This window comes from Rosa rugosa, chromosome 7, assembly GCF_958449725.1.
Source record: "Rosa rugosa chromosome 7, drRosRugo1.1, whole genome shotgun sequence".
In the NCBI taxonomy this organism is placed as follows: Eukaryota; Viridiplantae; Streptophyta; class Magnoliopsida; order Rosales; family Rosaceae; genus Rosa; species Rosa rugosa.
The window spans coordinates 2,806,150-2,917,942 of NC_084826.1; the positions used below are offsets into that span (position 1 = coordinate 2,806,150).

At 38.0% G+C, this 111,793-nt stretch overlaps 15 protein-coding genes, 2 long non-coding RNA genes, 1 other non-coding gene and 1 pseudogene across 29 annotated transcripts; 12 read left to right on the forward strand and 7 right to left on the reverse strand.

Annotated features, from left to right (window-relative positions):
• Positions 1 to 4,369: 4,369 nt before the first annotated feature.
• Positions 4,370 to 7,434, forward strand: LOC133720772 (uncharacterized). Its single transcript, XM_062147243.1, has 9 exons — positions 4,370 to 4,710; positions 5,248 to 5,312; positions 5,578 to 5,626; positions 5,774 to 5,868; positions 5,979 to 6,064; positions 6,155 to 6,214; positions 6,303 to 6,384; positions 6,671 to 6,784; positions 7,034 to 7,434. Exons 1-9 carry the CDS (start codon positions 4,524 to 4,526, stop codon positions 7,202 to 7,204), a joined length of 909 nt encoding a protein of 302 aa, XP_062003227.1. The 5' UTR covers positions 4,370 to 4,523; the 3' UTR covers positions 7,205 to 7,434.
• Positions 7,435 to 9,136: 1,702 nt separating this feature from the next.
• On the forward strand, positions 9,137 to 10,385 carry LOC133720943 (KRR1 small subunit processome component-like). The gene is made up of 5 exons (XM_062147435.1): positions 9,137 to 9,232; positions 9,511 to 9,600; positions 9,854 to 9,901; positions 10,071 to 10,109; positions 10,218 to 10,385. The coding sequence occupies exons 1-5, from the start codon at positions 9,137 to 9,139 to the stop codon at positions 10,383 to 10,385; spliced, it is 441 nt and encodes a 146-aa protein (XP_062003419.1).
• A 5,100-nt stretch (positions 10,386 to 15,485) lies between these two features.
• LOC133722592 (small ribosomal subunit protein eS1y) lies at positions 15,486 to 17,319 on the forward strand. The gene is made up of 7 exons (XM_062149469.1): positions 15,486 to 15,543; positions 15,632 to 15,679; positions 15,785 to 15,890; positions 16,263 to 16,397; positions 16,498 to 16,683; positions 16,763 to 16,963; positions 17,095 to 17,319. Exons 1-7 carry the CDS (start codon positions 15,533 to 15,535, stop codon positions 17,182 to 17,184), a joined length of 777 nt encoding a protein of 258 aa, XP_062005453.1. The 5' UTR covers positions 15,486 to 15,532; the 3' UTR covers positions 17,185 to 17,319.
• A 4,704-nt stretch (positions 17,320 to 22,023) lies between these two features.
• On the forward strand, positions 22,024 to 23,698 carry LOC133719948 (aspartic proteinase CDR1-like). Its single transcript, XM_062146133.1, has one exon. It carries the CDS (start codon positions 22,205 to 22,207, stop codon positions 23,558 to 23,560), a length of 1,356 nt encoding a protein of 451 aa, XP_062002117.1. The 5' UTR covers positions 22,024 to 22,204; the 3' UTR covers positions 23,561 to 23,698.
• A 1,694-nt stretch (positions 23,699 to 25,392) lies between these two features.
• Positions 25,393 to 30,001, reverse strand: LOC133722544 (protein NDL2-like). Of its 2 annotated transcripts, none has more exons than XM_062149425.1 (11): positions 29,732 to 30,001; positions 29,441 to 29,540; positions 28,730 to 28,827; positions 28,509 to 28,597; positions 27,815 to 27,875; positions 27,647 to 27,733; positions 26,978 to 27,055; positions 26,824 to 26,880; positions 26,663 to 26,718; positions 26,151 to 26,286; positions 25,393 to 25,985 (listed from the first exon to the last, which is right to left on the reverse strand). In XM_062149425.1, exons 1-11 carry the CDS (start codon positions 29,789 to 29,791, stop codon positions 25,752 to 25,754), a joined length of 1,056 nt encoding a protein of 351 aa, XP_062005409.1. In that variant the 5' UTR covers positions 29,792 to 30,001; the 3' UTR covers positions 25,393 to 25,751. The 2 variants fall into 2 exon arrangements, with proteins under 2 accessions (XP_062005409.1, XP_062005408.1); XM_062149424.1 differs by having other exon boundaries at positions 25,393 to 25,991; positions 29,732 to 29,997.
• Positions 30,002 to 33,176: 3,175 nt separating this feature from the next.
• On the reverse strand, positions 33,177 to 35,461 carry LOC133722073 (uncharacterized). 2 transcript variants are annotated; one of them, XM_062148888.1, is made up of 3 exons: positions 34,934 to 35,461; positions 34,535 to 34,642; positions 33,177 to 34,430 (listed from the first exon to the last, which is right to left on the reverse strand). In XM_062148888.1, exon 3 carries the CDS (start codon positions 34,379 to 34,381, stop codon positions 33,473 to 33,475), a length of 909 nt encoding a protein of 302 aa, XP_062004872.1. In that variant the 5' UTR covers positions 34,382 to 34,430; positions 34,535 to 34,642; positions 34,934 to 35,461; the 3' UTR covers positions 33,177 to 33,472. The 2 variants fall into 2 exon arrangements, with proteins under 2 accessions (XP_062004872.1, XP_062004873.1); XM_062148889.1 differs by lacking the exon at positions 34,934 to 35,461 and having other exon boundaries at positions 34,535 to 34,696.
• Positions 35,462 to 38,758: 3,297 nt separating this feature from the next.
• Positions 38,759 to 43,677, forward strand: LOC133723930 (uncharacterized). 7 transcript variants are annotated; one of them, XR_009853346.1, is made up of 11 exons: positions 38,759 to 38,927; positions 39,027 to 39,226; positions 39,600 to 39,726; positions 39,840 to 39,923; positions 40,777 to 40,943; positions 41,029 to 41,153; positions 41,398 to 41,590; positions 41,955 to 42,091; positions 42,478 to 42,690; positions 43,147 to 43,379; positions 43,509 to 43,677. It is a non-coding gene; the product is annotated as an uncharacterized LOC133723930 (long non-coding RNA). The 7 variants fall into 7 exon arrangements; XR_009853351.1 differs by having other exon boundaries at positions 38,760 to 38,927; positions 39,027 to 39,201; positions 42,478 to 42,679; positions 43,147 to 43,251; XR_009853345.1 differs by having other exon boundaries at positions 38,761 to 38,927; positions 39,027 to 39,201.
• Positions 43,678 to 44,297: 620 nt separating this feature from the next.
• Positions 44,298 to 45,112, forward strand: LOC133720944 (uncharacterized). The gene is made up of 3 exons (XM_062147436.1): positions 44,298 to 44,305; positions 44,604 to 44,699; positions 44,842 to 45,112. The coding sequence occupies exons 1-3, from the start codon at positions 44,298 to 44,300 to the stop codon at positions 45,011 to 45,013; spliced, it is 276 nt and encodes a 91-aa protein (XP_062003420.1). The 3' UTR covers positions 45,014 to 45,112.
• Positions 45,113 to 47,672: 2,560 nt separating this feature from the next.
• LOC133720633 (zeta-carotene desaturase, chloroplastic/chromoplastic) lies at positions 47,673 to 52,315 on the forward strand. Its single transcript, XM_062147039.1, has 14 exons — positions 47,673 to 48,031; positions 48,561 to 48,685; positions 48,923 to 49,057; positions 49,198 to 49,270; positions 49,432 to 49,505; positions 49,788 to 49,892; positions 50,046 to 50,290; positions 50,391 to 50,478; positions 50,648 to 50,690; positions 50,780 to 50,936; positions 51,069 to 51,197; positions 51,518 to 51,590; positions 51,717 to 51,881; positions 51,957 to 52,315. The coding sequence occupies exons 1-14, from the start codon at positions 47,896 to 47,898 to the stop codon at positions 52,116 to 52,118; spliced, it is 1,710 nt and encodes a 569-aa protein (XP_062003023.1). The 5' UTR covers positions 47,673 to 47,895; the 3' UTR covers positions 52,119 to 52,315.
• A 564-nt stretch (positions 52,316 to 52,879) lies between these two features.
• Positions 52,880 to 54,261, reverse strand: LOC133720634 (DNA damage-repair/toleration protein DRT102). Its single transcript, XM_062147040.1, has one exon. The coding sequence runs from the start codon at positions 54,088 to 54,090 to the stop codon at positions 53,173 to 53,175; it is 918 nt and encodes a 305-aa protein (XP_062003024.1). The 5' UTR covers positions 54,091 to 54,261; the 3' UTR covers positions 52,880 to 53,172.
• Positions 54,262 to 55,468: 1,207 nt separating this feature from the next.
• LOC133723814 (uncharacterized) lies at positions 55,469 to 61,288 on the forward strand. Of its 2 annotated transcripts, none has more exons than XM_062150680.1 (10): positions 55,469 to 55,596; positions 55,689 to 55,834; positions 55,945 to 56,051; positions 56,328 to 56,393; positions 56,485 to 56,567; positions 56,937 to 56,983; positions 57,572 to 57,650; positions 57,750 to 57,871; positions 57,960 to 58,053; positions 61,010 to 61,288. In XM_062150680.1, exons 1-8 carry the CDS (start codon positions 55,540 to 55,542, stop codon positions 57,834 to 57,836), a joined length of 672 nt encoding a protein of 223 aa, XP_062006664.1. In that variant the 5' UTR covers positions 55,469 to 55,539; the 3' UTR covers positions 57,837 to 57,871; positions 57,960 to 58,053; positions 61,010 to 61,288. The 2 variants fall into 2 exon arrangements, with proteins under 2 accessions (XP_062006664.1, XP_062006663.1); XM_062150679.1 differs by having other exon boundaries at positions 61,049 to 61,288.
• Positions 57,960 to 61,003, reverse strand: LOC133723813 (uncharacterized). The gene has a single exon (XM_062150677.1). The coding sequence runs from the start codon at positions 60,301 to 60,303 to the stop codon at positions 59,308 to 59,310; it is 996 nt and encodes a 331-aa protein (XP_062006661.1). The 5' UTR covers positions 60,304 to 61,003; the 3' UTR covers positions 57,960 to 59,307.
• Positions 61,289 to 61,772: 484 nt separating the features above from the next.
• Positions 61,773 to 62,534, reverse strand: LOC133722339 (uncharacterized). Its single transcript, XM_062149223.1, has one exon. The coding sequence runs from the start codon at positions 62,448 to 62,450 to the stop codon at positions 62,040 to 62,042; it is 411 nt and encodes a 136-aa protein (XP_062005207.1). The 5' UTR covers positions 62,451 to 62,534; the 3' UTR covers positions 61,773 to 62,039.
• A 5,298-nt stretch (positions 62,535 to 67,832) lies between these two features.
• Positions 67,833 to 69,266, forward strand: LOC133720947 (uncharacterized). Its single transcript, XM_062147439.1, has one exon. The coding sequence runs from the start codon at positions 67,833 to 67,835 to the stop codon at positions 69,264 to 69,266; it is 1,434 nt and encodes a 477-aa protein (XP_062003423.1).
• Positions 69,267 to 69,884: 618 nt separating this feature from the next.
• On the forward strand, positions 69,885 to 69,957 carry TRNAK-UUU (transfer RNA lysine (anticodon UUU)). The gene has a single exon. It is a non-coding gene; the product is annotated as a tRNA-Lys (tRNA).
• Positions 69,958 to 74,761: 4,804 nt separating this feature from the next.
• On the forward strand, positions 74,762 to 78,174 carry LOC133720503 (probable serine/threonine-protein kinase WNK9). Of its 3 annotated transcripts, none has more exons than XM_062146832.1 (7): positions 74,762 to 75,135; positions 75,254 to 75,291; positions 75,431 to 75,658; positions 75,772 to 75,995; positions 76,132 to 76,292; positions 76,411 to 76,855; positions 76,954 to 78,174. In XM_062146832.1, exons 1-7 carry the CDS (start codon positions 75,061 to 75,063, stop codon positions 77,985 to 77,987), a joined length of 2,205 nt encoding a protein of 734 aa, XP_062002816.1. In that variant the 5' UTR covers positions 74,762 to 75,060; the 3' UTR covers positions 77,988 to 78,174. The 3 variants fall into 3 exon arrangements, with proteins under 3 accessions (XP_062002816.1, XP_062002817.1, XP_062002818.1); XM_062146833.1 differs by having other exon boundaries at positions 74,763 to 75,135; positions 76,135 to 76,292; XM_062146834.1 differs by lacking the exons at positions 74,762 to 75,135; positions 75,254 to 75,291; positions 75,431 to 75,658 and having other exon boundaries at positions 75,856 to 75,995; positions 76,108 to 76,292.
• A 3,107-nt stretch (positions 78,175 to 81,281) lies between these two features.
• On the reverse strand, positions 81,282 to 95,087 carry LOC133720948 (uncharacterized serine-rich protein C215.13-like; annotated as a pseudogene).
• A 340-nt stretch (positions 95,088 to 95,427) lies between these two features.
• On the forward strand, positions 95,428 to 105,348 carry LOC133723462 (uncharacterized). The gene is made up of 5 exons (XR_009853052.1): positions 95,428 to 96,710; positions 97,264 to 97,338; positions 98,269 to 103,615; positions 104,169 to 104,243; positions 105,174 to 105,348. It is a non-coding gene; the product is annotated as an uncharacterized LOC133723462 (long non-coding RNA).
• Positions 105,349 to 107,213: 1,865 nt separating this feature from the next.
• Positions 107,214 to 110,478, reverse strand: LOC133722473 (uncharacterized). Its single transcript, XM_062149365.1, has 6 exons — positions 110,029 to 110,478; positions 109,399 to 109,501; positions 108,926 to 108,981; positions 108,616 to 108,777; positions 107,585 to 107,701; positions 107,214 to 107,495 (listed from the first exon to the last, which is right to left on the reverse strand). Exons 1-6 carry the CDS (start codon positions 110,398 to 110,400, stop codon positions 107,403 to 107,405), a joined length of 903 nt encoding a protein of 300 aa, XP_062005349.1. The 5' UTR covers positions 110,401 to 110,478; the 3' UTR covers positions 107,214 to 107,402.
• Positions 110,479 to 111,793: the final 1,315 nt, after the last annotated feature.

The window sequence follows — 111,793 nt, forward strand, 5'->3', positions numbered from 1 at the left end:
ATTCTAAAAAACATTATTCACTGCCAAGGCTTCCAGGACATGCACATGGAGAGCAGGAGGAGGGCCATTCATAAGGACTTCCTCGTCCCCCTCAGGCAAGGACTGAAAAATTGATAATATCCTCAAAATTTCGGCGATATTTCTGTTTTTTTTAGGGTCTCGATATATCTTTGACTTACCAAGAGAATATCGTGAGAAATTTTTGAAATTTCGCTATATTTGCGGAAATATTCAAAATTTTCACTATATGTTCGGAAATATTCGAAATTTTCGCGATTATCTCCCAAAATTCCAATCGATAATATCCTCGAAATTTCGGTAATATTTTTCGTTTTTTTAGGATCTCGATATATCTTTGACTTACCAAGAGAATATCGTGAGAAATTTTTAAAATTTCGTGATATTTGCGGAAATATTCAAAATTTTCTCTATATGTCCGGAAATATTCGAAATTTTCGCGATTATCTCCCAAAATTCCAATCGATAATATCCTCGAAATTTCGGTGATATTTTCGTTTTTTTAGGATCTCGATATATCTTTGACTTACCAAGAGAATATCGTGAGAAATTTTTGTGATATTTCTGAAAATGTTCAAAACTTTCGCGATTATCTCCCGAAATATTAGAAATTTTCGTGATATGTGGGTTGGTCAGAAAATATTTTGACCAAAATTGAAGCCAAATTTTGACGAGGTTGGGGTTCGAACCTAATACCTCGTAAAAACTAGTCGTTGTCCTTATCCAATCCAACTAAACTTAATAACATCTAAAGAGGAAAACTTTAAAAATTTATAAAGTCATCGCTCTTTGAGTCTTTTCTCTCCATGCTTATAAATCTTCTGATCATCTAATTTGCTTACTAGTGAACATTTGACTCTATTAAAAAAAAAAAAACTTTTCTATGTATTTCTATGGACCATCTTCTTTTTTTTGAAAAGTGAATTCATTGAAACTTTTAACGATTACAATCGTTTAGAATGGCATCCCAAAAAACCTTGGGAGCAGACACAAGCCACAAACGGCTTGAAGCTAGAGCTAAGCTAGAACAAACCAGAAGGTGTACTACACCAACGAGTAGTTCATGTATAATAAGATACTGCTCTACATCACTTATAGATAAACTAACAGAAAACTGAAGATAAATTCCCAGCCTCCTCAAGATAATTACCAACAATGAGACCATTGCCATGACCTTGAGGTTTGGAGACCAAATCATCAGAATCTGTAACTCGGGCATGCAAGAGATCGGTAGATGCCTCAAGACCATGTTCGTCCCAGCACAATTAACACTGCGCGCCAGGCACGCAATTGTGGTACTCACAGCGTGATTATACTGAGATCTTTTATAGAATATAGCAATAAGCAGTCTGCCTGAACTTAAGCACAACACACCCGAAATAATAACATCACATTTGAGCAAGTAAGTACCCAAAGCACCTCCTGGATCCCAAATCCAAATATGAGAAGAAATCAATCCCAACCACTGGGCTCTGTCTCGGGCCCAAAGCCAGCCCTGCCCCCAAGCCCACAGCCTTATACTGGGCACCCAGAAAGCTGATATGGGCACCCAATCAAGGCAGGACCAGGCGCCGAAGCAGAGGACTGGTACCGCCGCTGCCCTTTGTTGCACCTCTGATCGCCGCACGCCTGGAACCAGCCCGCCCTGCAGCGCCTCCAGCCCAGATCGCGCCTTCACTGTCAAAGGATCCAGATGATGACATCCTCGGCCACACAATCGGACCGTCCCCATCACCATCCCAGATTGCGCCTTCACCGTCGAAGGATCTAGATGATGACATCCTCGGCCACACAATCTGACCGTCCCCGTCACCGTGCCGACGTCTGGTGGTCTACCCCATCGCCATAGTAGCCGGTCAGCCAAAAAAACCATCAATTCCCGTCTGTTGGACCAGAGGCAGCACCGATCTGAGGTCGAAGATGAACATCGACTCAGGTCTTCGCCACACCGGCCAACGCTGAAGAGAAACACAAGCAAAGAAACCGCCAGTGCCCTCATCATCACCATCCTACGACGAATAGCCTCGCCACTGCTAAGCGATCGGAGGATCCTCGGAAGGATCACCGCCGCTCGCTGCTCCGCTCAAACCCTAGGGTTTGCTTCAATTAGAGCAAGTCTACCTGTTTTCTCTTCTCTCTTTGATTAGCATTTTTCTGGGAATATTTATGGACCATCTTCTATTTCTTTTTCTGTTTGTTTGAAAACCGATTTATTTTAACATATCTATTTAATTGTAAAATATTATTATAATTAATAATTAACTCTCATATTCTCCTATTTAAGTCATTTTGGAAATTTCTCATGTAGAATTTCATATCTTTGTCATGTAAGTGTATCTTATTATACTCTAAATTACTAAATCATTATACAATTAAGTTTATCAAACATTTTTTTGAAATACTATAGGTAACTGATCATGTAAACATTTCATGAATTTATTAATGATTTCTATGTTACTTAGATCGAAATTTCTATTTTTTGGACTATCAATATTTTAGTCCTTGCCCTAAGGGAAAACGGTCAATTCCAATGATCTTCTGGACGTTTTGAAAAATATCAGGGACAGCAGGAGGAGGGTCATTCACAAGGACTTCCTCGTCCTCCTCAAGGAAAGCAGCTATAGCATGGTCAATTCTAATGATCTCCTGGACGTTCTGAAAAATATCAGGGAAAGCAGTTGCAGCAGGGTCAATTCCAATGATCTCCTGGACGTTCTGAAAAATATCAGGGACAGCAGGAGGAGGGTCATTCACCCAATTAATTGGCTTTATAAAACCCTAGAAAAGAATTAGATGCATCATGCATCAGAGAAGTTTTGTAGCCACCAGTTTATTGGTCAAAAAACACCAAGAGGAGGAGATGGTGGAGGGCAATTAGGGCAATGCGGTCGTATGTTGGTACAAATGCTTAAGCGACCTATGTCTCACCCTTGCTCTTCTTCTTCTGCGACCCCAACGGATTAGACCAAGGTTGACATCAAGGACCGTTTCAAGGACAGAAACATGGTTATTAATCTCAAGGATGACTTCAAGGATCGGCTCAGAGATTTCAGCAGCAGGGTTATTAACTTTAAGCACTTCAGCTGGGACCGATTCAAGGAGAGCAGCAGGGTTATTAAGGATGACTTCAAGGACCGGCTCAGGGACTTCAGCGGCAGGGTTATTAACCTCAAAGACTTTCAAGACAGCAGCAACCATATGGAGACCTATTGCAACGGCTTCTTGGACATTCATTTAGACAGCAGGCAGAGGAACATTTATCGGGATTTCTGTGACCAATTCAGGATTATAAACAGGTTCATTATTCTAAAAAACATTGTTCACCGCCAAGGCTTCCAGGACATGCACATGGAGAGCAGGAGGAGGGCCATTCATAAGGACTTCCTCGTCCCCCTCAGGGAAAGCAGCTGCAGCAGGGTCAATTCCAATGATCTCCTGGATGTTCTGAAAAATATCAGGGACAACAGGAAGAGGGTCATTCACAAAGACTTCCTCATCCCCCTCAGGGAAAGCAGCTGCAACGTACATGGTCAATTCCAATGATCTCCTGGACGTTCTAAAAAATATCAAGGACAACAGGAGGAGGGTCATTCACCCAATTAATTGGCTTGATGAAACCCTAGAAAAGAATTAGATGCATATTTGTTTATGGGCCAAATTAACATCAGAATTGTTGAAGCTCTGCGGCGAACTATGGTATCGACCAACCAACTTTGGATGGAATGGGAGCTTCATATATGAAATTCTAATGTGTAAAATAAAAATAAGGGTAACTTAAAAAATTTGATGGACAAAAATTTAGAAGGAAGTGTGAAAAGCAAATGGGGAAGTATGAATAGAACCATCCAATTCTAATGCATGTGTAAAATAAAAATAAGGGTAAACTAAGAAGTTTGATTGACAAAAATAAAGAAGGAGGTGTAAAAAGCAAATTAGGGAGTATGAATAGAGCCACCCTATTTTGATTTTATTTGATAAATTGTCATAAACTTAGCGTTCATCTCCTTATTTTTAAATTTCTTTGCAAGTATGAGACTGAATTTTATCCATTTTCAATCAAACTAGTTATCTAACAATCATTAATGAATTACCCAATAATATATGAGCTATTTTTCTAAATTCATTGAAATATACAGACGATAAATTCGGTGTTTACCAATATCAAACTAATTTTTTCAATAATTTTCAATTTCAATTTTAATCGGTAATGGATACCGAAATATCAGTTTACGTTAGTTGGTACTCGATTATTTCGATATTTATCAGACCGAATGGCAGCTCTCGTTAAAACCTTGACGTCCCATCCAGCGGTGCAAATGCACGGAAAGCGCACTGACGGTTAGGATCAGATAGGGTGGTGAAATTACTGTTTTGACCCCGTGAGAGTGTTGGAGGAGGAAGAAGACGAATGAAACTGTGTGACAGTGCATTCTGAGTCAATTCTATCTCTCTGAAATTCTGAAGAGATCCAAAACCGGCCGGCGAGGAGAGAGAAACGGCGAGCTATGGTGAGCAAAACGGAGGAGGCGCAATTGAACAGGCTCGAGAGCCAGGTCGATAATGGAGGAGGAGGAGCGTGGGAGTACCTCTGCCTGGTCCGAAAGCTCAAGGTGCGGCGTTCCGAGAAGGTTTTGAAGTACGGCATGTCGATCTTGAACGACCTCAGTAAACGATCCAGTCTTGGACCGGAAGGTGAGTTTTGAGCTCCGGATTTGAAATTGTGTATGGGATTGGAAGTTGATTAGGTGAAGCACTTGCAATTTGAATTCATGTTAGTTTAGGCTGTTTGATTATGGATCATGATAGCTTAGGGAATGGAATGGGATTACTTCATGATGAATCGGGATAGGTTGTGTGCAATTTTGTGTGTTTGAATTTGTGTTTATTCTGCTGAGTTGTGTTGGATTGCTGTTGATTTTGTCATATTGATGTGTTGTTCGAAAACTGTGGTGTTTCGACATCCAAGTATCCGAGTATACTAAACTCTATCTAGCCGAAAATACTACTTGCATCACTAAGTCTTAACTTAGTGATGCAAGTAGTATTTTCGGCTAGATAGAGGTTTGTTTGGTGTTTCGACTAGTAATGAAAGGGTTTTCATACAACGAAATTGTTAATGAGGGGGGAAGCAAATCCATTCGAGTCCTAGCTATATATAATAATGAAAGCATGTATCCTGTCATTAGCATGTCACCGATTTGAAGTTCGTTTTTGTATTTTTCGATGCAGAATGGACTCTATACGAGCAGGTTGCACTTGCAGCCATGGACTGCCAGTGTCTTGATGTTGCAAAGGTATAATACTTATTTCCTTCAGCTTATACTTCTAAAGTACTTTGAATTAGCAACTTTAGGATTCGATGATGATGTATTATTCTCTTTTGTTTGGCCAAATCAATCGTATTGTATCTGATAACTTTAGGCTTCATATACTATGGATTGAGATTTGCATATGTGTGTAAGTCATATATGATTTGTTTTACTGTTAAAATTTTGTGCAAGTGTTCATACTCACAAAAGTAAAAGGGTTGTCTTATGCGCCTTTACTTGATTTTTGCAGGACCTCATCAAGCTTTTACGAAAGGCATTTCCCGAGAGTAAAAGAGTTGGTAAGTCGAAATAATTCATTGAAATCATGTGTAGAGAGAGGCTAGTATTACATTCTTCAGTAATGTCAAAATAACTGGCCAACCTTAATGTTGATGTTAGCTGTTGCTTTGTGGTGGATAAGTTATATGTTTTTTCATATACAACAGGCAAGCTAGAGGCTATGTTGCTTGAGGCAAAGGGATCCTGGTCAGAGGCAGAGAAGGCTTATTCAAGCCTTTTGGAAGATAGTCCACTTGATCAAGTAAGTTCTGAACAGATTCTTCGTTGAAGGATCAATGTAATTTTTGAAGATCTTTTGTTCTGTGATCTTTGTATCTAATATGTGAATTTCAATCTATTCTTCTTTTGCAGGTAATACATAAGAGAAGGGTAGCTATGGCAAAGGCTCAAGGCGATACTTCAGGGGCCATTGAATGGCTTAATAAATATCTTGAAATGTAAGGCATATATTGACTGCCTTGACAAAAATATGTTTGATGTCTGAAAAAGAAAAAAGTTGTTGACTTGTCTTTTCCTTCTGTTTACAGATTTATGGCCGATAATGATGCTTGGAGAGAGCTGGCAGAAATCTATGTCTCGTTGCAAATGTACGTTTCTACAGATTTAAGGAAGTTTAGTGGCTTCAATTGTCCATGCTTTGTTCTGAATTGATAAGTGAGTTTCTCTGTAAACTAGGTACAAGCAAGCTGCCTTCTGCTATGAGGAGCTGATATTAGCACAACCTACTGTTCCCCTCTACCACTTAGCTTATGCTGATGTATGTTGCTTTTTCCCCCTCTCTGGTCAAGAAGTACTGTTGCTATGTGACACTGTATACTTTGTATACGTACACCCAGTAATCGAATTGCAATCGATGTCCTTAATTTTTGTTGCCCTACTATTATTTGTTTGAAATGTCATGATGTGAAAAATTCCTGGGTTGAAGACTTGAAGTCGCGTAGTGCATATCCAAAATGACCATGATCGCATTGCCTAACGTACTAAACACCTGGTGTAAATAAGATAAATCAAATCTCTGATAATTTGCTTTCTGTGTTTAACAGATTCTTTACACTCTTGGTGGATTAGAAAACATACAGACAGCAAAGAAATACTACGCATCTGTTATAGACTTGACTGGGGGCAAGAATATCAGGGCATTATTTGGTATTAGCTTGGTGAGTTATCTCTCTCTCTCATGGGGTGCATTAATTCAGAAATGCTCATCTAATTCGATGGCTTCATAGTGTAGATCATTGCTGATCCTGCTTGTACTGAAACTCTAGTTACATTTCTCCTTTTTCTCTTGAAAACTTTTATTCTTCCAATTCTAGATCAGACATCTGCCACTTAATTGTTTTGATCCCTGTTGTCTGTCTTGTGACAAACTGGAATGACTGAAAGAAAGTTTTAACACCTGCTTGCAGTGTACTTCTGCCATTGCACAGCTTGCAAAAGGAAGGAACAAGGAAGACAAGGAGACCTCGGAGCTACAGTCACTGGTAGCAACAGCCTTGGAGAAAGACTACAAGCAAAGAGCTCCGGACAAGCTTTCTCTGCTTACTACTGCCTTAAAAAACTTGAAAGTTTCATCATAACAACTCTGTCGTTGAAGCACCTTTGCAGTTAAGTGCCCCCACTCCAACAGCAAATGTGGCGACTTGGTGCCAAATGGCTCTAAAATACGAGGATTTCTTATCATAGTTGTGTTAAATGAATTGTTTTCCCTATTTGTTGTGTCCTTTTCTCAGACCCTTAGGATGCCGTAGTGGCTAACTAGGAATGTATGAGTACACGCTTTTCCTTCATCATACACGCTTTTCCTTCATCAGTTGCTTTCATATTTGCTCCAACCTTTCTTTGTGGATTAGGAATACATTGGTGCCAAATTAAACACAAACCGTGATTTTATATACAGTTGTAGCCTGTTTCAAGCTGTTCGAATTACACACAGCTTTTGGTGCTTGTTAATTTCCGTTTCAAAATGATCCTATACTATGCTACTCTTCACCATCCTCAGCCCCTTTTCGGCTAAAGCCTATGAGCTGAACGCAACACGGAGATTCAACTTGAATCCTTTTATACTGGATGTGCCTGCAATTACTTGCTTACCAAGTTTTTCCAAACTTTGCCACGATCTTTATGCAAGCACAACCATAGACCATAGTGAACTCAAAAAGTAAAACCTTCAAACCAAATCGAGCCCATGTGAACAACCACAAGTTTTCCGGCTTCAAATTCTTCGCCCAAAGTTAATTACCAATTTACCTGAACAAATTTTTGACCGGTTCAAACGGATTATCCGTAACAGAAAATGGACTCTCTTATTTCTCAGTCATGCCATTATCGTAAATAAACGCATTAACTAGGGGCATGTACGAGATATGCAAGACAATGTAAACCCCCGCCAGTGTCACTGCTTCTTCTTCTTCTTCTTCTTCCCGTACCAAAACCCTAGCCACCGCTCCTCTCACAATCATGGCCGTCAGGTACTCTCTCCTATTTACTGTGAAATTTTGATTCTTTTGATCGGATGTGGTTGAAGTTTTGAATAATTTTGATCTGATTTGGGGGAAATTGTGGTGAATTTGTAGCAAGAACAAGCCCTAGTTTGCAGGCTGATCGATCGTTAAGTAAACTCAAAAAAAAAAAAAAAAAAAAACACGAGTAATTTTGATCTAACAGTGTCAACTTAGACGACGTCGTCAGATTCAGCTATAAAATCAGCACGAAAATTCAACGCCGGGGTGGACAGATGGAGGAGATGAAGAACTCAACAGAGGCAGTGGAGAAGAAGTGCAACGACGTTGTTGGCGAATCTACTGAGAATTGTGGCCCTAGTTTGATGGATGAAGATGACGACACTGCTCTTGAAGTCATTACTTTCTCTAGGCGCTTCCCCAAACGCATCGGTACGTTCTCTCTCAAAACGATGGCACTTTGTTCTCACTTGTTATCAACTGAAACCCTAGACCGAATTTCAATTTCCTTGTATGTGGTAAATCTCATGGTGAAATTTAGGTCTATATTTCATTGTTGGGATTATTGTTTCATGCAGAATCACAGTTGCAGAAAGATTGGCCTAGGGTGAAATCTACACTAAAGAATTATGGCATTGCATGCCAATTGAATCTGGTATGTGTCATTTGTGAATGCAAAATGTGAATTCAGGGTCTTGAGATTTATTTTTTTATTTTATTTTATTTTATTTTATTTTATTTTATTTTATTTTATTATTATTATTTTTTTTGAGAATTGGATTGAACATATATTAAGTTCAAGGGATAATACAAAGGAATATAAGTACATGCAAGTGATGCAACCTAGGGCAAAAGCCAAGACATAAGCAGATACCTACAAACTAGGCTGGATGCGTGCAACAATCGCAAAAACAAACTTATAATTAAATCAACCGGAACAAGTGGCAAAATATATATCTTCACTTCTTCATGAATCTAGATAAGCTGTTTGGTTCATATTTTGTATAATTTCATGCATATAAACTTAAATGTGGTTAGGTGAAATGTGCCATGACGTTCTCCACAACCAGGACTAGGGACGCGGATCTTATTGAAAAAGCTAGGGATCTTCTTCAGCTTTTCACATTAGCTGTTCCTGCATCTCAGGTACAAATGCCACATACTAACTTCTCATTGTTTCTTATCTGTGACCTTTGAGCAAATTATAAATCCAAATTATCTGAACTAGTTTGTTTTTCTCTTTAGATGTCAATAATATTGGTTGTCGGATGAATAGTAGTCACGTTAACATTTAGTAAATTTGGTATCGATTTATGCTGATTCTCTTGACTTTGAGTTGAAAATTTAATTACTATTTCCAACTGATTTTGAAAGTTACTTTTCGATTAATGTTCTGAATAGAGTGCACAACGTTCTGATTTCAGGCGATAACAGTACTGAAGGGAAGGCACTGGGACGTCATGAAGTTGGGGTATCAAAAAGATGGGCTTTGCTCAGAATTTGGAATCAACAAGGTAGGTGTTGCATATTCTTTCTTCCACTTTTTATTTGGCTACAGGTTTCATTCAATTTTTCTTAAAAAAATGTTTCAAGTTATTTAACTCTTCACCTATGCTTTACCTACTTTTGGAAGCACTTTCTGTGGTTGTGATGCACGACCTTTTAGTTTCTGGAGTACGGTAATTAACTTGGTGATTAGAGATCTAGCTTGTTTGATATTAGAAAACAACACTTTTTTTATTTTCTAATCTCTAATGTTGTGTGCAGGAGAAATTTCATGAACGGATGAAACTTCTCTGCCACCGTTCCTTAAAGGTGGGTGCATTATCTAGATCATGTTTTACTCATCTTCCAAGTTAAAGAAGTGTTACTAATAGTAATAGCAAACGTAAAGTTAAGTGTTAATTGTTAAGGCAAATATCTATAGCTTCACAATTTATTATGCCTGCTATATATTTCTCAATTTTTCACTCTTGGTGTGCAGGAAATTGGAGATCTGATCTTGTGTTATATTTGTATTGTTGTAAGTATGTATGAATTGTATGGTGCATTTCTATTTCCAGTCTTCGAACCTAAAGGTGAAGTGAGAGTTCTGAATCTAATACTTTTCAACTTGCCAATATATTTATAGGGAGACATTCTTGTTGCTCTGGGTCCAGTCAATTCAGTAAAGGGGATCCGGATAATTGTTAAAGATTGCATCGTTCGTGGAATTCCTCCTGCTTCTCGTGTCAAATTAGTCAAGGACGCTAAAGTGCGGGTTCAAACGATGAAGCGTCTGGAGGATTTGCGGCTATGAAGTTTGATGTAGCAAAAAGCTGATCCAATTACTTAGAAACTAGTAATACAATTAGGGTAGTTTGGTTTCTAGGTTATCTGCCTACACACCCTCTTTGAGGGAACAAACCCCTCAGAGTTCTAGTTTAACTATTTAGGGTAGTGAATGAGCCATTGAAGAATTTTGATTTTGAAGTAAGTATTTTGGCTTGGTTGAGGTAGCTTTCTGGATGAAATAGATTGAGCTGAACCGGAGTTTCTATAGAAGGACTGTGGTCGCATCTTAGGTTGGATGCTATCTTTGCCATGATCAAATTGAACGTAGTTCATTTAATTTAGATTTGATATCGTTGCTATTTCTGGCATGCTGCTGCGCCATCAGAATTGGGTTTTCCTTCCTTAACTGAATATCGCCTCTTCTTTCCCATTCTCTGCCTCATTTGATGCAGAACAAATCAAGAAGAAGAAGAAAATATAGTTTTTTTTTCTTGTACAAGAATTCTAGGTTAAAATCTCATCAGACTTGATAATTTTAATATACTATTGATAATTCAGTAATGATCCTGGGGAAATTCTAGTGTACTGGTGGGTATCTCATACCCACATTTACAAAAGTGAGAACAAATTTTGTTGTCAAAATTGTAATTTGAGTCCTACTTTGTGTAATCTTAGTTCTAATAATGATAATTACACCTCTTACGACATTTTACAAGTTTTTGAACAAATTCTTTGTCAATGTTGTAATCTTAGTTCTAATAATGGATATTACACCTCTTACGACATTTTTACAAGCTTTTGAACAAATTCGTTGTCAATGTTGTAATTTTTGTTTAACTATATGTAAATAGTGTAAATGAATATGGTAACTTTTGTTCTCAATGTTGTAATTTTGGTTCAAATACTTGTAATTTTTTGTTCAAATAGTTGTAAATGAGGATATCTCATACCCACCAGTACACTAGCTTGTCTCATGATCCTGGACTGGTAAGCTGCCTCTCCCGTCCAAATACCAATGTTAAAAAAATAAAAATATACTATTGAATTAAACCTGACCCCATTAATGGTTTGGGCCAGTTCGTTCTGACCAGCTTAATTTCGACCCTATTCTAGTTAGTTACTGGTTCAAGTTGATTCCCAGTTCTAAAATTTGATAAAAATTCAATCGTTTGATAAACCGAAGATGGAAAACACAGAAGCGACGAGGGCGGAGAACCAGAACGACGTTGTCGACAAGTCGAAGATGGAGGATCTTGAAGATGACACTGATCTTGAAGTCCTCACTATCTCCAGGCGCTTCCCTAAACACAGAAGTATACAATCTCTCTGCTTCTTATTTTCCTTTCTTCATTGATTCTTATAATGTTCTTAGGTGTCTAGGGCAAAAAAAAAAATATGTAGAATCGTGTATTTTGGTTTTTGCATCACAACTTGTTGCAGGAACAAGTTTGCAAAAATATGGTTGCGTTAAATGAACTGTTTTTGCTATTTGTTTTGTCCTTTTCCCAGAGCCTACTACGGCGTAACTAGGAATGTATGAGTACGTACACGTTTTTCCATTTATCAGTTGTTTTCATATTTGCTCCGACCTCTCTTCTTTGTGGATTAGGAGTACAATATTGGTGCCAAATTAAACACAAATCGTGATCTTATATACAGTTGTAGCCTGTTTCAAGCTGTTTGAATTACACACAGCTTTTTGTAATAACCGCAAATTTGCGTTTTTATTTCGTGTAATTGTGTGGAATTATTAACGTGCTTTTGCACGAATTTTAGCCACGAAGAATTTCATTTTTTTGATGTATCGAAGTTCCGAAACATTTCGTTTTAAATAAAAGCTCGAAATGTTCGATCCTAAAAATCGACTTTTTATACGTACGGAATTTGGGAAAACTTCCTTCATGAAAGTTGTAGAGCTCGTCGATACGAGTCCGTGCATAGGCCAAAAATCGGATTTTGTATGACTTAGTTATGGCATTTAGAAGATTTTTCCAATTTGGGTATATAACATTTTCGGAAAGTTTCCTGTTTTAGGGTTTCCATTTCTGTCGCCGTCACTATTCACCTTCTCCTTTCTCTCTCTCTCGCGTCCGTACCCTCCGAAAAACAGAGCAAACTTCTCCAAGCTTGTTCTCGCTCCACAGGCCATCAATTGACCCCAGATCACGTCCCACGCCTTCGACGCTTCATTTTTCAGCTTCCAGTGCCATGACTGGCATCTTTGCGCCGTATTGTGGGTCGTACATGGCGGAGGAGCTCGAGGCCGGTTTAAGCTCGATTTGGTTCCAAGCTCGATATCTCAAGCTACCGGCCACCAATCCTTGCCAAAATTTATCCTCGTACTCGCCTCGACCTCCTTCAACTTTCAGAAGCAGCCTTACACGACGGTGAATCCCGTGACGGCGGCTGGAAGCCAGCCCCGATCTAGATCGAAAACCGGCTTTCGATCCTAATATCTCGAGCTACAGGACTTCGTTTCGTGTGATTCTTGGCCTGGTGAGGTCATCTTGAGTTTATGAATACTTCTCCAGAAGGGATCGAAGCAAGTTGTGGAAGTTTTTACGTGGATCGGAGCACCTGCCGGTTTCTGCAAATTTTCTGGCTACCGTAGATTCAAAGGTAGATTTCGATCCCTTCCTGATATTTTTTGATAGCATGCCTTTGGAGTTTTTTGATTAGCATGATGAGATTAAGAGGGGCAGCCCGTCCCCGACACCATTTGAGGGGGTCGGCGGCGGCTCTGCCACTAACTCCGGCGGCCATTTCCGGCCACCTTCGGAGGTCAAAAATATAGTTTCTGTACATTTTTAGATTCTACATTTCAATACGATCATTTTGATATATTATACGTATTTTTTTGGATATCGTATGATTTAGTTATGAATTTTTACGTTTCGATCGATTTCGATCGTTTGATTTGTGATCTGTGAAGTCAGGACCGTCCGATGAACTTGTAGTTTTGATATGATGATCGTATAACTGTCCCAGTGGCTTTGTGTGGTCCTGGGCGAAGATCCGACCGTTGGATCTTCGTATATTTGTAAAAAAGGTGATTCGGAAGGCGATTTGTGAGAATCCGACCATTGGATTTTCGTATAAATTTGTGGAGATGTTAGTAAGGTTGATTCAGGAAGATCTGACCGTCGGATCTTCGTGATGATTTTTGGAGGATGATCCTAATGGCGATCCGTGATGATCCGACCGTTGGATCATCATTTAATTTCGATCCGACCGTTGGATTGTTGTTTGAGTATGTTTTTGAGTGATTGGCTAAATTCAAGTCACGTTTGATTAGGTGATTGACGGTTTTTACTTGGGTGAGCGGTTTCGGTGTGTTTTGTGTTGATTTGAAGACGCAGCGGGAATATCGAGGTGAGTAAACCTCACGTGGTTCATATTACGAACCGAGTACTTTTAATTACTTTATTGTTATCGTAATTGTGTGAAAATATTTATGGAGTAAATATTTGTTTTAAATCATATGGACTTGATCAACTACGGTCCATAGGTAAGTAAAATGATTTTAACTATACAAACAAATTTCACGATTTTTATGCTTGAACTATAGATGATATTAGTAGTCATTCCTGAGTGGATGATTACGTGTGTATATATATATATATATATATATATATATATATATATATATATATATATATATTTGCGTGATTATATACGAATTGGTATGACATTGAAGAGTGTGGAATTGTGATGATTTAGTTGTTATGGATTGAAATGTGACTTACCATATTTATATGTGATGATCATGATTGATGAGTTCTTATTGATATTCATGGTTGACATTGTGGGTTGTATAGAGGTGGAGAAGGTAGGGTTCTGAGGACGGGGATGTCCAAAGTTCGACGGTTAAGAATAACCGGAGTGTTTTTGTTCTGAGGACGGGGATGTCCGAAGTTCGACGGTTTAATGTTAACCGGAGTATATTTGTTCTGAGGGCTGGGAGTCCAAAGTTCGAGGGTTATTAAGTTAACCTGGAAATATGTCGTATTACTTGAACCTAGGCCAAGGTGACAGGTAGCGATGTAGTTAGAGCTCTAACGTATTGTTGGGATGGACCAAAGTGGTGATATATGTGGTTGAGTGATTGTAGGACCAAAGTGGTGATACTGTGGTTAGAGGATTGTGGAAATGTATTCCTTGTGGATTTCCGTGAGTTGTTTGATGTTTCCTTGCAGATGTTGAGATTGTTGGTTGTTATTTGAGTTAAAAGAATTGTGTTATAATAAATCAACCGTTCATTTCTTTTTACTCACACGAGCTTTCAGAAAGCTTACTGGGTTTTGTGTTGTTGCAATCCCGGTACACTATTCAAACAGTGTAGCGAATAATCATACAGGTCAGGATAATTAGGGAGGAGATCGAGCTGGTTAGGAGTTGCAGTGTTTATTTTGATTTCATTCATGTTGTGAGGTTTGTTATGCTCATTTGAGCTTACATTATATTTGGAGAGAGTGTGCTGTAATAAATAAACTCCTTGAGGATTTGGTTATGTATTATTGAGTGGTGTGAGGTGTGGTTGTTTTTAAGAAAAAAATTCAAGATGATATTTGTTGAGTTGTAGTAATTCATGTTTCGGATTTTGAATTATTATTCTAAAATTCGGGGCGTGACAGTTTTGGTGCTTGTTAATTTCCGTTTCAAAATGATCTTATACTATGCTACTCTTCACCATCCTGAGCCCCTTTTCGGCTAAAGCCTATGAGCGGAACGCAACACAGAGATTCAACTTGAATCCCTTTAAACTGGATATGCCCGCAATTACTTGCTTACCAAGTATTTCCAAACTTGGTCACGATCTTCATGCAAGCACAACCATATTGAACTTAAAAAGTAAAACCTTAAAACCAAACTGAGCCTAAATGAACAACCACAAATTTTCCGGCTTCAAATTCTTCACCTAAAGTTAATTACCAATTTACCTAAACAAATTTTTGACCAGTTCAGAGTCTGATTACCCGTGTAACAGAAAGTGGACTCTCTTATTTCTCAATCATGCCATTATCGTAAATAAACGCATTAACTAGGGGCATATACGAGATATGCACGACAATATAAACCCCGCCAACCCTAGGCGCTACTATTTCAATAGTGTCACTTCTTCTTCTTCTTCTTCTCGTCACCAAAACCCTAACCACCGCTCCTCTCACAATCATGGCCGTCGGGTACTTCTCTCCTTCTCTCTCTGGATAATTTACTGTGAAATTTTGAATCTTTTGATCTGATTTGGTGGAAATTGTGGTGAATTTGCAGCAAGAACAAGCGCATTTCGAAGGGGAAGAAGACTGGGAAGAAGAAGGCGTGAGTTGAATTTCGCATTGCCCTGATTTTGTTTGATTCGATTTTATATCCAAGATACTATCTTTTTTTCTCAATTGTGATTTTTGCTGAGGTTAAATTTTGCAGAGCTGACCCTTTTGCGAAGAAGGATTGGTATGATATCAAGGCACCTAATCTCTTCCATGTGAGGCAGGTCGGCAAAACCCTCGTCACCAGAACTCAGGGTACTAAGGTATGTATGTATGTATCTATCTGAATTCTAGTGTCTTAATTTGTGTGAATTTATACAATTAATGTATGTATCTGAATGCCAGTGTATTAATATGTATGTCTTGTTTTGTATACGAGCATGTATATGTATATGAACAATTGACATAATAATGTTGCCCTGGCTATCATGTCCTGCTGCATTGCGGCTTTTTTATGTGTTTGATTTATATTAGGGAATGGTTGAGACTGTAAAGTAGAGAAATTGTGCACTGCATGTACAATTCTAATAATTTTTGTTCACCGAAACCTCAATAGTGGATTTGTTGCTTATGTTAAAAATAGATGCACTGTAAGTCATTTCTGATTGATAATTGTTTGTTTCCTTACCGAACAGATTGCTTCTGAAGGACTCAAACATCGGGTGTTCGAGGTTTCTCTGGCTGATCTCCAGAAGGATGAGGATGCTTACAGAAAGATCCGTCTAAGAGCAGAGGATGTGCAAGGGAAGGATGTACTCACAAACTTCTGGGTGTGGCACCGTTTTACTGCTGTCAATGTTTCAATAGCAAATATGATTGTACGTTTTGTATGATTCATGGACATAATTTATCATCCTTTATATATTCCAGGGGATAGATTTCACCACTGACAAGCTGAGGTCATTGGTCCGAAAGTGGCAGACACTGATTGAGGCTCATGTGGATGTAAAGACTACCGATAACTATACCCTTAGGATGTTCTGTATTGCGTTTACCAAGAGACGCGCAAATCAGGTCAAGCGTACCTGCTATGCTCAATCCAGTCAAATTCGTCAGGTCTGTTTTAGTGTTCTATTTCATGTTGATTATTCTTTAAATTTCAAATAATGATCTTTTTGTGCTTGTCTCATGTCAGATTCGCCGCAAGATGAGAGAAATTATGGTAAACCAGGCTTCAGCCTGTGATCTGAAGGAGTTGGTGCAAAAATTCATTCCTGAGATGATTGGCAGAGAGATTGAAAAGGCTACGTCCAGCATCTACCCACTGCAGAATGTTTTCATTCGAAAAGTCAAGATCTTGAAAGCTCCCAAATTTGATCTTGGCAAGTTGATGGAGGTATGTTTTGTCAGAGATGCTTTCGTCTTCAATCATTAACATGAATTCTGGTGCACCTACTGTGATGCATGAAATATTTACAAATTATCAGGATGAAAGCATTTCTGAACTCCTTTATATTATCTGACTAGGTTCATGAGAAAAAAGAGGATGTTGGTGTGAAAATTGAGAGACCAGCTGAAGAAATTGTGCCCGAGGAGACCACCATTGTTGGAGCATGAAGTTATCTTTTGCAAGATGCAGACTTGATCTGCTTAGCAGTAGACTATTTTTGAGCAAATCTTGTAGTTGATGTTCAGTTTTCTTTTAAATTCACTAGTAAGCTGAAAATTTATTTAATACACATTTTTAGGGCCTTTCAGTTTTTTTTTTTTTTTTGAAAGGGTTTTTTTTTTGAAACCCAGCATAACTGGGAGGCTGAGCTCCATGTTCAGTTCCATTTATTATTATAGAGTTATGACTTGGGGAGACATAAAACCTGAACCCCGAGCTATATGAAAACAATTACAGTAATCCTCGTAGAGCACATCATGAATAATTACAGGAGTCTCTTCTAACCAAACATTATCAATTGAAAATAAATTAGCTAGGTGCAAGCCTATCTAGAACACCATTTGCTTCTATGTACATATGAATTCTAACCGATTGAAAAGCAGACGTATAACTGTCACCCACTTGAAACGAATACCCCATTGTAACACAGCTCTACTTGCCATAATACTACGCCAGGTATAAGATGCTCCGCTCTTGAGTGCAGTGCGGAAAATATTTGGCCTTTAGTAAACGAGCAATCAAAGAGTTTGGTTTCTGAATTGATCGCCATCCTTGCTTGGCTAACTATGCAAGATTGAAATAATGCATAAATAAGTGATTAGCAGTTTGTTTATATTGCTCAAATGACTACGAATAGTCAATTTATTTGTATGCGCTAAATGAAGAAGAGTATGAACAATGTTGTACTTAGAGCAGTATGAGCATGATTTAATTGATGATATAAAAAGGGAGTGTGATGAATGATAAGGAACATAACGATCATGTGTACTTGACAGGAGTCTGAGTACGATGCGATTGTACATTTTATAGTTGCACAGTATATATGGAATATGATGCTTGCACTAGCTAAATCGCTTAGGATGGTGCAATCGAAATTGAAAAATTATGTAATCATGCTCAGTATTTTGCATGACAAGAGGCTTAGGTCCCGAGAGGCCAATTTGGTTATGGAATGGCATTTCTTTATATTTCTATATATAATTGTCAATCATGTATAAGACCTACTTAATTGGTAGGCATACATGAGACATGGTGGATTATATATCATTATATCCAATACGGTGGTCGGGGGGCAATATGCAATTAGAAGCGTATGTGTTACCGTAAGAATTGAACCAGTGACTCAGTGAGGTGTCCAATTTAAGGCTTATGCATGTCATAGAACTATTCTCGGGGACAGATTTAACCAAATCATGGATTACTTTATTCGGTACGTACTACGATATGATCAAGGGTCATTCTTAATTGGATAAATAGAGCACGTTTGGGCTGATAGTTCATAGAAGGAGTAAATACGCTTCGACGAAAGAAAAAAGAAGCTTATACCCACAACAGGGAGAGAGAACAGAGCAACGGACTTATCTGATTGTTGTAGCTGGAGCTTGAGAGAGTGATGTCGGGTATTGGAGCAACCTGGTGAGGAACCAGAGGGTGTCCACAGACGATCTGTCGAATGCCTTCCATCTGAGTCACCAGCAAATAGGTACCACTCGAGTGTTCGAATGGTTTCAAGAACTGCCATTTCTGGATTTGGGTAGCTGAGTTTGGCATTCATATTTAGGGGCATAGGAAGAGAGAGAGAGAGAGAGAGAGAGAGAGAGATATATATATATATATATATATATATATATATATATATATATATATATATATTGGCCGTGAACGTTTACTTAGAGCGGAGAGCAGAAGCTGCGGAGAGCTTCCGGAATGGGTTGTGCCAGTAAGGTAAAGAAATCACCATGAGGGCTGCCGAGAGGTCAAGAAGTGTGGGGCAAGGTGCCGGTATTTGACTCGCCGGAATGGCAGCAAGGGATGGGTGCCCAAAGTATATATGGCGGTGGCAGACGTTGAACGCAGTTGATGTATGATGTAGCTGGGCAGGCCAGTGGGTTGACCATCGGTGGTTTGACTGCTGCGAGCCTGCGAGTGACCAGAAAGCGAAATCTGGTGTGGCCGGTGAAGAGTTGATTGGCCGAGTAATCTAGCTAGGTGTCGCCGCGTTAGCGCATGAAGTCGTTCTCCGGCGTCACAGAGGCCGGGCATGACTCGTTGGAGGTCAGTGGACACGGTGGTGGTGGTGGTGGTGGTGGTGGTGGAGGTGAGGCAAGTGTTGGAAAAGTGTGGCTTAGATTAAAGCCATTTGAAATCCCACATCAAAAAAAGGTGAAGAGTCATCCTTGGGTTATAAGGAATGATATCACACACACTAATGTCGAGGCCTTTTGTATTAAAACCCCATACCCGTTCTGCACCGGGTGGCTAAAGTGGGTGTGAGGGTCCTTTTTGAATTAAACATCGACTAGGCCAAAATTAACCCAATAATTTGATTAGTGGGAAGACTTTGTATGTGATTCGGATCATAGGAAAAAGAAATAGAGCTTAACAGAGTGAAGCATGGTATGGGAGCTAGAAACACACTGCGGTGAGAGAATTTGACGAATTTCGGATTTAAGGTTTCTGGAAATTGGTTTGAATGAGGGTTTGGGAAAATGGCTGAAAGCTAGACTTATGCTTGAAGGCTTGAAGTCTTGATTTTCTATATATGTTTCTAAATTTTCTGGGTTTTGCTTGATTATGCTGGATGCCTGTCGCAATCCTAAATCTCCCTTTATGTAGACTCTATTGGGAATACACGGTTTCTGGGTAAAGCATTTCTTCTTCAATCCACACACAATTCATGCCTTAAATCCAGGGAAAGAGAAACATACTTGAGAAATGAAGTTTTGGGAGGAAGAGATAGTCGCTGCATCAGTAGACAACGATTACAGCAGAGCAGCTGCAGTGACGCAAATCCTGGAACGAGGTGGACAAGGAAGCTTGGGAACTGTGGGCTCATTGTTTAAGGAAGAGGAGGATATCTCTTAACTGTTCATAAGATTTCCCCTCTCAATGACTAATAGAAGGAATCAATCGTACTTAGGGATTTTGGCTAACTCTCTGTGTACTAGGTTGCTACGGGGAAAATGTGAGATATGAGATTGCTGCAGGGGAGGGAGGTAAGACGGGAAGAAGAAGAAGAAAAGGGAAGTTGGGCTTTTCTGACATGGACTTTGGGTTTTAAAAGAGAGGCTGACCCAATTCTCAAGTTCAACATTTCGTTCTTAAGGAATGAATCTCAGATTTAATTGATGAGAGAGAGATGCAGCAATAAAGAGATGAAGTCGGTGAGTTGAGAAAAAAAAATTCCGGCGAGCTATGAGGGTGTTTATCACTTAGAGCCCTTCTTCTAGCGCCAAATATTTTTGTGTGGTTCATGAGGAAGAACCGAGAATCACGAGAAAGTAGATTTAGTAGACCATCGTCAGATTTTGTCATCTGTCAATCACAAATAAAAATAAGAGGGTAGAACCGGTTCGCGGGTCTACGACTCTTCGATAGCTAAGTCAGATACATGTAAGAATGTAGATAATGTAGGAGTATGGGGATAATGGTTGCCTACCTTAAATGAAGGGGGAGACATGTATATATAGTATTAGGTTTGAGCTTGTCACCCTTATCTTTCCCATATGGACCTAGATGAGACTGGAATGTTTGAAGCTTTTACCTTGGCTGCATTACCAAAGGACTTGCAAGCACATTAATCACTAAGTTGAAGGCCCTAAACCATAATCATCTAGTCAGGTTGAGCTGGTGGTGGATAGTGTGAGAATTAATTGGTTTGTCTTCTATTGTTGGCTTTAAATTTTGCTTCTTGGAGTCCTTTGGTTTTCCATCGAGTCTTACGGTTGTTTTGATACAGTAGTTAATTAATAGTTTTGAGAAGAGTAAAACCTATGCTTGGAAGGTTGTTCCAAGAGTCATGTGTACTGGAGAAGTCAGTTTTGGTGAAAAAAAAAAACATGAACATTGCTTCTCTCATACTCTCTAGTCTCTATATCTCTTTGGTTTCAGTCCATTGAGTGGTGAGTTCATTTTGAATCCTAGACAAACACTTAGGTGGTGAATTCTCTGTATCCTAGAGTGTTAATTAGTTGGGGAAGTGAGTTCCTGTTTGTCTCAATCTGCTGATCCGGTATCACTAGACGTGGCTTATCAAAGTTGAGAGTGTGAGACTGCTAGTATATGTGTTGGGCTTTGGGCCTACTTTATAGAGCTAGGGCCCAGTCTCTTTCGGTGGCCAATTGGCAGTGTTCTTCTGGTGTTTATGCTCAATATGCATGTGGCATAAACGTCAGCAGACACTAATCAGTCATCGTCGGATATCTAAAATATTCTACCTTATTACAACTAGAAGAAGTAATCATGTTTGGGCCATGTACACACAAATTGGGTTTCCTTTAACAGTCCATCAGTTTCTTTTATAATTTTCTCTGTTTACTGTAAAACAAATACCATTGCATTCAGTGTTTTTCTGATTCAAGGATGGAACCATTGGATCAAAATAGGATATTATGCAATTTGAAGTATTAAGCTTTCATGAATTATTGAATTTGATGTCTAAGCAAAGCCTAAAATTACGCGTATTCATGGTAGTCTGTGATTGCAAGAAAACACAACCATTAAAAAATTACTGGTGCAGAGTAGTTTGTGGATTCACTCTAGAAATGGACCCAAGTTTGAAACTAATGGAAAACTCAAAATTTGGAAAGTGGACCCAAGAAATGAGGCTTTGCCCAATACATCAACTGGTACAAAAATCTTTCAGAAAAACATGGCGCGAGTCATCTTCCAAGTTATTTCTAAAAACAATACTTCCAGCTCTACTCAAAGTCATATCTCCACGTGTGATTAGTGTCTTTAATTTTCAGCCGCAAACACAAACTTTACCATCTACTATTTAAACTTTTATAATCTTTCGAGAAAATGTGGCCGGTGAGGTTCATATTGAAGTGAATATCTATGGTCTGAAATAACTTTTTGATATTTAAAGATTACAAATCTTTGAATATCAAAGAGTTTCAAATATTCATCGTGTTCTTACATCAAATTCAACTTCTTTTCTTCTTATAACTAGCTAAGCTAGATCTTATGGCTACCCTTTGTAATTATACTATAGTAGTCATCACAATTTTTTTCGTTCATCTCGTATATTTCTCTGTTACAGCAACAACCATTATCAACAATAATAATGGTGGCTTTAGCGCACATCTCATCAGAAGAACTTCCCCAAATTCACCATTATACAGGCACAAAAACAACAAAGTTTTTCGACGGTTGATGGGTGGAGACATGTCGGGATACCCACTACAACTCGATCCGATTAGTAATGGACATATTATGAAGTTATCAATCGGAACCCCGCCCTCAGATATTTATGTACTTTCTGATACAGGCAGCACTCTACTGTGGACGCAATGCAAGTCGTGTAAAACTTGCTACAAGACCAAATATGCCATGTTCGACCCGAGAAAATCCTCAACTTATAGGAACATAACTTGTTCTGAAAGAGAGTGTAAATTTGTCGACGATTACAAACCATCGAGCCAGTCACCAAGCTTTTGTCAAAAACATCCTACAAGATTGTGTACTTACAATATGACGTATGTAGACACGGCATCCAGTCTAGGTGTGTTGGCAAAAGAAACATTTACTTTGACATCCAGGACAGGTGAGGTTGTAACCCTAGAAGATATTGTCTTTGGGTGTGGGCATTTGAATTATGAACCTGTTTCAACTGGAAATGAAATGGGAGTGATTGGGCTTGGACGTGGGCCTATGTCATTTGTTTCTCAGATTGCTCCCCATGTTGGAGGGAACAAATTTTCTTATTGCTTGGTGCCTATGCGTACTGATCCCAAATTTGAAAGCAAGATCAATTTCGGGAATGGGAGTGAAGTTTTGGGTGAAGGGGTTGTCTCAACACCATTGCTTGATGTTGATGACAGTTCTAACTATATAGTGGCGGTAGAGGGAATTAGCATTGGAAATGAATTTGTTCCGTTCAACTCAACAGTGAAACCGCTCAAAAAATTTAAGATGGTTGTCGACTCGGGCTCAAGTATTGGACATCTACCTCGAGATATTTGGGACCGGGTGATAACTCAGCTAAATAAGACGCTTGATCCAGAATTGAAGCCGTCCATTGTATACAATGCCACGGCAGACAAAACACATTATTTATGCTTTAACTCGATGACAATTCCAGAAGAACCAAAAGTGGCATTTCATTTCATGGGTGGTGGCAAACTGGAGTTAATGGCAGAACAAATATTCATCAAATCTCCACAGGAGGAGAACACAGTCTACTTTGGAATCGGCTGTATGGATGTTTATTCTGGCGTGGATTCTGGTCTTTTTGGTGCCAATCTGCAGGGAAATTTGTTGATTGGTTATGACCTCGATAGAAATGTGGCATCCTTCAAGCCAACTAATTGCCTAAACTAAACTACTAGTACGCTAATACGTACTGGGAGTGGTATAAACTATAAATTTTGTATTTGCTTTTTCTATTTTCTCCACTTTGGCTTTTTGTACTTTTCTTTTTATCAACATGGGTGGTATTTAATTTCCAAAAATTTGTGACTTTCTTCTCTCATTCTTAAATTAAAGTCAAAAATGCTCCTCAATAGTATATGAAGCTTGTAGAACCATGGATAACCGCAGCCATAATGGAAAAATTAATGTGGTAAGAATTTCATAGGCATGATCATCAGCTGCATGCCTATCATCTTAATTTCAAAGAAAGTGATTCATTTGCTAATATATTATATCAAACCCTTGATTGAATTCCAAGTTTAATCTTTGGGATCTTGAAGACATGTTGATCATCCATTAGTGGCGTACCTAGTACAAGGGCTACCTAGGCGCTGTTCCCATTTACGATCTCCATCCATCTCACCAATCGTGGTGTGTGCCCGCAGCCTCAAAAATGAAAATAGTGTAAATAAAAACTAAGAGAGCGAAGGAAGTTGCAAATTGATTTTTGAGTTTGCCATTGTCGAATGGATCTTAAATATTGCAAAGTGGAGGATAGGATGAAGATGCTCGAGTCAAATATTCTAACCCCAGGCTAATGAGGCTATGGTTAAATATTGCAATATGATTGTATCTCTTTTGTTATCAAAATCTTTTCAACAGTTGCTAAAGCCATCGATCAATTGCCCCTCAGATATTAGAAGGAAAGGAACATCATATTAAACGAATTGATAGCAAATTGACTAGATCAAAAGAGTGTCATTCCTCAGTGAATCTCCAGTATTCAATAGATCAAATTAAATTTTGATGGCAAAGAGCTAACATTCGTAAGTGACTCTCATGTTCCTAAGTGATTCTCCAATTCAGTCTTGGGTTTATTACCCATATAAGAATTAAAATATGAAAATAAGGTCCATCATTTTCTTTTATAACTTTCTTTATTTAGTGGAAAACAAATACTATTGCATTCATTGTTATTTTGATGAGATAAATTCATCATCAGTTCTCAACTCTTGTGCACGGAACAGTTTGATACTCAAACTCACAAAGCTATTAATGTGATACCTAAAGTCTTATATTGCTATAAACGACATACTTCCATTAAATTTCATAATATGAACAATTATTTTTTTTAGTTAAAAAGACCTTTTTGCCCCATATGTATGCCACATCATCATATTTAACAAACGATTGATGGAACATTGACGAAAATATGCCGTTCATAGCAATATAAGACTTTAGGTATCACATTGTCTGTGTATCAAACTGGCAGGTGCACAAGAGTTGAGGGACGTATGGTGAGTTTATGTCTATTTTGATTCAAGGATGGAAACTTCGAATCAAAATAGGATAGCATGCAATTTAGTATTAAGCTGAGACACCATTAGATCAATGTGTGCAAGTCATACACACATTTATAGTAGAAGTTTTGCCATATGTTATATTAACGTCTATTTTGATTCAAGGATGGAAACTTCGAATCAAAATAGGATAGCATGCAATTTAGTATTAAGCTGAGACACCATTAGATCAATGTGTGCAAGTCATACACACATTTATATTAGAAGTTTTGCCATATGTTATATTAACGTCTTTTTCATTTCTAATACTGATAAATGTGACGCACTGAGTGTGTTAAAATTCGTACTTATGAACTGGTTCATACCTTCTTTTTTATCAGATAATGAGACTCCATCAATACGGTAAGTTTGCTTGGACAATTGTTTTTAGCCAAATTAGTTCAACAATTCTCTGACCAAAAAGAAAATGAATTCTAATCTAGCATTCCAATCGTACAAAAATTCTTTTCAAAAAAATTTCATTGAATACAAATAACAAAATTCAAATACTCCCGAATGCATACGTATCTATCTAGTCTCTGAATCCTATTTAGCAAAAGATCATACGTATACCACGATCTACATCAATCCTCACCACTATGATCAGAGAACTTGCCCTTTCAAAAACAAATAAAAATAATAATAATCAAAGAATTTGCTTCTATAGACAGAACTACCAAAGCTTATATACCACCTAAACCGACTATCACTGCTACAGTCAAAGAATTTGCTACTATTTACTCCCATAAGCAATCAAGCTTTTCAATCCCCTTCTCTTCTGAGATTTAATACAACAAACAATCAAGCTGTATACTTGTGCATCAGCTCTTAGTATTTACCCTTGTTTTGATGGGTTTGAGCTTGATACCCAGACCCTCAGGAGAAAAGAGTTCTGGTGCTATGGATAAACAGCTCGAGGGGCTTGTAGGGTTCGAGTCATTACTTGACGAGGACGCAAAATGTGGTTGCCTGTAGTAGCCAAATCCCATGAGGAAAAACTCGATTGGAATAATCATGGCATTTGGGTGCTCTTCTGTTACCAGCGAGCCACATGACTGAACCTGCCAAGAAGTACACCACATAAGCCTGTTTATTTTTATTCCTTAGTAGTAGAGACTGATGCGAAAAAAAGGAACAAGGGATGCAAATGTAATGTATTAACTGGGGAAAATTTCCCATCTTTGAATACTCCAATGGGGTGGGAATTAACAAAAACCTACCTCAACCAGAGCACAACTTTTTCCGTCCATTCTCGCATTCATATACACAGATTCAGCATGGAATGGACTATTTTCACCCACAAAAATAAGAGTCTTGCACTGCAAACTCTTCAAGCTCTCTGTAAGGTCATGCCTCCTGCAAATAAAATCTCAAATGAATTCTTGGGAAATGTATATAACGGCGCAGAAAATTTCTTCTGGCGTTGTGAAGGCCATATGCAAAACTTTGTATGCTTTTACTTTCATCTCTTTGTTCCGATCAACTCGACCAGAACATAACATGATATTACCTTCAGGTATGAGTTATGAGTTATGAGTTATGATTTATGACCTAGAGAACAGAGTTAGGTAAAACTGTATATGTGAATACTCTAGTACAAATCAGCCGATCAAATGTACAAGATATAAAATATGTTAATGAAAGATTTGGGAAATAACAGATTCCATGGACCAGGAACAATATAAGAAGACAAATTGTATGCATGTTTACTTTAGTAAGTATAATAACTTACTCATTTATTGCTTGAAGAAATCGCATCACGTTCAAACTTTGTCTTTCATCCAATAACTGTATTCACACGTCATCAAAATAATCATTACCATTTCACTCATGCAGACATCATGACCACACAAACTACCAATAGTTCAAACTAAAAAGTCCTCAACTCCTCACCCTTCGGCAAGCTTGTATTACATCTGATTCTGCACCTTGTATGCCACACCTAAGCTCCTGCAATAGGAAGAGTATGAGAATTCTAATAAATAACAAGACAAAGAAAAGGCCTGATGAAAAAAAAAAAAAACTAAATAAAGGCAGACTGCGGTACCTTACTGAAGTAACGCTGGAGAAGGCATTCCTTTAATACACCACACATACCATAAAAGTATAACAAGTTCAGCAATACCTGCAAATTCAGAGGTCAAGAAAACCTTAGGCAAACATGTCAAAATGCAATTAATTTTCTGTTACTTCTGTTCCATTATCTTGGCCAGTTACTTTCCTTTAGTAAAAACAACTATTCAGTATCAGATCAACCCATTTTGGATTGTGCAATTTTGGACTTAAATACTTTAAAATGGTCGATAAAACAGAAGATTCAATCTATTCCAACTATATGCAGAACATCAGTACTATAAAAAGAAAAAAGAAAAATTATCAAACCCACCGCTCCCTAGGATCATACTTCCAAAAGGGCTACATGTGGAAGGTCAGAGTGTACCCCAGTCAGCTGGGATCTTAACTATGGAGTGCAATATAACACAGACATTCAGCTATCCCATTTTGCCTCGTTCAGTACAAATTAATGCATAATAAAGTTGCTAAAATGTTTCGTGGCTCTTCATGTCAACATCTATGTACCATAGACATGCTTGTGAAGAAGCTCCCCACTGTAAGTGCAGATTCTTATTATAATACAGATCAAAATTGAAAGCAGTGCCTCATATTAATTTTCCACCTTCACAAGCAATATCAATTTGACAGTGTTAATTATTACCTTGTTGTAGAGCCATTCAGTCCAAGAAGGCACTTTGCAGATAGGAGATACAAGAATTAACCCAAGCACCCGTTCTTTATATTTCATCTGACAATTGGAAGTTATGAGACGATTTCAAAAGCAGAATATCAAAATATGCCAAACAGTAGCTGAATATCAGCAACTTACTGCAAACAGTGTAAGGATATAAGCACCAGCTGTCACACCCAAGCACAGGACCTCTTTCAACCTGATCTTAAGAATATATAGAACTTAGGAATACTGCAAGTGAAAACTGTAGCAACATGTGATTTTTCAAGTTCTCACTTCTTCTATGGATTAAATGAGGGTGACTGATCAAGTCCTCATAAACCCTGATGCAGAGTGCATGTCCTCACATTTGTATTGAATTCATCAACTTATCCAGAATCAAAATCATATTTAGCTACACTATTGTTTTGCAACCCGCCCTTGGTTTCCACTTATCATGATAAGTTAAGATTCAAATTCGGAGAAGACATCAAGTTAACTAACTTTGCAGATGTATCTCCATTAATAAGTTACCAGTACAAGAAGTAAAATTATGACTGCACACATGTGGTTACATATGACATACATATTCTATGTGGCAGATGATTTTATTGAACTACCTCTTACAATCTTTTGGGGCATCAAAGCACTAGTTAGAATATTTTATTGACCTGACTCCTTCTCACAAATTACTATACATAACTGTATCACTCCAATTGAAATAGATAACACATAACAATAGGCAGGCTATGCCAAATGCATATATAAGCAATCAACTCATGTGAATATAGAAAGTGTAATTACTTGAATAGTCCAAATATCCCAAACAAATAAACAGATTATAAGAACTTACCCAAAGAAATCAAGCACTTCAACTAGCTGGTCTGCGAGGTCATCCACACTAAGAAGAGGAACATCTGAAGATATCACATCAGCTCCCAACTGCAAACACTCTTAAACAAATGGGGTAGAAAACTATATTAAAACCCTTACAACATTGTGCAGCTCTCACTGAATTGTATAAACAATACTTTAAGGGCATAAGGCTAAAGATATGAGATACAAATAACTGACCTCATGTCCTGGCGCATCGATATGGTAAATGCAAAAGTTATGAAGTAGCAAAGAAGCTGCATCTGAGCAAAAGAAGAGGCCTTGGAAGCAAGACGTGTCTGTTGAAGGTTTTTTTTTTTTTTTTTTTTTTTTCAGTAGAAGAAAAAAGCACAATTCAGAAGCCATATTAACAATTTGAAGTCTTGGACTAAATAATAAGATCCTTCCTCTTTCAGATAAAATGATGAAGCATACAAGGCCCACACAGTTGCTAGCATAATCTTTTCGATAAAGTTTGGATCAATCAGCAAGATCACATTCATTTTCAGTTAAGCTGAACTTTAGCAAGAAAACACTAAAAACCCCAAGAAGGCATAACACTCTTAACATTGAAAAGGTTCTGACTAAAAAGCAAGACCTTCTCAAAAAATTTCAGATTAAGAAGCAAGATCAAATTCATTTCAAGTTAACCTGAATGCTACCAAGAAAGCACAACACTCAACACTGAAAAAAAATTCAACCTTTCCACCACAATTGGATAAAACTAACATCAAAAGTTCAAAACCCATCACAACTACACCAAATCTTCTATTCCAAACAAGTCAAACAGTCCTCTTAACTCAGCATATGCTCAGTTTCAATCAAACAAACACTCCACAACTCCACAACCACCCTCAAAAACTAAACAACCAGCATCACCAATAGCAATAAGAACAAGAACAAGAAACATACAATTAAGAGCAACATCTGGGTATGTTATCAAAGCAGGCTTTCCTTGATCCCCACAGACAAACACAGACACTGAACCTCTGCTTGTTTTCACCACACATTCCTGCACCCAAAGCAAAAAAAAGTTACCCATTAACCAAACTACAGTAAAAACAAAAACCCAGCAAAGAAAAGCACAAGAACAGAGCAAGAAAACTCATAGAAACAGCATATATGTACAGCATTGAAGTCTAAAAAGATTGATGCTTTTAATTTCTTGGTGCATTTTTTGAACTCTAATTCCTTTTGCTTTACCTTCCCTCCTAAAGGTATCACATCAATGTCAATAGAAACTGAGTCACTCGACTCGCCCATGCTTCTTCTTCTTCTCTGTGATTTTGTTTCTGAAGAACAAAACACCCTCCAAAGTAGTTTAAGTCTGTTTGTTTTGGACAAAAATGACGATTTTCGCCCTACTGATTGGTGGTCTTGGCGTTGGTTTTGGGTGGCCAGTGACCGTTGGAGTGGGGCTAAAACGGTCAGGTCGGGAATTTTAGTGGTGAAATGGGAGATCTTTAGACGACGTCGTATTGTTGCTGGAGAGGTTTGGGGAGGTGGAATAGGTTATTAAATGGAATCACATGGGGTGTTAGGTAATTTCGGGTGAGGCATATTACAGCTGTCTGACACCTGGAGGCCGTAGAAATGAATATCTGACCTAATTTGTCACTGGCACGCCAGCTCATCACAAGCCAGTCCTTTACCATCCTTTTTCTTTGCAAAATGTATAGAGTTTTGTTTTTGTTTTTTTTTTTTTTTTGGGAATGGAATTTCATTTCTATTCTTAGTTTCCATGAATTTCGCAATGACATTAGTACATAAGAAAAATTATTATATAAACTGGACCATATCACACGTGGTGATTAAGATTGGATACGAGTATACTAGGATTCATAGACAAGCCCTTCCCTTCAAGTAATAGCCTTGAATAACTCTTTTCGATAATTAATCCATATAACTTGTACTTATTTCTTATTGATCTCTTAATTTAATATTTTTTTCACATGGCTTGTAAGGTCTGACCAAATTCGAGTGATATTATTCGCTCAGACCACCACATGGCAGTATCATGTGATAGTTCGAGACTATGAAATAATTTTAACCACGCTTTTTGATTAGCCCAGGTGGTAAGGGAGAGTCGAGAACTGAGTTAGAACTAGGTTAGATCAGCCGCTCAAGGTCCTCTCTAATGTAACAAAAAAATTAGTACATAATGACTAATGTTACATTAGCAATGATAGTATTTCCTTAGTATAAAATATTTTAAAATCATCACAAACCTCCCCTTTTTTATTTTCTATTGCAATTTCTGGATTATTATATGATGAATTTTTAACTTTCCATATATATCTAGAAATAGAAAGTTAGATACATGAATGTTAAGTATGGATTTTATCTGAACAACTGTACCATTAAAGCCACAGTATTGTCCTGCTGAATGCATTCTCCATGGTAAGTAATTAAAAATTGATCTCTTCATTTTATTTTCGGGGCTTGTTTTGAGTTTTGACGAAAGTTCATTTCACGTCGAAACTCATAAACCATACTTTCAACACGTCTTCATTGAGAAGATTTAGAGTTTAAATGATCTTGTAAGAGAAGATGCCTTAAATTAGGGTTGAAAAGGAGAGGAAACATGTAAAAGCCAAAGTAAACCGCGTTGGAAGCGCGATAAATTACAGGAATGCCACCAAGTAAACCTGATTTGACGGGAGAGATTAGCGGGGACGTCACTACTACTGTTTAACCATGTTAAGCAATAGAAAATCCACACGTGTAGCAGAGAGAGAGACAGGGAGGTCGCGTCACGCGAGCTTGTCGGTCACGTAGGCGACGCGCCGTCTAGTACGGGAAATTTGGGAAGCACATGTAGGGATTGTTTTCACATTTTGGACCCATTTCAATAAGTTAGTGGGTCTGCAAATGTAGTAGCAATATTCCAGGAGATGTAGCTTTCATCTCCAGCAATGAAATGCTCTGGCATTCGTTTCAGTCTGAATAAGAATTTCAGTCCCAAAATCCAAAACAGTGTTTAATATATAGATTCTTTTTGGGTGTGGGATTATATGCCTTTATCCTACAGCCTAATACATCCACTGTTAGGTAGGGTTTCACTCTCCGAACCTGCAACGAAGTTCTGTGATCGGGACTGTTCATTCTTGGATCATTTTTATAAAAACGAACGAAATAAGAAGTTTGTTCACTCATGTAGTTGTTATCGGCGAAAAGGTGGTTACTAAACTGTTAATAAAACCGTACGCGTGTAATGCATTTCAAGATGAAAATGAGGAGAGGGATGTTCTCGAGAAGTTGAAACGGGAGAGGTTGCTAGTATTCCACTCGGTATCGACTTCTACGAATTGTTCATTCTTGGATCATTTCTAGTTTTCTACACAAATTAGCAAAATCAAAAGTTGGTCACAATAAGCACTTCTACAGGAGTAGTGCTAAAGAGGGAAAGAGTCGGTTAGCTACCTTACCTCTCTAGGAGTCCTTCTAGGCTTCTCTACACATACGGTACATACCTACACCAATTTCTTTTAATTTCTCACAACCAATATGTACATTACATAATAAACTGAAAGACGTATACAGAACCTTGAGTACATTTGGGCAAGAACTTAAGTAGTTGGGTTAGGTGTACAACAACTGTTCAAGCTGTACAGAATAAAGGGTTGTCACCTAATATGCAGTTCAAAGCTCATAAGAGAACAGGTACACGGAGAGCCTTTGAATGCCTGTAAAAGGTTCAGAACAACAAAATGCTTGAATGCTTCAACACAACAATCGTGATTGAGACAAGACTTGGTCTACATCCACATTCATATCTTGAATCTGTTCTTAACACTGAAATTTAGTACAAGCTAGACCTAAACTCAATCAAATCTACTGACATGGATGTAAATAAATGCAGGTAATAAGTTCAACTATGGTTAAGGGGAGTAACCAAAAAGTAATTTATATCACAAATCGCAGTCAAGCAAATACCATGTTACGCAATGAACCACCATGTGTTGCTAGTTTCAATCAGACTCCCATATATTAAACAGGTGCATCTACAAGGTAATTAAACTCGAAACAATAGTTGAAGTCTCTCATCTAATCTTAGTTCTTGTAAATACCTTGTACTATCGTAGCAAGCTCTAGTTTTAGACAACAGTTTTCAAGGCTTCAAGAAAGGGAAGATTAGTACACCCCAAACATAAGGCTGCAGGGGATTTATATCCTAATCTACCCCTTTTGCATTTCTTCAACCATATACACCTTTCCGCCTTATAGCAAAAGCAGTCATTTTGAACATCAAAAGAGAATACTTTTCCAGACCAAAGACTTTGGTTACTTTTCCTCTTTTTTTTTTTTCTATAACTAATGTGAGATTTCAACTCTTTGAACCAGTCCCAGACCATAAAGTTTTGTCAGCACAAGCCGCACAAAAGTTTAATCTTGACATGACAAAGTAAAACAGTCACTAGACCTCGATTAACAGATTAACTACCTACCAGTACCATACTGCTCAAAAGTTTTAATACAATTAGGTTACCTAGTTATAGGACCTTCATTGAAGCACCAGAGTAGTTCATGCTTTATTATATCTTATTATAGCCATAGTTCTATGATCAAACATTCAATCATGAAAAGATATAACAACCTCAGAAATCACTGAAAAGACAAGGTGAGTAGCACGTGAAACTTAATCAAGTGAAAAAATTGCAGAGCAATGATATTGACATAAAATTCTGAGAAGTAAAAAAAAAATTAAGAATGAAATTAACACTGTATGGACGATATACAACCAGTAAAAACAAAACTGTCTCTGATCTATTTGATTGCTCAAGCTACTCATTAGGAGAAACAGAAGCAAAAAGGGTAAGAAAGAACAAATGACCATATCTAACAATTTCTTTTGTGGTAATGCAATCACATAATAGCTGATAAATTCATCACTCACTAGAGGTTGTCTTCTGTTAGCAATCAATGAAGAACTTCCAACTTCCTCTATTCGTTCTTCCAAGCATACAGCATGAGCGAGAATCCTAGCCCTTGTGACTTACTGTCTGAAAATCTCTGTGAAAACGACCACTGCAGGGCACTTGGATCAGATTGTGGTTGGCCAGACCACAACTTCTCGGCTGAGAGGCATGTCTTGAACATAAATACAGCATTTCCAGGTGATGTACCAAAGAGCCAATTGTGCACATCCCAGAAAACTTCAACTGCAAGCCCATCAACCAAGATGGTGTGATTTCCCCGGAACTTCCACCGAAGCCTCTTCACCTGCATCACTGTCTTGCTGTCTACACGGACAATAAGGCATGGATCATTGACCCCAACAGTGTCGCATTCAATCACAAGATCATGAACTTGACCATCATTACAAAACCGAGCCTTTGTGGTGAACAACTTCTTCCCGAAAATGTGCTCTCTCCTGGCAATGCAAACAGCATTAGAAGACGCAGGGCTAGCACTAGTCTTTTTAAAAGCTTCCTTTCTCATATCTCCAAGAAGGAGAATCATCTGCCGGTCCACCACAATTCCCACATAATATCCGTCTACAGGTTCAGGCCCAGATCCAAATTTTGCAGAAGAAAAGTCCCAATATATATCAATTTTACTAGAATAAGCTTCTAAACTCTTGGACCCTCTTCTCTTGGAGAACAACCAGGGTTTAATATCAACCTTACAAAGACACTGATTTGACGAATCATCTATCCCAACACTAAGGCCTTGACCCATCAAATTCCTACTCCATGTGATAGTAATCAAGCAAGTCCGGCTGCGCAACCGGCATTGATAGATACAAGTAACCAAATTCTGGGCAGTCCTACTAGTATTATGATTATTCGACGAAGAAGAATCAGCAACTTGAACCCCATTTTCACCAAAACAAGATGGGAAATCCCTCATTTTCAAGGCAAGACTTTCTCTCAGGAATTTTCACAAAGAGATTGAGCCCCTTATTCAACCAAAGCAAACAAAATACAATAGCACTCAGAATTGAGCTAAAAACTTGAACACATCACAAAAGAAGCACAGAAAGAGAGCCAAGTAAACACTTACCTCAATTGACTGATTAGAGACAAAACCCAAAAATCTATCTCAAAAAATGCTTCAGAATCTGACTCCAGAGCTTTGATTTGATCTGGTATGCAAGCTCTTGATTCATCACTGCACAAAACCCATCAATCTAAGCAGAAGCAGAGAGCAAGAGAGAGACCACATCTCAGAATAAAAATCCAAACTTGGGAAAAATGCAGGTTGTAAAACACATCACGCAAAGAGAAACAGACAAAAAAAAAACAGCAGAGACTGGTTTCACTATCAAAACCAGACCAAATAATTAATAGCAAAAATCCAATCTTTTCCACCAAAAGAGATTAAGAATCACAAAAACCATACCAAACAGAATATGAAGAAACACACAAGCAGTGGGGGAAGGAAAAAGCAAAAGATGCATACCTCAAGATTGTGACAGCTTGTGTAAATCTAATGAAGGAGAGAAGCAAAAAAGAGCAACTGGGTATTGCTGTAAAGGCTTGGTCTTTGAAAGATTGCACTGAGAAAAAAAAAAAGAAAAAAAAAGAAGAAAAAGCTTCTCACTTTCTCTCTCTACCTCCCTCTCTAGACTTTGCTTTAGCAGTTTAGCTGACATAACCCACATGAGCTACAGAGAAGCCAAAAGAAACACAACTGAACCCAATTGAGAGAAGCTTTGTCTTCTCACATCTTACTGGAAGAGAGAGATGGAGAGAACTGTTAGTGCAAAATGTTAGATTGGGTAGAAACCTCCCTCAGTTTCATGGAAAATTAATTAAGGTGTGTGAAAACATAAACGGAAAAAAAGGGAATGAGGAAAATGGAAAGGCTTTTACTCTCCTTCTCTATTTGTGGGGTTTTCTTCGATTTAAGTAAGAGAATGAGGGAATGAAAACAGAGAGAGAGAGTAAAATAACAGTTTTGGGGAAATGGGTCCATCACCGGCCATGGAAGTGCAGGCACGATGTGTCTATTATTAATAGGTTTGTGATTATTTCAATTTATGTGATTTACGTTTTTTTTTGGGCTGTGATTTTTGACGTGATAAACCTGGGCAGAGTGGACATACATGGACGCTTTGACAGAGCAGTTGCAGAAGAGGAATGGCCTTTGACCGAGACAAGATTCTAGTAAAGTCTTTATCACCTGATCCACTGCTCAGACCCATTTTCGTAATTTTACATGTCCTCTCTCTCTCTCTCTCTCTCTAAAACCAGAATCATTGTGTATGAGTTGGTGTTGTGGAGGTGGATTTGATTGTAAGGAGTTGTTGGAGAAATGGATTAAGCAGAGAATGTTGCTTTGTTTTGCTGTCACACTGATTTGCATCGGTGGCGCGTGTGAACACGCTCCGGTTGATATGTCTCACTTTTAAGTTTTAACATCACATTCGGTGTGTTTTCACGTTTGAGAGAATTTGCTTGCATTGGTGTAGGGCATATCATAGACTCATCAGTGTAACGTGTTTCGTCTAGTTAGTTAACTAATAGATCATACAAGGGGGGTCACATCAGTAATATTAGAATATCGTCATAATCAATGTTAGTGTATCTGTTTTATCTTTAAATGATACATAATTTATCACAAATTAGTCAAATAAATATTGAAACTAAAAAATCGCGTATGTTAGAACTTAATAATATGACTGTATTAAATATCACGTCGGCCATATAACTGAATTAAATGATACATACACTCTTTTCACGTTGGCCGTATATATTATATCCATTACACTCTTTTCATACGAAAATATTGTTGGTCATTAATGCCACATGTACAAAAAAAGAAGAAGGTTGATAATATGTCATTGTGATATGAAGTTTGATTGCAACAGCATTCTAATATTATTGATGTTGAAAATCCAATATAAAATCAGGGAACTAACAACAAAATTGGAAATTGGGATGGCTTAATTGATTTTTTATTTATTTTTTTTCTGCTAATGCTACTACACGAATTCCTCCATGCCAATATCATATTGTGAGAGGTTAGTTAAGACTTGAGCAACATGGATTATGGATATGATTAAATTAAAAAATTATATTAACCATAACATCAGTCCAAGTTTTAGATGATAATCAATTGTTTCTTTGGTCAAATTATTATTAGAGGTTCACATAATCATACTTTTCAACAAAAACAAGTTAAACTCGTCCTTCTGAGTCTCCTGACCCCTGACACACTGAACCAATACAAACAAAACATGTTTCAGGGAGAAGTATTTCAGTCAAAAATGGAGGTACTTAGATTCGTGCTCGGCGGCGCGTGGGGATGGAGATATATAAAACAGTAGCGCGTGGTGGTATAATGAGGACAGCGAGAATTATAGGAGTGAGATTATGATAATCCATACTTTATGGTATGAGACGTGGCATTCACGTGTACTTTGTCCAAGTCATGGTTGGTTGTTAGCATGGGGTTTCGGCCCAAAATATTTCATATTATTACAATAAACCTTAGAAAGCCCATTTTATGTCCAAAAATATAAATCTTATATTCATTCCTGTACATCGAGTCGACTCACAGCCTCTTATTCATAAAGGAAAAATCATTGCCACTAGATCAGATAGTATTAGGCATAATTGTCTGTGATTTGATGCATTTGAATCACTAAACACATTTGCAAATTAATTCCTCTTTAAAAGTAATTTATTAAATAAAATGTTTGGATTTTTTTTTTTTGATCAAAATGTTTGGATTATGAAAATGTAAGATGAAAATTCGCTAATTACAAATGAGAAAGTATTTTTGAGGAGATTACTCTTTGTTTCTATATTCTACTTGCTACAGCCTTTTTCTACTTTTTGTTTTTTGGCTAATTAACTAAAGGCTTCTCATCCTTATAGGCTTTCTCATTTAGTAGTTGTCTTGTCACTGTAATGAGGGATAGAAGTAGAAAAGTGCATGAGTAGGGACTAGGGATTGAGTGGGTGCATGAATATATGGGGTTACAATGTATTATATGCTTCAAAAGGACAGATAAGAGGTGAGCACATAAAAAGCTTTGGGGGAAAAAGCACTTCAAATATATCCAAAAAACTTTTATGGTACATCAAGTAGCAAAGTGTTTTGGTCTCCGAAGTTGTGAAGCACAAGCTTAGATTGTATTGGAGGTTTTCTTCCTATATATTGGTTTTTATGATTTACATGTAGCTTTTTGTTTGTAAACTGATATGCATGCATATATATAGCTCAACATATGTTTCTTAACTAATTTTTTTATTTGTAAATTGAGATCTTGATGCACTTGCAGTCGACTTTGACAGTATAGTCAATCATTCGACATATTTTTTGAGAAGGAAATATAGTCGTAAACATCTTTATATATCGTCTTCGAACATCTAGACAGTCATTCGTGTACTTGGGTTGGGTTGCTCAAATAGTCAAATGTATATTAGCTACACGGTTTGTATTTTGATTTTAAGATTGTGCATAAAAAGGCAGATTCCAAGCCACTACTCACCCCATGATGTTATTCATTGATGACCAATTTGACCTTTATACCTTATTACACAAGCTAGTCAATCTTCTACATAATTTGAGCAATTCTGGATGTAGGAAATAATAGTTATACGGCGTGCAATGAACTATAATTAGGGTTCATACGAAAAGGACAAGGGAAACTATAATAAAGGTCAGTAGTGTGGGTCTGTCTCTGGGAACTTTTTAATTCATACAAACATTGCTTGTAAATCTATCATTTCGGTGATCTTTTATGCACTTTTTCCTGTATTGGCCCTAACAGAAAAATCATGTAGGGAATGCCTACATTTTGATGGTGTTTGTAGCGGAAAAAGAGAAGGAACAAAGTGGGGGGCAAAAAAAAGTCTAAAGGGTAGGGTTAAATTCCAAGAAAAAGAATATTGTTGGATTTTTTCCCTCACTCTCTCTAAATCACCATAAATAAGAAATGTGTCAATATTACCTTAATTTATTTTTAACGGATAAAACAGTTCATTGTATCATTATTACTTTAATTTTTTTGAATTAAGAAATTTTCATTAAAGCAAACCCTTAAATGGGTTGAATATTGCAATCGAAGTTGAAGGCATCAAGGATGCACTCCGGTACCTCATTAAACCAGAACGAACTGCTACTAGCCTCATAGGCAATTATCTATTATCTAAAGCCCGTGGACTGTTCATTCGGGTGCTACTGTTCATTCGAGCCCCAATTGAATGAAGCTTTTGCCCTTCATTTCTTCTTTTATTACGGGTTGCCATGCTTCTATACGTTTCCAGACGTCTCCATATGAGGCAACCGACCTCCTCATGTTTTTTCCAGAAGTCTCCATCTTGAGGCAATATAGAGAACGATCTCTATCAAAATCGAAATTTTCAGTTCTATCCATAGAAACCGACATCAGTCCTTGCACTGTTTGACATCCTTCATCAACGGCAATCTCCATAGTGACTGGGTTAGCATCATTAATCACTGTCTTTCGCTTTCTTTTTTCCTTCAATCATCCATCTTTCTTCAACTACACGTGATAAATTGAAGTATTTTGGTGTTTCAGTTGTGTTAGTATTGCAATCAGAAGCCTCTATCGACATCGATCTAGAAGTCTCTACCTACACCGACAGAATCCTCTACCCATACCGTCTCTCCAGCCGCTTCTCTGTTCGTCCTTCTTGCTCTCGGACTCGCCACCATTACAACCGACCTCGGCGGGGGAATTGAAATCAAGAACAGTAAGAATTGGGCAAACCTCTATGGGTATTAATTAATCTACAGCACAGTGTTGAATTTCATTGTCTTTCTGTTATTCGGTAAGCATTTGGATTTTTAGTTTCTAGGGTTTTACAGTTGGAAAATTCCAAATGTGGAGACTTTAGAATTGTCTTTGTATGCTAAAGTTGGTTTGGGTATAGAGTGAATTGTGCAAATTGCAGTTCTTTGTAGCCGATTTGATTAATTTTGGGGTTTTACTCTCTATATTTGACTAATTAGCTGGATATATCTGTCCATCTATTATCTGATTAATCACTTCTTAGAATTGTCCTACTTTTTGGGATCAAGTTGATTGATAAATTATCATGAATGAGGATTATGATCTAAAATTTTAATTGGATTATATATGTACCTACAGAGATGGCAGCTGAGAATGCCAAGAGAGGGATAGACTATAAAGAGGTTCTCGGAACAATCCACAGGTGACCGGGTTGAACAAGGAGAATCTAAATGTATTCGTGTCAAATCAAAGAGATTGAAAACAAGTGAGTATAGCTTTTATGCTTTCTTAAACATTGACATTTATAAGTGGTGTGAAGAAAAATAATTGTGTCTGTGCAATGTTAATTAACTCATATTGTTTCATTGTTGGTTACAGTGTTTCATCCAGAAATTGCTGGAGGATCTAATGAATGTCAGAATGAAATGCAATCAGGAGATGGTAATCAAAATGTCACTCAAGGTATAATGAAGTTCTGTTTATGGCTGGATGTTTGATTTATTTAGGTAAAGATGGAAGCTTTACGGGCTACTTTATATCTGGCGTGGGTATTCATTGCTGTTAGTTTTTGAGTCAGTATTGGTAAACTAATTTGTTCAAATTGGATTGAGCTTAATGGCTGCCATAGAATAAAGTTTAGAGGGTCAGAAATCACAATTTAAAGTTTTTATGTTGTTGGTCTGCATTTTCTCTTTATCAATGAGAGTTTAAGACTTTGCTTGATTATTTCTGTGATGCTTTGGTTTAGAGATTAGTGGAGGCTTGGTATCCAGAGATTGTTTGATGTAGTCACTGATAAAGACTCGGTATCAATACTTTTTAATTTTATTTCTTCTTTGTGTACTTCTGTTGTTCTTGATGAAAGCTTCTATGTGTTGATTTAGAATACTGAATTAGTAATCTGTGGTTTATGTACGATTCCTATCATACATTTTTTGTCAAATTTTTAAAAATGATTTGGTCAGAGACATGAATTCTTTTGTTATCTATTCACTTCTGTTTGCGATCTTTTTTTTTTTTTTTTTTTTTTTTTTTTTTTTTGGTATTGTGAGTAATTTTTGACGTTCATGTATCATTCCCATTATACATGTTGCAGGTGTGAAAGGATTGATTTTAAACACTTGATACATAGTAATTGAAAAACATTGAATGTGTCTAAAAAGCTGCAATTGTGAATGTGTTTGTTTTAGGTTCTTAGTTTCTGGTATTATAACTATACTAAAACCCATTCAGGAAAAGGACAAACAAAATGAATGGTTCCTTGACTGTTTTACCCTGAATTTGTTCTGTAATTTGCGTGTTGCCCCCGATACAGGTGTTCCCAGTGTGTTGCGCCGGGTGGTTCCGATACTTCTATGTGTTTACTCCAGAGAAGGAGAACCTGCTTCTTTGATCCGCACAAAAAGAAGAGTGAGAGGGGTAGAGAGAAAGAGTGATAGAACAATTGTACCCACCAAGAGGAAGAAAGAAGAAGAATGAACTGTAAGCCCCTCTTTTGCCATTCTCTCTAGATTTTCCAATTCCTTTACTTGCTAGCTATATATTTACCACAATCGATCTTTTACAGGTGTTCAAGGAGATTCAAAGTTGTATGATCGAGCTCACCGCTAAACTGAAGCAGGTTTTCTTTTACCCACTTTTCAGAGTCCAATGGCTGCTAACAACGTTCTAATGGGTTTGGATAAGGAACAGGTACTTACCTTTTTCTTCATTGCTTTTCCTTTGTACATGTTTGAATGTGAAAAGGAACTCAGGTGTGCCAAAGATTGGATTTTTGAGAAAGTTTTGGGATTTTGTTATTGAAATTCTTAGATAAGAAGAAGCTTGAAGTAGAGAAATCAAAGAAGATGGTAATAGCATTTTATTCATCCTGGAGTTGCATTCTCTATAGCAGGGTTTTTGGTTTTAACTTCCATTTGTGTTTTCATGCATTCAGCTAGCTTCTACAATTATTTGGGTTAATCCTTTCTTCTCAATCTACTGTGGAATGAGGGGTTGATAAGAAATCAAGCAGTGTTGCTTCGGAGCCAAACTCAAAGAGTTTTGAGTGTGTGACCAAGGGCTTCAAATGACCGTTCTGATGATGAAGGAGGGACTGACAAGAGGAATGGTGTTAAGGCAAGGAACAAGTAAGCCATTGGATTATTATTATTATTATTATTATTTTTTTTTTTTACAATTCTGTAGTATTCCTGCAAGTCTGGATTATCTACGTTAATACTCTGTCATTATGTGTGTCATTGAAGTTTTTTCATTAAAGATTTGAAACTTGGGAAATACTGGTTAGTTTAATACCTTGATGTGTTTGACCATATTTTTTACACACCAAAACAATTTTTTCTTAAGGTCAGCCACTAAAAAGCCAACATTTCTTTGCTTTCTCATCCAAAACATGCCCGCTATCAACCATGTTTTGATCATGTTCTTAATGTCCATAGTTTTACCTATTTTCTGCTCAAGAGGAGAACTCATTATTACTTTCTGTATTTGTAGGTACCGTCCCCCGATGTTGCTGAAGGACATCAATTTAAAAATGCTTCTTTGCTGGCAGACTTGGCTGGTGCAAGGGTTATTACTGTTAGATGATCTTGATTCGACAACCCTTGGAAATGCAATTGAAGAGATGTTAGGTACGTCCATTCTGTTGCTATGTTGGCTGATAAGAGATTGCTTGCTTGATCTTAATGTTTTAACACTTCTTATTGTAAAATTGTCTCATAATCTGGAGGTATCATAGGTCCTAATTGATACTTTGACATTTTTCATATACTGCTTAGCATGTTGTGTACTCACATAATATTTGTATATTTACTTTCTTTGTTTGCCTCTTAGAATATCAAAGATAATTTAATTTCAATATAAATATTGATAAATGCTGTGTACTTCAGTAGTTGGGTTGTGTGTAAGTTGTTTTATTTGTTAATGAGGAGTAATGCCATTTTATTGTGGGAACTGGACAGTATATTGAATCCAAATTGACTCTTAGATGTTAATAACGATCTCTTCTCTTTTACAGGGGATGAGAGTAAAATGGAAGATATGTTCTAGAGGGGCTCTGAGAGCTGCAAACTCCAATACCTCTGTACAGATTGCACAACACGTCATTTCTCTAACCCGCTTATAATGAGGAAAGAAGTAGACTTAAAGTTGGTTTATACGCTATGTAAGTCATAGATCCAGCTTCCATCTTTTTGGAGCCTGAGGACTATCGCGAGTGGGTAGAGTGAAGGTTTAAACTTTATAATATCAAGTTTTTGGATGATTGAAGAATTCTCTCTGTTTATGAGTTTATATCTATCTCTTTGACTTTCTCTATAATTCATAAAGTTGAACTTTGTGGATTGATTTGACTGGTTTAATCAATGGCACTGTTGGACGATGGAAATCAGACGTAGGAGGACAGTTTCATATATGTGATTTTTGAATTTCGATTTTAATGTTTATAGGTTTTTCATTTTCACAAGTGTTTCTTTCCAATTCTATATTTTGTAGTCAGTTTCTGTTCATCTGTTGTTTAGCTATTGATATCTTTAGCTAATCACTTTCAAATGAAACTACTGTGTGATTGTTTACAGTTTGGAAAGGATTTGAACTGTTTATACATGCCAAGTGTTAAGTGTAAATGTTTGTGGCTGCATAAGGTTGCTATGATGTTTGAGTTGTATAATTGGTGTTTACCTTGCAGGTACCTCCAAGTGGAAGGACACTGCAATCAGAGACCAAGCTTCAGTGCTATGAACCTGTAACGATAAAATACTTGGGATATTATCCTGCATTGACACCTGATGTGGTTGGTTTTTTCTTTTTTTGTGTACATTTGGCTTGGGGTTGTGGATTGGTGTAGTGAACATGTAGTAAGCTGTTATGGAGTCATTGCTAACTTCTAAATGGATGGGTTCATTTGATAATGATGTTAAGGTGATGAAATTGATTTTGTTCTCATTTTGTGCCTGATTTGATATATACTCTAGAGTTTAGATGGTAAAAGAGATGGAACTCAGAATATCCCAACTATTGTTAAATTCATGGTGCTAATTTTCATTTCAGGTCAAGGAGGGGGTAGCACGAGAAAGCAAGGCACAGAAAACATGGGCAAAGAGTAGCTTCAAGCAAAGAAACCTGTTTCTTCGGATTATTCTCAAGTATATAATAGAACACCAAGACCTTATATGTGAGAGTTCAATTAGAAATAAATCAATTAATAATTGTTATACGACTAGAATGCAGTTATATCACCCGCAGCAAAGCGCGGGCTCTCTAACTAGTACTCGCTAATCTATGTGCCACCCCATTACAAGTTCTGGGAGTGTGGCCTATGCTTACATTGTATAAATTTCTCAGAGCCACTTTGATGTCATCAATGAGGGCATGAGGCTACCTTCAGCTATATTTTCATGCTGGGCATTAGCAATATCCCACTTAGCTTGCAGGCAATCCGTTTCTATCACCACGTTTCCAGCTTGCAATGTTTGGAGCATCTGCACCCCTTCTTTAATTGCGTGCAGCTCAACTTGTTTTGGAGATGTCATGTTTGATCGAAACTGGTACAGCAAATGCAGCACGGAACTGACCCGTATCATGACTATCATCTCTCAAGACGCCGCCCAGCCCCCCTTGCAACTGTTGGGCAAGAAACTGACATCATTATTACTTTAATTGGTAATGAACTAAAATTATAAAATACTTTGAACCTAAAATATTTTCATTAGCTAAGAGAGTATACTGCCCGGCCATGAGCTTCCCTGGTTAGTAAATCATCACAAATTTCAAATGACCTTATCCTAATCATAAAAGTGTAATAACTATTTATTAAATTTCCTAATAAAAAATTACCCGATGGATCGGTACATGCATCTTCTCCATCACAAGTAAAATTCGATCTACTATCTTCTGCCTGTAACCATGCAAGACCACGATAATGTTCGTGATATTTAGAGAACAGAATAAAACAGGAAAAAAAAATTTGTTCAGTTACTAAAAATATAGGATTTCTCCCGGGATATATTTGGTGATAAATCTCAAAATTGAACCCGAACAACTCATTAGAAACAAGGATGATTCGCTACAGCTATATAAATTACTATGCATTGAGCTTCAATATCGTACCTTGCATCCAAGTCATTAGCAAAGGAATACAAGCAGATTGGTGAAAATGCAAAAGTTTCTTTTATTTTTTCTTGCTACCATGGCTATATCTGCCATGCTAGCAACCTCTGGTACTCTCTCTCTCTCTTCTTTGTTTCTTTTCTACATGTAACATGCAATTTTCTTTTTGTAAGATTAGGTCAAACACTTTCATTTGTCTCAGTAATTCATGATCGAGAGAGATTTTTCTTTTACACAGACAACAGATCGATTAGGTTATATAAAAAAAAAAGAGAATATTGATTTGGTTTTTTGATGCAGATAAACCAGTCGACCCTTTTTGCTATGATCCCTGCACATCCAACTTTGGAGAGGCGCAGTGCAAATCAGAGTGCGGCACAAAACACTTCAGGTTTGGACACTGCTTGACTCAAGGCGGCCAGTTACTTTGTTGCTGTAGTCCTTAAAAGCTAGCCAGGCTTGGAGACAGAAGATTAAAATGATCGATTGTTAGTAAATGAGTTTACTATGCCACACCATAGCATGCCCTATCAACCAGATGAATGATATCATCTTTCCTGTACTGCGTACTCATAAGTTTTAAATTAACGAACTTAATTCAGTTCTTGAGATGAATAAAAAATATTTCTGATATTTCTATTTGCTCTTATATATATTGCAAATTTTTTTGTGTTTGCAATTCTAATTAGTGCATGTATTTCATTTGTTCTTTGTGTAATTGCATGTTCATAGGGATGTGCAATTAGCCACGCACTAATTATGAGAGGGAAGGATTTGAGGAGAAACTCACATTTCAAATCCATCAAAGCTTCAATCTTCAAAAGTTTCATTTGCAATATAGGAAACCCTATTTCTCATTCTACCATTCCTAGTTTCACATAGATTAATTTGCAAGAATTAATAAGGTGTGTGACTAACAAACAGGTGAAATATATATATGGTGATATGAAGGGTGATGACTCAAGATATTTGAAGTTCCACCATGTTATGGAGGACATGAACTAATATAATTAACAACATTGAGATCAGAATTTTAAATATAATTGGAAACATTAAAACCTTACGGTCTTAATGAATACGATTGGTTGTCATTTTATGAAAGGGCGATGAACTTTATATCTTAAATTTCAAATTTAAACACAAATATTAATCAGATTTCAGAACACATTAATAAGAGATTACAGGACTAAAATGGAAATTGAAAATTGATGACAATGAACTTTGAACACAAATCAGATTTCAAATTAGAACACAACTAAGAGATTACACGACTAAAATGCAATTGACGGCAGTGAACTTTCATGGGCTCTCATTGAACAACAATCGCACTTTGGAACCCAACAACCAGCAGGCGAAATCGTCTTTTGATGATCAACTCTAGCCTCTAGCAACTATGGTTAAAGCTCCAACCACTTGGTCGATATTTTTTTCTTCATTTTCGTATCTCACTCTTTTTTTTTGACTAAATTTTTATTTTTGTCAACCTGCATTTGTACGTGACTTCACTGACCAAACATCACTGGACTCAGATCCTCACATCTGAACCTGAACTCTCAGCCTCTTCCAGTATCAAACAAGCTCTTGAGGTTGACTAGCTAGTTGCACCTAGAAGATGTATAGGTGTCAATATAGGGAAATCAGAGATAGAATAGTGAACCAAACAAAAAAACAGTTCAGCAAATCACCTATGACAAGAATTCGCTCATTCCCTCTATCAACACCTTCCATTTCATTGAGGAACTCTCTTTTCAGTCGACGTGGCAATTCATCTCCAGCTTTCGAGTTACAATACAAACATAAGAAGTAACTCAGCTGAATGCACTGAAAGCATAACTCAGACAGAAAAGATCAAGAATACTACACGAGACTAATATATACGTTCACGTTTTAGAATTGTCTGCAGTACTCGCAGTGGGAATGACCTCATGGTCAAGTTTTCATCTCAAACATCATCCGACACAGATCTGGGTGTGCACCGCCTCTGAATCCGAACTCCACCTCTAGAAGATTTGAGCTTCTTGAAAATTTGAGCTTTTGTTTCTGTATTAACCGGAGGGGTTGGCTGTGGCTCTTTGTTTAGGAATAGCATATGGGGGACAGTTGCAAACCCAGAGGATTTCTTGGGCCTCAAATAGAAGTGAACATATTGGGCTTCTAAACAATTGAAGTGGGCTAAAAACTAAGCCTATTTCTCACTATTGAAGTGGCACAATTAATGGAAATTGTGTTTGAAATTCAACAATCACCACCTAAAAATCTAGTCAAGTTCCTATTTATCATTTCCATGGCATAAGTCACAATTGTATAATCAAAATTCCTCCACAATTGTTTTATGATCCATCCTTGTGTTTTCCCCCCTCTTTTGTATCTCCCTCTTCTCACTACTTGAACTTGATTTCTTCAATTAAACGAAAAGAATTGGCAATTCGAGAGCAATGTGTGTTCAATACCATAATTGTATCTAAACTATTATTTATAGTACTTTTTAAATCGGCATCACTTATATATGAACTTTATTATCAATATGAGACGGTCTTCTATTTCTCTCGAGTCTTTACCAAAAGAAATAGTACACTAGAAGCTAAACATGCTCCAAAAATTTATCTAAATTGCCCAACTCACTCATACTGTGTAGTTTGCATCTATAGGACGGTGACTATCAAGCACATATATTAGCATAAATTTTCACCGTTGCAAATCTAAATAAATAATGGAGAAATCAGTAAATTGTTCAAGATAGAATTGTGCTAAATTAAACATCGATGTTTAAGATTGGATTAAGAACAGAATATTAGCAAAAACTATAGTAAACTCATCATTAACTTTTGAGTTGAGGCTTCATCAGTTCGTTGGTGGCGCATTATCGTCACCGGCCTAAATGCCTAATCACATAGCAATGAAGCACGGCACCCTCCACTTCCCCATGTCTCTCTCACTTTGTCCTCCTTCCCCAAATTTCCCCCATCAAATTCCAAACCAACCCTATTAACCACCAAACACCAAAATATTATTATTACAATAATGGTCTCCAAACCTCAAATAGTGGGTCCCACCCCTACAATGTAGAGAAAGAAATTATATATATACAAAGCAGAGGCCTATCAATCTTGTTGGGTTCCTCCAACAGTGCAACCTCACTCTCACATTGTTTCAGTTACGTGACAAATTCTCACCCTCAGCATCTCCTTAGCTTCTGATACCACTTCTCTTAGTTAAAAAGACCCATTTCATTCAACCCTCTCTTTCTCTCTCCACAGACTAAGTAGTGCTCTGAGAGAAGAGAAGAGAAGAGAAGAGAGCTCAATTTTGAAGTTCAAAGCTTTCTTCCATGGCTTCTTGGGTGCTCTTACCGGTTGCTCCGGTAACCAGTCGATGCCTGGTGGCTCCGGTGAGGTCCCAGAGGTCCTCCTCCATCTGTGTTCGATCGTCTCTCGAGACAAATGTGTCTGACATGAGTGTAAATGGTAAAGTTCCCATCTTTAGTTTTTGGTTACAGTAAAGTTTTCATCTGTCTGAACTTCAATGGTTAAAAACTTAAAATTATCTTTCTTGTTAATGATGATTAGTGTATTTTGATTTCTGGGTATCTTTCTTCTGAGAATTGTGATGAAAATTGTGTTGGGATTATAGTTTCTAAGTTGACTTTGTGATTGGTTTGACATGGAAGACTTGGTTATTGCCTATTGGGATTCATTTTCAGTGCTTTTGAAATGCCAATACAGAGCAGTGTGTTTTATTTTGGTTCTGACAATTTTAAGGGATGGCGAACTATTGGTTTTTGTTAGAGCATTTTCATGGACAATTAAAACAAATGAAGTGACAAATGGGTTGATCAGAACTATTTTAGTTTCAGAATACAACTCTGTATACTATGAAAGAGTGTTGAAATGATCAAAAGGGATTGGAGTATATATGATGTTCAGCGATTGAGTATACAAGTTTACTGTTTGAGCTAATACTTCAGCATACTAAGATGTATGTTTAATCTGCCAGCTCCAAAAGGGTTGTTTCCACCTGAACCTGAACACTATCGAGGGCCGAAGCTGAAAGTGGCTATTATTGGAGCTGGGCTTGCAGGCATGTCAACAGCTGTTGAGCTTTTGGATCAAGGCCATGAGGTTTGGTCAATTTATTTTCTAGTCCTGCGTCTGCTTACAGTTATGAACTTATGTCTGGTTTGTGCGATTCTTTGATAATCGCTTCAACATATCAATTAAATGTTAAAATGGGAAATTTTTTACTAAAGTGTTTCAGTAAGCTCGCTTCATCTTATTCTGTAAGCTAGTAACTTGTATGATAACTGATTGCCTCTTCCATGGAACCAGTCACATATATTCTTTTTATAAATTCTTCAGGTGGATATCTACGAGTCAAGGCCTTTCATTGGTGGAAAAGTAGGCTCTTTTGTTGATAAACGTGGAAATCACATTGAAATGGGACTCCACGTATTCTTTGGTTGTTACAGTAACCTTTTCCGATTAATGAAAAAGGTGAACAAATTCTGTGTGCTTGCAATGCTATAACATTTGGATATGCATGATATTCTCGGAAAGTCCTTATGTAATTTAATAAATGTGTTATTCTTATAATGTTATCTCTAACAACTTTTCTTGGATCTCCAATTAAACAGGTGGGTGCAGAAGAAAATCTACTTGTGAAGGATCATACTCACACTTTTGTAAATAGAGGGGGTCAAATTGGAGGTAAGCTTTGGTGCTCGATCTTTTGTTGATCAAATTTTGTCTTGAGAGATCATAAATCTTCTCTTGTTTAAATCGTTCCTGCCTATTTTGTATGCCACCTTATATTTATGGAGTGATCTTTTTCAAAGAAATCTGATATTTAATTAACTTCTCCATCACAGAACTTGATTTTCGATTTCCAATTGGAGCCCCCATACATGGGATTCTTGCGTTTTTATCTACAAATCAGATCAAGGTAAATATTTGCATTGCCACTGTCCTGACGTTACTGCAAGCATCATTTTTGTCATGGTTCATTTCCGTACATGCTTTCCAATACTTTTTTAAATTTAGGAATTAGATAAGCCGAGAGAAAATGAAGCACTGGTTCCATCTTGAATCAGGAAGACATTGCATGTGGAGTGATCCGTGTTATCATTTAGTATTTGTTGGATCACTTGGATGTGATTTATATGGTAATTAGAGCTTGTCCAGATTTCTTTTAATGCTTTTACTTTATGATATTTTGTAACTGCAGACTTATGATAAAGCAAGAAATGCATTGGCTCTTGCATTGAGTCCTGTCGTCAGGGCTCTGGTTGATCCAGATGGAGCATTGAGTGATGTGCGGAATTTGGATAGCGTAAGAATGAAAGCTACTTTAATCTGTTATTATTGTGTAACTGGGAATCTTGCCTGATTTTGTTTGGGTTTGTTTTTTCTATGTTCTTGCTTCAATGTAGATAGTTATTTTTTGCACAATTGTTTAAATTTAAAGTTTTACTTCTTTCTTCAGATAAGCTTCTCAGATTGGTTCATGTCCAAAGGTGGCACACGCACGAGTATCCAGAGAATGTGGGATCCTGTTGCGTACGCTCTTGGGTTCATTGACTGTGACAACATCAGCGCTCGTTGTATGCTCACTATATTCACGTTGTTTGCCACTAAGACCGAGGCATCCCTGCTTCGCATGCTCAAGGGTTCTCCTGATGTTTACTTGAGTGGACCCATCAGACAGTATATCATTGACAAGGGGGGAAGGTACTTTAAATATAAGAGCTTTAGGTGGCATTTTGGAGATAATGGCTTATTTTTATTCTTATATTTCTCCTATATTTGTATCTCCTTTCCTGCTGGACAGGTTTCATCTTAGGTGGGGATGTAGAGAGATATTGTATGATAAATCTGCTGATGGGGAAACTTATGTCGCAGGCCTTGCCATGTCTAAGGTAATTTACTTACCACGGTGCTTTTTAAGGATACCCATATTCCATAAATTAAATTCAATAAAATCAATTTATTTGAGGTTTTGAATTTTGTTTTGTTTCATTTAGATGATTATGGTGCGAATGTAGCCTTCTTTAAGTGTTAATACCTAATGTTTTCTTTTTACCCCAGGCTACTAATAAGCAAACTGTGAAAGCAGATGCCTATGTTGCAGGTTTGGAATCTTCTTTCCACTTTATTTAGAGACTATTTTATATTTCAGGTGAATAATTTTGTGTCTCAAAATATTTTGATTGTTGATAGCATGCGATGTGCCTGGAATCAAGAGATTGCTTCCGTCCCAGTGGAGGGAATGGGATTTTTTCAATAATATCTATGAACTAGTTGGAGTTCCTGTTGTCACTGTACAACTTAGATACGATGGCTGGGTCACAGAGATGCAGGATCTTGAACGGTCAAGGTGATTCTCACCTATGCACTGAACTACTTGGCATTTTAAAGGGTTGCTTTTTGTCATTGACGACCATGCAGAGACCTAGTTCTCTTTCAGTTCTTTGACACTAATTGGAACAGTTTGCTTTGTGGTTGTTAGGCAATTGAAGCAAGCTTTGGGATTGGACAATCTTCTCTATACTCCCGATGCCGATTTTTCATGCTTTGCTGATCTAGCACTTGCTTCTCCAGAAGACTACTACATTGAAGGACAAGGTTCACTCCTGCAGTAAGAAAACATGCCCTTTATTATTGCATCGTTGCTTATCTTTTGATTTTATAAATGGGGATCAGACTCATAAAAGAAGAAAAAGGAAACAAACATCCTCCTTATTTGGCCTGCGGTAACACTTTGAAAGTTCTGAAACCAAGTCAATGTGTAATTTATAAACTTTTTGAAACTTGACTTCGATATCAGTTGTTTAAAAAGTATACAATCATTGTTATTGTGTCATTCAGAAATAAATTCCATAAGATACCATGTCTTTGTATTTCATATTTTCTCTTTTACAGTTTTGAATCTAATACTGTTTCTGCATCATCTTGCAGATGTGTGTTGACACCAGGTGATCCTTACATGCCTCTACCAAACGAAGAAATTATAGCAAAAGTCACGAAACAGGTATCAACTTATATTCAACAATGGAGTCTTCTTGAAATCGGGAGAAACCGATAACAACATCAATTCTAAATGGTTTCTGAACATCCCTTAATATCATGTCTTGGACATTTTTCTTTCCAATTCCAGGTTTTGGCTTTATTCCCATCATCGCAAGGCTTAGAAGTCACTTGGTCATCAGTTGTCAAAATTGGGCAATCTCTATATCGTGAAGGACCTGGTAAAGATCCATTTAGACCAGATCAGAAGACGCCAGTGAAAAATTTCTTCCTTGCGGGATCATACACAAAACAAGTAAGATTATGCCAAAGAAAAACGAGGAAAGACATTGTTTTAAACATTTTCATCAATGGTACCTTTTGTTTGCAGGACTATATAGATAGCATGGAAGGGGCAACTTTATCTGGCAGACGAGCTTCTGCCTATATATGCAATGCTGGGGAAGAGTTGGTGGAATTGCGAAAGAAACTTGCATCCCAAGAGGGGAATACAAAAGCTGCTAACACTACTGATGAGCTGAGTCTTGTCTAATACAAAATTTTCATTCATTTGCTAAGCACAGAGCCAACCGTCACAACCTCAAAAATGTGGAGTCAGCTGGTGACTTGGACACTGCACTTTATCAGTTGCCATTGCAAATGCTTTACATTTATATGTATAGAAAGTTAGTAGTTAATGTAATGCATAGTTTGTATTCTTAATGATGAGAGCATGGCTTCTTTTTACCATTGAATGCCACAGGAGATTACCATCCCTCCCCAAGTTGTTTTACCAAAAGAAAGGGGAGTCATGACTCCGAGATTTTATGTTTCCACTCTCCTTTCTGATGGGGTTCCTTTTGATTCATAGAAACTCAGATTTTGCTTGACCTGAATGCGTGTCAAGCTAAGTTAAGCTCTTAGCTGGAGCTCCTCACTTGAGCGTCACTCAAACAACAAAAACTCAGTTTCAGCTTTGTTCCATGATTGCAACCGCATAATAGTCTTTTGTTGATGAATCCAATCAGCCAAAACAATGGCAGGAGGAACAATACTTATAGGCTTGTGCGGAAATTTCGACGCTTTGGGTTCGACACGATTGACTGAAACCATGCAAAACCCCCAAATTTCAACACAACATGAGCTTCCAAAAACGCAATTAGGATTGATCAGAGCAGAGTCCAGCAGTCGCAAATGAACTGAAATCTAAAGCAAAAACAAAAAGGCTTTTCCAGACATGTTTACTTGTACACCTCCCAACTGAAATTGCAGGACATAATCGAAACAGAGCGAAGCACAAACATAGAAGTGCACTTCTGAACTCATTGCAGCGTTCGACTCAGTCTCAAACCACCAGTACTATATACAGTCTAAGAAACTGTAGCCGATGCAGCAATCAGAATGGTTCTCATTCTCAATAGCATACACAATTCCATGATCAGAGAAAAGCATACATAACAGCTTGAACACATCAAGCAAACATCTTTATTTATCAAACACAAAAGTCACTATAATAAAAGCCACGTACCAACTGCATCGAGATTAAGTAAAACAAGCCCCAAAATACTTAATCACACACACAATTCATAAACATAATCACCATCCGCTCACTTACCCTCATTCTCCAGTGCTTGATCAACAGCCTTCTTCGCAGCCTCGAGATCTTCATCGAAGAACATATCCCACTTCCCATCCCACTTGATAAAGAACTCGGTATCTTCATAATACTTGACTCTATGCACATCCCCAGCTGGAGTAAACAAGTAATCCCCAACAACTAGATCAAATCTCTCCTTCTTAGTTAAATTCCACACACTCTTCTTCCCCTCCATCACGACCAAATCGTGGCCGAAAGTGTGGTGGTGCGCCGGCTCCACGCTCCCGGCCTTGAACCTAACTATGGCCGATGTGGGACTCTCCCTCAATATCTTCATTGATCCGCCCGGAATTATATCAATCGGATTCAAATTCCGATTCTTCACCAAACAGCAGATAGAGCAAGAGCTCTCCTTCAAATCAGAATCAGCTCCAATTTGTGGCATGTCATTCATTGAGTTTTCAAGAAAAGAAGATATCTCTTCCGGCCAAGGTTTCGACTCCGACGCCGGACACGGCGCCTTGAAGGGAGTGTTGAGCCACGTGTCGAGGATCTCAATCGCGGATTCCGGCGCAGTGGAATTGCCGGAGACGGCGAGGACGTTGGAGTTGTTGATGGACCGGGCGTTGAGGGCGTCGGAGGGGGAGAGACACGTGGCGGCGAAGACTCCGGGGAACTTGTTGGCGAAGATCGCGACGCCCACGCCGGTGCCGCAGGCGATGAGTCCGCGGGTTTCGGTGTCGGCGGCGGAGGAGGAGACGCGGCGGCCGACGTCGGCGGCGATGGAGTAGTAGGAGGAGGTGCCGAGGTCCTCGACGTCGATGTTGAGGGAGCGGAGGTGGGAGACCAAGGCGTCTTTGAGTGAACAGCCGAAGGAGTCGGCGCCGGCGATGATTTTAAGCGGCCGTGCGGTGGTGGTTTCCGCCATTGTGGAGATTCAAAGCTTGAGCCTTTGAGTTTCAGAGAGTGATAATTATTAAGAGTGTGGGTTTATATAAATCATATATAAAATGAATCTGGACGGGGCTTTACTACAAGTCCAAACAAGTTTCTGGAGTTCGCTTCGCGCTGCAGCTGACGGAGACGGTAGGAGTCCTACCGTAGGACCCATTTGACTCTAACTAGGAAACGTTGTTCGCAACCCAGTGCCTTTTTGTTTCTTCTTCTTCTTCTTCTTCCTGCCTTCTACCCTCCTATGTCGTTGGATATGAATTGCTAACTAAGGAGGTGAGTTCGACTCATAATAATAGATTAGTTGTTTTTTATATTAATAAAAAAATATATATATATATATATATGTTCACAAGCATCAGTTTTTTTAATATTTATACTATTATGAAAAGAAGATGTTTTGTTAGCCAAAATTAAAAATTGTAACAAATTGAACCCTGAAAGATTAAAAAATTTTGACAATAAATTAAATCACAAGGGTAAATAAGACAATTATAAAATATATTTTATTAAGAAAATTGAAAATAAATGATCTCACAACCTCAACTTTTCTCTCTCATTATTTTCTCTTTGCAATAATTACCCGCTGAATATATTTCTTTTGCAGATAATTTTTTTAATTTTTTTTTTTTACAATTAAAATTTTTCTTACACATGCAAAAGCATGTGATTACAGATTAGTTAAAATAAACATAAGAGCATATTCTGTAAACTAAACTAAAAATTTAATACAATCGAGTTCGGTATCACCTCACTGAGACCAAAATCGTATGCCTTGTAGCTGGCAAATAGTCTGGTCCTATGTGGTTTCACCATCTTTTACTAACGAAATATACAATTATTCGAACCAGCACGATAGTATACAACACATGACATATTTGTGTCTATAAATTTGTTCAAATATTTAACAATACAAAAATTATCCAAACCAACACAATAATATACTAACATGTACATATCGTGTTTATGGATATTTTCAAACTAAACCGAACTAGTTAGTTTGTTATTCAATCGGGTGATCGATTTTACCATATTTTTTTTGTGAGAGTTTCTATTGGGACTTCTTAATAGACTCCCCTATTTTTTAATTATTAAATAACCTATATGTCTCTTATATGAGAAGACTGTTACAAACAACAAAATATTAAAATATATTTTTGTTCTCTCTCCAAAGCTTTATAATAATAGGAACAAAATGTATATTACTTCTATTATTCACTTTCATTTTCAAATCTCATTTTCAAATAAAAGGTGTATAAAGCATGGGATAAATAAATATAGAGGTCTCGATAGAAAAACTATTTTGGATGCATGCGTGCAAGTGCAACCCTGAAAAAAACTAAACCCTCCGAATCTGTACCCCGAATTCAAACCCGACCCGACTAACTGCATAACAGACTCGGGGGTAGTCGAACCCGCCAAAACAATGGCGGGAGTGTGCTGCTCTCTGAGACTACAGATTCCTCTGCTCTCACACCCCACGGTAACATTGGAATTCCACCACTCAATCTTCAACTTTCAATTCCCTTTATCTTCTGGGTATCTCTGATCCATTTCCGACCGACCGTTTTTCAGACAAACCATGGAATCCGGTGCTGCGCAAAAGCACCCGATAACAATCCCAAGAGAGAAGAAACTCCCCAGATATTGAAACTCGCAGTGACCGGAGTCACCGAGTTCCTCAGGCTTCTATCTCCGTTCAACACAACAACAACAACCAGGTAAGTTTCCTATTTTGTCCCTCCATTTCAAAAAAGCATAAGATTTTGTGTTTTAGTTTGTCCTCAATCAATTTCCGCTGCTAGCGTTTGATTCAATTAATACCCTGCAGATTGAATAAAGCGACTGATAAACAAAGGGATGAGTTTTCGAATGTGGGAATAGATGATGTTTTGATGATTCTCGAAGCGGATTACAAGAATGCGTATTTTGTGACAGGTACATTGTTTGCATCTGTGACACATTAGTTATTATATGCTGATTATTGACTATGCTCTAAAATGTTTCAAACATTCGGTTTTTATTTTTATTTTTATGTTGTGTGTATGTTATACTTGTTGGACCTTTACCGTTATATAGCTACATACTTTCGAGTTAAATTGTTTGAGACAGACCTTCCTTGTCTATGTGTGCAACTGAATGTGTTTAAGTTGATTTTTGGGGTGTATGGTTTCTCTGCTACTCTATATGAAGTGATAGTTTCCATTGGAATAGGCATTTTCACCTCCGCAATCTATGCTGAAGATTGTATCTTTGAAGATCCAACTATTAGGTTTCAAGGTTTGTTTTTATTATTAGCCTGTTTTAAGCTACTACTTAAGTGTTGTTGTTTGCGTGCATCTTTTTGTCTGACGTGGCTTTGACTGTTTAGGTACGGAGTTGTATGCTCGCAACTTGAAATTGCTTGTTCCTTTCTTTGACTCTCCATCAATTGGATTGGAAAAGATTGAGAAGGTAGTCAACTCTTAGTTTGATTTTAGTACTATAAGTTGAGACGTACGTTGTTCTTTATTTGAGGCCAGACATAGACAGATTTCTGTTGTGGCAATGAAAATATGCTTTTAGTTTAACCGAAGTTGGTCAGTAGAGGTAGTCCAGATGAGATGGAATTTGAGTGAATTAGAAATTAATCTTGTAATCTTCCTTGGATAGTCTGTGTTGTTAAAGGTTTCCTCGGCGTGACTATTTTCATTGTGAAAATCTTCATCTCTATATTTGAGTAGGATCAGTAATGACTGATAAATGATTGACGGTATGAAGCAAACTCTGTGCTACCAACAAGGAAACAAAGGTTCTTAACTCAGTCTTCTGTTCAATCTGCAGGGTATTGATTCTGAAGCGAACTTTGTTCTAGCAACATGGAAACTAAGGTGCTTAACTTGGTCTACTGCTATTATAAGTTAAAGACTGACTACTAATCTGAAAAGATACTGCCTATTTGGTGTCAGAGGTTGACTACATTCTTATGTATGGTATATGCTTGGCAGAGTGGTTTGCATGGAAAAGAATGCCATACAATTTTTTTGATATCAATTCTGATACTAGAACAAATGTAAGGAATTGAGACTTTGATATCCTTCCATCTGAATTTGGCTAGTTGGCGACTAGCTAATATCACACACCAGTGATGGAAAAGTTGTACTTACTACTGCATGATTAAGCCATAGTATATCTCTTCCTTAGATAACTGATCATGATAAGGCCATTGTGTATTTCAATGGACAAAGATATTGAGGAAGTAAAGAGTAAGAACAACCTATTATAGGAGACCATGTTTGGTAAATATTTCTAATTTACACAGAAGATGCTTACTTGCACCTTAAAAAAGTAAAGGGGTCTTCGAAAAATGGCTCTTCCATGTCTTGTTCGAAGCAGTTATCGTAGAGTGCATTCATCTTATTGCATTCTTTTTGCCCCTAGCTGTTGGCTCATCCCAACTTCTTTTATCTGATATGCAGGACCTACCTGAAGCTCCCATGGAGGCCTTTGATTTCTGTTGATGGAAGTACAGTCTATGACTTGGATGATAAGTTTAAAGTAAGAGTAAAAAAGATTTTAAGTGCTATGCATTGGTACTTCATGTATGGTCTTTATTTTCAAGTTGTTAATGGGCACCTGCCACTCTTGGTTTAACAGATTGTAAGGCATGCTGAGAGTTGGAATGTTTCTGCAATTGAGGCAGTTGGCCAGATATTCAGACCTTCTGGAAGGTCCGATGACTGAATGTGTTAAGTCTTAGAAATCAGAACGAGCTTCAGGTTTGTATAACATTAAATCCATATGAGTTGCTGATCTGTTCACTGGAAGGTTGGCATTCTATTTATTCCATGTATACTCTTGGAACAGGTATTGCCATTACTTTTCTTCATTCTCAATGGGCCATACACCAATATTATATGACATCCTACATCTCAGCAAAATGTAACAGTCCGCTACTCCGGTTAGTGTTGCTTTCTACCAAATCTTACTTTAAGAGGGTGCATGTTGTTTCTGGTTTTTCTTTGACTTGTTTTCAGCTACCATTTTGTTCTATGTAGAGGGCTTCAGATATAGAAGTTTATAGCTGAATATTTGTTTGGTGAATCTCTGTATCTGTATTTTAGGTTAGCAACTTGTCTCTAGCAAATTTGAGACCGTCACTTGTTAATATGTACTGGTTTGGTTGCTATCTTCTAAATTACACATACAAAAGTTTGATGATATATTAACGTATCTGTATAGCAATAGACTAGTTTCGTACTGTCGTAGACTAGTTTGAAACCAAGTCGATCTAGTCTTGGGTGGACCAAAGTCCACCTGCACCAAGAGTTAATTCTGCATACTGTTCATGCCCCTGTACTGTTCACGCTCCGAATTTCACTGTGGTCCACGTGCACCTTGGTCCATACTAGAATTTTTGCTATTTTATTCCCTATTTGGTATTGTCAATCAGGCCAGACAATGTGCTCTTAGAAACCCGGCAAAATTTCCCTCAAACCTTTTGCCTCTAGTTACTGTAGACAGTATGCAGTCCAAAATCTATGATCTAGATCATAAAATTTACACAGAAAAGTTGCTACACATTGCATATTCATTTGTTTTCCAAGAGAAACTAAGAGAAAAAAAATCAACTTTTTAGGAGCTATGATTATTACAACTGGGGAGAACTAAGAAGCATATGTCTGCAATGATGATAGGGAACACAGTCATGAAGAGACTATAGACCTAAACTATAGGGACAGTAAAGTAGTAATGAAAGCTCCTCATGGTTTACTGCAGAAAGTCCAGGCTTTTCCATTAAAGGGAAATAAAAAAGGCTAATGGATCTTCAAAAGATATATGTGCGCCACAGCTGAGTTGGTTCAGTGCTCTAGTAGAGAATCCAAAGATGCAAATGTGTATGTGCTTATGTTAATGATAGTTCTGAGTTCCTTTGGTTTGAGTTTTGGAAAAATACTAAAAAGTAGTGTGGCCTTGTGGACTTTGGTTGTTGCTTATTGCTTATGCCCATGATCCTGAATTATTTTGAATAGTTAGTGATGGGAAATAGACTTCAAAATTTGAAAATTTTGCTAAAAGTAATGATATACTGATAATATACACACAGGAGATCACAAGAAAATTTACATCCAGAAGGAATTATTTCCGATTTCGAGCAGTTCCTTACATTGAAATTAATAAATGAGAGTATCAGATCATAATGCATATTGCATTGTCAATCCTTCCTCCAAGCATAGAGCAACAAAGAAAACCCTCCATTACTACCACAGGACCTAGTGGATGAAGAACATGAACTCCTCCCACCATCACTGCTTTCCTCAGCCCATTGCAACACACTCGAGCATGATGGGGATGGTGATAATGAGACCATCGAAGGCATTGATGCTGAAGCAGCCGACATGGACAAGCTCTTCCTCATCAACCTCTTCTCAGTACCTACCATTTCTGGCCACACCCCACCATCACCAACTTGGAAAACAAATACACCATGTCCAGTGCCATTAGTAGTACCTTTACGATTATTAACCCAGTTGAACACATCCCAATAGAATTCAAATTCGACTCCACCAACGAAAATTCTCTCATTGCCTCTGAACTTCCAAGCCAACCTTTTCACAATTAGGCTAGTTTCTCCATCTACCTTTACTTTAAGAGTACCTTCACTGCACTCTATACCAATTTCATGCTTAGACCCCAAGAACTGAGCTCGAGATATGTAATTCCTATTCCCAAACACATGCTCTCGCCTTGACAGTAGGGTCGGTTGTTCAAGTTGGTGAGTTCCAACTAACCCTGATCGTCGAGTCAACTCATCCAAAAGATCCCCTAGAAAGAACTGAACTTTGGCATTGCAAGAAATGGCAATATAGAAGCCAGAATCGGGCTCAGCCGAGTTGTGAGCAAAGTTAGCCTGAGTGAAGTCCCAGTACAGTTTGATTCTCTGGTAATGGTGGTGGGTTAGATGGATGGACTTGGAACCTGGTTTAGTTCGGAAAAATGAGAAGGTTGTTGGGTTGAGAGAGATGGTGATGGAAAAAGAGTCTGGAGCATGTATAGTTAGGCAGTGAGAGAAGAGGGCTTTGGACCAAGTGAGAGTGAGATATGTGGGCGAGTTGCCAAGCTCAGTTTGGTATATGCAGGTTATGAGGTTTTGAGGCACTTGAGAGCTGCTTGAGATTGTGTTGGGTTGGCTGAAACATGCTGGGATCATGGTGTCAAATTCTGGGGCTTAATTGTTACTCAAACCATGAAGCAGTTGAAGAATTGTGGGAATGAAGTTTGTAAGCTGAAGAAGTGGAGCCTTTGTCTTTGGGGCTTTGCTAGTAGTAGTGGTAGTATAAGAAGAGCTTTTGGCTTTTGGTTTTTGGTGAGATGGTGAAGCAAAACTGCAAAAGGTGTGTTTTTGCTTTGAATCTTGATGATGAAAAATACAAGGCCCTCATCATCACCATCATCAGCACCAATAGCTAAGCCATACAGCTACAGTTGTTTCATGTTATTTCCTCCTTAATTTGCGCCTTTGAAAGGGTTTTAAATTTATCTCTTTCTCATATACTAATGGGGGAGTAATGAGCTGGGTTGCACTGTGGCTTCTGGGTCACAGTTGCAGGTGACCATGGTTTTATTTTATTTTACTTTAAGGGTAAGTCACTAATCAAGTCCTCTTCTTTATGTATTTGTTCTTCTTCCTATGCCATATCAAAAGGAGTCTAGGAGATGGGGCCTTGGGAAAAGAGGAGAGGGCCGGCCAACCACTTTTGTATGCTAGCTTCGCTTCGCTTCACTTTAGTTAAAGAAGAAGACAAAGCATACATGGCATGTAACTTCTTGCATTATAAATTGACAATTACACAAAACCATGCATCTAACTCTTTTCTTCTAGATTGTGGATAACTCTGTTCATTGGCCTAATGTAGAGGATACAAGTTTCTGATCTATCTAGTGTGGCTGTGCAGATTTTGAGGCAGATTTTTGAGGCAAGCTCTCTTGGGTTCAATGCTGCTGGGCACATTCCCAGCACATCCCTATTTCATAGCCTAAAAATATGTTTTCTTCTTTTGGTGAATGGCTTTGGTCCTGTTGATCAAGATATAGTACATGTACGACTAACCTAGCCTTGTAAACTTTTTGTGTATACTAATCTGATCTGCACAACCTACAAGGGTTAGTTCTTATATCTAATTTGAGTTCTTACTGCGACCATTTTTCTTTCTTTGAAAAACAGTAATGGAAGAGATCAAGGATGTAAACCAATCTCAATGCTAGATTAGTACTGAGTTAAGAGGCTTGACATTCTGCACTCCGAAAATTCTACCATACTAATGATCAGAAGTTCAAAATAACTTACACTTCAGGTTTTAACCTCAGGATCAATAGATTCCAACACTGCCTTTGTTTTTTTTTTGCTCGACACTTTGAGAAGATTTGTGATCGTCAGGCCCAACATTGCTTATAAACCTGAAATCTACTAGGAATCAAGAGAAGGTAATAGCCCGATTAACATATATGCCAGGACTCTACTGTAATATTAAAACAAAGAATTAGCAGATTTTAGTAAAGAAATCTGCACAATGTTGAAAGAGATCCTCGGAAAAGGTAAATGATAAGGTCTCATTTGATTAGTTTGGCAAAATGGAAATGATTTAATCTCTTAACAGGGAAAAAACAAGAACAAGGTGGTTGCTAGATCAGCCGAGAGGATTCCCATTTCTCAAGAGTATCAGCACAAGGATGGAAAGTTTAAAACTCGTTCATTCTCCCATCAATTCCAAGTTGCTTACCAAACATAAGAAATGAATTCTTTTCCTATTTGCTAACTAGTCATTCGCAAAATCAATCCCTAATTCATACAATCTCGGAAGTATTTAGCCAATTAGAGAAATGCAAACATCATAACACAAATTTCACATGCCTCTCAAAACAAACACATCCACCCTCAAAGCCTCCCTATCCCTTATTCTGTTCGTGTTGAGCTGCCCTCATAAGCAGACTCCCATGCTCAAGCGCCACCAGCACCGGCGACCCCCCAATCCCACGCGCCACCCCGAGCATGATCTCCCTCAACAGCTCTTTAAACTCACCCCGGTCAACGACGCCGTTTTGATCCGCATCGAACCTCTCAAATATTTCATCATGCAAACCATTCAACTCCTCTTTGGGCTGTGACACGTACCCTATGCCCGGCAGCAGCTTACCAAAACCCGAACGAAGCTCCTCCTTCGACAACACGCCGTCGGCGTTAAGGTCGAGCTCGTCGAAGCATTCCTTGCTGCATTGCTCGAAAGGCGTCGTGTCGTCCACGAATCCGGCCACCGTGGAGTCGTTTAGGGCATGCACAACAACGCTGGTGATCTTCATTCTCAAGTGATCGGAGATTCAAAGAGTTTTTCTGAGCTGGAGTTTTTTTCGATCAGTTTGGTGGTATATATAGAAGAAGTTGATTGGTTCCTAACTTTAGGGTACGCGTGGTTGATGAGCCTTCATTGTAGAGGCTTAGCTACTGGGTCACTAGTGAGGGGCGTGTGATTACAATATTGCTTTACAAACAAGGTAATTAAGATCGTATCAAAAAAAGAAGTTAATTAAGAACCCTACGTTCCACCAAATTTGCACATTTATGTATCAAAGAGAAAAATATAAATTCCCAACAAGAAAATGGTTGCGCAATTGCCTGGTAACTTTTGCTGTCATTAGCTCAAATAGTTAATGGAGAAGGGTTAAAAAAACTAATTGAGCTTACAAATTTACAATATAGGAGATTATTGTTCGCTCAGTTTTCTTTTGTTTTCTACTTTGAAATGAAAGATTTCGATCACTATTTGTGTTGGAGTTTTAAGTGAGTATATCTCATGTACAATTAATGACAAGCTAACAGCGTTGCTCATAAGCTTGCCCGCTAAACAAAGAAAACAACAAAAAGTGCAAAGTAGAAGTCAAAAACTACGTACAACCAACATATTATTATTATTATTATTTTTTATTTTCTTTTTCCCATAGTTTTATCCTCTCAATGAGACATAGTAGTGCGCTGCTAGGGTTGAGCGGCCGCCGCCCTTGGGCGTGGTTTTGGAGAACCTTCCCCCTTCAATGGGGTTCTATTCCTTCACCTTCTATGGTGTCGGACCTTTGGAGCGGGGACTCTCGTCTTCCCTCCTTCTCATTTGATCCAATGACGGTCCCCTGCGTGGAGTTGGAAGCGGCCTGCTCTTTGCCGGCTCGATCGGCGTTGAGGATGATAGCCTATCTATCATCGCGGATGGCGGCTCACGGTGGTGGTTCGTCAAGGCCTCAGCGGGCGCGTCTCAAATTTGGTGAGGTGGGTCGGGTTGGTTTGTGCTTGGATGTTCAGGGCATGCCCAGACCAGATCGATCGGGTGGTGTTGTCACTGAATCGGTCCTAGGTGAGGCTGACCCCGTCCGGTGTGCTAGGTTGGAACGATGGTTGATTCTTCTTCGACGAGGGTTGGAAGGGTTGCACTCGGGCCGCCTCTGGCAGAATTCGCAGATCAAATCGACGTGGTGGGGCATCCCAGATCTATTGCGCAGCTGCCTTCCCCGGAATGGTCTTTTCCATCAAGGTTTGGTGGAGCCCCGGATTGATTCAGACAGCGCGGCCGCTCGGATCATTGGGGTTTGGGTGCGGAGGCTTTCCAGTGCTCAGAGGTGGAAGTTTTCGAGTGCTCAGAGAAGAGATGGTGCTGGGGTGCCCATGAGCTTGGGTGCCCTAATCAGATTCGAATGGGCTTGGGCTGTTGTCAAGGCTGCTCTGGCAGACTTGACTTTGGTCTCGGGCCGGATTTGGATCCGTATTTGGGATCCTGGTCGCTTACAAATCCGGATCTTAGATCCGAGACAGCTGCTCATATTGATCTGGTATTTGTTCTGGTTCTTGGGAGTTTGTTTGTTAACTTTCGAGTTTTTGACACCCTCGGTTACTTTCAAACTCCTGGTGAGCGAATTACCTCTCCTAGGTGATCATATCACCGGTTACAGTTACGGTTACGGTTACGGTTACTCATATATTTACACTGCTCTCGTGACATATGCAGTGCAGCGATGTCGTCCGACATCAAGTCACATGGTTACCTTTAATTTTAGATGCGTCTGTGCATCTTGCTATCCTTTATTATTTTTATAATAACCCGAAACTTAGTATCACTGTAGAGCACTCTAAGATACCTTAAACTTAGAAGTAATCCAAGTATCTTCTAAGCACTTTTTTTTGAAACCGATGATACCACATGCTATACTTACAAGTTATATAGGTAAATTTTTAGAGTTCTAGTAAACTTTCTAAAATACGTTAGTTCGTATTACTTGTGTACACTCGATATTTGTTTTCAAACCCAAGACTATTATCTATGTTATTTTTGTGATGCATGTTATTTTAGAACTAATTATTGCTATTTTTTTTTACCTTAAGAAAGCACTAAAGTTCTTTACTTATTAATTGGGTAAATGTGCATATGTGTGTGTGTGTGTGTGTGTATATATATATATATTGAGCAAGTGGATTTATGCTTTCTTTCTTTTATTACTTTTTTTAATTTTATCTTATCATTTTAATCATTTAACCTAAATAGTAACTAGTCACTCACCTTATAATAATTAGTCACTTACTTATTTTATGCTTAATTCTAGCCTATTTAAGCATATGATCTGATCATACTTCCTACAAGCTTGAAGATCAAATGCAAAATTGATCTAAAACTCCCTTAGTTGAAGAGAAAACTCAACTAGAAGTTCTTCACACAAATCCTTCATCCTATTTCTCTTAAGAAGTTTCATTTTTGTGAAAGAAGTCCAAAGTTTGATCACAAGACCTTCTGATTTCCTTAAGTAAGTACATGATTACATTCCTATATTCTTTTGTCTTTAAGATTTATCAAATTGCATAATCAATGATAAAATGGAAAAGGATCTGCTTTGCTGCAAACCCGTATTTTCGTATATAAAAAATTCTGTTTTGTCAAAAATAATTACAGTATTAAATTCCTCATCAAAAGTTCTTCAATTTAGGCTTTTGAATCACTCAAAAAGGTTAAGAAATGAAGAAGTTATGGCTAATCAAAGTTTTCAACTTTTAAACTCGCTGGAAATCTCATACAGCCATCACAACTTCAAAAATTCATATCTCCCTCATTTCTTATTCGTTTTCTACAAACTTTATATCAATTTGAAGCTTAGGACCTCTACTTGTGATCTGGAAAGTTTGAGAATTAATGGTAAAATACACCGTACGTAAAGACTTAAACATCAAAGGGCAGTATCAAAAATATTGGTTTCTGTACTGTTATGGTTCTTCACCATTTCTGGACTATGTGACTAAGAACAGGATTACATGACTTATTCCATTAGATTCCTTGTGAAAAACCCTTTGAATTGGTGTACTCATTTGACTAATTCGGACTTGTGATGGACAACATAACACATCTTGAAGTTTGATGACTCTAATTGGAGAAACATGAACATGGTCGATGGATTTGGACATAAGAACTGAAATATTAACTATAATTTAATTTTGTATTGTTACTCATTTAATGCTTGTGCTTTATTATTTTACTTGATTTCAATTATGTATAAGCTTCTTTTTAATTATGTTATTTGCTAGTGAATTTACTTATTTTATGTTATACAATTATATTACATATGTTTTCATATGAGATTATTCCTAAGTATATGTCTCTATATGTGTGTGTACATATACATATATTACGATCTATAATTCATAAAGATTGTATTTTGTGAATTTGATTATGTCCGAAAAGTACAGTTGTGAAGCCGGGTGATTAGTACTACCCCGTGCTTAAGTGAATTACTGGTAAAAGTGTTTTGTGTTATGAGAAGTTAGCCTGGGCCCTAGTCCCTACAGATAGTGCACTATTATACTCATAGGAAAGAGGTGTCTACCTTGGGTATACATACTTTGGAGGTGTCCTCAGTATGCTGCGGCTTACCCGTGCTTTGGTATTATGGACCCTAGCACGTGGATTTATGAATTATTACCAGTCAACCTGGCTTTCCCGTGTTTTGGTATTATGGACCATAACACGTGGATTTATGATTTGTTACCAGTTAATCCGAAAATTCACTAAGAAGAGAAGTGTACTTATATTATTTTGATCAAATATCTGTCTGCGATATATATTATCAATATGTTATGGTGCTAAGTGAAAAGAGAATCAAGCATGTATTGCTTAAAGTTTATTTCACATATTAATGCTGCAATATTTGTTGGTTCAATAAGGAGATGTGATTAAGTGATTTATTACCAGTCTCATAAACCATTCACACGAATGAATATATTTGTATATATGTGTGTGTGTATTGTGTGTAAATGGTTCTTGGTACATTTTAACTTGGTTGTCCAAGTTTGATTTCTTATAAGACACATTAATATAAGAATGTAAGTTGTGTACTTACTGGGCTTGTGTTGCTCATGATGCTACACCTTCTTGTTTTCAGGTAACGAGTAGACGCTTGGGGAAAGTGGGGTGATTCTCTAAATAAATGAATGTTTTATTTTCTACTACTAATTCAAGAGAAATAATGTAATATATTTTTGTTCAACTTCAGTATTGTAAAAATAATAATTTCAATTCCTAATAAAAGTACTATTCAGACTTATTTACAAATTCTCTTACTTTAATTTATTCTTTGAGGAAGTTTTGTTTGAAACAACCCACATCACGAATTCGGGTACCATATTTCAATATAATATTGGTCTCGGGTTTGGGGTGTGACAGATTGGTATCAGAGCTTTCGTTCTCTTAAGTTTTGCCAACAAAAAAAAAATTTTTAACTTTAGTTTTGGAAAACTTAACAAGAACGGGGAGGGTTATATTTATGTGTATCGTTCAGCACGTAAAAGTTGTGTATAAATTCTTATTTATATATAGTTTGTTGCATCTTGAAGTTTTGTGTTTGAATCATATTAATATCATTAATGTTTTAGTTTGAATTTTGTTACTTATTTATCAATGATCACTTAACAGTATGGATTATCGATACGTAGAAGCTTTGCGAAGTGATGTCCAATATGGGAATGAGTATTTGGAACTACATGCCAAGGCTAGGCAACTAGCATATAACATGTGTATTGACATCTCCCAAAACAACCCTGGCATCAACCTTGATGATAAGTACTACATGGCAACTTTGTATGTTAATGAAGGAATTAATCTATACATGGAAGCTAGATGGATTTTAAGTAATCCCGAAAACATGAGGATTCTGCATGATGAGGCCATTGCAAATGAGATGCTTAGGACAAAAGATTGGGGGCCACCCAATTACCAACAAGTAACTCAATCTGAAGAGTCAGTAAAACCTCCTAGTGTTGAACCTGTCAATGATGTTGCTGCACCAACATCTTCTCATGTTCATACACATATTAGATCAAAGCCATACATAAGTGTGCGCCCCCATGTGTCTATTCCTTTTGGTTTTATGCCTACTCCTGGTTTAAATGACGGAATGGAGGAAACAAATACCTCTAGTCCTAATGTGGTCCTGGAGAAGGGTAGTTCTTAAAATAAGGAGAGACCCTAGAAATTTGTTGTTTGGATTTTCCTTCCATATTGTTTATTTCAATAATACTTGTAAGTCAAGTTGATGTTAGAAAATAGCTCTTAGAAGCCTTTTCTGACCTATGTGTAATATGTTTAATATAAAATATTTGATTTAAGAATATTTTGGTTTAGAGTATAACCATGTAGATCATTTTCTTTAAATAGGACCATGGCCGATAGAAGAAATCCACCTGTCGACGCAGATGATTTCGTCGAAGCCTTCGCAAGAAGGATGGAGGCAAATCAAGTCGGTGGGAGGCTAGGACGACTAGTAACACACATAAGGAGTCTAGGAGCAAGGAAATTTACTGGAGGGAAACCTCATGAGGCTGAAGAATGGATTTACAATCTGGAAATCCACTTTGAAATGATGGACTGTACCCAAGTAGAGTTACGAAGAGTGGCTACTTGTCTTTTAGAAGGAGATGCTCGTTTCTGGTGGGACACGGTCAAACGTGTCACACTCCCTGCAGCAATGGAACTCATGGAATGGGCTGTCTTCAAAGAGAAATTTCTGGAAAAATATTTTCCACAAGTTGAGAGAGACAAGAAAGAATTAGAGTTTATTCAACTTACCCAAGGAAAGATGACTGTGATTGAGTACGAGACCAAGTTCACTAAACTTTCTCGTTTTGCTCCACACATGGTAGATACCGACGATAAAAAGGCAAGACGATTCATTGGAGGACTGAATTCCAATATTCGAAGAATGGTCACTCAACGTGGAATCACGTACGAGGAAGCTGTGGACAAAGCCCTAACTCAAGAGGAAGAAAATCAAAAATACCGCATGGAGAAGGAGCGAGAGAATGGCTTCCGAGGAAAGAGAAGTCATCCAATGTCTAACCAGAAAAGCGGACAACCATGGAAGCAGCAAAAAGGGAGGGACTCATTTCAGAAGCCGACATCATCAACTGAAAAAGGAAAGGAGGTAGCAACAGGCCCAATTCGGTGTTTCAGCTGTGGAGAAAAGGGGCATATATCTAATACTTGTCCAAAGCCACGTCGCCTTCCAGGATCTTGTTACAATTGTGGCAAGATGGGACATTTCTCAAATCAGTGCGATGCACCAAGGCAAAAAAATAACCCACCACCTCGTCCTGTCCAGCTAAATGCCATAGCTCGTGAGAACATCGTGATGGAAGGTACGCTAATAGCATATAGTACTCATGCTCATATACTATTTGATACTGGCGCATCCGATTCGCTTATGTCTGCTGCATTTGTCACAACTTTGGGATTGACACCAACTGAGCATGATGAAATTTTAACAGTCTCAACACCATTAGAAAAATTTACCACTTTAACCAAAGTATGCAAATCATGTCTCATACATGTTCTAGATACAGAATTTCCCATGGACCTCATAGTCATAAATTTGAGGCGATTTGACATAATTCTAGGATTTGATTGGCTAAGCAAATATCATGCCTTTATAGGCTGTCGTGAGAAAACCATCACCTTCACTATTCCTGGCCAACCCATTCGAAAAATTCAGTGTGACTCGCCCAAAAAAATTCATATCTTCCAAAATTCTTGCCAATGTCGAATTAAAGAGTTCAAAACCTTTAATAGACCAAATCCCTATGGTAAACTCATTTAAAGATGTTTTCCAAGAAATCACCCATTTACCGGTTACAGTTACGGTTACGGTTACGGTTACTCATATATTTACACTGCTCTCGTGACATATGCAGTGCAGCGATGTCGTCCGACATCAAGTCACATGGTTACCTTTAATTTTAGATGCGTCTGTGCATCTTGCTATCCTTTATTATTTTCCTACTTTATAGATGCGTTTGTGCATCTTGTTATGCTTTATTGTTTTTCTTTCGATGTTGTTGCATCGCTCCATGTACTTCTCAGTTTCACTTAATATAGTTTGTCGTCTTTCCCTTCAAAAAAAAAAAAAAAAAACATATTATTTTTTAATTACCATCTAATATTATGTTAGAATTTTCTTTTTTGTTACAAGAAAAATTACAAAAAGAGCGTAGATTGACAATATGAGACTATTAATAACAACACTACTAACATTGTCGATGAATTGCCACAATATATATGTAAAAATGTCACAGTTATAACTTATAAGGGATCTTCCTTTTGTTAACATTTTGTATTTTTGTTCCATTTTTAATTCTTCTCAAAAGTGGTGTGGATTTGTAAGTTATTTATATAAAATATAGGATAAATAATTATCATTCAACAAAAATCAACAAGAGCCGTCTTAGCTCAGCCGGTAGAGCGCACGGCTTTTAACCGTGTGGTCGTGGGTTCGATTCCCACAGACGGCGTTTTGGATCACAATCTCTATATCTTTAGTTTCCCTATTTTAAGGATCAGGCCCAAAACATTTCGGGCCTGAGGAATTGGGTTAGGGTGCTTTTTTTTTTTAATGAAAATATCCAGGGTTAGGGTGCTTTTTTTAGACTTATATTGTGCTTGCTTCTCGTCATGTCCCAAATTTTAAAAATGTTTCTGAAAACAAAAAAAAAAAATCTTTAATATTGGTTGCTGCAGGGCTCTCAGAATAGTGACAATGAAGGAGCGAGCATAGGATCCCCACTTGAACATATGTCTGCATGTGGACTGTTTTTGTTTATGTGCCACCTAACCTCCAAACATCACACATGCATATATGCCTTGGGTAACACACCAAATTCTGATTATCCAATATCCATACCAACAGATTGGGATATATATATGACTCCAAAAATTTCATGCAGCCTCTACAATTGTTTTTTATATATACACAAAGGTGTTACAGATATTCATATCATGGTAGCCAACCAAATTTTAGAACCCTTTCATTATATTACATCTAATGGCTTAATCTGTGGGCTAGCTGATGGCTCTGCGTGAGATATGTTTGATGACCTGTAATTGTGGTAGTGTTCTAGAGGAGCTACTACAATTGTTCAAAGTATCATTAAAAAGAAATTAGGCGTTTACATTAATGTTCTTAGAGAAAGTTGGGGGTGACTGAATGATGAATGAAGCAATGGTTTATCTTCGTCTGCATGCTTGTTTAATGACACTATTAATTTTGTTATCAGGTTTCTCGATCATAAAAATTAATTAACCTAATTCATTGACATTTCTTTCTTATCAATGTCAGAATATTTTAATTGATAAAAATAAAATGAAGATTAAGATAATCGAAATTATACAAATTTTATAAGTTAGAGAGTACTTGTTGATAAACAATCTTATAATCTACGGTTTTGGGGAATACAGGATTGCTCCTTATTCAACCAAATAGTGGAATGGTTACTCATTCCAATAAATACCCGCATTTTTTTATTTTTGGCTAGTAATAAGCCATAATTTTACTAGGTTAAAATTTATTCTCATTTTTTGTTTCTAGTTTATAAGAGTCAAATGCATGACTCAATGCACGTGTTTTTGGGTTCATATGTGGCAATACAATATTTAGTTTAATACTTCAGTATATTCAACCATCTAAATTTGCAAATCTCTTAATTCTTGTTCAAATCTAAACTCGCGGCTTGTACTTTAGTCACTGGTCAAGAAGATGATAAATGAAAGATCGATCACCTAGAGATTAATGTATATTTTTATATATGGAAGTCGTAATTAATCCCTATAAAATATATATGGAGCATCAATCCCAAGTACTTATTTGATTTTGGCTTCATTTTTGGAGTCAGTCACAAACCCTTTCGTATTTTTTTGACCATTGTGTGTACGGAATCCATGGGTTCAACATCAACCAGTCAAGTTAGGAATATTGAATTAGTTGATGGTACCTCATAACATTATTAATCTTTATTGTTAATCCTTTGTTGTGTTATTAAATATTAATAAAGCAAGAAATGCCATGCAGAAAGCATCACACGATTAAAAAAACATGTGGTACGTTGTTATATAACTTAAAAAAACTTCAATATTGGTAAAAATCAATTGCATCAAGGTGTTTTTATGTCAAAAGTGATAAAGTAGTTTTGACTGTTTTAATGTAATAAATTTAATCGTGCATCAATTCGATTCGTTTCTTAAAAATAACAAAACTGTGACTAGCTTGTCCTGATGCATTTTACCGGTTAGCATCAAAATGATATCAAGTATATTGTATTGCGTAACTTTTTTAAGGATCAATATAACTTATAAGAGATTAGGATAGACTTACTAAATGGTTCATAAAGTAGATGTCATCATAAGTTGCTAGTTGAACATGATGTAATGTCTTAGTAAGCTAATTATTGAAAATGATATTGGAATTCTACAAGGGATTCTGGCATTATGGTAGTGATTCTTCATTCTTTTAATTGTTTATGAATCTTTCTTCGCCCTTTGGCCTTTACCACCATACAATTAACAAGTAATCAAGCTAGCTAGGCTAGTGATCGATGGAGTCATTTTTTCCATTTTTGAAACAAGCAATCAAATTACACTTCTCCGTACGAAGGCACACAAATGACACAATTGAGGAACATATAATATAGAATATACAAGATGTTTGCTAGATTATACATCTAACATCTGAACCCTAGGGTAAACCCTAAAGTACTACTGTACATTTTTACACAGTTATAGGACCCGCGAGCTAGCCTCGCTAGATTTATAGGATATGATTAAGTAGTTCATAGTGACATGACTTTACGTTAATTTGATCTTACCTATAAGCTTTTTAGAGACCTAAACATGCATAGACAACTAACTAAATTAGGCTAAAAACTAAGTACTAAAAGTTGTGAAAGGACCAGACATTAGAGTTGTCTGAATGCAGTGATACACTTGTACGTGCATTCATGCATGGATCATAGTCATCGTACATCGAGATCAAATACTGAACCCTAACCTCCCAAGCTCACCATGTGCTCTATCAAATCAGTAGTTCAATTTGTTAGCTTCTTCTGCAACGCAGAACAGCTATCTAGTTTTCTTTTTAATTATAATATAAATTAAACTAATTATATGTCGGCCTATGATAACAATCCGGTGAAGCTCAACCGACAACTCTGGTCGGAACCGATCAAATTAGGTTTACCGAATTCCTTCTTTTCTTGAAGATGCATGACTTATAACATCGTCCGTGACCACACTGTTTTCTTTTCGAACTTTCGGCGAGACAAACTCATGTGTTCTGTTGGTGTTCAAACTGATCTTTATGATCTTATCCTATTTCTTATTGTCTCAATGCACAATTGTACATAGGCATTAGTTGGAACTTCTTTTTCATTATTTCTGGAGTTGAAGAACTCAATGAACACAGATTTGTACCTTCTACCTCATTATCTATGAGCTTTCAAATTGGGTGGACCATGTCACCAAACTGAAAACTCATCTTCTAACTACTCATGTGCTCTCTCTGCTCGAACACAAGAATAGTCGGTTTCTTTGAGCAGCTAAATGACTGGAATATCCTCACAAGCTTAAATAATATTCATCAATGCAGCAGTTGGTGAAACCCTAGCTAGCTTCTTGGTAATACAGTCTTAATATTAATGCATTTGAAATTTTGAATTAATTTAATCCATGCCCTCCAAGTCTGAAGGAAGTAAGCGCCAGAACCAACTAGTAGGATTGTAAATAATTAAACAGATAAAATCAAGTGTCACTTTGAAAAGAATATTATTCCAACAGAAACCGTGTATTTCTGACAAAATCACATGGATATATATGAGTCCGAACTTCATGCAATGTCCGTTTGTTTCTGTTCTGAAGTTCTTTTTTTAATGGCTTAATCGTTACTATCATCTAGAACCGCGAGAATTTCATCTTGTTCGATCAGTTTTTGTTGTTAAAGTAATCAAGTAATAATACCAAGTGAACAAGACACTTATCTTGTTCGATCAGTTAGCGGCAAAAAAATCTTCAACAACTATTCATTACGTATCGATAATACTGTGACTATTTTCAACGCAAAATAGTAGAATTCTTGTTTTTGGCAAACAATCATGGACTGGTTAAGGCCAACTGACGATAGCTAGGTTTGGGAAAATCTTTCCCCAAACGCGTTGCGCGCTTTGAATAATAACTTGCATTGATTTGGTGAAATCATTTTCAATTACCCTAATCAATTTGCAATGAAAACATCTGGACTGGATAAAATTTGGATAATAGCTTTGACCATGGAGGAAACTTTTGATATCCACAGTTACTGATCAATGAAATGCTTTCATTTATTAACTTTTCAAGAGAATTAACTTGATATATGCAAAAGAAAAAAAAATAATAACAATTAATCTGATAAAATGTCGCAAAGAAATGTGGCACGACATCCGTACAGATGAACTTTGTTTGAAAACTTCTTCATCGTACTCTGACGTAGAAAAATACTTTAATTTGCAGCTCTGCTTATCCGTACATGCATCCCAAGTTGTCTCATAAATTTTTGAGTATGTCCCCTTTATATTTATTTTACTTCTTGGAAAGACAATTAGCTTGATAAAATGCCTCAAAAAAACATGGCTCAATATCCGTACGGATTAAACTCTAGTTGAAAACTTCCTCATCTCAATTTCATGTAGAAATTGAATCTTTGAACTATGATATGCATCCCAGCTCAAAGATATTCATATTTCACATGACTTTCTCCAACAAAATTTGTATCTAAAAAGACTACGGATTTGATAGAATGCTCACAGAAACAGGGCGCAACATTCGTGATAATGAATCTTATTTGAAAACTTCTTCAACACACTTTCCGAATAAAAATTACTCTCTACTTTGTCCGTAAATGTGTCTCAATTAAAACTTCAAAGATACTCATAAATAACTTTTTACAAAGATATGGATTATTTGATTATTTCTAATCAAATCTCTCTTACATTTCTTCCTACTTTGAAAAAAAAAAAAAAAAGATTGCTATCATTCAAGCTTCATTCGACGACTTTGAAATTTTGATGGGTCTGCTCCAAAAATTGATTCCCAGTCCGGTGAATGACAGAACAAGCATGGTCCATGGTGTCCAGGTATGAGCTATCTGAAGCATCAAACTCATGTCGTGGGTCCCTTCGTTTTTCCCCATCAGTTACACTTCTAGTTTTGCATGTCCACCGTTTACTGCAGAAAAAGAAAGAAGAAAGAAAAAAGAAAAGAAACTAACATCGTTTTTATATAAAGAAGAAGACTTTGCTCTATTATTTGTCACGTACCGTCGTGGGACTGGTGGTTTTCTCTGTTTTTGTATTTCCTTCCCTTTGTTCATGTGTATTAAACAAGTGATTGTTTGGCCTGAAACCTCTTCCTTCAAAAGCAATATTTTATGTTTAATAATCATCTCCTTTCCTTTCTCTCCATTTGTTATCTGCGTGTCAGAATACAAGAAGAAGAGCCAGCCATAAGGGGAAAAAGCTTTAGCCTTTAACTAATCATAGCACAGAAAAAAGTGAGCCAAAAAAAAAAAAAAAACTGAGATTGGTTTTAGAGAAATGAATGGTCTCTCACATCTTGAACCGGATTACTCTGAGTTTGTTGAAGTAGATCCAACTGGCAGATATGGCAGAGTAAGCAAATAACTCCCTCTCTCTCTCTCTCTCTCTCTCTTTTCTCTATTTTTGTGTGTCTTAAACTGTGTCTTCTGCTTGGAAATTGGTCCTTAATGGGTGTTTATATTGGTTTCAGTACAATGAAATCCTAGGCAAAGGAGCTTCAAAGACAGTGTATGTACTCAAAGCCTTATGTTTCTTACAATTTGATGAAAACCCAGTTTGGATTTCCCAAAGTTTGGAGCTAATTTTGTGTGTTTCTGTGAGAAATTTGGAATAACTGAGTGTTTGGGTTTGGATTTGATTGGTGCAGATACAGAGCATTTGATGAGTATGATGGGATTGAAGTTGCTTGGAACCAGGTCAAGCTTTATGATTTTCTTCAAAGTCCTGAAGATCTTGAGAGGCTGTACTGTGAAATTCACCTCCTCAAGACACTGAAGCACAAGAACATTATGAAGTTTTACACTTCTTGGGTTGATACTTCAAAAAGAAACATCAATTTTGTCACTGAAATGTTCACTTCTGGGACTCTTAAACAGTAAGTACTGTGTGACTTTGTACAAAAAAAAAAAAAAAAAAAAATTATGCCTTTTTGCTCCCTAAATCCATTTTTTGGGGTCAATTTTTGATGATCTGTTTTGGGTTTTTTAGGTACAGGCTAAAGCACAAGAGAGTTAACATCAGAGCTGTGAAGCATTGGTGTAGGCAGATCTTGGGAGGGCTTTTGTATCTGCATAGCCATGACCCTCCTGTGATTCATAGAGATCTCAAATGTGACAACATCTTTGTTAATGGAAATCAAGGGGAAGTGAAGATTGGTGATCTTGGTTTAGCAGCGATCTTAAGGAAATCACAACATGCTGCCCACTGTGTTGGTAAGTTCAACCTATTCATACTGTGCAAATTCAAAATTTTGTTGATTTGGTAATTTGTAAGTTGATTGGAATAAGGTAAAATTCTAAGATTGGAAGTTGATATGTGTTTTAGATTCCTTTTTTCCTTGTTGTTAAGTAGGGACACCAGAGTTCATGGCACCAGAAGTGTATGAAGAGGCATATAATGAGTTAGTTGACATATATTCGTTTGGGATGTGCGTTTTGGAAATGGTGACTTTTGAATATCCTTATAGTGAATGCACTCATCCTGCTCAGATCTACAAGAAAGTTGTATCAGTAAGAGGATTCTCTTTCTATAAATCTCTTTCAGACTTTTTCTTTATCTCCATTTAGTGCCATGCTTTACTTTCTATAGGAAAAAGTTGAGTAAAAGATTCCTTTTGACATTTTTTAGGGGAAAAAACCAGATGCTTTGTACAAAGTGAAAGATCCGGAAGTAAGGAAGTTTGTTGAGAAATGCTTGGCAACTGCATCTGTGAGGCACTCCGCAATTGAGCTTTTGAACGATGATTTTCTCCGAATAGATGAAGGTGAATATGATTTGAGACCAGTGAATTACGGCAGGCAGCTTGATGACATTGATCCTCTTGTAAGGCAGCCTCTTTACGAGGTTCATCAAAGCAACAGTTCGTTTAGTAATGAATACTCGAATGGTTATGGTTTCGATTCCCAAAACGAATGGGGGTATCATCCTTTTGAGGTTGAATCAAGTGGAATAGAACTCTTTGAGCATCATGATGATGATGAACATGGTGAAGATGTGGACATAAGTATTAGAGGGAAGAGAAAAGAAGAAGATGGTAGCATCATTCTGAGACTTAGAATTGCAGATAAAGAAGGTTGGATTTGTCTCTAATTTGTTTCCCAAAGTTTATAAATAAATATGTATGCATTCTTTACTTGTGGAAATTAGCATTGTAATTGTTTTACTTTGCAGGACATATTAGGAAGATTTATTTCCCATTTGACATTGAGACAGACACAGCACTAAGTGTTGCAACTGAAATGGTGGCAGAGTTGGATATCACTGATCATGATGTAACCGAAATAGCAGATATGATTGATGGGGAAATTGCTTCCTTGGTACCTGATTGGCAGTCGGGGCCAGGAATAGTGGAATCACCGCGTTTTTCCAATCAAAAATTTTGTCACAATTGTGTATCCAACCACACCTCTAGTGGTTCCTTCATGGAGTTTCTGTCTAATAACCCAGGAGCTACTCAAGATTGTACGCATGGATGTGCTTCAATGCATGGTCGTTTTGAGGAGATTACATATCAAGAAGACGAGTCAAAGCATCGTGTGACGGAGGATATACCAAATGAATCAAGCCAATCAGACTGCCTACATTACCAAGAAATCTGGGGACAGCATGAGAGTCGTGAGCTTAGTTCAGTGGGCTCTGGACAGAGCCATTCAGATGAAGAATATGAAAAAATGAATCAGTTAGTCACAGTCATGCAGGATCTTAAATTGGACAACACCATTGCTTCCGATGCAAGAAATTCTCTCCGGGATTTATCCAGTTCACATCCCTTTTCCACTGTCCCTTCGATATACTGTGATCTCTCAGACAATTCTGAGCATGAAATTCAGAAGGAATTGAGGTGGCTCAAAGCAAAGCACCAGATTGAGTTGAGGGAGCTTAGGGATCAGCAGTTAGGACTTGTCTCAAAATCTTCAAACAAAGAACACGGGAGAGACAATGGGAGCTTATCATGTCTGGTATCAAACACCATGAAAGGGAACAACTATGACAGAAATTCAACTTTTAATTGCCTTCCTAGTCCTAATAAGAGCTGCCCCAGTTTGGAAACCCAAAGGGTCCGAAAATGTGAGGCGATATTGGAGTGTCCAGATGCAGAAGAGGATGATGTGGGTACTGCCAACAGTTTCTACGCCCAATCACAGCTGCTTCCACACTCTCTTTGCAGGACAGTTTCTCTCCCCGTTGATGCTGTTGATTCGTAAACTTGCAGAGGTACCACATTTGTATGCTTTCACCAAGTTCCATACCAAAAGGACTGACCTTTCTTGACCTAGGGACGTGGCTCTCTGAGGAAATGTTATAATGTAACAATATGTATTAGTATTTATATGAATTATGAGGGAAAATGCAAGTTTTGAGGCCTATAAGATTCATTCTGTTCAAGTCCAATTTGATATTGTTCTGGATATCAGTAGTGAAAAGTATAGGTGTGATCAATTAGTCATGTAGTGACTGATGGATCTAGAGGTGCCAATGAAGGCAATTCCTATGTTCGTCGTCTCAATTTTATCTCTCGTCATTGAAAAGCTCTAGTAACTTTATATGTTGGAATATAGGGGAAGATGTTTATCTAAATGCTTAAAAGAATGTTAAGACAAAATATTTGACGAATTGTCTTTAAAGAAGTAAAAAAAAAAATTTATTTATTTTTTATTGAGACCACACAGTATGCTCAAAGACTTCTTCAAAGTGAAAAACTAACATAAGAGAGCATTAAGTGCATAGAAGAATTTCCACTAACATGATCGTAGTTTGCTAAACAACTCACTCCCTACATGGCTATTTAAGTCCTTAATAACTTGGATAAACCAAACTTTCCAGTTTCAAAAAAAAAAGTCGGCTTTTTGCTCTGCTAGGGTTTCTCTTGCCTAGCCGTCCAATTTGATCGAGTCTGCTGGGAGTGCTGCGATGGTTCTTCTGAAAAAACCAGCGGGAAACCCTAATTTTGAATTAGGGTTGACCGCCGTGTTGACTAGGCCAGGGCTACAGCTGCAGGGTTTTGGGCCGGGCCTTAATGCTGATGGGGCAAAGGTGGGTTCTGTTACTAGGCCAGGGTTGCAGGGATTTGGGCTGGGCTTTAATGATGATGGGGCAGACATGGAGGGCTATGTTGGGCCTTTTTCTGGTGACAAACATTCCAAGGTCCCAAAGAGGCAATTCAAACCTAGTTTGGCGATTATACCTCAGGAGTTTCAGCTGGGCGAGTTGGTGTAGGTTTCGATTTCTATGAGGCTAGCTCCAAAGAAAAAGGGTCGTCCACGCAAACGTATTCTGGCAAGAGATGAAGGTAATAATGTAGGTGTGGATAAGAGCTCTAACTCGTTAGGGAATGAGCTGTTTATTGTTTAAATGTTCTGATTAGGGTTTAAGCCTGTGCGAGTATGATTTAGTTTCTATTAGTTTTCTATGACATTTCTAGTTTCTTACTTGTACCACAATTGCGTGATTGACAAGTGAAGGCTAGTTGAATGATGTTTTTCCGTAGGAGGCAAAACTTTGACATTCTCGGATAGGCTTGCTTAAATGTGAGCTACCCATTGATGTTAATTAGTTTGCTTTAGCTTAGATAGGTTTTACCGGAATTTCTTGCAAGAATCTTTATGTAAGTTTTATAAGCTATGACCTTTTAGCTGTTGGTTATTGAATAACAATCAACTTCTATTAAAAAAAAAAATTGGATAAACTCAAAATGGAGCATCTAGAAAGCTGATATTTTATTGCTGCTTTATTGATTCTGTGTTCTGAAAATCTGAGACATTATTGAGGGAGAGATGAGCCGCTGAAAAGTGATGATGAATTGAATTATTGGCATGGGATCATAAGCAGAGTTGGTTCTTGTTTGGCTGGCCAATGAGAGGTTTTATCAATCAGGATTGATATATGTAAGGGACCCCCATGAGGGAGATGTCAATAATATGGAGCGGGTTTTCCCAAAACAATCATATTCCATGTTCCATGCTGATCTATTTACGATCAATCTTGTCATTCTTGTGGCCAAACCTGAGAAAGACTTGGACAGAGTATTTTTTTTTTGAAAAAGAGTTGTATCGTACAATAATACGTCTATCTTATAGTTATATACAAATTTATAATATTTTATAACAAAATTTAATTTGTATTGATTTATTATCTAATGATGAATCAATTACGTCATATGACATGTCTATCTGACTTAAAACTTTCTCTCAATTTTTTTATTTAAAAAATGTCGACATACTAATCAAACTCGATTAAGCTGACTGAGACAGTAACATGTAGGATGATCCAAATCACATATATATGAGATGAGCTGCAGCTATTGGACTACCCATATCTTGTACCCTAGTTGTACTCTTCTACTAGGAGACTAAGCACACCATTTTCTTTTCTTTTCTTAATTTTTTGCCTTTTGGTTTTGTAAAAGTGGCATGGGGTAGCAAAGTGGAAGCCTACCATACTTTCTTTGTTTATGTATTTCCTGGCCAAGCTGTTGAATTTGGACCAACTCTGAAAGCTGCCACTTTATGGGAAAATAGGGAAATCTATTGCAATATAAATGCGTGAAGTTTTAGATATCTATTTAAATATGAAGACCTTTCTTTTTGGATCATCATCACAAATTGGATATGAACATATATATCCTCATCGCAACCAACATGTTAACTTCTCTATTACATCTGAAATGATACTAATGTTACATTATAGCTGTTAAAGATAGCGGTACTGATCAAATACTTCTCATTAAAATTGTGTTTCTTCCAATTAGTCATTCCGGCGTTTTCCTACCAATGGATATATACCTCTCTCATTGAAAATGCATGCCAAAAAAAACAAAACTAGAATATTTGTGTTTCTTCTCTGAAATCGGACCCTTGAAGCTTGGATGCAAATCTGAGAGGGTTAAGCCTCATAATGGTTGATGCAGTTGAAGCTAGGGCAATTTCTACAGTGAATGAAACTGAGGAACTAGAAGAGAAGCGGCTGGAGATCCAACCTTAGGCCTTCGTTTCAACAAATTCTTTGACGTTAAAAATATTGATGTCCCAGGAGCCAGTGAAGCATTGAGTGGCTAAGGCCACCGTTCTCTTACCTTAATTTTGCAACTCTTTGATGGAAAATGATATCTGACTGGCTCGCTCCAACCATTTCTAAAGAGTTAAGTGTTTAAGTTATTTGTAATCGAGTGTGGTACTCTTTCCTTTGCCGCTTTGTGGTAGGATTAACGAGGCCACTATACACTTATTGATCTTAAGTTGTTTCATAGCTATGGAATGATGTATGATTCTTGATTAAATAAAATAAAATAAAGTTTGCTAAAGCCGCCTAAAGGCTTGAATAGATTGCAGATATACTTAATCGTACGTGGGGAGGCAGAATTATTCAACAAATTGCTAATTTGGTTAATTCCCAAGTCATACGTTCATGATCTCTGATTACTAATCTACGCAATGAATTAGAGGATGTAGTTGTTGTACGCAGTCAAGTGTACTAAGTATGACTTTTTTAGGAAATAAAAATACAAATATTCAGAACAGATCGAATTTACAAACTACCAGGAGATATAAGAAAGTAAGAAACTCATCTATAAGACTATAACGGATTGGATATATTGCAGCGGGAAACTTCTATATAGATCGAGGAGTTTCTCAGACATGTCATTTCTGTACAACACATCTTCTCAAAGTGCTTCAAGTGTGGGTAACTTTTAAGCAGTTGCTCCTCTAATAGAGTGTTTGTTTCATTCTGAGGAGTCCACAACACTTCAACTGCCCGCTGAAAAGAGAACATAAACTCAAAATTAGGATTTCTATACATAGAACATACATATATAGATCTACGTATATATCAAGCACAAATATCAACAACTAGTTCAAGTCTGTTCTTACTAGTCTTTCGATAGATGAAAGTTTCTGCAGTACTTCCTTCAACTCAGGACTGCTATTGATGCTGGGTAACATATATTTTCCTTCAATTGCCAAGAATATTGTAACCTAATCATTGAAATTCAATCAAAACTCTACATTAAAAAAAAATAAACGAAAAAATTAGCTAACTAGCCACCTTCATCATGAAATCAATGTGTATATTGACCTTACCACTATATATTGATTGTGGAATCCATTAGCTCTCTGGCTTGCCAAATTCTGCGTTTTGAGGTTGTTTACATTGACAAACGTCTCTTCATCAAATGTAAGCCTCTCTTGGGAAAGAAAGTTGGTTGAAGTAAACTTCTGCCACCATGTATGCCAAACTTTGGAGTCACCTACGTACATTATGTAATAGTTAACTTTGAAGTGTGCATATGTGTGTTATATCTCATCATGCTGGATCTCATGCATGCATGCCTAACCAAATACTATTTTAGGGGATAATTTTGAACTTACAGATGAATAGCCTGCTGCACAATTAATGGTCAGAATGTCGAAGCAAAGCTATTGCTGTCTCTATAAAAAAATTGCATCAATTTGCATATAGCTAGATTAATGAAGAAAAAATAAAGATATACAACAAGAGCCTGACTTTTTGAGAATGTACTTTATCAGCTAATTGCCATCTAAGTTTTTGCTATAATTTATAGAAACCTATATACATATATATAGAATGTGAGAATCTTTGAAGAACTAATATATGCAACAAGTTATCAAACTGCACAAAAATTATATATATATGTGTGTGTGTGTGTGTGTGTGTGTGTGTGTGTGTGTGTCATTAATAATTGCCATAAAAAGAATTGAAATATCCGTACTCGGAAGCCAATATATATGAAAACAATATGATTGAAAAGCGAATGGGTAAGCTATGTTCATACTACCTTTCAAAACGTAGCTCAAACCCATGAAGGTAGATGTATGATGTATCTGCTGTTTCAGCAAATCTTTAATTCTTTGGAGTGTTCGCCCCGTTCCCAACAGATTAACTAACCTTGAAAAGAACGTGGACATATGAACATTAGTATAGAACATAAATTTTTTTCAGGTACGTAAGGAAAAATAATTCAACTGGATTAACAATATTGGAAATTGTTAGGTAACAGAACAGAACAGCGGTTACTTAAGAATAATTGGTCAAACTCCCATGTTGTCTCACTTTAGAATAAACAAAATTACATATTTTAGAATTATTATGTCCCTATAAAAACTTTCGTTTACATGAAAGATTAAGAATGTGGAAGTTGATCGTCACGTATTCTCATTAATCCCATATACAAACTGTCACGCCCCGGATTTTGAATAAATAAATTCAAATCCGATGCATGAATTATACAACTTAATAGAATAAATGTCCTGAATTTTTTTCTCACAAACAACCACTCTTCACGCTTCTCAATATTCAAATCTCGAAAACCTCGAGTTAATTATTACAACTCCCTCTTACAAAGTAAAATTGTAAAGCTCTAAACGAGCATAACGAACCTCACAACATAAAATCAGAGTATCACAAGCAGCTACTCTACACAGCTCGATCACCTTCCTGATTCTCCTGTCCTGTAGGATTACCCGCTACACCGTTTGAATAGTGTACCGGGAATTGCAACAACACAAAACCCGGTAAGCTTTTTGCAAAGCTCGTATGAGTAAATGAAAGGATTGCACGATTTAAAGTAACCAAATCAACTCAAGCATAAATTCAACTCAAGTATTTTCTTTGCATCATAATTGAAGTGTACAACGTCACTTCAAGCATCGATAAACTCACATCTCACAATGACTACTCAAAAACAAACAACTTCTTACTCAATATATACTCACAGGCTTATGATTTATTTATATAAATCATCCCATGCAGTATATTATACTTACAGGCTTATGATTAATTATATTAATCACCCCATTCAGTATATCATACTTACAGGCTTATGATTAATTATATTAATCACCCCATTCAGTATGTCATACCCAAGGGCATATGATAACTCGTTTATCCCCCAAGCAGTATGATGTACTCAAGGGCATACGATAACTCAAGGTTATCCCCCAAGCAGTATAGTGTACTCAAGGGCATACGATAACTCAAGGTTATCCCCCAAGCAGTACAAAGGCAGACAGACTAAAGCTCTAACTGAATCGTAGAGTGTCACCTTGACCAAGGTTCACTCTTACGAAAATATTTGCCTCAAATCACTCGACTCCTCATTTAACTCATCTCAACGACTCAACTATAGCACTTTACTCAATTACTCTTTATCACACTCAACTCAACCTATAAGATAAATTATATCTTCTAGAGAGTAATGCTCGAATTGTAAATCAATCGCATCAATTCCACACTTCACCAAATACCACACATCCAATATATATTCCACGTAAATATATATATACGTAGTCACCCACACAAGAATGACCACTAATACCAACTATAGTTCACATGCATTAAAATCAGGAAATTCATTTTTATAAGTTTAAATACATTTTACTTACCTATGGACCGTAGTTGAGCAAGTCCATATAATTTAAAACAGATATTTATTTTCATAAAACAATTTCCACAATTTCCCAATTAAATAAAATCACCGAATTTCGGTTCGTGAATGAACCATGTGCGATTTACTCACCTCGATATTCCCGCTGCGTTTTCAATTCAACACAATACACACCGAAACCGCTCACCCAAGGAAGACCGTCAATCACCAAAATAGTCACGGTGGCCGGAAAATTTCCAGAATCCGGCGATAATTTGCAGAAACCGGCGAAGCTCCGATCATCGTAAAAATGTCCTCCTTTGGCTTCGATTCCTTCAGGAGACTTGTTCACAATCTCAAGGCGAACTCACCAGGCCAAGAGTCACAGGAAAAGGTGATCTGTAACTCGAGATATCCGGGTTGATAGCTCGGTTTCGATTTTTTTTGATCGGGTTTGGCTTCCAACCGCCACCACACGTAGTGCCGCCGTGAAAGGACACTTCTGGGCGCTTCTGGAGATTGAGGTGAGCTCGTGGATGAAGTTTGACGATGAGTGGTGACCGGTAGCCTGAGATATCAAGCTTGGAACAAAAGGAAGTTAAACTGGCCTCGTGCTCCACCGCCGTGTACGGCTCACGAGACGACGAAAAGTTACCACTGACGGCTGCGCAAGGAAGAGGCGAAGGTAATGGAGGTGGTCTGACGTCTTGAGGTGGCCTGAGGTGGGAGAGAGAGATCGAAGAATTTGTGCTCTGTTTTTTGCTGGGTTCGGCAGTGAGAGAGAGAGTGAGATTTTCTTCTGCTTCCTTTGTTGAATGATTCTCAATTATGCCTAAACACAAAAGCGATTAAAGCACTGGTCTGAATTGATCCACTAATGCTTAATCACGGAACACCCTACCTTTGATTAAAGGTGTTTGCCACCAAATTGATTTGAATAAAAAAAACAGGTTATTACAATCTACCCTCCTTAAAGAAATTTCGTCCCGAAATTTAATCGTGAGTCCATTTCTCCCGATTAAAGTTTTCAGAACACTAACCAAGCATCAACTTGATCGCCACAATTCTTACCAAACTTGATCACCACAGTTCTTACTTCAACTACCACGCTTGATTATACTATCTCCAACTTTACCAATACTGTAGAAATCTACAGGTACCAAACCGTAGAAATATACAAAGCTATGGTTCTACGTATAAAATACGTCCGTATACTGAGTATATACGAGACTCCAAAAATTAATGTAAGAGGTAAGTTTTCGAACTCCCGACCTCGAACACGAAGGTCTTGCTCCCAACCACTGAAGCAAGAGCTGCTTCCAATAATATATGCACCCGTATTTTATTTATTAAGTCATAAGCGACATAAATAAATAAAACGGGAGGCAAGGTTCGAAACCTTAACCTGCTGCACGAAAGCTTTGCCCCCAACCACTGGAGCACAAGCTGTCCTTAATATAATGTGTACAATTGTTGTACTTATTATGTCTTATATAAACATAATAAAAATAAACAAGAGGCGAGGTTCGAACCTCGGACCTCTTAGTACATAATCCCGCTCTCAACCACTCGAGCACGAGCTGCTCTCGTTGTTATCCTTACCATTCCATTCATTTAAGCCAAGCTGTTTCAAACTGTTTCAACAAACCGGCCCAAAACACCAAAACTATTGTAGAAATCCGGCCCACTAATTTTTCACCCAAAACTATTCAGAAATTCAGCCCACGAATTTCCCCCAAAACTATTCAGAAACTCGGCCCATCGGGCCTCCACCCAAAACTACAGTGTGAGCCTTGATCCGAGACAAGCCCACGTACGGCCCACCTGCCACGGCTTATCCCTTCCGTGATTTAAGGCAATCAGAATCACTTTCGGCTAAAGCTGTCTGCCACAGCGCCTCGAGATTCGGCCTGTCCCCTTACGCGCTCAACACGCGCCAACAACTTTTCCGGGTTTCGGGGCGACGTTAATCCAACGCGTGGATTCAAATTCTGAGATCGTTCATCCAACGGTGGAGATCTGCTCACCTTGTCCTATAAATAGGTGCATTCTGGAGACGCGACTGTTCACTCCAAAGGAAAAGAAATTTTCTTCTGAGCTCAAGCCTTTCTCTCTCAACTCTTCAGCCTTTCTCTTCTCAAATCCCCAGTTTTTCACTCTCAGATCTTCAATCTTTTCCTCCAAATCTTCAATCCTTCTTTCTCAGATCTTTTCTTCCATTTGAAGATTCGATCTCTTCTTTCCTCTGAACTTTCAGATCTCCAATACCCCTTCATCGACCTTAATCCTTCTAAGGTCAATCTCCCACAAACACTCAACAACTTCGTTCTTCAATTTACACTTCCTCTCAACTCATCACCATGGAACCACGAACTCTGCAACTAATGGAGCTACAAACCCAGCAACAAATCGAGGATAGAGGAAACAACCAAGCAGCCGGGAGTAGTGCCAACACGGATTTCTGGCGAAGCCGTACCAGGTGGATTCCTACTCCAGATCAAATAAGAATCCTCAAGGATCTTTACTATGACAAGGGAGTTAAGTGCCCAACTGCAGAGCACATTCACGAGATCTGTCTCCAGCTGAACCAGTATGGACAGGTTGAGGGCAAGAACATTTACTTTTGGTTCCAGAACGTCAGGGCTCGAGAAAAGCAGATGAAGAGGTGCAATCAGGCTGCTCAAGTGCCCATGGGAACTAGTTCTCCTGGTACTGGTGGATCCATTGATCTCAATTTTGGGTCCACTGGTTCTACTGGTGCTGGTGGATCCATCGACATCAATTTTGGGCCAGCTGGTGGATCCATTGACATCAATTTTGGGTCCACTAGTTCTACTGGTGCTGGTGGATCCATTGATCTCAATTTTGGTTCCACTGCTTCTACTGGTAATGAAGGATTTATTTACTTAAATTTTGTTTCATAATCTTCCTCACCCTTCAATACTAATACCAGTACAACTCTTTTGGCACAACAGGAGGACAATCTTCCATGGAACAACGAGGAGGAGTTCGCCAGGAGTTTGAAACTCTTCCTCTGTTCCCCGTGCACGGCGAGGACGTCTATGGTAACCCGAAGACTACTTCCGAGGAAGGTAGCGCATATGATTACTATTTCGGTGGCTCAGGCGGTTACAATCGTGGATCTCCAGTTTCTCTTGAGCTCAGCCTCAACCCATCCGGAGCTACTGATTAGGCTTAGTATAGCATAGTTCCAATTTCCTTTTTGTAATATTAAATCAATAAGATGGTGTGCATGTTTTCTTTTCTTTTTGTTTAACCAACAACAACACCAAGGATCGAACCTTGGTCACCCAATACTATTTTCAAAACCATAAACAACTCTACTGCACACATCTTTCATAATGATGCAATAAAAACAATCACTCAAAAAGAATCCAACAATCAATTAAGTCGCATCGAGGTCTAGCTAGTATCCTCTGAGTCAAACCAAACACAAACAATTTCATCGATAGGATTAGGGATTTATAAAGCTAAACACATCCTGAGTTAGCTAGGAAAAACCCACGTCTTTAGAGTTACTCTTACAACTCTTATAGAATCTCGATAATTCCATCTATCAATTGCTTCAACAAAAACTCACCACAATTCAATCCCTAACATTTAGCGATTCAGAAATCGAATCAAACTCCATATCACATAGTAATTCACTTGAACCACTATGGATACCTAACAAAGTCACTAAAATCAATATCCGAAATTGCGTTTAACTATATCACCTAAAATCAATCACCAAAGGCACACACTCTCACCCAACATCATTCACAAGAACTGATTCCAACTCTCCCAATTAATTACACCAAAATCAACTCCATTGCAAAACTTTAAGTGTCCCGCCTACTTAAACTTAAAACACACAACAACTTCAAATTCACTGCAGTCCATCTCCATACTACGATCCAAAACTTAAGAAAACTAGTTCACCACACAAAGGCCACAAAATTCAATTTCATTCACTTGAACAAAACTATATTCACAAGTCACGGTCAGGTCATCAACCCATGGTGTTCAAATGAATAAATTTCAAATCCAGTTTTCCTTGTGAATCGTAACGTATCGTTCCAAAATGATGCAAGCAACATCAACCACGTATATAAGACACATCTCGCGAACTCAATTCAAATTCCGATCACCAAAACTACTACTAATTCCAATTCTACCAACAATCCTGATTCTGAAGGAATTATAGTACTCAACGACAACCCAAAACAATGGTCTCTCATCTCTAACCATCGAGCACAAAATAAAATTCTTGTCTCGCACCTTAAACCCTGCTTAACAACTTACAAGCACAAGGAAGAAGTAACCACAATAATTTCTTCCCTAACCTCAACCCTACTAACAAACTCCACAAGGACATCTCATTACAAAACAAGATATTTAATCCTTGATACGTACATCCCATCCAAACATCTGTACGTCCAACTTAAGAAGACAAAATTTATAACAATTCATACTCGTATCCACACTAGGTACGTGCATAGGTCAACATCATGCCTTCAACCAAACACTTCAACATCCAAAAGGACCTCACTTCCATAAAACAAATCTCACCGACTCATCAGAGTTAAATCCGGAGGTTTCCATTCCTCGAAGATCACAACTCGCGGAAACTAAACTTATTCTAATACTAACTTAGAAGGCAACTCAACCGTCCTACGGACATACACGCTGTCTAGACCCCATACTAAGACATACCCAATGATTATACCAGTACCGAAGAGTATATGATGGGGATCCGCTGCAGACGGGCCATCACTCGGGGAGTACTGATTATCACCAAATATGTACCTTACGCTCTGATACCAAACTGTCACGCCCCGGATTTTGAATAAATAAATTCAAATCCGATGCATGAATTATACAACTTAATAGAATAAATGTCCTGAATTTTTTTCTCACAAACAACCACTCTTCACGCTTCTCAATATTCAAATCTCGAAAACCTCGAGTTAATTATTACAACTCCCTCTTACAAAGTAAAATTGTAAAGCTCTAAACGAGCATAACGAACCTCACAACATAAAATCAGAGTATCACAAGCAGCTACTCTACACAGCTCGATCACCTTCCTGATTCTCCTGTCCTGTAGGATTACCCGCTACACCGTTTGAATAGTGTACCGGGAATTGCAACAACACAAAACCCGGTAAGCTTTTTGCAAAGCTCGTATGAGTAAATGAAAGGATTGCACGATTTAAAGTAACCAAATCAACTCAAGCATAAATTCAACTCAAGTATTTTCTTTGCATCATAATTGAAGTGTACAACGTCACTTCAAGCATCGATAAACTCACATCTCACAATGACTACTCAAAAACAAACAACTTCTTACTCAATATATACTCACAGGCTTATGATTTATTTATATAAATCATCCCATGCAGTATATTATACTTACAGGCTTATGATTAATTATATTAATCACCCCATTCAGTATATCATACTTACAGGCTTATGATTAATTATATTAATCACCCCATTCAGTATGTCATACCCAAGGGCATATGATAACTCGTTTATCCCCCAAGCAGTATGATGTACTCAAGGGCATACGATAACTCAAGGTTATCCCCCAAGCAGTATAGTGTACTCAAGGGCATACGATAACTCAAGGTTATCCCCCAAGCAGTACAAAGGCAGACAGACTAAAGCTCTAACTGAATCGTAGAGTGTCACCTTGACCAAGGTTCACTCTTACGAAAATATTTGCCTCAAATCACTCGACTCCTCATTTAACTCATCTCAACGACTCAACTATAGCACTTTACTCAATTACTCTTTATCACACTCAACTCAACCTATAAGATAAATTATATCTTCTAGAGAGTAATGCTCGAATTGTAAATCAATCGCATCAATTCCACACTTCACCAAATACCACACATCCAATATATATTCCACGTAAATATATATATACGTAGTCACCCACACAAGAATGACCACTAATACCAACTATAGTTCACATGCATTAAAATCAGGAAATTCATTTTTATAAGTTTAAATACATTTTACTTACCTATGGACCGTAGTTGAGCAAGTCCATATAATTTAAAACAGATATTTATTTTCATAAAACAATTTCCACAATTTCCCAATTAAATAAAATCACCGAATTTCGGTTCGTGAATGAACCATGTGCGATTTACTCACCTCGATATTCCCGCTGCGTTTTCAATTCAACACAATACACACCGAAACCGCTCACCCAAGGAAGACCGTCAATCACCAAAATAGTCACGGTGGCCGGAAAATTTCCAGAATCCGGCGATAATTTGCAGAAACCGGTGAAGCTCCGATCATCGTAAAAATGTCCTCCTTTGGCTTCGATTCCTTCAGGAGACTTGTTCACAATCTCAAGGCGAACTCACCAGGCCAAGAGTCACAGGAAAAGGTGGTCTGTAACTCGAGATATCCGGGTTGATAGCTCGGTTTCGATTTTTTTTGATCGGGTTTGGCTTCCAACCGCCACCACACGTAGTGCCGCCGTGAAAGGACACTTCTGGGCGCTTCTGGAGATTGAGGTGAGCTCGTGGATGAAGTTTGACGATGAGTGGTGACCGGTAGCCTGAGATATCAAGCTTGGAACAAAAGGAAGTTAAACTGGCCTCGTGCTCCACCGCCGTGTACGGCTCACGAGACGACGAAAAGTTACCACTGACGGCTGCGCAAGGAAGAGGCGAAGGTAATGGAGGTGGTCTGACGTCTTGAGGTGGCCTGAGGTGGGAGAGAGAGATCGAAGAATTTGTGCTCTGTTTTTTGCTGGGTTCGGCAGTGAGAGAGAGAGTGAGATTTTCTTCTGCTTCCTTTGTTGAATGATTCTCAATTATGCCTAAACACAAAAGCGATTAAAGCACTGGTCTGAATTGATCCACTAATGCTTAATCACGGAACACCCTACCTTTGATTAAAGGTGTTTGCCACCAAATTGATTTGAATAAAAAAAACAGGTTATTACACAAACATAATGCTGGTTGTAATTTCCTCAAGAAATTTATTTATCAAGCCATTCGCCAATTCAGTTGGGATTTCATAATTCACTCTCCAACGAAAGTGTTGAGAATCTAGGAGATCTGGTGCTCCTGATTCAAGGCGATTAGTGTCTCTATATATTGATATTCCACCCTTCTATCTTTATTATAACTAGTATGTTGTAAACTGACACTGTTGTGAGCTTGTGATTATCATCAATGCACAATCAAAGCTTGAAAATCAACATGTTATGATCCTGCAACTCAACAAATTAAGTATTCATTTTGCAAATCCATCATAGATGGGAAAAAGTATCCCCACCGCACTTGCCAGTCACCATCAATCTCTCATTTTCCCAAACAAGGAAGGAGACGAGGAGTTAACCACAGGGAACTTTTGCTATCCTTAGATAATAATCATAATATCAATCATTGAATAATACCTGAAGCTTGACGACAGTTGTTTTGGCCCAATGGTACACCAAATAAACCACCAAATTGCCAGCAAAACCTGGAAAGCCAACCAGCTGTTGTACTTGCCATGTACAGTACTAAACCAAGCAGAGAACAAAGGAATAGTGGCCGACATGCACATAATTAAGAACATTATCTCCGGTGGTGGGTCGGGTGACAGCCACGGGAGCGTTCCACCCATGCGCCCGAGCGGCGGAGAAGAAGAAAACGATGACAAAGAAGAGAAAGATGATGAAGAACAAGAAAGGTGGCTCTGCTCCTCTGCGGAGGAGGAGCGGAAGCATTTGAGTTTAAGACTAAATTTAGCTTGTTTGTTGTTAAATCTCGCTGCGCTGAACCCAATTGGTGAAGATTGAGCACGTCCTAAAGCCCTTCAGATAAAACGTCCTCCAAAGAAAAATATAACAGAAATGGAGCAAAAGACACAAAACAAGATATGATGTTTCAAGCCATATTCACTTACAATCCAAAAAAAGTGCACAAGTAGGTTCTGTTATTTGATTTGTAGATCGACTTCGCCATATTGAATTAATTTATTTAAAAATCTAGGATTAAGTTTTAAAATTTCTAGTTCTGTAATTCAAAAGAACATCATTTGCTTGAACACAACTTTTAAATTTGCAAACCACATATTCTCTCCTATAAACGCTTCAGAAGTGGGTAATCTTCTATTAGTTCCTCCTCGGACAGTGTGTCATTTTCTTTCTGTGGAGTCCGTAACACAGTAACACTTCTGCTGCCTGCACGAGAACGAACAAAAAATATATGTGAACCATCGATCAAAGGGACAAATCCACAGTTCATTGCTCAAAGTAATAATTTCATTCTTACTAGTATATTCTTTGAAGGAATGGATCCGAGACTTTTCAATGCTTCCTTCAAGTCAGCGCTGCCATTGATTGTGGGCAACCTATGCCTCCCTTCAATCGCAACCAACAATGTCACCTGAGCATCAACATTCAGTTAGAAACAAAAAAATGTACATGCATTTCTCTTAAAAAATTCCGGAAATTAAATACTTAACGTATTATTCTTTTGTTAACGTTATAATGCTAAAAGGCCAGAAGAGATGATGGTAATATTGGGAATGCGTATTGGCATGTAACCATACCACTATATATTCGTTTTGGAATCCATCATCTGATCATCAGCCTTGCTTGTCGAGCCTTTTCTTTTTTCGTTGTTCACGTTGACAAGCGTCTCTTCATCAAATTTAGCCCTCTCTTCAATAGAAATTTTATTGAAGCATTTCTCCGCATCCTCCATGTTATGATTTGGAGTAACCTATACAAGTATGTAAAAATTATAAATTTGAGCGATCTAATATAGTATTTCTTTTTGTGGTCTATATACCGCCTAATTAGCGATGGATTCCCACAATCTCTAATATTTTGGCCACAACACTGGTGCACCTTGACTTGCACTGAACAACCAAGTACGTCTAAGAGAAGATATTGAACATACAGATGAATAACTTGAGATCCAATAATCAGGATTTCTAAGCAAAGCTACAGTTGCCTCTGCAATCAAATGAAATTAAATAAAATTTCAGAAGTATATTGAGTGTTATTGTTGTGTGATCTACGCTGCTTATCGATTGCCCCTTATTACTTGGATTATCAACTCAGTCTGGTTTGGTGATGGTATTTGGTGTTATAAGATGGTATGTTGTGATTTGGTGCTATGGTGATATCAATTCATATGCTGCCTGGAGATATTCAATTGTCCTGTGTCACAGCCTTTCCCTTTCTTGATTTTCTTTTAGCCTTTCTTCAATTTTCCTTTGTACAATTACCAGTACAATTACCAACAGATTCTTTGCTTCCTCTTCAAGATCAGAAATCTGTACAATTACCAATCATTTTGTACAATTACCAGTCATGATCAGATTTCTGTACAATTACCAATCATTTTGTACAATTACCAGTCAAAATACCAAGTGACTCTTTGTTTTTCTTCAAGATCAGAATTCTTTACAATTACCATTCTTTTTTTCCTCTTCTGCTTTCCTATATTCTTCCGGGCTGAGGCTGTAGGCATTTTCTAGATTGTACTGTTATTGTGGAAAGTGATACAAGATGGATGTACTATCATGAAGATGATGGGGGTGTTGAAGGTGAGAAGAAATGACATGAATGGCTTGGTGAGAGTGTCTTTTTGCTGCAATGATTTGGTGAATTGAAATGAGTTGGAATTGAAGCAAAACTGCTTGTGATTTGATTATCAAACCAAAAGAAGTGATTGTTGATATTGCTGCCAAAGTTGCTGGTTACAAAGTCTTGGTTGGAATAGCACAAGGCTTGGATGAGATTGGATGCATCATGCATTGCAGCTGCCCACTGATCACAGCACGAGCATTGAAGAAGATGAACTCTGCATTTGGGTTTTATATCATGTGTTCCAACCATTATGCTTGGTACCCAAGCATATGGTTGAGGGGGGATGTTAAGGGTAATATAGGAGTGTTGGTTATTGGTTATTTTTACTGTTGGTTATTTTACTTAGTTTGCTTTAGTATATAAAGAGAATGTATGGTTGTAAAAATGTGATCAGATTTTCAGTCAACATGTAGTCCTCAACTTCCTCTGCGTTTCTTTTCCTTCCTCCTCTTTCCTTCTTCTTTCTTCTTCCATAGTTGAATTTCTAGCAATTTTTAGGTAATAACCTTTCAAATTACTCCGTACACTAACCATTCATCAGAGAAATGAAAAGTAACAAGACATCAACAATAGAGAATGTCAGTCCAACCATAATACCTGAAGCTTAACAACGTTTAAGGTCGCAGCAACACTTGAATATGCGGCCAAGCCAGCGCCCGAGCCCGCGCCCACAGAGGACACAGAGACAGCCAACAGAACCAAAATCAGAAGGATTATGCACAGCCAAAATACGGCCTCGGACATCGAGGTAGTAGACGAAGAACTCGATGATGAAGGCGTTGAATATGACGAATACGACGTGTACGAATACGAAGGTGAAGAACTTGAAGATCTATACGACGATGATGAAGAAGAGTAAGCCGACGACCCTGACGAGGATGACGACGAAGAGCGTGAGGAGAACGAGCTTCCCCCGACCCGACCACCCGAGGCGGCCCACGACGAGTTCGGGTTAAACGTCAATAACAAAATCAACAACACGGCAGCCATGGCAGGTGTCTTGAGTACCTTGAGAGCACTCGCTAATATTTCATTGAAGATAGCCTCAAGTGGTTTAGGATTCTCTTTTGGAGATGTTTTGAGTCCCTTGAGAGCGTTCGAGAATGCTTCATTGAAGATAGCATCAAATGGCGGGTTCTCTACTCCAGGTGTTTTCAGTCCCTTGAGAATATTCGATAATATTTCATTGGCGATGGTCTCAAGTGGGTCTTGAGTTGGGTTGACTTCTGACTGAGAGGCATAAGCAAAATAAGGTGTATAAACAGAACTTCTGATGTGAAGTGATTCTTCTCCGAGGAGCATTTGAGTTTCAGATCATATTTGGGAGAAGAAGAAGATAGGTGTTGCGTTTTCAAGGTGGCTGTGGTGAAGTAGGTGAACTGGAGTGGTTTGGTGGGGAGAGAACGAGGACGGGAGAAGGGGATTGGGGAGGTTTGCTTCAATGAGATCAAGGAGTTGACTCCGAGCAAGTTCAAAGCAGATGTAGCCATGGAAGTTGGTTGGAGTATTTCGGTCGGAGGAGGGTGAAAAGAGAGAGATATTGTGGTACTGGGTTTTGTAGTTTATTAGGGTTTCTAACCCTTGTGGCTTCTGACCCTTCATTAGGGTTTTGTCTTCTTTTCTTCTTCCTTTTCTTGTAATACCCGAAAAATTCAAATTAACGTCCGATGTCATTTTGGAAATGATTTCGTAGGCGTGGGCACGAATACGAAGCTTGAAGGAGTTGTGGAATTAGTTCGAACGATTTTATTTCGAAAACGAACGTTATTTAGGGGGTCTTAAAAAGTGACTTCTTATACGTACAGAATTTGGGAAAACTTTCTTCATGAAAGTTGTAGAGCTCGTCGATACGATCTCGTGCGTATGTTGAACGCAATATTCGGAGTTTGTATGAATAAGTTATGAATATTTGAAAATCGGGATTTTTTTTCTATAAATATGGAGAATTTCTGGAATTTTTCTTAAATCCCAAAATTTCCTATTCTTTCTATTTTCTCCCCCGGTTTTCTCTCTTCTCTCTCCTCTCCCCCGACCTTTTTCTCTTCTTTCTGGGCGTTCTTCCTCTGCCAGCAGCGCCACCGTCCGGCCACCTCAAGCCGCTCTCGAGGTGTCCACGGCTTCGCCTCGACGTCGTCTAGCTACTGGACGTGACCACTTTCCCCGGAACGGCCTCAAATCCGGCAAACCGGAGCTGCAAGGTTTGAGCCAAAAACAGTCAACGCCGGTTTTCTCCTAATTCCGGCCACCAAAACTCACGATCCTTAGCTCCCTGAACTCACCTCAACATGCTGATCATCATCCTAGAAGGATCGCACCTGGAGTGACCGGATTCACGTTCGTCGGAGCTCGGCCGGCTTTAATTCGAAAACCACCTTCGAATCTGATTTTCTCGAGTTATAGACCACCTTTTCTTGTGATTCTTGGCCTGGTGAGTTCACCTTGAGATTATTAACAACTCTCAAGAAGGGATCGAGGCCTGAGGTTGAAGTTTTTACGTCGGAATTCAAGCTCGCCGGATTCTGGAAAATTTCCGACCACGAAGACTTTCGATCAAGATATCGCGAGCTGTAGTGCATCGTTTTGATTGATTCTTTTTCCAGTGGGTTCCCCTTGATGTTGTTAACAACTCTCTAGAAGGCATCGAGGCCTGAAATTGAATCTTTGACGTCGAAATCGAGCCTTGCCGGATTCTGCAAAATTCTGGAATTTTTCCGACCACCGAAGCTTTCGATCGGTATATCTCGAGCTACAGACCATATTTTTCTGTGATTCTTGAACCAGTGAGTTCTTCTTGAGTTTCTTAACAACTCTTCAGAAGGAATCGAAGCCTTAAATTGACGTTTTTACGTCGAATTGGAGCTCGCCGTTTTCTGCAGTTTCTCGCCGGTTTCTGGAAAAATTCCGGCCACCTTCATACTGTTCAAGGTAATTTTCGACCCCTTCCGGTCATTTTCAGACTTCGTGCTAGTTATGAAAGTTGTTAAGCATGATGAGAGGAAGAAGAGCAGCCCGGCCCCGACACCATTGGTGGTGGTCGGCGGCGGCTCTGCCACTAACTCCGGCGGCCCTTTCCGGCCACCTCCGGGGATCAAAAATATGGTTTCTGTACATTTTCAGATTCTATATTTCAATACGATCATTTCGATATATTATACGCAATTTTTGGATATCGTATGATTAAGTTATGAATTTTTAAGTTTAGATCGATTTCGATCGTTAGATTTGTGATCTGTGAAGTTAGGACCGTCAGATGGACTTGTAGTTTTGATATGATGATCTTATGACTGTCCCAGTGGCTTTGTGTGGTCATGGGCGAAGATCCGACCGTTGGATCTTCGTATAAATGCAAAACAGTGATTAGGAAGGCGATCCGTGAGGATCCGACCGTTGGATCATCATTTAATTTCAATCCGACCGTTGGATTGTCGTTTGATTATGTTTTTGAGTTATTGGCTAAGTTAAGGTCATGTTTGATTAGGTGATTGACGGTTTGAGTTGGCGGACGATTGTGAATCGTATTTTGAGCTGTTAAGAAGACGCAGCGGGATTAGAGGTGAGTAAACCTCACGTGGTTCATATTACGAACCGAATAAATTTAATTACCTTATTTTGTCGTAATTGCGTGAAAATATTGATGAAATAAATATTTGTTTTAAAATCATATGGACTTGATCAACTACGGTCCATGGGTAAGTAAAATGATTTTTACTATACAAATGAATTTCTCGGTTTTATTGCATGTGAACTATAGTTGGTATTAGTGATTATCCCTGAGCGGATAATTACGTATATATATATTTACGTGATTATATGTGAATGGTGTGACATTGAAGAGTGTGGAATTGGGATGATTAAATTATTATGAATTGACATGTGACTTACCATATTTATATGTGATGAACATGATTGATGAGTTCTTGTTAATATTCATGATTTACATTGGAGGATGTATAGAGTTAGAGAATGTAGGGTTCTGAGGATGAGGTGTCCGAAGTTCGACGGTTAAGGATAACCGGAGTGTTTGTGTACTGAGGACGGGGATGTCCAAGGTGCGACGGTTTATTATTAACCGAAGTTGTGTGCTGAGGACGGGGATGTCCAAAGCGCGACGGTTTATTATTAACCGAAGTATATGGTGCTGAGGATGGGGATGTCCAAAGCGCGACGGTTATAGTGTTAACCGAAGTATTTTTGCCGTTGCTTGACCCTAGGCCAAGGTGTCAGAGGTAACGAGGCAGTTAGAGCTCTAACGTGTTATGGGATGGGACCAAAGTGGTGATAGTGTTGTGTGATAGGACCAAAGTGGTGATATTGAATTGGTTGACGTTTGCGTCGTGGATGTTGAGATTGTTGGTTGTGTTGTTGAGTTATAAGAATTGTAATTTAAAATCAACAGTTCTTTCTTGTTTACTCATACTGGCTGTAAAAAGCTTACCGGGTTTTGTGTTGTTGCAACTCCCGGTACACTATTCAAATTGTGTAGCGGGTAATCCTACAGGTCAGGAGAACCAGGACGGTGATCGGGCTGCTTAGAGTAGTGTTATGTGAATTACAACATTATATTGTGAGGTTTGTTATGCTCATTTAGAGCTTTACGATTTTACTTTGTAAGAGTGAATTGTAATAATTAACTCGAGGTTTTTCGAGTTTTGTGTTGAGTGGCGAGTGGTGTGTTTGTTTCTGAGAAAAAAAAAAAAATTCAGAACGTTATTTGTATTAATTGTTTATTCATGTTTCGGATTTGAATTTATTATTCAAAATTCGGGGCGTGACAGTTTGGTATCAGAGCGTAAGGTGCATATTTGGTGATGTGTCAATACTTTCCGAGTGATGGCCCGTCTGCAGCGGATCCCCATCGTGTGCTCTTCGGTATTGGCTAAGTCATTGGGTATGCGTGAGTGTTGGGAGTTGTTTAGGCCGCTAGGTCGTTTTAGGAACGTGAATACCTTCCCTGTAGTATTGACTTGGCTAATATGGACTTGTATTTGACTCATGCCATGTTTTAAGTGCTATACGTGTATTAGCCAAGCATACTATACTTCTTAGGTGATGGATATTCGAAAGGGGTAGTACATTGAACCTTAAAGTTGTTTTGGAAGTTCGTATTAGAATGAGTTCAGTTGCCGCGAGTTATAATCTTTAAGGAATGGAAACCTTCGGATTTAACTCTGTTGAGTCAGTGAGAATTGTTTTATGGAAATGAGGTTCTTTTGATTGTTGAAGTGTTTGGTTGAAGGCATGGTGTGGACCTATGCACGTACCTAGTGTGGATACGAGTATTAATGGATAGAAAGTTTGCCTTCTTAAGTTGGACGTACATATGTTTTTGGATGAGATGTACATGTCAAATAATAGATATCTTGTTTTGTAACGAGATGTCTTAGTGGGGTTTTGGTAATTGGCATGGGTGATGTGTTTAAAGTGGCTTTGAGGTAACTATACTAATCTTGTGTGAGATTGAGTTATTAGTATAAATTGAGAATATATGAGCAGTTGGAATGAGAATTGATCTCACTAACTCAAGATGATAGGAGTGTGAGAGATTATGGGGTAGAATTCTCAAGACTATATTGATTTTTGAGTGTAGTGATGTAATTTGGGAGATACTTAGGTTACCTATAAGGAGGGTAGTAGAGTTTATTATCGATGTGAGGAAAAGTATGGTACCTGTAGCAATAGCATCTATGGTGTGTGCTGGAGATTCTAAGAAAAGAAAAGTTGTATGCAAAGCTTGGGAAGTGTTTAGCTTTATTATTCCTTGATTTTAGCTAGACCTTTGTGTGACTTGATTTACAGTTGCGTTTTGAGAGTGATTATTGGGGATATATCTCTATGATAGATTTTGTGTATGGTTTGACATATGGAAAAATTTATACGACCTTGTGATAGGGTTGATTGTGAAGAGACATTGTGTCGACATATGAGCTGAGGTGATAATGTTGTTTTGCAACCCTAGGGGTGCTAGTGTTGTATTATCAATGCATTGGAACAGATGTTGTGAGAATAGGATTTTGAACGGGGGTATAGTTAGGGTGAGATATTAGGTGCTTTACCAGTATTGATTGGTGAATCAAGATATGTCTTACGTAAGGTTGGAGACTAATCTAGAAAACTTCAAGGAATTACTAGAAGTACGAGTGCAGCAGAGCTGGCTAATTTTTAAAGAGCAATGGGTGACCAAGGTTCGATTCTTGGTGGCGTTGTTGGTTGTTTTTAAAGAAAAGACTACCACATACATTCAGTCTTATTACAAGTCAAAAGCAAAATAAAGTTATTGTACAACGAAAGTTAAAATGCAGAAAAAGAAATACAATAACTAAAAGATGAATTGTTTTTACTTCTTCCCCTTTGATTGGGAAAGCTCAGCAATCTCCTCCCTGAGTTTGGTGACTTGATCATCGACCTCTTCACTGTCCTGCGAGTCACTACTGGTTGAGTCAAGATCTTCCCAAGGAACATGAGGAGCGGTGCGCGGACGAGTGGCAGCCCTTTTGCTGGTTTCAGCCGCAGGAGGAGGGTCCTTGTGGAGTGACGCAACAACTTCCTTGCAAGGAAACCCAGGAGGATGACACTGCATGTTATTGACCTCCTGAGCAAGCTTGTTCATTGCGGTGTGGCAACGGATCAAAGAGAGGTTCATGTCAGTGATGTAATCGATCATACATGTGACTCGCCAATCCGTCACCATAATACCATCACGGAGGGAGGAACGCAGTGCATCAATTGAGTCTGACAAGCTTTCCAGGGTGGCCACAGGCCGAGGAGCACGAGCAGCTAGGGAGGAAGAGGACTCGCTGGGATATAGTCTGGGAGAACGACGAGGCAGAGGAGGGGGACTGCGGCTACGCTCACGTATAGGACGATGGTCTCCAGGACGAGTGAGGCCAGCGCAAGCGGCCGCTTGACGACCCTCTTCTTCTAAAGAGAGAACACAGCGTTGATTGACGCTCATGCGAGCGGTAATCTTGGTTCGAACCATGATGAAGGAGAAGGAATTTGAAACTGCACGCTTAGACAAAACCGAGTAAAATCTGGAGGAGATAAAAGGAGGTTTATATAGAGCACAAGATAGGGTTGAGAAAATGTGAGAATGGAAGAAGAGATTTGAGTTATCGGATGGAAGAAGAGAATTGAGAGAGGATGGCTAAAACTCTGGGGAAATTTTCTTTTCTTTGGTGTGAATAGTCTCATTCCCCGAATGCACCTATTTATAGAACAAGGTGAGCAGATCTCCACCGTTGGATGGACGATCTCAGAGATTCAAACTACGCGTTGGATTAAAGTCGCCCAAAAACACGGAAAAGTTGTGGGCGCGTGGAGAGCGTGTAGGGGGACCGAGCGAATCTCGAGACGCTGTGGCAGACAGCTTTCGCCGAAAGGGATCTGCTTTCCGTAAATCACGAAAGCGACGTGTCGTGGCACGTGGAATGTACCGACAGTTTGTTTTTATTCTATCGCTTATGATAGAATAAATAAAAGGAGTTGCATGGAGAATAACGAGTGCAGCTGGTGCTCTAGTGGTTGAAGAGCAAAGCTCTTGTACAAGAGGTCAGAGGTTCGAACCTTGCCTCTCCCGTTATTTTATTTATGTCGCTTATGACATAATAAATATAACACGTGAGCATATATTAATGAAGGCAGCTCTTGCTTCAGTGGTTGGGAGCAAAACCTTCGTGTTCGAGGTCGGGAGTTCGAACCTTACCTCTTACAAATATTTTTGGATCTCGTATATGCTTGATATACGGACGTATATACGGTATGTACGGCATACATACGTATATACGGTCTGTACGGTATGCATACGTATATACGGTCTGTACGGTATACATACTTATATACGGTATGTACAATTTCATACCGTAGCCGAGCTGGAAGTTGGTAGGCCCAAATAGTAAGCCCAAATAGTAAGCCCAATTGTTCGGCCCGATTGGTAAGCCCAAATGTTAAGCCCAATTGTTCGGCCCGAATGGTAGGCCCAAATGTTAAACCCAAATTGGTTCGGGCCGGTTCGAAATGTGGATGGTTCGGTTTCTTCGGCCCAATTGGCCAGCCCTAATGCTTAGCCCAAGGATTGAGCAAGCCCAAGTCATCATCACTGGGTAACATATTTTATTGGCATGCTTTTGGGGACGAATTGTTTTGAGTGATGCATCTCTATTGTTGTGTAGAATGGTGCATGCTTGAGTTTTACTATAGAGACTTACCGTGATGCTAATTGAGTAGCGAAACACTTTGTGGGAGTGTTTACTGTGCTTGTATGCCAGTACAAAGTGTTGATCTATGTGAGGATCTATGAGATGATCCATGTGACGATTTTGTGTATGTGATGTGGAGTGTTGTTGAGCAGTTGTTGTGTGAGTTTACGTTTGTGATGAAAGGATTTAGTGGCCATAGGAATGTATTTTTATACAAAGAGCTGAGGCTCTGTAGATTACTACAGATTTGGAAAAGATGGAGATTCTATGGTTAGGTCAACCTTAATCGAGAGGAATTGACTTGCGCTTAAATTTCGGGACGAAATTTCTTTAAGGAGGGTAGATTGTAATACCCGAAAAATTCAAATTAACGTCCGATGTCATTTTGGAAATGATTTCGTAGGCGTGGGCACGAATACGAAGCTTGAAGGAGTTGTGGAATTAGTTCGAACGATTTTATTTCGAAAACGAACGTTATTTAGGGGGTCTTAAAAAGTGACTTCTTATACGTACAGAATTTGGGAAAACTTTCTTCATGAAAGTTGTAGAGCTCGTCGATACGATCTCGTGCGTATGTTGAACGCAATATTCGGAGTTTGTATGAATAAGTTATGAATATTTGAAAATCGGGATTTTTTTTCTATAAATATGGAGAATTTCTGGAATTTTTCTTAAATCCCAAAATTTCCTATTCTTTCTATTTTCTCCCCCGGTTTTCTCTCTTCTCTCTCCTCTCCCCCGACCTTTTTCTCTTCTTTCTGGGCGTTCTTCCTCTGCCAGCAGCGCCACCGTCCGGCCACCTCAAGCCGCTCTCGAGGTGTCCACGGCTTCGCCTCGACGTCGTCTAGCTACTGGACGTGACCACTTTCCCCGGAACGGCCTCAAATCCGGCAAACCGGAGCTGCAAGGTTTGAGCCAAAAACAGTCAACGCCGGTTTTCTCCTAATTCCGGCCACCAAAACTCACGATCCTTAGCTCCCTGAACTCACCTCAACATGCTGATCATCATCCTAGAAGGATCGCACCTGGAGTGACCGGATTCACGTTCGTCGGAGCTCGGCCGGCTTTAATTCGAAAACCACCTTCGAATCTGATTTTCTCGAGTTATAGACCACCTTTTCTTGTGATTCTTGGCCTGGTGAGTTCACCTTGAGATTATTAACAACTCTCAAGAAGGGATCGAGGCCTGAGGTTGAAGTTTTTACGTCGGAATTCAAGCTCGCCGGATTCTGGAAAATTTCCGACCACGAAGACTTTCGATCAAGATATCGCGAGCTGTAGTGCATCGTTTTGATTGATTCTTTTTCCAGTGGGTTCCCCTTGATGTTGTTAACAACTCTCTAGAAGGCATCGAGGCCTGAAATTGAATCTTTGACGTCGAAATCGAGCCTTGCCGGATTCTGCAAAATTCTGGAATTTTTCCGACCACCGAAGCTTTCGATCGGTATATCTCGAGCTACAGACCATATTTTTCTGTGATTCTTGAACCAGTGAGTTCTTCTTGAGTTTCTTAACAACTCTTCAGAAGGAATCGAAGCCTTAAATTGACGTTTTTACGTCGAATTGGAGCTCGCCGTTTTCTGCAGTTTCTCGCCGGTTTCTGGAAAAATTCCGGCCACCTTCATACTGTTCAAGGTAATTTTCGACCCCTTCCGGTCATTTTCAGACTTCGTGCTAGTTATGAAAGTTGTTAAGCATGATGAGAGGAAGAAGAGCAGCCCGGCCCCGACACCATTGGTGGTGGTCGGCGGCGGCTCTGCCACTAACTCCGGCGGCCCTTTCCGGCCACCTCCGGGGATCAAAAATATGGTTTCTGTACATTTTCAGATTCTATATTTCAATACGATCATTTCGATATATTATACGCAATTTTTGGATATCGTATGATTAAGTTATGAATTTTTAAGTTTAGATCGATTTCGATCGTTAGATTTGTGATCTGTGAAGTTAGGACCGTCAGATGGACTTGTAGTTTTGATATGATGATCTTATGACTGTCCCAGTGGCTTTGTGTGGTCATGGGCGAAGATCCGACCGTTGGATCTTCGTATAAATGCAAAACAGTGATTAGGAAGGCGATCCGTGAGGATCCGACCGTTGGATCATCATTTAATTTCAATCCGACCGTTGGATTGTCGTTTGATTATGTTTTTGAGTTATTGGCTAAGTTAAGGTCATGTTTGATTAGGTGATTGACGGTTTGAGTTGGCGGACGATTGTGAATCGTATTTTGAGCTGTTAAGAAGACGCAGCGGGATTAGAGGTGAGTAAACCTCACGTGGTTCATATTACGAACCGAATAAATTTAATTACCTTATTTTGTCGTAATTGCGTGAAAATATTGATGAAATAAATATTTGTTTTAAAATCATATGGACTTGATCAACTACGGTCCATGGGTAAGTAAAATGATTTTTACTATACAAATGAATTTCTCGGTTTTATTGCATGTGAACTATAGTTGGTATTAGTGATTATCCCTGAGCGGATAATTACGTATATATATATTTACGTGATTATATGTGAATGGTGTGACATTGAAGAGTGTGGAATTGGGATGATTAAATTATTATGAATTGACATGTGACTTACCATATTTATATGTGATGAACATGATTGATGAGTTCTTGTTAATATTCATGATTTACATTGGAGGATGTATAGAGTTAGAGAATGTAGGGTTCTGAGGATGAGGTGTCCGAAGTTCGACGGTTAAGGATAACCGGAGTGTTTGTGTACTGAGGACGGGGATGTCCAAGGTGCGACGGTTTATTATTAACCGAAGTTGTGTGCTGAGGACGGGGATGTCCAAAGCGCGACGGTTTATTATTAACCGAAGTATATGGTGCTGAGGATGGGGATGTCCAAAGCGCGACGGTTATAGTGTTAACCGAAGTATTTTTGCCGTTGCTTGACCCTAGGCCAAGGTGTCAGAGGTAACGAGGCAGTTAGAGCTCTAACGTGTTATGGGATGGGACCAAAGTGGTGATAGTGTTGTGTGATAGGACCAAAGTGGTGATATTGAATTGGTTGACGTTTGCGTCGTGGATGTTGAGATTGTTGGTTGTGTTGTTGAGTTATAAGAATTGTAATTTAAAATCAACAGTTCTTTCTTGTTTACTCATACTGGCTGTAAAAAGCTTACCGGGTTTTGTGTTGTTGCAACTCCCGGTACACTATTCAAATTGTGTAGCGGGTAATCCTACAGGTCAGGAGAACCAGGACGGTGATCGGGCTGCTTAGAGTAGTGTTATGTGAATTACAACATTATATTGTGAGGTTTGTTATGCTCATTTAGAGCTTTACGATTTTACTTTGTAAGAGTGAATTGTAATAATTAACTCGAGGTTTTTCGAGTTTTGTGTTGAGTGGCGAGTGGTGTGTTTGTTTCTGAGAAAAAAAAAAAAATTCAGAACGTTATTTGTATTAATTGTTTATTCATGTTTCGGATTTGAATTTATTATTCAAAATTCGGGGCGTGACATTTCTGGTCAACCCCGACTAAATAGAGGGAAAAAAAAAAAGGATTAATTTCAGTTTACCCCCCTGAGGTTTGGGGGTGTCATCATTTCACCCCCAAACTCTCAATTTCACTTTTTTACCCCCTGAACTTTCCAATTTCAATCAGTCGTGTCCAATTTCTCATATTCCGTCCAAATTGGACTTTAACTCAGACTTTTGAGGGGTAAAATAGTCATTTCAAGACAAAAAAATAAAAAAAAATAAAAAAATTCGTTTTTTTTTTTATTTTATTTTTTTTATTTTTTTATTTTGTCTTAAACCTATACACCACAAGTTATAATAGGTTTATAAAAATAAAAAAATACTCTAGGTGGTTAAAAGCCGCTCGCTGGTCTACGATATTTGTGATATATCTCCGATAAAGTGAAGAATTTTAGGATATATCCCCAATAAAGTGAAGAAATATCTGTAAAAAAATAATTTTACACTTTATCTGTAAATAAATATCTGTATGTCCCCAATAAAGTGAAGAAATATCTGTGTAAAATCATTTTTGGTCTACGATATTTGTGATATATCTCTGATAAAGTGAAGAATTTTAGGATATATCCCCAATAAAGTGAAGAAATATCTATAAAAAATAATTTTACACTTTATCTGTAAATAAATATCTGTAAAAAATGATTTTAAACAGATATTTCTTCACTTTATTGGGGATATACAGATATTTACTTACAGATAAAGTGTAAAATCATTTTTTACAGACATTTCTTCACTTTATTGGGGATATATCCTAAAATTCTTCACTTTATTGGAGATATATCACAAATATCGTAGACCAAAAATGATTTTACACAGATATTTCTTCACTTTATTGGGGACATACAGATATTTATTTACAGATAAAGTGTAAAATTATTTTTTACAGATATTTCTTCACTTTATTGGGGATATATCCTAAAATTCTTCACTTTATTGGAGATATATAACAAATATCGTAGACCAGCGAGCGGCTTTTAACCACCTAGAATATTTTTTTTATTTTTATAAACCTATTATAACTTGTGGTGTATAGGTTGAAGAAACAAAAAAAAAAACGATTTTTTTATTTTTTAGTCTTGAAATGACCATTTTACCCCTCAAAAGTCAGAGTTAAAGTCCAATTTGGACGGAATATGAGAAATTTGACACGACTGATTGAAATTGGAAAGTTAAGGGGGTAAAAAAGTGAAATTGAGAGTTTGGGGGGTGAAATGATGACACCCCCAAACCTCAGGGGGGTAAACTGTAATTAATCCAAAAAAAAATGTCGGCCCAGGTAAACAACCTGAACCCCTGGCCTAGCTATCCACTTACAACTATCAACCCGAGGGTGTTTTTGATATTTCGTTTTTGATAGTCCTTCTAGGACTCTTCTTGAAGAGAAAAAAATGAAAATTTTCTCATGGAAATGGAAATATCGAATGGTATGAAATCTGTGTAAAGAATAGCGGAAATATCGTATGATTACTTGCGTTCTGTTTATAGTTGCAGCCCATACTCTACTCATTACTGCTGAGAATCATCTTAACGGCGTTGTAACTCGAGCTGAATCCAACCCTTGACACCAAAGTTAACCTCCATGCCGTAAATGAATGCACTTTCACTAAAAGGTTCTCTATACAAAGAACTAATGTTGAAGGTAACTTTCGGTCTTGGCTAGGTAACCTTTTCCCTTTTGATTTTGCACTGGACATTTCATAACCTCAAAACCACAGTACGTGTCAATATGAGAAATAGAATGTATTAGCAAGAACTTCAAGTTTAATATTCATTATCCAAATACTGTAGCTTTCCTTCTTGTAAATTGACTATGTAAAACTATACAGTAAATGTAGAAACGACTTAGCTCTATATATGCATAGATTACCAATTCTTAAACCCTACTAACTGTGTATGTACATCATATATATATCCTCTTTCAAAATTCTTTCAGAAGGGGGTAATCTTTAAGTAGTTCTTGCTCCGACAAAGTACCATTTTCTTGTTGAGGAGTCCATAACACTCGTACTGCCTGGACGGAAAAGATAAAGTAAATGTACATTAACAAGCACATATCAAACGAGAATTTATAATTTACTGAAGTAATAAATTTATCCTTACTAATAAGTCACGTGAGGGAATGGATCTGAGATTTTGCAAGGCTTCGTTCAAGTCACTATTATCATTGATGGTCGGAAATTTGTGCATTAATCCTTTCACACCCACGAGAACGGTAACCTAGTCATTAAATTGAATTAAAAAAAAAACTAAGAGCTTATACATTGTCTTTCATATATTGTACCAAATCAGATTAACTGTAAAAGCTTCACAATGTAAGAGCTTCATACATCAACACTAGGGATGACAAAAATCCCCAGCGGGGCGGAGCTCCATTGGATACCCGCCCCTAATGGGGGGAGAATTCGGGGACAAATGGGGAATGGGGATGGGGATCCCCAATCCCCTCTATCTAAGATTGGGGATGGGGCGGGGATGGTATTGTGATCCCCATCCCCAAACCCGCCCCAATAATATATACATATATTTAACTTATATATTTTAATTTATTTTTTATAATATAAATCACAAATATTTACATTTACTACTTTACTTTAATGGCTACACTTTTACTTTAATGGTGTTTTGACTTTTGCACTCAACTCACTGAATTATGATTAAGAATTTAATAATATTTTAAATTTATTTGTTGTAGATTTTGATTTTAAAAAAGGCAATATGAGAAAAAATTATTTTATTTATTAAATTTTTATTGGGGATTTTGGGCGGGTTTGGAGGCTTAGTCCCCAATGGGGATGAGGATGGGGAATCCCCAATATATTTTTATTGAGGATTGGGGCGGGGATGGGGGTAGAAAATGACCCCAGGGATGGGGATGGTATTGTGATCCCCATCCCCAACCCGCCCCATTGCCATCCCTAATCTTTCATAATACATTTTCCAAAACATATAAACTAAGGAAAACAAGATTTACATAACTTCAAAGATGTACTGCAAATACCAATAAGATATCCCTAGCCTCAAGGATTAAATCAAATACAAAACATACCTGTTTAATCCAAACGGAAGCAAGGATTACTTATAAACTAGGAAATGCATTTTGAAAGTAACAGTTCATCTCAAGTTGAACTTACCACTATATATTGATTTTGCAATCCCTTAGGTATCTTTGTTGTACTTTTCCTTTTTATGTTGTTCACATTAACAAGTGTCTCTTCGTCAAATTTAGCCCTCTCTTCCAATGAAACTTGATTGAAGCATTTTTGTGCATCCTTCACACTTTCTTTGGGAGCCACCTAAAAGCATGTGAGAAGTTATAAGTCCCAGTCTAAAATTTCTAATCTAAAGCACTTTAGAAGTTATATTCCTTTGCTTTTTCTGTATTCGTTTATCACTTTAGAAGATCAACCAAGTACTACTTCAGGGGGATGATTTTGAACTTACAGAAGAATAGCCTGAGATACAATGATGAGGATGGCGAAGCAAAGCTGCTGTTGCCTCTGCAACCAAAGGAAGAAGAAAAACTCTAAAAACATCAGAAATTTAAAACAGTTATGGAATATCAAAGATCAGTTCCATGTCAAAGTTTGCTCATAGCACCTCACCACCTCTGTCTCACCATCTTAAGAAAAACTTCAATTATAATGGAAATTAAAGGTACTTTTAGGGTTCCGAATGTCAATAAACATAATAACATATGGTAATAATATGTTGAACTACGAAGACTACAATATCTATCATAACCTATCAACCTAGCTGTCTACCCAGTAATGAATAATAAGTTCTTTCAAAGTTAAACAACTTCCACTGTTGAAAATTTACTCTTTCAAACAAAAATATGTTCAACTGTGGCATCATGAAACTACCATTTTCTCCATTCACCAACTTAGAAAAGAATAACTGATTATAAGGTTTACCTGTCAAAACACGGCTCAAATCCTTGCGAGTAGACGTATCTGCAGTTTCAGCTATCTGATCAAGATCCTTTTGGAGTGTTCGCGCTGTGCTCAACAGACCAACCTGAGAAGATGTGATAGAGAGATGGTGAAAATTAAGAGTAAAACTTGTCCAGTGAAAAGTAAAATCCTACGTACCAGAGTCTATATATGAAGTGCATCACCGATTACCCGATTAACATCAAGAAGGCCCACTCGTAGAACATATCTATCTAACTTTTAGGTCGTCACAAATCGACTTGTGTGGGGTTTGGTACCGTATTACATATACTTTACAAGAGATGCTAACTTACAAATTCGATTATATTAGACCTCGCCAATGAGTATGTCGTACTGCACTCATTGCAGGAACAATAACCCTAGGTTGCGTTTAAATCATAGAAAGTTAAACATTTATGTTCTAATTCTTATTGTAAAGCCAAAGTTATCCTAAACACAAAACCTTACATTCCCTAAACCCTAAAACTATCAAAGAAGTAATTGTTCTTTCTCATACACGTCCTAAACCCTAAAAAACTAAATCTAAAAGTAAAAAATTAGATAAACGATAATCAATCAGAAACTCAAACGACAGAGTCAATTGAAACATACCTGAATCTTGACAACAGTGGCAGTAGATCTTGATGAACATGTAAATGCCAACACCACAATTGCCCCCATAATCAACAAACAAAAAACTGCCTGACCTTTACGCTCTTCGGGCGAATTCGTTTTCGAAGGACTTGATGATGGGTGCGACCATGAATCCAAATCCGAATCGGAATCGGAATCGGAATCCGACCAAGAATCTCCGCCGACCGATCCACCTGAGGCTGCCAATGCTGGATTCAAATGATACATCAACAAAAAACACAACAGTATGGCTGCCATTGTGAGTCTCCTAAACACCCTGAGAGGTTTTAAAAATCTTATAGGCGATAACCTCAAGTATGTTCCTTGGATAAAAAGTTGACCGAGAGCCATGTTCGGATTTCACGTCAGTGTCTTTCTCGGAGGACAAGAAGAAATGAGGTGGTGATTATTGTGGTGTTGCTACGAGCATCGCAGCTGTTATTTATTTGGGGACGTAATTCCTAGAGTGTTAGAGCATCAAGAGGTTTCCTATACATAACTTTTGAAAATTATACTTAACCCCTATTTTAAGGTATCTCTATTTCATTTCCTATTCTTATAAGAAAATGTGTATAAAATAAATATATCGACAAAATTTCGTATGACATCTACTGCCTACACAAAAAAGAACAGAAATTAAACATACGTTAAGCACATATCTTAAAGGAGAAACTTAGTACACGAAGTATACCACTATTTTGCTCAAGGGAATGGATCCAAGATTTTGTAATGCCTTCTTCAAGTCACCATGCCAGTGCCATTGATGGTGGGCACCTTCAGAGCCGGCCTTGGGGTAGTTCAACCGGTGCAGCTGCACAAGGCCTCCGAAACTTGGAGGCCTCCAATCTTATAATTAATTTGATGGAAATGGCTTCTGGTGGTGAGTTCGATTAATTTTGTTTACTTTTTCTTCTTTTTTCTCTCTCCTTTTTTCATCTCTCATTTGGTGGGCATTTATTTTCTTCTTCTTATTTTCTTTCTTCCCTTTTATCATCTCTCATTTTTTGCTGTTTATCCTTCTCAAGTTTTTTTTTTTTGGGAAATGATCATTTATCCAATTTCAGCTTAAAAATTGCCCACTTGCTTCACTAATAGTTTTTTAACCATTGAGAGAAACTTATAAATAAGTGTAGCGGAAACATGGAAGAAGAAGATACGAAGTAGAAGAGAGATCATTACAGAAGAGCGGCCAATGAAGAAGAGAGAGATGCAGCAATGCTAATGCAGAAGATAAGACTGTTCTATAATCAAAAAGTGAAAGAAGATCGTGGTTGCTGTGTAGCGAGAGTTGGAAGAGAGAGCAGGTAGAGAAAATCATTCTCTGGAATATGGAGAGTGCTTGGACGCAAAAAGAAGAGCTTGATCATCAGGAAACAACAAACTGTTGCCAATGAGTGGTGTGAGAGGCTTTAGGGGAGAGAATAATAGGTTAAGAGGAGGGAGGGTGCCATGAAGGGGATCAAAGAGCTGCTAAGCAAGAGTCTAAATGAACAAGATTTTCTTTTTTAGAGAGATGAAAAAGAGTAGCTTGTTGGAGCAGGAGTGAGAGAGCAAATGAACAGAGAAATGGGATTGCTATTCTCCAAACCACAATCTACGCTTAATTGGAAGGAAGCTATGGAGGAGAGGGGATGTTGGGAGATGGTGGAGTGAAAAATGAAACATCTTGGCTTGAGGACATAACAAGAATCAATGTATTTTTTTTTTTTTTGGAAATGGGGATCAATTAAGCTGCCCCAAAGCT

Excerpts from the sequence above, each read along its gene's own strand:
- LOC133720772 (XM_062147243.1), top strand. The coding sequence starts at position 4,524 with ATGGTGAGCAAAACGGAGGAGGCGCAATTGAACAGGCTCGAGAGCCAG. Across the intron at positions 6,065-6,154 it reads CTTAATAAATATCTTGAAAT|ATTTATGGCCGATAATGATG; the intron begins GTAAGGCATATA and ends TTCTGTTTACAG. Across the intron at positions 6,385-6,670 it reads ACCACTTAGCTTATGCTGAT|ATTCTTTACACTCTTGGTGG; the intron begins GTATGTTGCTTT and ends TGTGTTTAACAG.
- LOC133720943 (XM_062147435.1), top strand. The coding sequence starts at position 9,137 with ATGACGTTCTCCACAACCAGGACTAGGGACGCGGATCTTATTGAAAAA. Across the intron at positions 9,601-9,853 it reads CAGAATTTGGAATCAACAAG|GAGAAATTTCATGAACGGAT; the intron begins GTAGGTGTTGCA and ends TGTTGTGTGCAG. Across the intron at positions 10,110-10,217 it reads TGTGTTATATTTGTATTGTT|GGAGACATTCTTGTTGCTCT; the intron begins GTAAGTATGTAT and ends ATATATTTATAG.
- LOC133722592 (XM_062149469.1), top strand. Across the intron at positions 15,891-16,262 it reads CCAGAACTCAGGGTACTAAG|ATTGCTTCTGAAGGACTCAA; the intron begins GTATGTATGTAT and ends CTTACCGAACAG. Across the intron at positions 16,684-16,762 it reads AATCCAGTCAAATTCGTCAG|ATTCGCCGCAAGATGAGAGA; the intron begins GTCTGTTTTAGT and ends GTCTCATGTCAG.
- LOC133719948 (XM_062146133.1), top strand. The coding sequence starts at position 22,205 with ATGGCTACCCTTTGTAATTATACTATAGTAGTCATCACAATTTTTTTC.
- LOC133722544 (XM_062149424.1), bottom strand. The coding sequence starts at position 29,791 with ATGGGCGAGTCGAGTGACTCAGTTTCTATTGACATTGATGTGATACCT. Across the intron at positions 27,876-28,508 it reads GAAGTGCTTGATTTCTTTGG|GTTGAAAGAGGTCCTGTGCT; the intron begins GTAAGTTCTTAT and ends TCTTAAGATCAG. Across the intron at positions 27,734-27,814 it reads ATATCCTTACACTGTTTGCA|ATGAAATATAAAGAACGGGT; the intron begins GTAAGTTGCTGA and ends TCCAATTGTCAG.
- LOC133722073 (XM_062148888.1), bottom strand. The coding sequence starts at position 34,381 with ATGAGGGATTTCCCATCTTGTTTTGGTGAAAATGGGGTTCAAGTTGCT.
- LOC133720944 (XM_062147436.1), top strand. Across the intron at positions 44,700-44,841 it reads ACTCTCTCTCTCTCTTCTTT|AATATTGATTTGGTTTTTTG; the intron begins GTTTCTTTTCTA and ends AAAAAAAAAGAG.
- LOC133720633 (XM_062147039.1), top strand. The coding sequence starts at position 47,896 with ATGGCTTCTTGGGTGCTCTTACCGGTTGCTCCGGTAACCAGTCGATGC. Across the intron at positions 49,058-49,197 it reads TTTTCCGATTAATGAAAAAG|GTGGGTGCAGAAGAAAATCT; the intron begins GTGAACAAATTC and ends CCAATTAAACAG. Across the intron at positions 50,691-50,779 it reads AGCAGATGCCTATGTTGCAG|CATGCGATGTGCCTGGAATC; the intron begins GTTTGGAATCTT and ends GATTGTTGATAG.
- LOC133720634 (XM_062147040.1), bottom strand. The coding sequence starts at position 54,090 with ATGGCGGAAACCACCACCGCACGGCCGCTTAAAATCATCGCCGGCGCC.
- LOC133723814 (XM_062150680.1), top strand. The coding sequence starts at position 55,540 with ATGGCGGGAGTGTGCTGCTCTCTGAGACTACAGATTCCTCTGCTCTCA. Across the intron at positions 55,835-55,944 it reads AACACAACAACAACAACCAG|ATTGAATAAAGCGACTGATA; the intron begins GTAAGTTTCCTA and ends AATACCCTGCAG. Across the intron at positions 56,394-56,484 it reads TCCAACTATTAGGTTTCAAG|GTACGGAGTTGTATGCTCGC; the intron begins GTTTGTTTTTAT and ends TTGACTGTTTAG.
- LOC133723813 (XM_062150677.1), bottom strand. The coding sequence starts at position 60,303 with ATGATCCCAGCATGTTTCAGCCAACCCAACACAATCTCAAGCAGCTCT.
- LOC133722339 (XM_062149223.1), bottom strand. The coding sequence starts at position 62,450 with ATGAAGATCACCAGCGTTGTTGTGCATGCCCTAAACGACTCCACGGTG.
- LOC133720947 (XM_062147439.1), top strand. The coding sequence starts at position 67,833 with ATGGCCGATAGAAGAAATCCACCTGTCGACGCAGATGATTTCGTCGAA.
- LOC133720503 (XM_062146832.1), top strand. The coding sequence starts at position 75,061 with ATGAATGGTCTCTCACATCTTGAACCGGATTACTCTGAGTTTGTTGAA. Across the intron at positions 75,136-75,253 it reads CAACTGGCAGATATGGCAGA|TACAATGAAATCCTAGGCAA; the intron begins GTAAGCAAATAA and ends TATTGGTTTCAG. Across the intron at positions 76,293-76,410 it reads TCTACAAGAAAGTTGTATCA|GGGAAAAAACCAGATGCTTT; the intron begins GTAAGAGGATTC and ends GACATTTTTTAG.
- LOC133722473 (XM_062149365.1), bottom strand. The coding sequence starts at position 110,400 with ATGGCTCTCGGTCAACTTTTTATCCAAGGAACATACTTGAGGTTATCG. Across the intron at positions 108,778-108,925 it reads GTATCTCAGGCTATTCTTCT|GTGGCTCCCAAAGAAAGTGT; the intron begins GTAAGTTCAAAA and ends ACATGCTTTTAG. Across the intron at positions 107,702-108,615 it reads TGCAAAATCAATATATAGTG|GTTACCGTTCTCGTGGGTGT; the intron begins GTAAGTTCAACT and ends TTTAATGACTAG.